Raw genomic sequence first — 141,499 nt, forward strand, 5'->3', positions numbered from 1 at the left:
GTGAATTCCAGTCACGTCCTCGAATGTTCTCCTCTTCTGGAAGGACCTCTACTTTACCCTAGATATTGAGCCCTTGGTTATGAGGAGACAGCCATCGAGTGCTTCCCCAAAGCCCAGCGCTCCCCTTAGCGTTAGAAAAACGGAGAGTTAGCACAGCAAGGGGTAGGGCGCTCAGACTGAGAGAAGGGCAACGGCGGGGCAGTTGCGGGCGCTCATGCCCGTAGGAAAAGGACAGAACTCAGAGTCAGGGCTGGAGACGGCAGGTCCTCCAAATGGCGGGCAAGTCATTCAGCAGCAGTTGTCTTGGTTCACCATTTGGCCTCAGGACAGCTTCAGGTCTGCTAGAAATTTGGACTAGCGAGCTTGACTGGAGTGGAGAGTGAAGCTTTATCCCATCCATTTGATTGACAGGGTCTCAGGGCAGGGCTGGCCCCGCCTTCTGTCCTCCCGTCCTGCAAAAGGGACTTCAGATCTCACTGGCCAGATAGAAGTCCAAGATAAAACCCTGAGAACAGAGCTCTGATCTGAATCCCATCAGCCTCGGGGACTCTTCACCCTGCTTCTCCTCGCCTACCCTGGCCCGGCATCGGTTGGGTCTCTCCCAAGTAAGGATCTTTACTTTCAGGGCGCGTTTCTAAAACATCAAATCTTAAAGAGAAATGCATTTTCTACTCCCTGCCCTTTGTTTTCCTCCAACTAGACAGGCCAGCGTGGCAGGGTCCGTGAGAACACCGTGGAGTGGAGCCCAGAGCAGGTGCTGCATGGGGGGAAGCAGCCCCACAGGAATCTGTGGAAGCAACCCTCCTGGGTGGACCTTGGGAGGAGCCTGAACCCAGATCGGACCCGGCTGTGGGAGGCTAGGTCCCCAGCCCTGAGCCTCCCCGGACCTGCCCTCGGTGTTTGGAATGTTCCAGGAAGACTCTTCCTGCCCAGCACCTTTGCAGGGAGAATGTAAAGTGACCCACAGTGGGGCGAGCGGTCCTCAATCAAGTTGGCTCTCAGCACCGAGGGGCAGTGGGGACACTCTTGGTGGGGTGGTGACCCGTGTAGACCCAGCACTGGGCAGTTTCCTTAACGGTAACAGATGGACCGTCTCCTGCTCTGACTCAGCACCAAATCGGCAACACAGACACTTTGCCCTCTAGATTCCTTACCTAGATTGTAATCATGTGATCTCTCTTGTCCAAACATCATGAAAAAATCCACCTGTGAGAAAGAGTATTTTTGGAGCATTGCCTTGGGACATGGAATCTGTCCATCACTCTGGATGTTCTAAATATCACCCTGGGTTCGGCCCTGCATTCTTGGCCAGCACTGTCTCCGCCCCTCATAAAACTGCAATTTCTAAATCACCCTTTGGAGATATTCATCAGCCAGCATTTAGAGGCTCTATAAGAAAAGAGACATAAAAGGATCAAAACTGTGTTCGTGTAGGAACTGGCCAGCACCCTTCCCGCCGTACCTCCAGAGTCTCCCGTTGGAGGTTCCTGCGTCAGGAATAGCTGAGTTTCTTCTGAGCAGCAGCCACTTTGTTTATGTCAATAGAACACAATAAAGAGTGTAATTGGGGGGTTTTCTGTCCCTGCTAGGAAGCCTGAAGACACATCTTTGATCTGTCTTTGCAAATGCCCCACATGGTTTAAAAGAAGAATGTTCGAAATTATGAATTTAGTCAAAGGTCAAATTTGGGCACATTAAACTTTTATTCATTGTCTTTTTTCTGCCAATGACTGTGGAGTTTGGCAAACAATGTTTTTCTACCTACAATTTCCTCGAGGAGACTGAAAAAATCAGTCACCTTCAAATGACAGAAACTTAAATATTGGGACTACCACAAGTAGCTAACCTAAATAGCGGTGACTCTGGACCCATGCAGAAGAGTTCTCTAACTTCTATGACAGCACCTACTAAATTATTTTATTAGAAGTACTTGTTTATGTGTCTGTTTTCCCCCAAACACTTAGCTCCTCAAGGCAGAGGTCATGCCTTTCTCATTTGGTACTTGCTGAGCAAAAGAGTTAGTTGAATAAATCAATTATGTGTAAAGCTGGGACCACAATTTTAAGTATTGGATGTTTATTGTTTCTTGAGTATTAGTCTAATTTCCCCAGCTGGACAGCACGTCATTTGGGGAAGGAACTACATGTACACTTCCTGAGAACACCAGGGGCTGAATACTGCTAGATGGTTTGACAAATATCCGGCTTCACGTAACTGAGAGTGAAACTCCTAAGCCCTCGGGTGAGAGTTTGCTGAACTAATCTGTCTCCGTTCATCACAACTAGCACCTAGCAAACCCTTCTGAATATATCACGATATCATGCTGTTGACTTCCGTTTGTTTAGGGTATGAGAGGGTCCTCAGTCATCACTCCTGACATGTTTTAGAGGGACTTGCTACTCTTTTTAAAACCAGAGTGCCCGGGCTTCCCTGGTGGCACAGTGGTTGAGAGTCTGCCTGCCAATGCAGGGGACACGGGTTCGTGCCCCGGTCCGGGAAGATCCCACATGCCGCGGAGCAGCTGGGCCCGTGAGCCATGGCTGCTGAGCCTGCACGTCCGGAGCCTGTGCTCCGCAACGGGAGAGGCCACAACAGTGAGAGGCCCGCGTACTGCAAAAACAAACAAACAAACAAACAAAAAACCAGAGTGCCCTATCGTGGCCTACTGTATACTTGCTAGGTGATTTAGGTGGCAAGTAACAAAGGTGAAAGTGCATCCAACTAGCTTTGCTCCAGTTGCCTGAAAATAACACGTACGACAGGCTCATTATTGGTAAATCAATCTCCATACATTGCCCTAATGAAGGACGCTCAGCGTCCACAGCCGAGAAAACAATAGTTAAATATTTCTGGCAACCGTGGCTCCTTTAGACCTACCCAGCGGCCCTATGCTGGTTATAAAAATTCTATCAGACAAAAACGAAAATGTCCAGCCTACAACAGTGTAAATTAGGCGAAATAACTAAAATCAACCTTAATTTGTCCCAACTTTAATCACTGTTCTGGGTAAAGAGGAAAGTACAGTCAACTCCCACTCCTTCCGACTTGACCGCTAGGTGTGTGGTTCTCCAAGACCTTGACCTTGTGCTTTCAGCGTTTGCTCCTTCCTCATTTCCGCAGACCGATCACCACGCAAGGGTGAGCCAGGGAAACAAGATGGGGGGGACGCTCTTAGCAGAATGTGCTGGAGGAGAAGGAGGTTGTGCTATTGGCCAAAATGAGATTAGGGATTTTCAACATTTTCCTTTGAAACTTCTTCCTGTGCTCTGCTGACAAGGATGTGTTAGGTCACCTCTCGTCACCATCCCTGAATCAGAGAGGTTGGCTTTTAGACGCCCCCCCGAGCCCTGAGGTGGGTGGCACAGAAGTGGTCCCTAAGAGATGAGAGGAAAGCAGTGGGTGATGGAGAAAGCAGAGGCCTCCGTGCACAAGGGAAAAATGAGTGACCCCTGGGACATGCACTTCCACCCCTCAGAGAATCCCTGGAACCCCCGGGGAGAGGTCGGGGTGGTGGGCAGAGACCTATCGATACAGGTCAAGCCAAGTGCAACCTAGGTTAATTTTATCATTAATCTGAGTTGCGTTCCAATCTCTGAAATTGTTCTGATAGCCTGGAATTGTAAAAGGAGTAACCTGAGGTGAAAGTTCTAGAAAGTTCTAGAACAGGAACATTCTAGGCTTAAGAGGCTTTCCTGAAAAGAGAAAGAGGGAGAGGGTAGGAAACTCAGGCATATTACCCACTGGACATTTTTGGTGGATGGCTTTGTAACAGCAAATATGTAGTCCGTGTATCACCTGACCAGCCACAGAGAGGCTCTATTTTGTGCCCCCCCAAGCTGGGATCAGGGTTTTCCCTGCGTGCTTTTATCAGTCCAAAGATGTCAAGTGTCCCCCTCTGCTCTGGAGGATTGCGGAGCCGAAGGCTGTCCACTCGGCAAGGGGCTGGCAGAGCAGGGCAGTGTCCCAGGCACAGATGGACGAGCACCTTGCTGTGCCATGGACGACAGCTGAGCTCGGGGACAGCAAGCCGAGAGGGACGGCTCGGGGCTGAGTCCTGCCCAGGTGGCTCTCCCCTCCCCCGCTGTAATCGGGCACCTGCCCCCACCTCTCTGGTCCACATGGTCCTTCTTCCTCCCAGCCTGTTACCACCTATCTAGTCACTGTCAGTGGAACAATGGCTCTGCAAATAGGCGCCTGATCTTTCTGTCCTGGGCAGACTGCAGTCTCTTTTCTCCCCCTGTAACTTCAGTCAATGATTGTACTGAGCAGTGTGGGCTGGGGGCTGGGGAGGAGCCTTCAGGGCACAATGGTGAGACGTTGGATTATCAGAAAACCTGGGGTCCCAGGGGTCCCCCAAGAGAGGAGCTGGGACTCTATCTCCAGCCTCTGCCTCCAGAAATGGACCAGCAAGGGGCTGCTTGTGGCCCTTCCACTTGACTCCCCAGTGGCAGCAGATAAGCCAAGGTGCACGATGGCTTATGGCATGGCACCCTGCCCCCCGAGGTGCTCTTAGCCCTACCTCCTGCCCGCAGGTGCTCTGACTCTACTTCCTGAAGCAAGGGTAGGACGCTCCCTAATGGGCAGCCGGTTTTCCTGTGGATTATGATGTCTTGCCCTCTTTCATCCTCCTCCCCTACTTACGGGTATATTCATTTGCTAGGGCAGCCATAACAAAATACTACAGACTGGGGGCTGGAACAACAGAAACTTATTTCTCACAGTCCTGGAGGCTGGAGGTCTGAGGCCAAGGTGCCGGCAGGTCGGTTCCTCCTGAGACCTCTCTCCTTGGCGTGTAGGCGACCGTCTTCTCTCTGTGTCCTCACGTCCCTCTGTGTGCGTCTGTGTCCTAATCTCCTCTTCTTAGAAGAACACCAGTCATCTTGGATTAGGGCCCCCCCCCAAGGACCTCATTCTAACTTATTCACCTCTTTAAAGACTTGTCTCCAAATACAGTCACATCCTGAAATGCTGGGGGCTAGGGCTTCGACACCTGAATTTGGGGCGACACAATGCAGCTCACAACAGTTACCAATTAGGATAAGGCCCTAAGCTGTCCCAGGACAGGACACAGAGGGGCTTCAGCAGTTAACCGTCCTGCTCCTATACTACAGCCCCTGGGTCCCCAGCAACACTCTGTCCCCCGACAGCCCCCAAGCCCTCCCTCCAGCCCCCAGCTATTGCCTATTCTCATCTGAGCAGCTCCAGGACGCGGCAGCAGCCACTCACGCGGTTCTTGTGCTTGTCCCTAAAATTAGCTGCCACTGGATGAGGTTTCCTGTGTCTTGACTCTTTCCAGGCAGAGACGGGAAGCCTATGTTTCCCCCACCCCCCAACCTGAGATGTCTGTGGCATCACTGCTACGGATGTTATGGACAAGCAATAGTCCAACATCTTTAGGAAGTTTACTTAAATCTCCCCAGTTGAGGGCCCCTTGGGAATGGTTGCTGGACAGTTCTGGATTTCTGCCCTTCCCCAGCTGAGGTCATGCCATGTGCATCACCCCCATGTGAGAGGATTCTAGCAGGAGGTCCTTACCCTGAAATGTTGGGATCCTGGCCCAGGGGGGATCCGACTCGTGCATGACGCGTGACCGGGGCAGACATACCAATGCATACCCAGGCTTGTGCTCTGAAGTTCCTAGGAGAAGAGGTTCAGACACATTAATACCTGTGACGTGCTGTCTTGAAGAGTCTACACCCAAATGTCCCTGGGGTCAATTGTCCCCCTCTGGATACAGCAAGCTCAAGGTGCTCAAATTCAATCACCACATCCTGCCATCTTGAACCAGGAACATGCCTTCCAGAAGTCCACGATCATTGTTTGGTGCCTCCAGAACCATGAACATTTATCAAGAGGAAAAACCACCCTGGAACACGGCTCTGAAGCTCTTCTATTCTACTCTAGTTCACAGTAAAATGTTGAGGTCCCTGGAGACAAAAGCTTTACTAACACCCTCAGCTCTGGACCATCCCCCCTGCATCCGCCTCCATCTCCTGCCCTGACTGAAGTGGGACAGCGCTGCCTAGTTCCACAGAGTTCTCAGCCTTGGGGATGGGGGCTCTCAGCCATGAACCCTTACCAGACTTCCGGCAGGAGTATCTGCTGACCTCTTTGAGTCCCAAATTTTCTCAAGCCTTTCCTGAGGAGGACTTTCAGTGATCTACATACGGGACGTGCAGGAATGGGCATCCATAGCTTCAGTGCTGCAGCTCAGTCCATACTGAATCCTGAAATAATAGTTAGCTAAGACCACCTCATCTCAGACCGTCTGCGTCTGTTTTGGTTCCAGTGAGCAGTTACGTGAGGGGACCATGGCCAGTCCTTACCACAAAGATGGCCCCATACACATCCTCCTGCAACCAGTTTCTAAGGGCCAACTTGACTTTAGAAATCTAATTTGATGTAGGGTTCAAGTCTCACTATCAGACAGACTCTGATACACAAAACCTTCCCTGTGGAGGACATCTTTTTTGGTAATTTTTGTGTTAAAATACAGATAACATGAAATTGACCATTTTAACCATCTTCAAGTGTACAGGTCACTGACATTAAGTACATTCATGTTGTTGTGCAACCATCACCACGATCCTTCTCCAGGACGTTTTTCATCTTCCCAAACTGAAACTCTGCCCATTACACAAAGACTCCCCATTTGCCCTTTTCCCCAGGCCCTGGCACCCACCCTTCTACTTTCTGTCTCTATGGGTTTAACTGCTCTAGGGGCCTCATAGAAGTGGAATCATAGAGTATTTGTCCTTCTGTGTCCACACAATGTCCACTTTAGCATGATGTCTTCAAGGGTCATCCAAGTTGTAGCATGTGTCAGTACTTCATTCCTTTTATTATTTTTTAAAATATTTATTTATCTATTTGGCTGCCCCAGGTCTTAGTTGCAGCATGTGGGATCTTTTAGTTGCATCGTGTGGGATCTAGCTCCCTGACCAGGGATCAAACCTGGGCCCCCTGCATTGGGAGCGCAGAGTCTTAGCCACTGGACCACCAGGGAAGTCCCAGAACTTCATTCCTTTTAAAGGCTGGATAATAGTCTATTGTATGGTATGGAAGGTGCATGTAGCACATTTTGTTTCTCCATTCATCCAACGGTGGACACTTGGGTTTTTTGGAGGACATCCTTTTTTAAGAGTGCTACATTATAGATCAATGCCCAGATACCCTTCTTTCTATCTAGTTTTCAGGAATGTTTCTGCAGTCAATAGCTTGGTATACTTCACTTAAAACTACACAGGAGGTACTTTGCATATACTTCCGGCCCTGGACACCACATGTGCTGAGGGACCTGTATCAGGGTTCTTAACTGCAAACCACAGAAATAGACTCCAGATAATTTGAGTAAAAAGGGGATTTACTAAAAGCACATTTGCTAGCTCACAGAATCTCCAGGAGGACAGAAAAATCCAGGCTAAGTAAGGACGCCCAAAACAACTGTGTGATGCTAAAATCGTGCAGCAGAATTAGCTCCATCAAGACACCGCTGCATCCTTCGTAAAGCCACAGGCGATCCAGTTGCTGCCTCACCCCTGCAGGCGCCCAGTCCCGCTGCCCTGGGGTCCCCTGAACACCACCCCCACCAGAGAGGATCCTCAGTGTCCCTCCTTCTTCTTGTCACCAGCAGCCAGGCAAAGCCAAGACCAGAAAAATCTGGTTGACTGTGCCAAGGTCAAATTCCTCGATTCATGGGCTTCCATGGTGGCGCAGTGGTTGAGAGTCCGCCTGCCGATGCAGGGGACGCGGGTTCGTGCCCCGTCCGGGAGGATCCCACATGCCGCGGAGCAGCTGGGCCCGTGAGCCATGGCTGCTGACCCTGCGCGTCTGGAGCCTGTGCTCCGCAGCGGGAGGGGCCACAACAGTGAGAGGCCCGCGTACCGCAAAAAAAAAAAAAAAAAAAAAAAGCCTCGATTCACAGGAAGGGAGCCTGGGAAAGTGAGACTCTCATGAGGTGGGGAACGCCCCCAGGGTGGGCAGGGGTCTGGATTTTGCGTGTCCAAACAGAGAAACAAAGATCCGGGTCAGGCTTAATGGCCTCTCCAGTCTGACCCGTATCCTCATCACAGGGAGCAGGTGTCCCAGACTGTGCTATACTGCCTTAGGCCTGATGAAGTGGAGCCCCTGCCCTGAGCCCCACACCTAAAGGCCCGCAGTGACCCTTCCCTATCCAGTCCCGCCCACCAAAGTTCACGGACCCAGTCCCTGGGTCCGCCTGAAGCCGGAGGTCATCCTCTGGGTACCCAGGACCCTGGAGCACCAGAGCACCAGCGGCATCAACTACAATCACCAAACTGTGCAACCATCACCACTATCTAGTTCCAGAAATTTTTCACCTTCCCAAACTGAAACTCTGTACCCATTAAACACTAACTCTCCATCCCTCCGTCCTCCGACCCCTGTGACCTCTAATCTGCTCTCTCTGAGTTTCACTGCTCTGGGTACCTTCTGTAAGTGGAGTCATACAGTATTTGTCCATGTCTGGCTTATTTCACTTACCATGATGTTTTCAAGGTCCATCCGGGTTGTACCACGCATCAGAATGTCCTTTTCAAGGCTGAATCATATTCACGTATGGACAGACCTCATGGTGTTTATCCACGTGGCAGTCGACGGACACTTGGTTGTTCCCACCTTTTGGCTACTGTGAATAATACTGCAAACATGGGTGCAGAGTCCCTGCTTTCAATTTGGGGGGTATATACCTAGGGGTGGGATTGCTGGGTCAAATGGGAATCCCATATTTAAGTATTTGGGGAACTGCCAATTTGTTCTCCACAGCAACTGCACCATTTTACATTTCTACCAGCAATGTACGAGACTTCCAGTTTCTCCACATCCTTACCAGCACTTGTTATTTTGTAGTTTTCTTTTTTTAATAATAGCTATCCTGGGGGCTTCCCTGGTGGCGCAGTGGTTGAGAATCCGCCTGCCAATGCAGGGGACGCGGGTTTGAGCCCTGGTCCGGGAAGATCCCATATGGCGCGGAGCAATAAATCCCGTGCGCCACAACTACTGAGCCTGCGCTCTAGAGCCTGCGATCCACACCTACTGAGCCCACGTGCCACAACTGCTGAAGCCCACACACCTAGAGCCCGTGCTCTGCAACAAGAGAAGCCACAGCAATGAGAAGCCTGCACACCGCAACGAAGAGTAGTCCCCACTCGCCGCAACTAGAGAAAACTCGCACGCAGCAACGGACTCAATGCAGCCAAAAATAAATAAATAAATAAATAAAAGCTATCCTAGTGGGTATGGAGGGTAGCTTGTTTTATAACATTTAGATATTTAGATGTAGAGGGTGTGGGCTTCCATTTGTACTTTTATCTGAGCCTCAAAATTGCTAGGGCTGGGCCTGTTCTTACCAGTATAAATTTATTAGAGAGGTGTACTAGTTTCCTGGGGCTGCCATAACAAATTACCACAATATGGGTGACTTAAACAACAGAAATGTATTTTCTCATCGTTCTGGAGGCCAGAAGTTTGAAATCAAGGTGTCGGTAGGGCCTGCTCCTTCCTGAGGCTCTAAGGGAGGAAGCTTCCTGGCCTCTTCCAGCTTCTGGTGGCTCCTAGCGCCCCTTGGCTTGTGGCAACATCACTCCACTCTCTGCCTCTGTCTTCACGGCCTCCTTCCCTGCGTCTGTGTGTCCTTTTCTGTCACTTACAAGGACACCCCCATGGATTTATTGTTATGCTTTAATCCAGTGTAACCTCAGCGCGACCCTCAGTTACATCTGCAAAGACCTTATTTCCAAAGAAGTTCTCATCCTGAGGTTCTGGGTGGTTGTGAATTTGGGAGGGCCACTGTTCAATCCACTCTAAGAGGTAATTCCCTTCCCAGTGCTCCATTCCACCAGCGACACGGAGCCAGCCCGTCATGATGGTGCCACAGAGGTGAGAGGTAGCTCAGGTGGCCCCAAATTCACAGTCAAGAGCAGCCCAGACGGGCTCCGTGTGCAGTGAATCAGGCAGAGGTAGAGTCACTCTGACTCAGGTACTGAGAAATACATCCGTCTTTAATTTTCTAGAACCAAGCTTAAACTCCCGTAACCACTTTGTTCTGGAAAAATCCTTAATCTTGGCACCCCAATGTTACTCATCTCTTCTGGCTTAAATTGTTTCTTTCAGGTAAGCAGGCAATTAAGATTTTCAGGGCTTCCCTGGTGGCGCAGTGGTTGAGAGTCCGCCTGCCGATGCAGGGAACGCGGGTTCATGCCCCGGTCCAGGAAGATCCCACATGCCGCGGAGCAGCTGGGCCCGTGAGCTGTGGCCGCTGAGCCTGCGCGTCCGGAGCCTGTGCTCCGCAACGGGAGCGGCCACAACAGTGAGAGGCCCGCGTATCGCAAAAAAAAAAAAAAAAAAAAGATGTTCAGTTCAGTCACTTCAAAGTCCCACCCAGCCTTTCTCTCCCTTCCCCTCTGCAGAGTAGACAGCGTTGCACGTAAGGGCAGCTTTGGGACCTCGTGGGGTCAGGGGGCTGTGTGAGCCCAGGGCCTCTGAGAGGCAAACAAGAAGGTAGGATTAACGTACAAGGACACTGTGGGGGGGACGCCTGTGTAGAGGAAACGGGAAGGGAGCAACGGCTGGGACAGTTGCCAGACCACAATGCAAGTCTGACCCTGAGTGCAGGGACGGGAAGGACAGTTGGTGGACGTGTCCTGACCTCCTGCAGAAGGCTCAGCGGGGCCAGTGGGGCATCCCTGAGCCCCACTTGGCTGTCAGGGGAGTCCCATTTGCCCCAGCATCCTGCAGCTCAGCCTTGGCTGGGAGTGACCCCAGGGAAGCGAGGCCTCGGGCGCACATGTAGGGGGAGTCCCTGCCCCGGACACAGCGCTCCCCACAGCTGTCACCTGAGCTGCTGGTCTGGGAGCCTCCGCAGCGTCCTCCTGGCCTGGCTCTGGAGTGTCTCCCGCTGCATCCCACCTCTAGCCGCAGCGGAAATGCAAGCGCTTGTTCTCACCCTGCGCAACGAAGCAGGGGCTCATCCAGGCTGCTACGGGACACCCGGCCCACCATGGTCACCCCCGGGTCTGTGCAGGACGCCCAAGGGCCCCTGCAGCCAGGAGGAAGCAGCAGCGTGGGACCACCTCTCCTGCAGGTCCCACACCCTCTGGGCTACCCTCCCCTTGGGGTCCGTGTCAAGCGTCCCCGTCTGGTGCCCCTCGCCTTCCCAGGCCCCGTGCCAGCTCTGCTAGGACTTCCTGACCAGCACTAGCCCCTGAGCGTCTGCAGTCTGTCTTCAAATCGACACTCCAGGCTGTAGTCCTCCAGACCAGACCTACTGACATTCACAGCCCCGCCTTCAAGTACCCAGGAAACCTCCTCCTCGCTGTCTGAGCCATCATTTTCTAAACTGTTTTAAACTCCAGCCTGGGCAGTGATGTCCGTCCCAGGCAGGGGAAGAGAGTCACAGGTGACAAGCTCTTCTGAGAACAAAAATACATCAAAACATATTTCAAAGAATAGCGTCCCTCCCTCACACTAGAGAAAAATGGAGTTTTAAATAGATATCCGCCCCAGGCAGGGGAAGAGAGTCACAGGTGACAAGCTCTTCCGAGAACAAAAATACATCAAAACATATTTCAAAGAATAGCATCCCTCCCTCACACTAGGGAAAAATGGAGTTTTAAATGTCTCTACGGGTAGGCAGTAAGGAGCCCTTTGGGGTTCCTTAGTTTTTGGTGCCATCAAGTGGTGATTTAGGTTTTTACAAAATGGAAGTCATCTAATGAATATTTTTATTCTTCTGTTTCCCTGCTTCTATAGGACATTGGATTTTTATCTCTTCAACGGTTACTTTAGGGAAATTTTTCCCAAAAGACAAGGGAAGGTCCCTTTACCTTGGCAAACCCCAAATTAGTTAAATAGGCTATTTTTTGGGGGGGGGGGTACACTGGCCTCTCACTGCTGTGGTCTCTCCCGTTGCAGAGCACAGGATCCGGACGCGCAGGCTCAGCGGCCATGGCTCACGGGCCCAGCCGCTCCGCGGCATGTGGGATCCTCCCGGACCGGGGCACGAACCCGTGTCCCCTCCATCGGCAGGCGGACTCTCAACCACTGAGCCACCAGGGGAGCCCTAAATAGGCTATTTTTAAAAGTCGGTGACTGAGATATTCTGAATTTCTAAGAGGCAGCACTCAAAAGGGATTTTTAATGAAGTTCCTTCGTTTTCTGCTCAGGATAACATCCCGATATTCAGCTATCGCCCACACTTCTCCTACACCCTAGTTGATGTTTGTCCTTGAACTGTTCCAAAGGTCAAGTAGAGATTGGAGTGCTGTCCCCCCTTGCAAGGGTGGGCGCTCAATAAATACTTGTTGAATGGAATAGATGGAGGGCTTCCCTGGTGGCGCAGTGGTTGAGAGTCCGCCTGCTGATGCAGGGGACACAGGTTCGTGCCCCGGTCCGGGAAGATCCCACATGCCGCGGAGCGGCTGGGCCCGTGAGCCATGGCTGCTGAGCCTGCGCGTCCGGAGCCTGTGCTCCGCAACGGGAGAGGCCAAGGCCCGCGTACTGCAAACAAACAAACAAACAAACAAACAAATCCTGAAATGACCTTATTCTTCTGAATCCCCTTATGTCGTCCTGGGTAGGGATAAATAGTAGGTCTTGTACGACAAGAGTTGGGATGAGAAAAAAATGTTCCCTTCCAGAAAGCCTAGAGTATCCGCCTGAATAAAGAGCGTAGAAAGGATATAAGCATATTATAATCTAAACAGGCCCCAAATTCAGAAATAAAAGTGGAATTTCACCCATATTTGTCCCACAGGCAACCCAGCTTCCTCCCATGAGTCACTGTGGTGAGAAGTTCTCGGTTTGGTGATGTCAGTCCAGCGCGATCTCCCCACCCATCCCCTGGGGTCCAGCGCTCCTGTCACTCAGACCTGCAGGGTGAATCTTCCTGACCAGGACGCATAGGTAAGTAAAAGCTAAAGGGATGCAGGAATGTGATCAAACCTCTCAACAAGTTGTGTGAACCTCAGCAGGAGGGATGGACCATTGGAGGCCACTACCTCTAGACTGTTCGAGAGGTAAACCAGGGCGGTGGGAATGGGTCCTTGTCCTAAGTGTCAGGAGACACAGTACTAGTTCTCCTGGAGTGACAAGGAGTGGCCTAGGGATCTGTGACAGAAGTGGCTGCAGGGGGCCCCCCAACAAAGTGAGGTGCAGTGGGGATGCAAGAGATCGGCCAGCGTTTCCATCTGCCCCCAAGAAGCAGGGTGGGGAAGAGAGAGAGAGAATGAGCAGGCCCCGGGGGCCCCGCTGGGGGTCTTTCTGAGCAGGGATGGGGTGGCCCATCCCGACAGAGACCAGATAGGGATGTGCCTGCTTCCCACCCCCTACACAGGAGGGAAGGTATGAGGACATCGAAATAATTTTCTAGGCCCAAGAGGGAGCCAATCCTGCCCCGGGTTCCAAGTCAGCAAACCAAAACTTAGATAACTTTCGTGTCCCTGTAAATGTCCTGCTTGACCAGAAACTCAGTAAATTCACCCAATTTGCCAATCCGCATATGCCAGCCCAGCTCTGGGCTCTCCACTTATGTCCTTGTTCCTTCTCATCCCAAACAAGTGGCCCCAGCCAATCAGTTATTTTCTCTCTCGCGCTTCCTTGTCCTTTATTCTCTATCCTGTTAAAGCTTGCTGCCTTCTGCTTCATTTCACAGTTCTCCAAGCAGAGACTGTCTGCTCCCTGAAGTGTTAAATAATGTTTGCATCACCGAAATCGTCTTCTCTCATGATTTTTTTTTAATAAATTTATTTATTTATTATTTAATTTTGGCTGTGTTGGGTCTTTGTTGCTGCACACGGGCTTTCTTTAGTTGTGGTGAGCGGGGGCTACTCTTCCTTGCAGTGCGCGGGCTTCTCACTGCAGTGGCTTCTCTTGCTGCGGAGCATGGGCTCTAGGCACGCGGGCCTCAGTAGTTCTGGCACACGGGCTTAGTTGCTTCACGGCATGTGGGAACAGCCAGAGGTAACTCTGGACCAGCGTCCCTCGGTCTTGCCGTCTGAGAGCACTCATTTTTGTACCTCCGCTCTCTCCGGCTGGAGCCAGGCTCTTGGTGGGGTCACAGCACATTCGGGGATGGAGGTGGGGTTCCCATGAGGTTTGGGGACTGAGTCTACACCAGAGGCTTGGGACACCCTCCTAGGGAGAGCAAGGACAGAGTGGGCTGGAGGGGCAGGGTGGTAGCAGTGTGGCAGTTACCACGCAGCCCTGTTCCGAGCAGGCTGGCCTGGGGTGGAAGAAGAACGACGCAGGCTGACCCCTGGGTCCCCCTCTGCAGTCTTTCCCTCCCAAATGTTAGGATCAGATGTTTCTCTTTAGGAAAAGGGGTCAGAGCGAGTGATAGCAGGAGTTCAGACAGTGATGGCGGAGGAGGAGGGACCAGTGTGCGTGGGAACTGTGTCACCACGTGGCTGAGGCTACTTAGGTACCGCGGTGGAGTGTTCCAGAGACCGCGGTGATGGGCAGGGCAGAGTCACCAGCAGTGGCTGCAGTGTCACTGTCGACAAGGTTTGTCCCCAGCAGAGTCTGCTTCGGCCTCTGCTTCCTCGTCATAAGGTGGGGACACTAGTACTTACCCAGTAGGAGGACTGCGATGAGGGTTAACTAAGCAGGTGCTCAAGAAACGCGTTACTGGAGTACATGGGAGCAGGATGACGGCCCCCGGAGATGCCCGTGTCCTAATCCCACAGCCCGTGAATATGGTACCTTATGTGGCCAAAGGGTGTTAGCAGATGCAATTACCTCAAGGGCCGTGTGATGGGAGATTATCTGACCTCTCCAGGTGGGAGAGGAAGGCTTTGCTGAATCCTTAAGTGAAGTTCAAGGCTGAGCACACAGCCTAGCCAAGTGCAACTCCTCACAGAGAAGAGCTCCTGATAAAGCCGAGGGAAGTGCTCAGCACCACCAAGGAAAGAAAATAATCCGATTCTACCTCGATCTCAGGGTACACACCTGTGGTACAAGTCACTTTGTTTCTAAAGTGAATTGCTTCATGGTTTATGATAGTTATCCAAAACATGGATCAACATCGGCACCCACGGACACCTGGTTTTATTTTTCCCTTTACTAAAGCTTTGGCCGTTTCTCAGGCCTAAACCCCTGCCAGCCTATCAGCTACTGCTTTCTCTCTCAGAAATAACAGAGTCTTTTGCCCACTTGGTGTCCAGCTCCTATTGTCCTAACTGTCCGTTCAGAAGACACTCTGGAACATTAGCTCAAATTCCCAGAGGTGTGGCTTCTCCCCCGTCATTTATAGAAAGAAAAGTTTTGGCCACATACAAAGGATTTATCATTGATAATATTTAGAGAATTTCACATTCAACACATAACAAAACTCCTCGTAAGGACCGCGCGCAGATCCATATGCAAGTAGGATGTCATTTGAACAAACAAGCCAGGACAGCAGCCCCGGGATCACGCGGAGACAGGACGGGACTGCAGGCGGCCTTGCTGCGCTCAGGGGCGAGCTCTTCCCAGGAGAAACGCGATAAAGGCCCAGGTGGTGACTACGCCACAGACCCTGCAAGACAGTGACACCGGTCAGCGGCCTGGATGGCGCGGGAGGCCCCGCGTGCGCCCAGCAGGTGTGAGAGCACCGGCGCAGGCTGGCCCCTCTCCCTTCCCGGCTACGTTCGCCCGGATGTTATTTTCTTTCCATCCCTCTCCCGGCGCCAACGTTCTCTCGAGGCTAGAATGGCTCTGGGACACAGAGGGCACCTTTCCTAGTGATTTACAGGGGAGGTTGAGGGGGAAGACGACTGCCTAGCAGCCAAGCTTTCTTCTTCAACGATGTGGTTTTCGACGGGTCTGGCTCCTAACAGGAAACCGAAATCCTTCAAGCTCATTTAGCAGCAGCTCTGTCTTCCCAGTTGCTCAGACCAAAAACCCTGGGTTTAAACTTGACCCTGCTCCCGTCTGTCTGATCCCACCTTCGGCACCCCCGACTCCCCCGCTCTGCCACCAAGCGGTCCAAGCCGCAGCCGAACAGTGTGACCAGGTGACCTGGCTTCCGGACGTCCCCCTGCCCTGTGCCCTCCAATGTCTCCACGCAGAGCCCCGCGCCACCGAACCTCCGGCGGCCGACCCAGCTTCTCCGCAGTCCTCAGCCGCGCCCTCTGCTGGCGGCAACCCGCCGGCTTCCGTAGCCTCGCCTGCTGCTCCTTGTTCCCTCTCGCAGCTTTCTCACTGCCCCTCCACACACCAGGAGCACCGCGCCCCCAAGAGGGCCCCTCCCCGCTGCCTCCTCTGCCTGGACACCGTCCCCCGCCCCGCGTTGCCGTGCCTGGCTCACTCCCCACCAGCGACACCACCCCCCACCCCTGCCTTCTATGAGGGCCCCGATCTTCTCCTTTAAAGAGCAACCTCCCCCAGGCCAGCCCCCCCCGACCCCCGACCCTGCTCGTTTCTAACACTTATCACCTAACAGACCATGCAGGTCACTCGTTTATCACCCCCACTCCAGTGCGAGCTCCACGAGAACGGGGTTTTGTTTCATCCACGGAGGAAGCCCTGGAACCCAGGACGGTGCCGAAGACAGCACGTGCTCGATCAACGTCTGCTGAGCGTCACTGAATGGCGTTCGGTCCAGCGTGCTGGTCAACGACCCCTTGCCCAGCACGCGCCGGCTAGCGAGCTGTGCTCGACTCACACCCAGCTGGGACCACAAGCAAGTCAGAAGCAGCCTGAGTCCTGGTCACTTACTGTAACAGGCAGCTGACGTTCGGGGAGTGTCTCCAGTAGCGGTACAGGGAGACCTGCAGGGTGGGGTGGCACCTGTACTCTTTCAGGACGCTCCGGGTGCTGCCGAAACAAGGGCTCGGTCAGGCGCGCAAGCACCACAGCGGCTCTGGGCGGCTGGAGTGGCCGCGGGTTTGAGGGTGGGGGCTGAGAGCGAGGCACCTACTCCTTAAACTTATTGGACAGAAGCAGGAAGCGGTTCCCCGCCAGCCTCCTGACGTCAAACTTGCAGAGGTTCTGAAACTCGCGGTAGACTTGCTGCTCGCTGACCCTGGGCCACCTCCTGATGGTGACGATGAGGATGGGAGGGCGGATACTGGGGTAATCTGGACCCGAAAAATTCTAGAAGACAGAGAGGAGAACAGGTTTTCCACAGTCCCTACTGACTGACTACCTACCCAGCTGGAAAATCCGGAGAAACTAGGACAGGCCCTGCGAGCAGTGGGGGAGGGAGAGGGGGAGGGGAGGAGAGGAGGAAGGAATGGGCGAGCTCACCTTGGCTCAGACGGGAAAACACGGGAGACAGTCCTCTCTGGCCGCGTTTGGTGGCCGCCAGAAGCCCCTGATAGCCCCCAGAGCCCCAAGCTGCCTCCAGCCTCCGAATGCGGGGGAGCAAAATGAAGTCTACTTACGATCTTGGGGACCCTGGCTCGGATGAGATTCACCTGGTTCACATAGGGAGCCAGCACGTCGAGGTACAGCGGGAAGGAGGGCTCGGGGATGGGAAGAACCCTACGAGGACAGAAAGCCCCAAAGCCTTCAGGCCCACGGGGGGCGTCCCACGGCCTCGGCCACAGCTAAGGCTCTGGTGACAACGGGCAAGGTGCTGCCCGAGACGCCCCTCCCTGCTCCCCTCACAGGTTCTGGGTCTTCTGTTGGTGGTCCTCCCCCAAACGACCAGCGAGCTCTCACCACGGCCTGAGCCAAGGGAGAACTTCCAGGGGTCACCACCTGTTGGTGGCCGTCTGGTAAAGACCCCGAGGCTCACCAACATCAGCCACAGGCTCAGAGCATGAGCGAGGCCCCTGTTCAGAGGAAGGTCCACTCCACTGCCCCTCGACGAGACTCCAAATGGCCGTCCCTCACCCCACAGCCTTGTCCTGCCTCAGCCTCGCCTCCTCCACCCAGACACCACCACGTACCTGAGCACAGGCCCGTGAGAAAGCACAGCCCTTGGCACCAGGCAGGCCTGGCTATGGAGCTTCTCTAAACCTAGGAGGGTTTCTAGGTTTTGAGGATTAAAATAAATTGGGGCTTCCCTGGTGGCGCAGTGGTTAAGAATCCGCCGGCCAATGCAGGGGACACGGGTTCGAGACCTGGTCCGAGAAGATCCCACATGCCACGGAGCAACTAAGCCCGTGCGCCACAACGACTGAGCCTGCGCTCTAGGGCCCACGAGCCACAACTACTGAAGCCTGAGAGCCACAACTACTAAAGCCCGCGTGCCTAGAGCCCGTGCTCCGCAACAAGAGAAGCCACCGCAATGAGCAGCCCGCGCACTGCAACAAAGAGTAGCCCCCGCTCGCCACAACTAGAGAAAGCGCATGCACAGCAACAAAAACCCAATGCAGCCAAAAATAAATTAATTAATTAATTTAAAAAATTTTTTTTAATTTAAAAAATTTTTTAAAAAAAGAAATTAAGGACACAAGGTCCACGTACCAAGGCACCAATAAGCTCCACTGCTCTTAGCTGCCCTCACATTCAGAGCACAGGGAAGAAGGAGACGGGGGCGGGGGTTTCTTACTGAAGCCAGAAGCCTCACATTAATGTGTCACAGGCTATTTCTATGTATAATACCCTTTACCAAAACAGACAAATTAGGCAGTACCCACATTAACAGGGTACAGGCTGAAAATGTTTAAGTCAGTCCCAGAAAACAGTTTTGATCAGCTCCTTCCCCTGGCCTGCTAAATCCTACTTAAAAAAAAAAAAAAAAGTACCCTCTTGAATTTATGGCACGAGGTGTCTCATGTTGGATTTTTTTGTTGGTTTCTGTTACTTTATTTTGGCCATGCTGTGCAGCATGTGGAATCTTAGTTCCCCAACCAGGGATCGAACCCGTGCCCGCTGCATTGGAAGCACAGAGTCTCAACCACTGGACCCCCAGGGAAGTCCCTAAATCCTACTTAACACATGTAGGTAGCAAAGATCGTGCCACAGAACGCACAGTTCACGTGTGGAGCTGGTGTCCACGAGCCCAGCGCTGCAGGCATCCAGGATGACGATGCCCTGAGGAAACGTGTTTCAGATTCCAGTCTGAGGTTTCCAGAACCTTCCCCCGTGTGCCTCATTCCAAGTCACTGCCCCTCTCCCCAGCCTGACCGTGTGAACCCCGAGCATGGATCATCTGTTGGCCTGTATGCTTTGCCCTCCTACCTCACTGCGGTTTACACGATAACGAGGAAACAGGAGGGTAACAGACGAAGCAAGCACACTGCCCCCGGAGCACTGCGGCGGGGGCGGAGCCCAAGCCTGACCCACTGCCTTGGCGTCCTGACAGTGACTCTTCCCAAGGCCGACACAGTCCCAGGACCAGCCCCAGGGTGGGGAGGAAGGCTGGGAAAGGCCACCTATGGAGGAGGGCTGCTTCCATAAATGTGTCATTTACACAGTGCCGCTTGCATCCTCCTTCTTTGGGAGAGTGTGGGAGCCCCTAGGTCTTGGTTTACAGTGAGGGCTCAACAAATCCTGACCGCCGATGAGATCACAGGACAAAGGGAACACTCACCCGTGCACTCTCCACAGGAGCAAGTGGGCCACTTTCAAAAGAACTGGAAAAAAAGAAGCTAGAAATGTGACAGACATCAAGGCGCAACCTGATCACCTTATCAAAATATGCAAACTCAGGCCTTATTTCCACATGTGCCACCCACCTGGAAGTAAACGGGGGGCCCAGGGATGGCGGAGGATGACTGAAAATAAGGCAGGGGTCTCCCTTTAAAAGGGCAGCAACTCTCACCTGCTCCGCACAGGAAGGCATCGTACGCTGCTTCATGGGGATACTTTGTCTCAGCTGAAGTGTTTTTACAGAAGCAGGAGAGACGGTCAAGCAGCGATTAGAACACAGCCCGGGAAGGGACTCTCCCCTAGCCCCGCCCCAGGTCCACACCCACGTCGGCTGTGCACACACAGCCAACTAACGGTTGTTCCCGCAGAGACCACGCACCCTTCTCTCAGCCATACCCCACTGTGACCTAGGACCTCCCCACGGCAGCAAGAGCGCCCACGGGAGGTGGAAGCACAGGGCTTCCGGACAGACGGACGCCCCCGGGACCTCCGACGCCTTCCGGGATGGCTCCTTTTGATCGGGCGGTTATAATATGGACACGGCACAGGAAAAGCCCCACCCACCCAGCCCTCCCACACCTGCCACGTGGAGACCCGGCTTGAGCTCCAGCACCTCAAAGCCGTGCCAACCTCGGAGAAGCACGGCTCAGGCGAACATACGTACCGTATTTTTCACATCTGCTTGCGTGAACAATCACTGGCCCAGAGTTCTTGGTGGGATTCAGGTCACTATTAGAGAAGAAAGATAGACAAATAAGGTTCGCTGACAACAACGCTTTCTTGTTCTCCCTGCATCCTCTTAACAAAAATAAATGTCCTCAGTACTGGGGCTCCTTGAAAATCACAACAAAACACAGCTCTAATATAGAATAAAACAAACCAACGAAACAAAACACGGATCCAGACATGGGCAGACAGGTCTTGGTAACCGGGCAGCGGGACAAACGGCTCCGACCGTGTCGTTCTGAGCATCTACCAGACGCGGGACCCCAGCCCGGGCATCAGGATAAACCCTGTGCTGGCTCTGCCCCCGGGAGCTCGCTGTTCAGCGCGTCCTAGAAACGCGACGCCCGAGGCGTGAGCAGTGCACGCCTGGCTATCGAGGGACAGGCCTTCGGGCGGGAAGGCTTCCTGAAGTCGGTGGTCCTACAGGAGAGTCCTGAACCCCACTGACTCACCTGGTTGAGGAAACGGAGCAGCGCCAGGCACTTCAAGCCAAGAGAAGAGCACGCAGAGACGGCGAGGGAAAAAGGGAGAAGCCCGCGGTGAAGGGCGGGGCCAGGAAAGAGCTCGAACGTTACTGGGGGTGGGGGGGGGCTTCAGACACCAGAGGAGGACTCTGACCAGAAAAATGGTCAAGTTCACACTTTAAAAGATCACTCAAGTGGCAGCCACCAAGCTAACCGGGGAGGAGCCACTACCACCACTGGAATAAAAAGTAAAGGCCTCAGGGAAGGCAATGATCCTGGGGGTGCAGAAAAAGGAACCGGTTTCCAGGACATTTAGGGAGTAAAACCAACAGGCCTGGACTAGAAGACACTGGTGGCCCAGCTCTGGGTCCCCTTCCAGCTCTGAGCTCTGGCGCGTGGGTGAACGCGGCTGGCAGGTGACAGGGAAACCTTCCCTTCATCTGGTTTCCGACAGAATCTATCGGTACCTCGCTATGCGCGTGACATCTCTGAACCCCGATGTCCTCATCTGCTCCTAAGCCACCAGGTGGCTGTCACCCTGGGGGCCCGCTCTCAAGGTGACTCACAAAGCTAGCGAGAGGCAAAGCTGGGATTTACACCCAGCAAGTCTCGACGCAGAGCCTGCGTACCGAACACAAGCTTCGCTCTCACACCGGCACACGAGCCATCGGCACAGCGCCTGGCGCCGTCAGGACGTGGCAGAAGTCGCTCCAGACGCGGGAGCGGGTTTGACGGACAGAGGAGTGCCGAGCAGAAGGTGCCTGCGGGCACGTGGTGCAGGAACAACCAGAAGATGGTCAGGACGCGAGGAGTCTGGAGCCGCGGCGGCACAGACGCGGTGGTCGCCGAGGCTGGGGGCGGGTGTTCGGTCACCCAGGGGCACGGTAGCGAGGAAGAAGAGGGCAGTGGGGACCCTGGAAAGATGTGAGGAATGAGTGGAAGAGCGAGAGCCCGCAAGGAAGAGATTAAAACACTCACCAGAAAACAAGAGAAAGCTGGGAGAGGGCGCAACAGCAGGGAAGGGGGGCGGGGGGCCCAGGGTGTCAGACGCCAGACAGAAGTTAACGCTGAGCACAGCCGCCCGCCACGCCCTGTTCCACAGGCCTGTGCGCATCCTCCCATCAGCTGGGCCCCGATACCCAGATCAAGTTCCGTGCAGGGGAGGCAACCTGACCTCAGTGGGCCCAGGAGAAGGCGCGGCCTCGGAAGAGGCTTGTTGTAAAGAGAGAACCAGGACAGTGGTGGCAAGAGGGGAGACCGAGGGGAGCTTCATGGTTTCTGAGTTAGAAGAAAAGTGCTGATGCCGAGGGAGAGGCCGAGGACACGGCGGGGGTCAGGGAGGCTGCTGAGCGGAGGGAAGGCACAGGGCCGGGAGGACGGACGGGCCACGGGAGGGCAGCCCTTCGAGCCTCGGCCGGCCCCGTACACGGTAGGCGTTCCTGCGTGCGGGCGGACGAGAGAGACAGTGGCGAAGAGGATAGCACCGCGCACGTGTCTGCAGGGGCTCGAGGCTCCCGCCTCTGGCCTCTTGTTTTCTTCTTAGAAAGGAGGACCAGGAGGGCCGTCTGAGAAAGGAAGAGATGAAGCCTAAGGGGCCAGAGGAGGCGATCACGTCGGAAGTAACTGACGCCATGAGCAGAAAAGAGCATCTGTTGGAGACTCAAGAGGCCAGTGAGGCTCTGGCCAGGCATCTTCAGGGCCCCCGTGCCGGTGGCTGTTTGACAGTGAGCCACAGAGACACAGCTTCTTTTCAGAAATGTCTCACGCGGGCTTCCCTGGTGGCGCAGTGGTTGAGAGTCCGCCTGCCGATGCGGGGGACACGGGTTCGTGCCCCGGTCCGGGAAGATCCCACGTGCCGCGGAGCGGCTGGGCCCGTGGGCCATGGCCGCTGAGCCTGCGCGTCTGGAGCCTGTGCTCCGCAACGGGAGAGGCCACAACAGTGAGAGGCCCGCGTACCGCAAAAAAAAAAAAAAAAAAAAAAAAGGTCTCACCTTCAACTGCCCCCGACGCCACCCTCTCCCAGCTCTGGTTTGCTGGTCCCCCCAGCTGGGGACAAAGGAGTGGGCCGAGCAGCCCCCATCCACTCCAGGCCTTCCAGGCAACACACTCCCGCCAGCACATGCCCGCAGCGTGGCTGGGACATGAGGGAAGACAGGGTCGCTGTTCCTGTAGGAAGGGCGGGAACTCACCCGGTACTAGGGCCGTTCACTCACTCCAGTGTTAAATGTGCACCTACTAAGTCTCACACCGCTGTAGGCCTGAGAGAAACATCAGGGTCCGGAAGAAGAACAAAATCTGTTCCCATGGAGCTAATCACTCCAATAATCAAACAGATCACAGGAAAAATAAAACCCTGGCCAACAGAAAACACCAGATAATTAAACAGCTGTAGGTATTTTACCAGGCCCCTTCCCCTCCGGAAGGGGGTTTCGCAACCTCAGCACCAGTAACATTTGGGGCTGGAGAATTCTTTGGGTTGGGGGCTGTCCTGTGCATCCTGGCCTCTACTCACTAGGTACCAGTAGCACCCCTGAACTGTGACGACCAAAAACATCTCACTGTTGCCAAATGTGCCCTGGGGAGCAAAATCGCCCCAAGTGAGAACCCCTGATCTATAAGCAGCTCCGAAAAACAGCTTCCTTACCTGTTTAGGACTTCATAAACTTCTGAAAGACTTGAAACCCTTGGGAAATTCAGTTCCTATAATATGGAAAACAAATTAGGGAGAATAAGACATTTATGGTTATGTTTATTATCTGCTTCAGGTATTACCAAATGGCCATTAAAAGGACCTGGAAAATGCAAACTCCTATAAACCCCTCTCTCTGCACACACACCTATTTTTATTCCTTAATTCGGATGTCAGGGTACCTAGTGTCCTTGGGTTTCCTATAAGGGACCCGGCAACCCAGCCTAAGAAAACTGCCACAAACACAGCACAGCAACTTCCTTCAAAGACAAGTGTTTTAGGGGTTTGAGAAACGCAGGACTCCAAGGCACAAGACCGTGGCCAAGGACACATTACGTGGGGCACTACGTGCTCTAAGGGACTGCCAGGTCACCAAGGCCTAGAGTTCACCTCATCTCGTGTGCAGTGGAGACTGGTCTGCACTAGTTGCCCCAGATCAGTCCCCGCGTCCTTCCCGCTTCGCCCTAGAACTCGGTTCCGTGGAGCTGGGCAGAGTCACAGAACACCGTCAGAGCTAGAAACACGTGAGGTACGAGTAACACGTGTGTCTCTGGGCAAAGATGTACCAAGTAACCCAGCGCCGTTCTTGTGGTTTCCTTACTGAACAGTTAATTCTGATCCGCTTAAAGCTTTATTTACAACACTGATCTGGTTCCCCTTTCTTGGTTCCTCAGTTTTAACTTCTAACCCAGCTGGGTGCTTCCGTTCTCCACACCACCTCAGCTGCAGAACAGAAGTCACCTGGCAGCTGTAGAAATGCCACTCCCGGCCCCTCTACACCAGAGAAGCTGAAGGTGGGGTCTGGGTGTCAGTATTTACCCTCCTAGGTGATTCTAATGTGTCTGCCCACGGCCCTAATGCTCAGTAAAGATGCAATTTTTCGGGCTTCCCTGGTGGCGCAGTGGTTGGGAGTCTGCCTGCCGATGCGGGGGACACAGGTTTGTGCCCCCGTCCGGGAGGATCCCACCTGCCGCAGAGTGGCTGGGCCCGTGAGCCATGGCCACTGAGCCTGTGCGTCTGGAGCCTGCGCATCCGGAACCTGCGCATCTGGAGCCTGTGCTCTGCAACCGGAGAGGCCACAACAGTGGGAGGCCCACATACCGCGGGGAAAAAAAAAAAAAAAAAAAAAAGATGCAATTTTTCAAGTGGGATCCCTGCCCCCGACCCTGACGTTCTTTAAGCACGTTGCAAACACTCACTGTGTATACACCAAGCTCTAGAACAAGTTGTTGTGCTGTGCCATCTAAATAAGCCCGTGAACTACACACCAGTAAGTCAAAACATGAGAACTTGAATGAAGGAAAGAAAAAAAAAATCACACATAAGCTACTGTATCACTCAGAGGTGGTAGAATAAAAAAAGAAAACCAATACTGGTTGTAAAGTACGAGAAAAGGGTTCAAGGAACAATTTTTGAAAAGAACGAGAAAGCTAAGTGTTAGTGGGACAAACGAAGCGTGCCTTTCCCCAGAGCAGTTTAACTTATTACCTTCCAGATGTCCTTTGTCACATTTTTGGTGTCAATGAGAACAGGAAATAGGTTGTGGATATTCAGCTTAAATTCATCATAGCTTTCTGAAGGGAAAGACCCAGAGAGTCAGAAGTGAGCTCCTTGGTAAAAATGGGAAGAAATTCTCCAATCTAGCTTGTCACCAACACTGGCTAATAAAGCAAATAAAACAAAATAGGAATTGAAAACATCCTTACTCCTAATCATCAAGGATTTCTGAATCTCAAACCAACCTGACATCACCATTTGTAACAGCAAAAGCTAAACGGTTTTCCTAAATTCAGGCCAACATTAGTTAATGCAACTTGCAAAGTTCTAGCCAATGGAAAAGGGAGAAAGAGGTATTACTGGAAAGACAGATATGAAGTCTGTAAATAACTGTCCAAAGAAAAATCCAGTAAGTTAGAAATTGTAAATGCCTTGATAAAAATTACCTATTAATTCACGTATTTATCAGAATTATACCTGCATACAGTTGTCTGCAAAACAAACCCAAACCCCTCTGCTAGCCCTCTTCTCACTACCCTCCCATTTCCTATTCCCCAAAGGCAACGACCTTCCATTTTTAATTTTGGTGTTTATTCCCACATCTCTAAATAACATGCTTATGCTGCTCGGTGATTCCCCGGTTTGGGACTCCCACGAGGTAAGAAAATAATCACCCCTTCTACCTCGTACCCCTCACCACTGCCAGCACCTGTGCATTACTCACCAAGGGGCCAGGTGGTCTCCTCCAATGACTTTCTTTCTGGTACAGCTTTTGTTCCAGCAATTTTTTTGTTTGGTTGTTTGCTTAGTTTTTTGGTGAGTGATTACTTTACCCTGAATTCTCCCCAAGTTCTCTCAAGATGCTCAAACTGAGGTGTTTTATTCATCAATTCATTTCCTAGCGAACTCTCTCCCAGAACCTTCTCACCCCTTTCAATCTACACTAGTGTTCTCTGTACATCGTTAGTTCATTTAATCCCCAAACAACTCTGATATCGATACTGTTGATATCATTTCCCCCGTTTTACAGACATGGAAACAGAACAGGCACATTTAAGTAACTTGCTTGAGATCGCACATAACAAGGGTGGGATGAGGACCCAACGTGACGTCTGAATGCATGCTTTTAACTGCTATGTCACACTTCTGTGTGTCCAATGGCATCAGTCATGGAAAAGACTGGGACAGGCATAAGACAGTACCACATGGCCGTGAAATGATTTTAGGTTAATGACATAAATAAATGCCTTGGGCAAGTGAAAAAAAGCCAAAATCAAAATCATATACGCAGTGTGGTCAAATATGTAAAAAGCCACAACAGAGGGAAAAGCAAAAAGTGTCAGGAGTATAGCTGTGATTACACGTCCCCTGCACGTCTCTGATTTTGCTAAGTCTTATGCAATGAGACTGAACAACTTCCGTAACAGGGGGGAACAGTATCAATTCAAATGTAAGTTTTTCTCCCGGAGAAAGTCCCCCAGCTCCAGGAAAATGGTAACGGGCACAGATGTACCCGACCTCTCCAGAAACCTGTGAGGCCCTGGGGATGGCTGTGTGTGTAGGGGCTCCCTCAGGGGCACGATTCTGGGCCAGTCCCCTTGCCAGATGGCAAGCTAAGCTCAGAGGAAGGAGGATGGTGTGCGCCTACCTGGGAGAGGTCTGAAGAGCTTCTCATGGAGATGCAGCAGATCCATCATCATATTATGTCCCACTAAGGGCTACTTGGAGGAAATCGACAGGTGAGAGAAATGAAATTTTAAAAATCAAACAGATGCCACAGACTCACTGCCGTCTCCGGCAAAGCGTGTAGCTTTAGAACCCACTGCATTCTGACAACATGGCAATCCCATCCCCACCTGCATTCCACTCCCATGAAAGGTAGCCTGACTGCTTAAAGGCCAGAAAAGCAAAGCAGTGAGTCGGAGGGACTCGAGGCCTGGGCCGCACTGGGAATCTAAGCTGTGAAGCAGACATGTGCAGTCCCCAAGTAGTTTTAGGTCAATTAGTACTGAAATGCCCATGTGTCTGAAAGGAGCAAAGAACTAGTAATATTTCATAGGGACAGTCTTTCCCCAAATTAATCTGTCATGATTTCATGAAAGCAGGGTTAGATCCATAAAGCCAGTTAACAAAAAGGAAGTCACTTATCTTAAGGAATCTTAGCGTACTGTTGAAGGACCCATTAGTACCTACAGCCCAAATTACAAGACTGCTAAAGACCGAGGAAAGAGATATTTTTTCCCTACCTTCTGGGCTTTCACCAGCATCTGGAAAAACAGAGAAAAACCCCTCGCAGAGAGAAGAATCTTCTCCTTCCAACAGCTCTCTCGATCGCAAGAGGTGTTCTCAAGATACCAGCGATGCTGTTTACTCACTTTCTTCACTGTCACCTGAAAGGAGAAGTAGAGACAAGGTCCCTGTATCCTGGGTTCCTGGGAATGGGGCCAAAAATGTGGTCCTTCATCTCAAAAGGGAGGAGAGGGAGTTGGGGAGAAGAAGCCTTTCACAGAGGCCAGATTTGGCCAAACGAGAGAGAAATGATAGAGCCACCGAGGCTGCCCCCCTGCAGGTGGGAACTCACCCCCTGGTCTCTCATCACCGTCCAGATGTCAGGGAGGGCCTTCGTCAGCACAAGCTGGACCTCGAAGGCCTGGAAGCCTGCAGCAAGGAAACAAGGCTTGCACAGAACCACTGCAGACCCTGGAACGGCAGTCCACCCTCCCCTCAAGAGAAGCCCGAGAGGAAAAGTGGCTGAGAGGTGGATGGATCAAGTGGAAAGACAGCTCTTAGGTATACCCCAGCACACAAGGCCAAGCGACAGGGACGGCACAGCATGGTCTAGGGCGGCTTTCTTGAAGTTTCTGATCTCGGGGCCACCCTTAACTTGAGGACCCCAAAGAGTCTTTGTGTGTGGGGGGGTACGGGTCTTGATAGTCATCATGTTAGAAATGAAAACTATACATGAAATTCAAAATCGCCAAGTTTTAAAAATAATAAACCCATTACACTTTTGCCCATGATTTTGTAACATCACGCGGTGGTTATTTGGAGAACACTGGTTTCCTGAGTTATACACATCGTCCAAATGTTCACATACCATACAATACCATCCAAAGACACTTGTACATATGGCCACTGATCTCATTAGAAAGGTCTCATAAAGTGGTCAAGCTTATGGTGACAGATGCAAGGTTTCCAAAATTCCAGTCTTTTATTGAAAGCTCAAATTTCATCTCTAGCAAATACTGTGAGTTAGTCTCCCTGAAGACAAGGCTTACTTTTTTCACTTGAGAAAGTGATTGAAAATACCCACATTGAAATAACCTCAGTTCCTTCAAGTAAAAATTATATTCCTTAGGGGAATTCCCTGGCAGTTCAGTGGTTAGGACTCGGCGTTTTCACTGCCGAGGGAGGGCCTGGGGTTCAATCCCTGGTCGGGGAACTAAGATCCCACAAGCCATGCGGCATGCTCCCCGCCCCCCCGCAAAAAAAAATATACACACACACACACACACACATATATGCCTTTAAATAAATAAGTAAATAAAAGGGAGCTAATTCAGCTCTCAACACAAAAACCTGCACAAGTGCTTTTGCTCAAGACGACCACTGTACTTTGGTAAGCAGCAGCAATGTTTCATGAACATTTATCTTTTCTGTACTTATTTAGATACACAGAATATTTTAAAAGATGAACAATCAAATGTTGAGATTTAACAAAATTAAGAATTACTATTTCACTAAATTCCAAGTAAAACTGGAATTTTTTAAAACTGGAAGCAGTAACAAGGAATACGACTACCAGCGTGGTTGGACGCGCCTCCCTCACCTGTGCTGAGGCGCCAGCCGCTCTCTCTACCCACCGCTGCTGCAGGACCATCAGTGCAATTGGCACAATGATAATGGCAAGTGATAGCCGAGTGATATTCTGACAAGAGTTTTGACCTTGCGAACCCCTTGGAAAGGGTCTCAGAGACCCCTGGGGTCCACCGACCAGAGCTGAGCACCGCCAATCTAGGGCAGGCTCATTGTGGCCCCACATTGTACCGTTGGGGGAAATTCAGAGAAATTCAGAGATTAACCACAGGAAAGCAAGAGTCCACAGGGCACCAAGGACTGGGGTAAGAAGGATGGCTCTGAACGGAACTTTACTCCCTCAACCTTAAAACTCAGAATCGGTTGAAAACCCTTCAACCTCCGAATTGAGGTCAGGGCTCTATCTAACCACAAGGACCACATGTCTGCTGAGCTGCCACCCAGGATCCACCAGGGGAGAAGGGATGCTCCCCCATCCTCCAGCACGTGACAGCGGCCGGTTCCACAGCTCCCAGGCCGGGGAGCCACCTCCTGCCTACCGGTGATACCAGGGAGGGTCATCCAGTCGCCTTCCTCTGCCAGGTCCAGCCAGCGCGTCACCTCGTCAATCACCACCTTGATTTGGTCTTTATCCAGAGAACTGAAAATGGGCACAGTGCAGTGGGAATGATGGGGGAGACCACAGAACCATGAGACAGGCTAACGCAGGAGAGGCTTCTGGAGGCTCCTGTTTTTAACACTGTGATCTCGGCAGGAAAATGGACCCCAAAAAGACCACTTCTTTTCTGAGTCTTGTTTTGCAACAGGAAGCCAATCGCTTGGCCTCTACCCTCTGGTCCGTCCTCAGGAGCCTTTCTGTCCCTCCCTCGGACGGGCCTACGGGCGGGAGGGCACTGGGACGCAGCCAACACTGAGCAACACTACCAGGCCTGTCTTCTCAATTCTCTCTCAGAGGTGAAAAAGCACCATCTGGTGAAGTATAGAAAAGACAGGAACTCTGGTAAGTACATCTTCTCCTGCGTTAGAAATGTAAGAACATGATGCTATGCTGAGAAAAGGAAAGACTCTTCTCCAACACTTGAAGATAACAGAAGATTAAAAATTCAAGTTGTTTTTCCCTTCCAAAAGGTATTTTTATATAAAACCACAAACAGACATTAAAAAAAAAATTCCCACATTACATAATTATCTGGACCAGATAATCATAACATTCCAGAACTAAAAGTTGTCTAATTTAACCCCTTCTTGATACAGGCAAAGAGTCTCAAGCTCAAAGAGCTTAGAGGACTGGTTCAAAACCAGAAAACTAGTGGACAGCAGGGCCTGTGTGGGCCCAGGCGGCCTGCTCTTTCTAGCACACAATGCGGCTGTGCAGGCCTGGCCCCAGCTCCACAGCCCAGCTGGGTTTCAAGTACAACAACAGGCACTGGAGGCCAAAGAAGAAAGGCAGAGATCCTGCCCTGGGGAACACAGCAGCATCAAGCACGTGGGGCAACGGGCCCAAGCCAAGGCGTGTGACTAGCTGGCCAAGGCTACCTGTGATGTACCTTGAAAAGTCCCTACGTGGGAGGCCAACATAACATCTCACAGGGAGGCCAACAGAGCCATTTTCCCCTCTAGCACTGGAATGGAGTTCCTGCCTCTTTGATACCAAATTAACAGTCAGTTCTCTCTCCCCTTCATTGTTAAACACTAAACTCACACGCTACACAGTAAGAGGTTTCTTATCTCAGGCCTAAGAACGGCATCACCAGCACTTCGGGCTGTTGCGTCTGACTGAGCGCAGGTCAAGGAAGCTACGCCAGCTAAAGGTGATGGCGTGAGGTCACCCTGTCCTGGAGACAGCACGTCTACACACAGGAAAGCCAGAAACACACCAGCAGCAAAGAAACCCACAAAGCACCCGGAGAAGCAGGCTTTACCTGCGAACACTCCAGTTCCCAGTCAGGATGCTATGTCTAATTTTCTTCTCTTGTTCTTCGTTCATATATGGGATTCCATTTTTGAGAAACTAAAGATGGGAACAGACAAGGAACCTAGTCAGAGGCATCCTCTGTGCTGGCAGCAGAGTGGAAAGAAACCTTCCTCGTCCGCTTTTTGAGGACAAGTCAGGAAGGGGACAGGAAATGGATTCAGACCAGGGGGGTTAGATAGCCTTTCAACCCTTCCCGGTCCCCTCCTCCGATGCTGTACCTTGTTAAAATCGAAGCCATACTGATTCAAAAACTGAACACTAGAAGCCTGGAAAGAGAACTCTGAATCCAAAGTCCCAAACGTTGTAGGGAAGAGAAAGAAGTTACACGAATGGGCTACATACCTAGAAAAAAAATACACATAAGGAGAAAAAGACGAAACCCAGGTTTAGAATTCTGGCTCACACCACAGGCTTCAGAGCGGGCTCTTCCCTCCACTTGAGAAGTACAGCTGACCCCTGAACAACACGGGGGTTAGGGGCGCCAACCGTTCATGCAGTCAAAATCCGCATATAATTTACACTCTGCCCTGTGTCTACACGTGGGTATCGTCATTTTAGAGAAAAAAGTCTGAGTATAAGTGGACCCATGAACCTCAGACCCTGTGTTGTTCAAGGGTCCACTGTATTTGAATGTCAGCTATATTTCAAGCACTATGACTGGCACAGGGTGGCCAATGAAAAAAGGCAGAGACCCTGCCCTTGGGGAACAAAGTCTGACGCCCTATTTGAGACAGTGGAGCTGCCATTCAGCCTCCTTTCCGACTGCTGCTGCCTGGGAGGTACATCACCTTCATTATAACACTGTTGACTGCAATCCTGAAGGCGCACACAGGAGACAAGGAAATGGGGAAAGGAACACCAAAGGTACAGGGGTGTTGGGAAAGGCCCCCAGAGATGGTGCTGCTTTGAGAGACTTGAAGGACCAGCCGGCATCGGCAGGGGAGGAGGGGTGGAGGGCACAGAAGCAGGAGAGTCTGCGGAGCACCCGGGGCCAAAGCGCTTCAGAGCCTGACGCAGAATTTGAAGGGGGAGCAGGTGGAGAAGGTAAGTGGGCAAGAGCCACGTGTTTTGCCAAAGGTCTTTATACATACTTGTTTGACTCGCCTTCAATACTGGAAAACATAGACAATCCTAGAAGAAGGATGGTAAAGAGAATGAATACCAAAAGAAAAGCTACCAGAAGTGAACGACAGAAAAACTTCTGGACAGTACTTTGCACCCAAAGTTATTGTACAGGCTTTAGGATAACTTCTAAAAAAGAAAGAAATGAAGAGTCAAAACATGAGAACTGTCAAACTGTAATTCACATGGAAATTACTGAAATATAATTGTGAATGGTTGTTCAAACACAGAAAGTTAAATTGACACTTTTATGGTTTTAAAACTAGTAAGAGGAAACACTAAGGAAAAAAAAGAGAAAAAAAGGATAATAAAAGAAAAAAAGAAAAAACACTAAAATCTATGAAGATGTATACATTTAATTGCTTTAGAATGTCTGTACCGCTAAAAAGACCACACACAAAGTGAAAAAGCCTTCGAAGTAGGGGGAAAACAATACAAACGCATCTAAGTGCTGTTTCCCATACTTTCAAAGAGGCGTCACAATTAAGAAAAACAATCACAATAGAATAATAGCAAAGGACAAGGACACAGAGCAAAACACACACACACACACACGGGTGTTCACCATCATTCACAGGAAAAGAATCAGTAAAATGTCTCATGACCTGTTTTTTAAATAAAGTTTTATTGAAATACAGCTATGCTCATTCATTTGTGTATTGACTACAGCTGATTTCTCATTAACAAGGGCAGCACTGAGTAGCTGTAACAGAGACAGTATTGCCTGCAAAACCTAAAATATTTAGTTTAGCCCTTTACAGAAAAAGTTTGTTCATCCTGTATTAAAACTGTAAATCAGGGCTTCCCTGGTGGCGCAGTGGTTGAGAGTCCGCCTGCCGATGCAGGGGACGCGGGTCCGTGCCCCGGTCTGGGAAGATCCCACATGCCACGGAGCGGCTGGGCCCGTGAGCCATGGCCGCTGAGCCTGCGCGTCCGGAGCCTGTGCTCCGCAACAGGAGAGGCCACAACAGTGAGAGGCCCGCGTACCTCAAAAAAAAAAAAAAAAAAAAAAACGAACAGGAAATCTGTATAAGCTGATATAGAAAGATCTCTAAACCCCAGTCATGGGGAAGAAAAAAAACGATGCAGAACAACATGTTTATAGTATGATCTTGTATATGATTTTTGCTTAAAGAAAACATACAAATTTTTCCCTGAAAGATGGTACAAGTTCTTTAATGTTGATTTAGGCATGGAAAATCATGTTTCTGCTTATTCTGAAGCATTAGGTCTCGCAGGCATGACATGGCCAAAAACCAAATGAGCACGCAAAACGATAGCCAGTATCTCACAAAGGCACCAAAGCTGTTTTACCAGTAGGAAACACAAAGACAATTTAAGAAAAGTAAGAGGGTTTCCCTGGTGGCGCAGTGGTTGAGAGTACGCCTGCCGATACAGGGGACATGGGTTCGTGCCCCGGTCCGGGAAGATCCCACGTACTGCGGAGCTGCTGGGCCCGTGAGCCATGGCCGCTGAGCCTGCGTGTCCAGAGCCTGCGCTCCGCAACGGGAGAGGCCACAACAGTGAGAGGCCCGCGTACCGCAAAAAAAAAAAAAAAAAAAAAAAAAAAAAAGGAAGAAAGTCTCTATTTCAGTAACTTATAAGAAACCGATGAAGATTAAACTCACCAATCTGACAGATGGTGAACTGCTGAACACTCTGACGGATCTTTAGATACCACTCTGATGGCAAGTCAAACAGACTGTGAAAAAACAGGCATCTCAGGGCAGAGGCAAGCAGATGGCATCAAGGAAGCACAGCCTCCACGCTGGATCAGCACCTCTCAACCAGGGGCAGCGCTTTCCTTGTCACAACTAGGGAACCAGCGTCTCGTAGACAAGGGCCAGGTCCCCAAGCCCCACACAAAATGTTGTCCTGCCCGCCCAATGCCAACAGGGTGTCTGTTGGGAAACAATGCTGGCCGGCCAGGGTGTCATCCAGAAGAGCGCGGCCGAGAACCTCTCCAGCTCAGTTCTAAGGCAGTTTTAGCTTTACCTGATCTGCTGGGCCCCGGACAGGTTAGAACGAAGGCCGGTGAACTCTATGTCTAGACCTGCAGGGGAGGCAAGAAAGACAAGGGTCCCCAGGCGCAGGCCATCGCTGTGCTGTAAACGCTGCTGGTGGTCAAAGTTCTGGCTCACCTTCTTGGCGCTCAAGAGGCCGGGTGAGGTCAAGAAGGGAGAACAGAGGGAGCCAGGCCACCCCGTTCCACCTGGGCCCCGCTGGGGCCAAGGCTGTAACTGCTGCCTAACCTCTCGCCCCCCAGGCCCGAGAAGGAACCCCCCACCCCGTCCTTCGGAGGGGCCCTGTTTGAGCCTCCTGCAGCCTGGCAACCACCCGGCCGGGCCTCACCTCTCCGCCCTGTCCCGCCCGAGCCTGTCACACCCTCCCGCCGGCCAGGGGGCTGCGGCGACGAAGCTCGGAATCCCGGCGCCTTACCCACGAAGTCCGCGCCGAGGACGAGCTCCTGCAACAGAGGGAGGCTCTGCTCGAACTCATCGGCGCCCACGTCCATGGCCACGCAGCTCGGCCGAGGGCGTCCAGTGTGGCCACGTGCTGCCACGCGCTTCCGCCGCGCCGCCGCCTTAAAGGGCTCGCGGCGGGGAAACCGGCTGCCCCGGCGCACCGCCACCAGCCCCGGGGGCCTCTGACCGGTGGAGGGCGGCGCCGGCCAGCTGCCCGCCCACGGGCGTTTGATCTTACACTTGGCCCCCTAGGGTGAAGGGACGCTTAGCTGGACTCCGCCCTGGCGCTCAAAGGCCATTTACCTTGCTCCGCAGCAAGTTCTTCGCAATCCCTACAAGGGGAGAATATCATTTTGATAGAATGTGAAGAGGAATGGTAGGAAAAAGAAGAGCCTGAAACAGTAGGAACGGACCAGTAAACAGCACCTGAAGGAATTGCAGTAGATCAGGTACTGCAGCTACGGTGCGGGGATAGAGGGACCGCATCTTGTCGGTTTTCCAAATCCGCACTTCTTCTCAACTTGGCCATCGCCGCCAACATGGGTCTGTCCCGTCTCCTCCCCAACACCCCGCCTTCTCCCTCTCTATTTTGCATCATTGCTGCCTTTGTAATACCTTGCATCAAACTTGCCACACAAAGCCTCAAAAATTGCCCATCAAACTGAAGTTCTTGGTACAGAGATGATCTACATCATACGCCTAGATAAAATCCCTACCTATGGTGTCCCTTACAGGTGAACCCTAGTTTTGTCACTGTCCGTTTCCAAAGCCACACTACTCTAGTCCATGGTCTTCCTTGCATCCTCCCCTGAATTCTAGACTTGTCTAAACAGCCTTCTAGGACTGTAGTCTTCAAAGTGAGATGCTCCAATCTTTAAGATGAGGGAAGAAAATATTAGAACTATACTATATACTTGTAGATGTGTCCACTGGGGTATCTGTTGATCAAAAGGGGACTACTAAGCCATTGCACTCTGAAGGCCTCTCAGAGTGAATCAAACTTTTTAAAAATGTTGGTGCATACATATTTCTTGTTAAAATAATACACTGAATACTCAGATTAACAGTAGCGATGTTATTTCACTTCTGTATAAATATACAATTGGGAGTACACATTTCAAATGTGGGAGGGAAATGCTCTAGAAGCCACTTTAACTGCTTACTGGTTCTTCCTCTTCGCATGTTTTAAATAGCCAAAATCAGTTAACACCTTACTTTGATTTAGCCACTCATTTAAGAGACCCGCCATGATTCCCATCTACCCCACTTCAATTTTAAATTAACCTGAATGCACTTCAAGCTTCATATCCTACCTAACCAATTTTCACTTGATGGCAAACTTAGCATGCACTAACCCTGTCCATTTCCTTTCCTCGCTGCATTCCTTTCTTCTTTCAAACCTGGTTCTGTTAGGATCCAGGAGCCCAACTGAGGTTAGGATTTGCCCCTTTTATCTTCACATGACTGTTTATAATAAATTGACTGGTATTGACATATCCTATTTAAAAAACACCTCCACACCCTGAGTGGCAACCCACTGTGTTCCAGCCAGGGTGACAAATGCACAAACCTATGTGTACCCATGCCACAGTGAGCTCAAAGGCAGAGAAAATGTCATATAACCAGAAAATAAGAGTTCACAATATACCTTTATTCTTTAACTTACAAACAACATTTAATTTGTTCCTCAAAAGTTAATTATAGGCTTCCCTGGTGGCGCAGTGGCTGAGAGTCCACCTGCCGACGCAGGGGACACAGGTTCAGGCCCCGGTCTGGGAAGATTCCACATGCCGCGGAGCGGCTGGGCCCGTGAGCCATGGCCGCTGAGCCTGCGCGTCCGGAACCTGTGCTCCGCAACGGTAGAGGCCACAACAGTGAGAGGCCCGCGTACCGCAAAAAAAAATAATAATAAAAAAAGTTAATTATAATTGGCAACAGCTCTTCTCAAACACTTCTCTCACGTTGGAGAGAGAAGAATTTAGCCCTGGATTTAAAACAAACACACACAAGGGGAGAAGATGACAACCTTAACTACTAATAACGTTTCGCTGTTAGGTTATTGTACAAGACGTCCAAGCTGGCGGTTCTTCTAGAGACTCTCTTCTGATGAATGAAGAGCTGACAGCTTGACATTTACAAGTATCACACAACGCTTCTGCTTCATTCATAGATTCTCCGGGGCTCCTGCAGCACCACGCCACCTTCTGTCATGGCGTTCTGCAGTCGTTTCATCTGGTTTTGAAGATCAGGAAAAAAGGAAAAGATTAGGTCAACACCACAAGCTGACAATAGTTCACTTCCCAAGAGAAAGAGAAATAAACAACGGATTTGATCCTTGCTAACTTCCCAGCCTACACTGGTTTTTCAGAAAGTGACCTTAATAATGACACGGATAAAAAAAAAGAGGATATAGAGATGTCACGGATTAGCAGCATTTTAAAATATTCTATAGACAGACGTTACTATATGAATAGGACAGCAGAGCGGTCAACATTATGGCTATGGAATCGGTCACGTGGGTTTGAACCCTGCCCCGTGCCACAAGGACTGGGCCAGCCAGCCTCAGCCGACCTACAGAACATGAGTCCTGACACGCTATAGGCTGCTGTTGAGGTAATGCACATCAGGATACTCACCTCAGGCTCTGACACTTGGAAAGAACTTAATAAATGGAACGATTATTATGTAAGTATCTAGTGTCAAGAATTCACACAATACCTTTTAACTAAGTACGTGAAAACAAAAATACCGAGTCTGAGGCCGCCTCCCACGGAGCTGGTTGGTAGACCATGAAGTTGATTCCTGCTTCCAAGCAGCGCTCTGCCAGCACTCGTCCTACACTCTCACAAGCCACCACGTTTCTGGTGCTATACAGGTGTTTTTTAATGGCCCATTCACGAGTGGATGCGGAAACCACAGCCTGGCCATTGCGATGCTCAACAAGCGCGTCTATGTGGTGCTGACTCCTTATAACTCGCAACCTAAACGAGGTGAGAGAATAAAATCATAACAGAATTCTAAAGATAAATGACTTCAGGTGAATAAATGCCGAACTATTTCTCAAGAATGTAATGTCTTGTTCATTTACTTCAGTATACTTAACCTGGCTTCTACTTGGGAAAGGTGTTTTTCCCTTGCTTTTAGGAGAATATCATCAGCAATAAACCAAACACTTCTACTTAGCCTCAAATATCCAGGAGAAATTTGGTATTTCTGACTGCTGAGATTTACACAGCATCTACTTCAAAAAAGGATTTGAAGAGGCAAAGCTAAGTTGCTGACCCTACACTGGATAAAAATATACTTACTACATACTATTTTTTTTTTTTTTAACGAAGGAAATATTTATTTTTTGGCCACGTCATGTGGCATGCAGGATCTTAGTTCCCTGACCAGGGATCGAACCGTGCCCCCTGCATTGGGAGTGCGGAGTCTTAACCACTGGACCCCCAGGGAAGTCCCCTTACTATATGCTTTTATTTTCTAGCTAATGATTTAAATATAAAAATAGAAATCATAAGTGTACTAGAAGACAACATGGGAGAAGTTTTAAGTAATGTCAAAGTAAGATAAACCTATTTAACTATATCAAGCTATTTAACATGACCTCAAACTACATCTTATGGCTTTTGTTTTAAAAAAAATTAACAAAGTTTTCTGCATGCTAAGAAAAACAAAAAAACAAAACAGTAAAGTGAAGTCAAAAGGCAAGCAATGAAACAAAAAATACTTTTAAATCATATATTGTGCTAATTTCCATAATATGTAAAAAGTCTCCTATAATCAATAAGGAAATGACCAGTAACTTAACAGGCAGAGGATGGACAGACTGTTCACAGAAAAGAAAAATATTAATGACTCTTAAACCCATGAAAATATGCCCAATCTCACTGCTAAATTACATGGACAAGACAATTCATTTCAACACTGTTTGAAATCATAAAAGATAATCATCAATAGGGAGTCAGTTAATTAAAACAGCCATGCAACGATATTTTATTTTTATTTTAAAATCTTTATTGGAGTATAATTGCTTTGTAATGTTGTGTTAGTTTCTGCTGTATAACAAAGTGAATCAGCTATATGTATACATATATCCCCATATCCTCTCCCTCTTGCATCTCCCTCCCACCCTCCCTATCCCACCCCTCTAGGTGGTCACAAAGCACTGAGCTGATCTCCCTGTGCTATGCAGGTGCTTCCCACTAGCTATCTATTTCACATTTGGCAGTGTATATATGTCCATGCCACTCTCTCATTTTGTCCCAGCTTACCCTTCCCCCTCTCCATATCCTCAAGTCCATTCTCTATGTCTGCATCTTTATGCCTGTCCTGCCCCTAGGTTCATCAGAACCTTCTTTTTTCTTAGATTCCACATATATATGTTAGCATACGATATTTGTTCTCTTTCTTACTTCACTCTGTATGACAGACTCTAGGTCCATCCACCTCACTACAAATAACTCAATTTCGTTTCTTTTTATGGCTGAGTAATATTCTATTGTCTATATGTGCCCCGTCTTCTTTATCCATTCATCTGTTGATGGACACTTAGGTTGCTTCCATGTCCTGGGTATTGTAAATAGTGCTGCAATGAACACTGTGGTACATGACTCTTTGAATTATGGTTTTCTCAGGTATATACCCAGTAGTGGGATTGCTGGGTCATATGGCAGTTCTATATTTAGTTTTTTTAAGGAACCTCCATACTGTTCTCCAGAGTGGCTGTGGATTTACATTCCCACCAACAGTGCAAGAGGGTTCCCTTTTCTCCACACCCTCTCCAGCATTTATTGTTTGTAGACTTTTTGATGATGGCCATTCTGACCAGTGTGAGGTGATACCTCACTGTAGTTTTGATTTGCATTTCTCTAATGATTAGTGATGTTGAGCATCCTTTCATGTGTTTGTTAGCAATCTGTATATCTTCTTTGGAGAAATGTCTATTTAGGTCTTCTGCCCATTTTTGGATTGGCTTGTTTTTTTTGATATTGAGCTGCATGAGCTGCTTGTATATTTTGGAGATTAATCCTTTGTCAGTTGCTTCGTTTGCAAGTATTTTCTCCCATTCTGAGAGCTGTGTCTTTTCTTCTTGTTTACAGTTTCCTTTGCTGTGCAAAAGCTTTTAAGTTTCATTAGGTCCCATTTTGTTTTTATTTCCATTTCCCTAGGAGATGGGTCAAAAAGGATCTTACTGTGATTTATGTCATAGAGTGTTCATGCACATACGGTCACCTTATCTTTGATAAAGGAGGCAAGAATATACAATGGAGAAAAGACAGCCTCTTCTTCAGTACATGGTGCTGGGAAAACTGGACAGCTACATGTAAAAGAATGAAATTAGAACACTTCCTAACACAGTACACAAAAATAAACTCTAAACGGATTAAAGACCTAAACGTAAGGCAACGGTATTTTACACAGTTACTTCAAACAGTTATTTTACACAATTAAGAACAAAGTAGCAATTTACGATGCTGCTGTTGCTAACATTTACTGAACACTTCCTGTGCCAGGAAGTCCTAATTGTTTACAGGTATAGCTCATGTCTCAAACTAATCCCATTATTCTTTCTTTCTTTCTTTCTTTCTTTTTCTTTTTTGGGCTGCAGAAACTGACACAGAAAGGTTAAGTAACTTAGCAAGGTTACAACTAATGAATGGTAAGTAATGAAGCTAGGTAGGATTTAAGTCCAGGGGTCTGGCTCCAGAGCCAATGTTCCCAACCAACACAAAATATTTCCAAGATGTATTTTTAAGTGTGTGTGTGTGTCTGTGTGTGTGTGTGTTGGGGGTGGGGGTGGTGAAGGAGCTGGGTGGGGGAATGCAGAACAATGTATATGATGTGGTAAGATTTATAATGAAAAAAGTACAAGTTCATACTCATCTGCATAGACTAGCTCTAGAAGGATACACAGAAACTATAGTCCCTTTTGGATTTTACAACATTTGTATACATTACACATTTAGAATTTAAGTTCATGATAAAGAAAACACTGAAATCAAACATTATACTAGGATTCTTAGTGTGAAATAGCATAAAAAGCACTAGATTTAGAAATGTGGGTTCTACTCCTAGTTTCGCTGGTAGCCCTAGTAAAAATCACAATCTCTTAATCCAGGGATCAACACACTCTTTCTGTAAGGGATCAGACAGTAAATGTTTTATGGTTTGTAGGCCATATTGTAAGCAGAGAGGGTAGTGGGTCCCTGGAAAAAGAGAACTAGGCATGGCTTTCTTCACATAAGAGAAGCCATTTTTGGCCTAAGCCATTTTGTGATCTAAGCTTAGCCACAATGCCTGCTCTTGAACAGGTCTCAGTAATTAATGATCTTAAGGGAAATAAGGGAATGCAGGAACAAAGGAAAAGCAGCCAAGAAACAATAGTCCAGTGGTAAAACAGAGTCCTAGGTCCTCCTCAAGGGAAATATATAACAATCTGATACCGTCTTTAAGTTTCTCCATCCTCTGGTGGAGGATGGAAATGAATGACTTCAATCAACTAACGCTAGGACTCTGTCGACCCTGGCCCCAATTCTATGCTGAATTCTCCTCTGCTCAAGCCCCTTCATGAATATGCTTGTACCCTTAGCTTAAAGCTCCCCCAGTTTTGCTGTTCCGGGTGACCCTGCTTTGGGTAAGATTCCCGGGGTTCTCCTTACTTGCTGCAAGTAATAAATCCTTCCTTCTCCTGATCTTTGGCTTGCCTGTGTCTTCTGGCTTGACATCAACCAAGAGGTGAACCTAGTTTTCAGGTAACAACATGGATCAACTGCTCAACTCAGCCACAGTAATACCAGAACAGCCAGGTAAGAATGAGTGGTGGCTGGGTGCCCATAAAACTTTCTTTGTGAATAATGAACTTTGAATTTTACACAATTTTCACATTACAAAATATTCTTTGCATTTTTAAAAATCTTTAAAAAAAATGTAACAATATTTAGCCTGCAAGCCAGCTTTGGTCCAGGAGCCATAGTTTGCTGATCCTTGTCTTAAACCATTAGTGCAACAAAGGGGTAGGACTCATTATCTCCAAGGTCACTTCCAATTTTATACTGATAATACTGTGAATGGAGAGATAGGGAAAAAAGGGGGGGAAACAGATCTCCAATTATTTAAATAATCCAAATATTAAGTAAAAGTGATAGTTTGGGTATTTCAAAAAAAATTCAGGATTCAAGATTCAGATTATTTCGACGATGAACTGCCTGCCCCCTTTCTTTGACCCCCTCCTGTCTCCCTAAGCCTCAATTCCCCTGCTCCTGTAAAACGGGGGAAATTACTGCACCTGCTTCAAAAAGTACTTTTAAGGATTAAATGAGAAAATGCATACAAAACACCTAGCAGAGTTCCTGGCAAAGAGAAAGCATTCAGTAACTAGCCATCTTTATAACAAAGAATAGACTCCTAATGTTCTTCCTGTCTCTACCACCGCCCCCTTAAAAATTTGTTCTCCTCAAAGGAACCAGAATGATCTTCCATTCGGGCTCAAATTTTAAATCCCCTCATAGTTTCCCACTGTAGTGAGAATAACGTCTAAAGTGCTTACTTGATTTACAAAGCTAATGATGTGTCTCCTACCTACCTCTCGGCCCTCTGAGCTCCAGGTACACAGACCTTTCAGTGCCCCAAACGAGCCAAGCTCATTCCCACCCTAGCTGTTTCCTTTGCTGGGAACGCTCTTCTTGGCAGATAGTTTGGCTTCTTCCTATTTTCTGAGGGGTCTTAGTCAACCATTTCCCCATTCTAACTTTATCCTCTTTCAGTTTCCTCCATGACACCTACGTATTTATTGTTTGCCGCCCCCCTCCACTAACCCCTCCTAGACCCAGCGCAAGTCAGCTTCGGGAGAGGAGAGTCGCCAGCAGTTACCTGGCACGTTCCTTAAATGAACTGATGAAAACAATTTGCAGAGCACCAGAGTTAATTACCTGTGCCAGAACTCCCGGGAGGGCCACACTGTGCCCCAGCCCCGCTCTTTTCTGGCCACAGCTAAGAGCTCCAGATTCCGGGGGTTCCGGTTGGTGAACTCCGGGGCAACAGCTTCATTTCCTTTGGGGTCCGCTTCAGGCTTCACCGCAGGCTTGGAACTGGTCGATAGCACTGCCACCCGACACCCTAAGAACGTAAACAACCAGACGGATCTTTAAAAAATGACGAAACGGACAAAACAAACATATGATCTAATTTGTCTCCATCCTCTCCCCCTCAGTCTTCGCGCCATGGAAGGGGGACAAAAGGTATGTTCGGTCACGGGGTGTACTCATCACAGACCCTGGTCCTTAATTTTCTACTAGTGTCATCACGATGCTCGTTATGATGTTAGCTCGTTTACTTTTCGATAGTATATGTTGAATGCAAAAGACGACCTCCATGTGCACATTGTGCTGACCCTGGGGAGTAATCTGAGAGACGAGGGAAGATGAATTACCGGGGTTCCTGCAAACCGACAACAGCTCCCAGAACCCCGACCGAAGCGCCATTGCTGAGGGGAATCGTAGCCAAAACCTCGGAAAGATCTCGCCTCCTCTCCTTACCGCCATCCCAGCGGCTCGCCGGCCGCAGCCATATTAACTTAGGGAAAGGCCTTAGGAGAACGTAAGGTCATCGACGCCTCGAACCCGAACAAGCCCCCTGCCGCTGAGTGGCGGACAGGGCAATCCGTCATCTCCGCTCTTCCAATCAGCGCTTACGCTGGGGCGCACGCAAGCGCCGGATTCAACCAACCACCTCGCAGCAACGCGCTTGGTGGTTGGCTCACGGTCCGTTAAGTCGGGCTGAGCTCATCGGGGGCGTTTCGCGTCCAACGTGCATTTCGTTACCTCATTTGGGCCCTCGGGTCGCAAAGCATACACCGATCACTGTCGGACACACACGCACACAGACACACAGGCACACGCCATTTGGGCTCTGGGAGGACGGGGCAGCGCGAGATGCAGTTTTCAGAAAGGGTGGTTGTCGTTTTCCCACGTGACCCATGGAGCTTATACCCGTGAGCCTGGGAACAAAGCCTGCTACTTGTCGCGTGCTCTCCTAGCTAGCTCATACATTTAAGTAAAACAAGAACGCCGGTTTATACATCACCAATTAAGACGCGCTCGCTCAGAACCCCGGCTCTACCTTACACAGCCCCACCCCCCGTTCCGTCACAGAACTCCGCCCTACCGACCACCTTTTCTAGAAGGCACTAGAATCTGCAAACGCGCACGCGCAACTTGTGCGTAGTAGGGAAAACTTCGGCCCAGCGCCCCCTTCCTCCAGCGGTCCGAGATACTGACTTCCGCCCTCCTACCTTCACGCCCTTCTCATTCGCTCTCTAATTGAGCGGAAGTGCTGGATCCGCCCCCTTCAGGCTCCTCACTTCCTGCGCGTTCACGATTCTCCAACCTCCTCACCATTTTTCTTTCCCGCCCTGCCCCGCGGCCCGGCCAGGGAGCGGGGAGGAGTGGGGTTCCCAGCAGCTCTCGCGGCATCGCTCGGGCCCGTTCCACGCTGTCGCCGCTCCCGTGGCCGCCGCCCGGCCCAGGGACAAGACGCTTGTTGCCCGCGGTGTGAGTGAAACTCGACGTTTGCCCTGCCGCGAAGATGGAGGGGCCCTTGTCCGTGTTCGGGGACCGCAGCACTGGGGAGGCGATCCGCTCCCAGAACGGTAAGGGCGGGCGAGGCCTGCGGCGGGCCCGCGGCGGTGCGCCACCCTCCCCTGCCTCGCTGGAGCCGTGGCTGCCGTGCTCACGCCTTCCCTTCTCTCCCCAGGAAGGGCCCCCCGGGTGGCACGGGCGGCGTCTCCGACCCGCGGCGGGTCTCGGCGCTTATGGGCGGCAGCGCTCTCTTCCCGGAGCGCGGCATTCCCGAGGGCGCAGCGCGGTTTTAACGAGAACTGCCCGGATGCTGCGGTCGTGAGGCTGGCGAGGCGCGCCCGGGCCTGGAGGGCGGGCTCCGCGCACCGACACGTGCCGCCGCGCCTCGAGTCCCAGAGGGCTGGGTGCCCTGCGCCCTTTTGTCCCATCAGGAAGGGTGTCCACCGCAATCTCTGGGTCTCCTTTTAGGGCCATTCACCAGGAGGAACTGGCTTTAATGGCTCGTTTTACTGAGGGGCGAATGGCCATCGGCCACTCTTCAGACGACTTGCCCGTGGTCCCCCTGCAGATTCAGCCCGTACCCGACCTGTCGCTGACCACTTCTTGTAACAAAGCTAGCTGACGAAGTTTTTGTTGAAGGTTAAATGATAAACTCATTTTATCTAGTAAATTTTCACCGTTTAAAGCATTGTTGAGATGGTTTACACTTCAGAAGTCATGAATGCCAGTCCATCGTACCGTCATTTGATAGATTCCTATTTTTGTCATGAACAAATTTAAAGTATAGTCAGAACCTTTGGATTACCGCTTTTTTGATTCACAAAGTCTTGTTAATTTTAATAGAACTTTTTTTTTCTTAAACCTGCCAAAGTCTGAAGGAAAAAGCTGATACGTATCTTTTTCTGTTCTGTGTGGGGTGGCAGAATCTGAAATGACGACGGGTAGATTATGTTTTAATTCTATGAGACAATAAAGTGCGTACTCTCTGCAGCACTTGGCGTTCCCTTGGCGGTTGAATTCAGACTGTATGTTACTAGCCACTCCCCTCCCCATATTAGACTTTTAATAGCTAATTTTCAAATTGGGACGGATTTTTAGATTTGAAAAATTCAGAGGCTGTTGCATGTCACTTACTTTTTTTAGGCTGAAATGATTGTCTCTTGGAATCAAGGATTTTTCTAATTTCATTTCTTTCATTTCTACAGTCATGGCTGCAGCTTCGATTGCCAATATTGTGAAAAGTTCTCTTGGTCCAGTTGGCTTGGATAAAATGTTAGTGGATGATATTGGTGTAAGTATATCTAAATATTGTGTTAGTCACTTTAAGGGAAAAAAACGGTTCATAAACACCTCGCTTTGTAAATTCTTTGTTTTTATCAGGATGCTAGTGTTGAAAGGTATACCGAAGGTGAATGTATCATAATGGGGTTGTTCTAACGGGATATTCTGCTTCTGTGGGTGATTATGTCAGTTTTTCCTCCCCGGGAAATTTCTTAGGATGTAACCATTACTAATGATGGTGCGACCATCCTGAAGTTACTGGAGGTGGAACACCCTGCAGCCAGAGTTCTTTGCGAGCTCGCTGACCTGCAAGACAAAGAAGTGGGAGACGGAACTACCTCTGTGGTAGGTAAAGACTAATGGCTAAATACTAGTATTCCTTTTAAAATGAAACTTTAAGAAAGTGAAGCCAGAGAAGTCATTTGTTTTGGGGGTAGAGGTTCAGAAACAAACTTTGAAGATTTGTGGTTATAGCTAGTTTGTACAATTCAAGTAGGAAAGAAACTTAAGAGATAATTTAATATAATCCTCACTTTAAATGTTTTCGCGAGTTTTAGGAATTTTTTCTCAGCTATTATTCATGCATCACGCAGAATTTTTTTTAATGGTTTCTTTTTAAAGGAAAAAAAGTGTCGTTTTTTTTCCTCCTCCCCTCACAGCCTGAGGCCCAGGATTTCCTAAAACCTTACCAGTTTTTTAAAAACAACATGTTTTTATATTTTAAAGGCTGACAAGTGATCTCATGAGTTCAAATGGGAGTTTGAGAAAGTTTGTAAACGCGATCAGTAACATGATTTAAACTCCTCGAAGATCAGCCAGCACCCTGATGTAGTAGAAACACTATTATTTGGGGAGGAGCAAATAATAATTTGCTGTAGAGAAACAAGCAATGGTTTGTGGTAGAAAATGGTTGTTTCTAGATTAAACTTTAAGCCATGGAAGAATGGAATCTACTACTTCTAAAATAATAATGGTCTTTGTTAAGTAACTTGTTTATGATAACATAGTTTTTTAAATATAACTATAATTTCCCCCAAAAGATGCAGGCAAAATTTTTTCAAAGTTTTTTTTTATTATTAAAAAATAATTTTTGGTGTCCTTAGAAGGATGATTTTTAAAATAATAACGTGAAATAGCACAGATCAAGAATTCCCTGACGGTTCAGTGGTTAGGACTCCGCACTTTCACTGCCGAGGGCCTGGGTTCAATCCCTGGTTGGGGAACTAATATCGTGCAAGCCGTGCACAGCCAAATAAATAAATAAATAGTACAGATAATCTGAGTGGTCGGGCTCTTCATTTAGCTTATGTTGAGCACTTCATCTTGAAGAGTAATGGATGTGTCTCCTGTTGTTGTACTGTAGAACTAATTTATTGGCCAGAACACTTTTCTAGCTTTAGCCATTTGCGTATAAAATACCGTGTAGGGGTGTCTTTTTTTCTGGTTTCTAATAAGCAGTTATGCATTTCTCCACCGTTACCATTCTGGTTCTTAATATCTGATGCGTGTTAGTGTTGTTTTTACGTATGTGTTGCACATAATGAATGTCAGGCTGTTATGAGAGTAATGGATGTTTTCTCTGCAGGTTATTATTGCAGCAGAACTTCTAAAAAATGCAGATGAACTAGTCAAACAGAAAATTCATCCCACATCAGTTATTAGTGGCTATCGACTTGCTTGCAAGTAAGATTGTTTACATTCAGAGAAAATTTTATATATTATTTGATGTAATAGTTGTCAACAGTCTGTTCTTTAAATGTTTCAATTAATGACTAAATTTTACTTTGAAAAAATTGTATTTTAGCATTTAAGTAGTCAACATTTGAAGTAAGAAGTTGGGCCAGTATCCTTTTCTTCCCATTTGACTACCACATTATCTCCTAATAATAGATTTAGTGGCTATGCTTATGGGATAGATTAAAATTGCCGTGATCTGAAGAGGGAGGATTATTTGTGTCCTCCTCCTATATGAAATGGCTGAACAGAAAATTGATGCCTCTGACATCCTGACACAATGATAAAGCAAACATTTTGAGTAGTGAATTTATGTTTTCTTCCCTACTCTTCAAACAGGGAAGCAGTGCGTTATATCAGTGAGAATCTAATTATTAACACTGATGAACTTGGAAAGGATTGCCTGATCAATGCTGCTAAGACATCGATGTCTTCCAAAATCATTGGAATGTATCCTTGTGGTGGTCCAGTAAAGTTTAGGCTTTTTTAAAAGTAAGACGCTGTGTTAGTTTTTGTGCCAGATGATGCTGTATTGAAATTGTCTGTTCCCTAGGGGGGAAAGACGATACAAAGTATGTGTAAAAGTAGTATGCAGATAGTGATACATAGTACTCTTAACATTTTGGTGGCATATATAATGGTTGTTTCTTTGATGAGATTGCTAAAAGGAAGTGCCTTTGAATTACCCTGATTTTCATGTGCACCCACTGTCCATCCCGAGTCTCTTGTTCTCCTTAACTGTTGGCTTAGAAGCGGTGATTTCTTTGCTAGTTTGGTGGTAGATGCTGTACTTGCTGTTAAATACACGGATGTCAGAGGCCAGCCTCGCTATCCAGTCAATTCCATTAATATCCTGAAAGCCCATGGGAGAAGTCAGATGGAGAGTATGCTCATCAATGGCTATGCGCTCAACTGTGTGGTGGGGTCCCAGGGTAAGGCTTATGGTCTGTTTGGTCGTGTAACGAGAGTACTGAAGGATAAAGGTAGCTGTCTGTGGGCTGTGTAACTACATTTTCAGGTGAACTATCCAGGATGTGCATTTACTGTTCTTTAGTGAAGCCCAGAGAAAAAGGAAATGGTACATAATGTTGCCAATTCCTCTTTTGTAATTTAATTACATATAACTTAAGAAAAATGCAAATTAAAAGAAAATACGTGTGTTTAATGCCATTTAAGTGTTTGTTTCTAAGGTTAAAAGTAATAAAATTCGTGTGTTTACATATAGCAATTTAAAATCTCTGCAGATCTCTAAGGATAGGTGTGTTTTATAAAAGGTAACAATATTATAGTTACTGTAAAGGTACTTAATGTTTTGTTCAATTTTAGGCATGCCCAAGAGAATAGTTAATGCAAAAATTGCTTGCCTTGACTTCAGCCTGCAGAAAACAAAAATGAAACTTGGTGTACAAGTGGTTATTACAGACCCTGAAAAACTGGACCAGATTAGACAGAGGTATGTTGAGAGATTCATTTTGACCTTGGACAGGGGGTGTTTGTAAAGTACCCTTTTTTAGAGCAGGTGACAGTAAACTAAAAAGAATGACAGTAAACTAAAAAGAATGAGTGGTAGGTCTAATAGGTAGCAGGGTATGATGATTAGGCAAGTAGGTTTTTTTTTTCCAAGTGTGAGTGTCTTGGAGGACTTTAAAAATTAACATTTTTAACCAAAGTTTTAACTGAAGTCAAACTATATTTTACCCAAACTGCCTGGAAAATTAGAAAGCATGGTGATGATTTAAGAGAGATTTGGGTGATACATGAAAATCAACATTCTATGGAATTTTGGTTTTATGAGTATATTGATATTAAGGCTTGAAGATACATCCAGGAATGTATTTCCTCAAGTGGTACAGGAACCAAACAGTATAGTGTTGACTCTGCCAGATACCAGGTAGTTCATACGGCCATATCTATCGACTGGCATGCTAGAGAGCTAGTCGGGAAGATGTACTTCCTTTTCTTTTTCTTCGTTTTTTGGCCGAACCATGCGGCACACGGGATCTTAGTTCCCCAACCAGGGATCGCGTCCCCTGCTATGGAAGCACGAGGTCTTAACTGCTGGACCACCGGGGAAGTCCCAGGATGGACTCTTAAGTCTATCTGCATGTGTCCTCTTTCCATCAGAGGTCAGCCCCTCTAGAATAAGTATTCAGATCCTGTTGCCTTCTGCGTTTAGGGTCTTGCTTCCTCTATTATTCTTTCTCAACTGCATCTTCAACTGCTAATTCTACTCTTCGTTCCTTTCTGGATTCCACTTGTACCTCTCTCATCCCTAAATAAAAGCCTCTTGTGCCCCCACCTGTTCCGGTTACTCTCTATCCATCCTCAGTTCTTTATAGCCAGATGTCACAAGAGTGATTTACACAAAAACCTCCCTGGTGTTTTCTGTCTCGTACCCTTTTCAACTGTGTGCTCCACTGGAGGACCGCTTGCTCAGGTCACTAGTGATCATGGCTGTGAGACTCGTTAGACATGTTCAATTTCCACTTGCCCTTTGTCAAGCCTTTGACTGCTTGGAAGACTGCCGGAGGACAGAGCAGCTTTGTGATACCACCTCGTCTGTATTCCTGTGCCTGGGTGGCCAACGTCTCTGGGCTGGAGACTCCCAAATCTATTTCTCTGAGCTTTAATTGATTGAATGCTTCTTAAGCATCTAAGTTATTATATCTAAAATGGAACTTGTGATGATACCCCCAGATCTGCTCTTTGCCATTTTAGTTAGGGACTCCTCTGTTCAGGCAGAAGACTGGGAAGTGTCTGTAACTCCTTTTTACTTACTACTCTTTCCCTTTCTAACCTGTCATCAAGACCACTTGATTTCTGTCTGTAAATTAAATCTCTAATTCACCTACTTTCCATTTCCGTTTTCTTGCCCAGACTATTGCAGAGGCACCCAAGCTGGTCGTCTTGGTTTCAGTCTTGTTCCCGCCCAGGCAATTCTCCTCACAGCAGCCAAGTGGATCTCATTGCTTGCAAGGCCAGAACCTTTTGGAGGCTTCCCATCACTCTAGGATAGGGTTTTTGGGGTTTTTTTTTTTGCGGTACGCGGGCCTCTCACTGTTGTGGCCTCTCCCATTGCGGAGCACAGGCTCCGGACGCGCAGGCTCAGCGGCCATGGCTCACGGGCCCAGCCGCTCCACGGCATGCGGGATCTTCCCGGACCGGGGCACGAACCCGTGTCCCCTGCATCGGCAGGCGGACTCTCAAACCACTGCGCCACCAGGGAAGCCCTAGGATAGGTTTTATGTAACTCTTTCCTGTGCCCTAGCACGGCTGAAACTAGAATCCACCAAAGCTCTACTTCCACAGGCCCCTAAGAGTGTTCCTTCGTCTGCCCAAAATATATTCTGTGCCTACTTGTTTTGACTGGTTAATTTTTTAGTTTATTTTTTAGTTGATAAATCTCTCAAAGAAGCTTTTCTTTCCCCCTCAATCTGAATTATTCTCTGCTGTGAGCTTCTATACTTTGTCTTCCTGGGGCTTAACTACAGTTTCTAACTATGTATTTCTGTGTCTTAAATTGTAAGCTCTGTGAAGGTAGAGGCTGAATGATTTCCTTTGCTTTATAGCCCCCATCCTTAGTATCATGTTTGACATACAGTATTTGTTTAGTGTATATACAGAGTTGTATTTTGAGGTTCACCTTTAACTCATTTCACTTTAAAGATCCTTTGATCTCATCTACTATTCTTTGAATAAGTAAAATGGCTTCAACTGTCTATATATTGGCTATTTTTCACATCTGTTTATGTTTCCCATGGTTGGTGATTTCCATTTCCTTCTGTCAGTCTCATCTGAGTATCCCAGGGGCTTCAGACTCATCTTGTTGAAACAGGAACTCTTTTGTCATCTTGCACCCCTACCTTTTAGTATTTATTTCACTCCAGGAGTCAGTGGCTGAACCTCCCAGTTACCCAAGCCATAAACTTTGACTTATCTGCTCAGGCCATCTATTCTCAGATAGATTCACCTCCAGTTATCGCCTTGTTGTGTTCATTCCTTCATCTTTTGAAAACGCAGATTGAGGGGCTTCCCTGGTGGCCCAGTGGTTGAGAGTCCGCCTGCCGATGCAGGGGATGCGGGTTCGTGCCCCGGTCCGGGAAGATCCCACGTGCCGCGGAGCGGCTGGGCCCGTGAGCCATGGCCGCTGAGCCTGCGCGTCCGGAGCCTGTGCTCCGCAGCGGGAGAGGCCACAGCAGTGAGAGGCCTGCGTACCGCAAAAAAAAAAAAACAAAAAAAAAACCAAAAACCCACAGATTGATGATGTTACTTTCACTTAAAAATATTAAACAACTTCTCAGGTCAGACTAACATCCCTACAAGCTTCTTTTTTTTTTTTTTTTTGCGGTACACGGGCCTCTCACTGCTGTGGCCTCTCCCGTTGCGGAGCACAGGCTCCGGACGCACAGGCTCCGCGGCCACGGCTCACGGGCCCAGCCGCTCTGCGGCATGTGGGATCTTCCCGGACCGGGGCACGAACCCGTGTCCCCTGCATCGGCAGGTGAACTCTCAACCACTGCGCCACCGGGGAAGCCCAAGGTTCTTCATTTTTTGATCCCACGTGCAGTTTCAACTCTGGACCCCTCTATTAACTCCAGACCTTCAGCTTTCCTTGTCCCACCTGCCAGGCTGGATACATGGATCTCATGCACTTGTCATCTCTGTACTGCACTGAGTAACATCAGCCCTGGAGTTTGATTGTCCCAGATCCTTGAAGGCAGTGACACTGCTTCCTTTCTAACCACAGTTCTTGGTTAAGAGCTCAAATTGGGGTGGGGGAGAGCTAACTGGTAGTTTTTAATCCCTTTTCTGTAAATTGGACCGATTTAAATTCTGGTCATAGAAGGGAGAGAATAGTTAATTTTTTTTCCTTTTTTTTTTTTTTTTTTTTGGCTTCATTGGGTCTTTGTTGCTGTGCACAGGCTTTCTCTAGTTGCGGCGAGCGGGGGCTACTCTTTGTTGCGGTGCGCGGGCTTCTTATCGCGGTGGCTTCTCGTTGCAGAGCGCAGGCTCTAGGTGCACAGACTTCAGTGGTTGTGGCTCGCAGGCTCTATTAGAGCACAGCCTCAGTAGTTGTGGCGCATGGGCTTAGTTGTTCCGTGGCATATGGGATCTTCGCAGACCAGGGCTCGAACCCGCATCCCCTGCATTGGCAGGCGGATTCTTAACCACTGTGCCACTAGGGAGGTCCCTAGTTAATATAATTTAATCTGCAATTATTTTGTGAAAAATACTTAATGGAAGTTCGAGCTATATTTAACATAAAAAACACAGCAGATAACTTTGGGTTACTACTCAAATACTTGTCTTTGTAGAGAATCAGATATCGCCAAGGAGCGAATCCAGAAGATCCTGGCAACCGGTGCCAATGTTATTCTAACCACTGGTGGAATTGACGACATGTGTCTGAAGTATTTTGTGGAGACTGGTGCTATGGCAGTTCGAAGAGTTTTAAAAAAGGACCTTAAACGCATTGCTAAAGCTTCCGGAGGTGAGTCTCCTGCCGGTTCTCGGATACTGTTACTACCCGGGACCATGTCCCTTTACGTTGGATGGTAACAGTAAGCAGCTCCAGAAACACAACAGTTCTTACTTTTTACTCCCTTAATGCTTTGTGCTACAAATATATGTATAGAGGCGAGTTCTTACGTAACTGGGCGAGTTCTTCTACTTGCTCCACCTCAAAGTGACGCAGTTCCATCTTAGGATAAAAGGACAGTTGCTTGCCTGATGCTTAACTGTAAACCTTAACCTTACCTTTATATGTCACCTCTATCATAAATACATGTGTCTGAATCTAAGGCAGGATTTGAAAATATTCACGAAAGAACAGTGTTTACAGATCTTTGTAATTACTTTCATAGCAACTATTCTGTCGACCCTGGCCAATTTGGAAGGTGAAGAAACTTTTGAAGCTTCAATGTTGGGACAAGCAGAAGAGGTGGTACAGGAGAGAATTTGCGATGATGAACTGATCTTGATTAAAAAGTAAGAGCTGCTTTCTAAATTATAAAGCTCCACAGATTTTATTTATTAAATGAGTGAAAATAGGTCACCTTCCCATTTATTTGCTGCTATATAGTCTTTCAGTGATATAAGCAGTTATACGCATGGGATAAAATAATGTTGGGCCATTGTAAATTGAGGTGAAGTAACCATTTCATCTCTTCTCCATGGTCTAGACACTGCTTCCATGTCTAAATGTCCTGTGTAAGCAGGATTTAATCAAGGCACTTAGATTGAATTTCTGCACTGATTTATTAAAGCATTGATTTGAGAATTTCACTGTTTTTTAAATAGCACTAAGGCTCGTACTTCTGCGTCGGTCATCTTACGCGGGGCAAATGATTTCATGTGTGACGAGATGGAGCGCTCTTTACATGATGCGCTTTGTGTGGTGAAGAGAGTTTTGGAGTCGAAATCTGTGGTTCCTGGTGGTGGCGCCGTAGAAGCGGCCCTGTCCATATACCTCGAGAACTACGCAACCAGCATGGTAAGAACGTCTGGAAGCCCGTTTTCATTTCTAGAAGGGCACGGCACTTTGTTCATATGAATACGTCTCTTCTGCGACCTTAGCTGCCGCTGTGGGTTTTAATTTTCTTCCTTTTGTGAAGATACCTCATTGTCTGTCTTCTTAGGGCTCCCGGGAACAGCTTGCTATTGCCGAGTTTGCAAGATCTCTTCTTGTTATTCCCAATACTCTGGCAGTTAATGCTGCCCAAGACTCCACAGATCTGGTTGCAAAATTAAGAGCTTTTCATAATGAGGCTCAAGTTAACCCAGAACGCAAAAATCTAAAATGGTAAGCATGCTTAACATTTTTCATTGTCATCTGTATATCATATATGGTAGTTTGGTTTTTGTTTTAAACTCATGAAGGATGATGACTAGTGATTATTAACATTGGTGTGTCTTAGTTATCAAATCGGATTCCTCACCTTTTCCCTGCTGCTCTGGGTAGAGTCATTTACCTACAGTAGGAAGGTTCCAGAGAGGAAATTATTTTTGGGTGGTCCACACCTGTTTTTAAGCAAGCTCCTTTTAAGATATTAAATGATGTTTAGAAACAATTTCTTTACTACCATCTAGGCTTTCTACTCCTCTTTCAGTGCTGAATTTGTTTATCCATAATCAATTAGACTTAAAGGGATCTACTGTAAGGTCCCAGCCTTTCCCACGGTTAACATTTGAATGGAATAGCTAGCACTAATGAGATTACCACCTAGTCAACTTTTTAAATATTTATTTGGCTGCACCGGGCCTTAGTTGCGACGTATGGGATCTTCAGTTGCAGCATGCAGGCTCTTGGTTGTGGCGTGTGGGATCTAGTTCCCTGGCCAGGGATTGAACCCAGGCCCCCTGCATTGGGAATGTGGAGCCTTAACCACTGGACCACCAGGGAAGTCCCCCTAGTCAACTTTTAAAGGGGTGGAATAGGATGGGTGTGAACTATGAAAGAGGCTATTTACTAGGTTTTTTTCTAAATTGCAGGATTGGTCTTGATTTGGTCAATGGTAAACCCCGAGACAACAAACAAGCAGGGGTGTTTGAACCAACCATAGTTAAAGTTAAGAGTTTGAAATTTGCAACTGAAGCTGCAATTACCATTCTTCGAATTGATGATCTTATTAAATTACACCCAGAAAGCAAAGATGATAAGCATGGAGGTTACGAAGATGCTGTTCACTCTGGAGCCCTTGATGACTGATGTCTTTTATTTATGACAATGTTAGATGCACTTGTTGTACCTCGAGTATTACACATTAAAGTGCAAAAAGCTGTCAAGTCTTGGATTCTTACGAAGTGGGAGATAGTTTCCATCCTCACTTTGGTCCTCTGATTTCACTAACTTGGTGTTTTATTAGTTTAAAAAGAAACGAGGTTCGAGCTTAGTTTAAGCACAATTAATTGTTAAGCGGTTTCATCCTCTCAGAACACACATGGCTATTCCCATCCCACCCCCGATGCACAGGGCAGCAACCCCACGATGTCCACCCTTGCGCTCCATCGTGTGTAACAGGGTAACAAGAATCCGGCAGCCAGATGCTCCAAGAGGATGGCCCAGGGCTATAGCTCCTCCTTCGGTGTTGACCTAAGGGGTAGATAAGATTTGTATCATTTTTCTCTGGACATAAAGTTAGAATCCCAAACTTGTCTTTTTCCTCTTAATGTCATACCGGTTAACTACCCTTTCAAATTCAGTTTTTAGTTCAAGTTGCTTAGGAAGTGATTTGTATCCTTGTGACATCCATTCTGACTACCTTAGTTTAAGACTTAAAATACCCTCTTCTTGTGGGAAGTGAACTCAGGCACACAAGTTTTTTTTGCCTTAGGAAGCAAGAAAATAAGTGAACTCCCGAGTCCCAACAGGAACTTAGCTAGTATCCACCCATTACTGTATGGCCAGTACCTGGGACACAGCCTGTGTTTTGCCGTTTACAATATTAAGGTTGCCTTGTGAATGTTCATTTGCAAGCTCTCTTCAGGACTACTTGCTCATGTTTACCTTCTCTGGGTTTAATCCAAGTTCTTTAGCTATTGCAACAGAGACGGCTGCAAAAGCTTCATTGATTTCGAATACGTCAACATCCTCCAGCGACCAACCTGCTTTTGCAACCTAAAGGAAAGGTTAATGGAAGAGAGGTCTAAAAACTCAAGTGGAACCATTCTTCGTTGTAGGTGTAGAAGCAGAATATACTGTATGATATTGAAGGATCTCTTGAAAATGCCACTTTGAGTTCCAAGTGGTAACACATTTTGCCTTGGTGACACCAATTCTAAAAGGTTTAAGGATAAAACACCCTCTGGAAATTCTGTGCTATCTTCAGATTTGAACCACTTAACACCTGTTACGTGTACGTGAGGTTATAGAGCAGAACTAGTTGCCCTATAAAGCAGATGATCCAAATGCTGGCTGCTCTCTGTGGAAGGGAAGAACACTATAGATACAATTAAATGTATAAGTTCATTTAAGGCACATGGGAGGATGTCTCCTTTTGAGACAATGCAGAGGAAGCCTGATAGGAATAAATAGGAAAATAAAATCAAGCTCAGTCTCGGCATTTTGGAGTGGGAAGGATCTGAGCGAAGGTTGGAAGGAGATAGAAGTTAATAAGCATTTACAAGTTGTTGGTCTGGTCCCAAAGGGGCTTTAGCAACAAAAGGACAGGTGCTAACATGGGAAATTAAACTCACAGCTTGCTTTATTGCTGGAATTGGTCCTATTCCCATAATGGAAGGCTCCACACCCGCTTGTGACCAGGAAACTATCTGTGCTAGGGGTGTAAGCCCGCGGTTATCAGCTTCTGACTTCTTCATAAGAACCACAGCTGCAGCACCATCATTTATTCCTGTAAAATATGAATGTCTTGATTTCCAAAACAGTGCTCAGTAAGTTACATACCTGTGTCTACTTTCTCCAACACCTGAAGACATGGGTTAAGTTAATACCTCTTGACAAGATGATGTAACAGACCACAGAACATTCCAATGGGATAAAGAGCGGAAAGATTAAAGCAGTGGGGGAGGGGAGATAAATGAAAAGAAATGGAAGAAATAGCCCAGACCTCCTAGGAGGTAATGGAAGTTCCTGGTTTTGGAAACGGACAGAGGTAGTAGATAAAGTCTGGAGTTGCCTAATTTGCTTTTTCACTTGTGTGTCTCTTTAGGTTACTGCAAGGAAACCAAATCCATTTTTCAGTATATTGTACAGGTTAAGTCATAAATCTAAATATGAAGAAACAAGTCAAAACTACATTTTTCCTAAAGCAACTGAAACAAGGTTTTAGAATAATTTATATATAAATAACTGATGAAATTAAAAAGGTGTTAACTTAGTAGACCTAGCAGAAGATAATACTCCCACACCTGCCCTTCAGAAAATCTAACCTGAAGCATTAGCTGGGGTGACTGTTCCTGTTCCATCCGTAAGGAAGCAAGGCTTTAGCTTAGACATGGCTTCCATGTTGCTCCCATGGCGAGGAAACTCATCTGTTTTAACTTCAGTAAGACCTGAGAAAAGGGAAAGTCATTACCCAAGATTAGTACAGTTCCTCAGACATATAGAAGGATTCACATGTGGAAGAAAAGGTTTTTATAATAATACTTTTATTCCAATAGGAAAGTACACCCTAGTACAAATCACTGTAAAGACATTTTATTAGCATTGTCTTCATGAGTGTTTTCCATATCCAGACAGCCCTTTCTGAGGAAGGCAGTTACAGGGACTTATTTGTATAAAAGGTTGCTAAGATTTGGGGTATATAGGTCTTGGCTGGTTACGACTGACTGGATCTAGGGTGTCAAAGCCAATCTCATAAAGGCTGGGCATAATCGATGTCAGTTATCAGTTAACAGAACTTGACTAGAGCGTCCCCTATTAGAGAATAGCTAAGTGACCCCAAAAGATCCACCCTCAGATATGAAACGCACACAGAAGCAACAGGAAGTAATGGACATTTGCTTCGGAGGAGATTGAGCCTGTAGGCGTAGGAAGGTCGGCTGCTTTCTCCAATTTCTCCTAAAACGCTCCATCTACACAGCCATGTGGAGACCCTGGGGGAAAAGTGTCTGGATGCTGACACAGCCTCCCATGTCTCCTTCCCCACCTCACGTTCAGATCTATCCTGAATATGTCTTTTCTTTGCAACCTGAAAGACATAACTGAGACACGATGTATAAACATTCCTATGTGTTATTCTTTTGAATATTAATAGTTTACTTATAAATAGCCCCGTTGATGTTTAAACCATTATGACTGGGCTTCCCTGGTGGCGCAGTGGTTAAGAATCCCCCTGCCAATGCAGGAGACGGGTTTGAGCCCTGGTCCGGGAAGATCCCACATGACACGGAGCAACTAAACCCATGCGCCACAACTACTGAGCCTGTGCTCTAGAGCCTGTGAGCGACAACTACTGAGCTCACGTGCCCCAACTACTGAAGCCTGCCTGCTGCAACTACTGAGCCTGTGGTCTAGAGCCTGCGAGCCACAACTACTGAAGCCCGCATGCCTAGAGCCCGTGCTCCGCAAAGAGAGAAGCCACCACAATGAGAAGCCCGCGCACCGCAACAAAGAGTAGCCCCCGATCGCCGCAACTAGAGAAAGCCCATGCGCAGCAACGAAGACCCAACGTAGCCAAAAATATAAGTAAATAAATTTATATATATAAAAACACCTTTATGACTTATATACCCACCTTTTTTAGAAGATACAAAAACTGGTACAATCTCTTTGTCAAAATGGCCAGCTTTCTGTGCACTCTCTGTCCTGTTCTGGGACACAACTGCAACCTTGTCCTGATCTTCTCTACTCACTTGCCATTTGTTGGCTACATTTTCAGCTGTGAAAGAAAAAAAGTAAAGCAAACCCCGAACATTTTCAGGAACTGGCTTTTGGTAGCTCCAGTTTTTCACCTTCAAACAAGCCCTGAGGCCCAACGACAGCAGGCTCGCTGGTGGACTGAGGCGGTACTCTGCAGCCATCTTGCCTCCCACTGAATGTGGAAGGGCTGCAGTGATTCTTAGGAAGCCATTTCCTTTCTTTGCTTCCTTCTCTTTTCCTTTCTATAAAATAACTTCTGGAAATTTCGTTTATGTGGCTTCACCAATTGTTCATATTTTTTGCCCCATTTGCTTTATCATTCTCTCTCAACCATCTGAGGGAAAGTTGTAGACACCATGCCCCTATATCTCTCAATTTTAATTTCAGTGTATATTTTCCCCCCACAAAGGCCATTTTCTTACACAACCACAGCTACCAAAATCAGGAAATTTAACATTGATAAAATACTACTATCTAGTTCTTGGTCCATATTCAAGTTTCACCTATTGACCCAATGATGCCCTTTAGAGCTAATTTATTCAGTCCAGTAACATCCAATCCAGGATCACGCACTGCATTTCGCTGTCAATCTCTTTAGTTTCTTTTTATTTGGGACACCTCCGTAGACTATCTTTGTGTTTCTTTCCTTTTTTTTTTTTTAAAGTTTACGATGTGCTATGTGAGGCTCAATAGTTCTAGGAAGCCATGTTTTTATTTTTATTTTATTTTTTATTATTATTTTTTTGGCCGCGCAGCATGTGGGAATCTTAGTTCCCCCACCAGGGATGGAACCCGCACCCCGCACTGGAAGCGAGGAGTCCCAACCACCGGACTGCCAGGGAAGTCCCTGTCTGTTTCTTAACCTTGATATTTCTGAAGGGCAGGGGCCAGTTCCTTTGTCAGATGTCACCAATTTGGGTTTGTTTGACTCATGTTTCCTCAAGATTAGATCATGTGTGAAAGCACTGAATGATGATTATATACTGTCTTCTCACTGAATCATTTATTTATTTATGGCTGTGTTGGGTCCTCGTTGCTATGCACTGGCTTTCTCTAGTTGCGGCGAGCGGGGGCTTCTCACTCTGGTGGCCTCTCTTTGTTGCAGAGCACAGGCTCTAGGCACACGGGCTTCAGTAGTTGTGGCACGAGGGCTCAGTAGTTGTGGCTCACGGGCTCTAGAGTGCAAGCTCAGTAGTTGTGGCACATGGGCTTAGTTGCTCCACGGCATGTGGGATCTTCCCGGACCAGGGCTCAAACCCGTGTCCCCTACATTGGCAGGGGGATTCTTAACCACTGCGCCACTAGGGAAGTCCCTCACTTAATCTTATCAGGATACAGGTGGGAGTTTATCTCAGGTGATGTTAGCTTTGCTCACTTGATTAAAGTAGTATCCACCATATTTCTACACTGTAAAGTTAGTGTAGTGTATTATGTGTGCAATAGCACTATATCTAAGAAAACAATGTACATACCTTAATTAAAAAATACCTCATTGCTAAAAAATGCTAACCATCATCTGAGCCTTCAGCAAGTTCTAGTAGTAACATCAAAGATCAAGGATCTTTCTGTTTCCTGCTTTGTCAAAATTGTTTTGGCTATTCTAGGTCCAGGCTTTTCATATCACCATAACAAATATAAAAATGAAAAAGTTGAAATATTGCAAAAATTACCAAAATGTGACCCAGAGACCTGAGGTGAGCAAATCCTGTTGGAAAAACGGCACTGACAGACTTGCTTGACACAGGGTGGCCACAAACGTTCAATTTTTAAAAAACACAGTATCTGTGAAGCGCAACAGAAACTTGTTTGAAATTTGTTTCTAAGATAATTAGTTTGGGTCTAGAGTAGCCCTTACCCTGGGCCCACCCTGGGCCCTGCCCTAAACTGTGGCCTTTCTTAGATGTCAATGGAGTGTCCAGTGGCTTCAGTAAAGTCTCTACTGTTGTTGGTCAAAACTTCTATGTCCCCCAGCAATCTAAAATCTCCATTCAGGGACTTCCCTGGTGGTCCAGTGGTTAAGACACCAGGCTTCCACTGCAGGGGGCATGGGTTCAATCCCTGGTCGGGGAACTAAGATCTTGCATGCCACATGGAGCAGCCAAAAAAAAAAAAATCTCCATTCAATTTCCTAGAAGCTGTTTCTACTAGGCCTTGTAGAGTGTTGCCCTGAACATACATAGCTAAACATTTGGCCAGAGCCTTAAAGGGACCCTTACGCAGATTTCTGGAGCTCCTTTTCTTCTCTCCAGTGCCCTGCCCCACAAACTTAGCCATCTGAGCCCCAAACTCTGATCTCTACCTCTCCAGTTCTTTGAAGCCACTTTTCCCCAGATAAAAAGTTTGGAAAGCACCCCCAGGTAGAAATCTAGTTATAGTGGGTCTTTCTCTTCTTTCAAGAAGCTCAGTTTTGGGCTTCCCTGGTGGCGCAGTGTTTGAGGGTCCGCCTGCCGATGCAGGGGACGCGGGTTCGTTCCCCGGTCTGGGAGGATCCCACATGCCGCGGAGCGGCTGGGCCCGTGAGCCATGGCCGCTGGGCCTGCGCGTCCGGAGCCTGTGCTTCGCAACGGGAGAGGCCACGGCAGTGAGAGACCCGCGTACAGCACAAAAAAAAAAAAAAAAAAAAAGAAGCTCAGTTTTACATGATTGTTGGCCAACGTTTGAAAACGGTTGATATATTCTGACCAGTCTTATACTTGTTTATAGTAGGAGGTCTAGTCTTTACTAATTACTACATCATGGCCTGAGCCATTATCTTTTTTTTTAAGCAACAGAAATTTATTTTCCCACAATTCAAGAGGATAGGCGTCCAAGATCAAGGCACTGGCAGCCTTGTTTTCTCCTGAGGGCCCTCTCCTTGGAAACCTTCTCACTATATCCTCTCATGGTCTTCCTTCTGTGCCCACATCTCTGGTATTTATTCCTCTTTTGATAAGGATACAAGTCAGATTGAATTAGGGCCCAGGCTAAAAGCCTCATTTCAACTTAGTTACCCCTTAAAAGGCCCCACCTCCAAGTACAGGTCACATTCTGAGGTCCCAGGTGTTAGGGTTTCAACATAGGAATTTTGGAAGAACACAATTCAGTCCATGACACCTCGAAAAGGGCTGGGGAGCTAAATTTCTAATGACCGTCTCCGGTGATGTTGAGGCAGTTAGCTGGACTATGGCACTTTGAGAAACTCTGACACGTTAGGCCCTAGTACAGCACACATCGCCCGCAATGCCCAGCCGTCTCTGCTGCGGCTCTCAGTCCCACAGCGACAGAGACGCCCTGAACTTCTCACTGTCCCCGCATCTCCAAGCCCTCCCTCCCTTCCAGGCACTCGCAGGCACTGTTCCCTCTGCCTGGAACCTCGCCCTTTCCCTCATCTTTTTCACAAGAATTCTTCTCACAGAACCAGAGCTGCTGCCAGGCATCTGATCAAGATGCTTAACCTCTCAGGGTTGGTTTCTTTAACTCAAAACTTAAAATGTTCTTAAGTTTTATATTTATATGCAGTAAAGACAGGAGTTCTTTTGATCTTCCAGTTGCTTTGCCAGTACACCTACACCACAGGAGCCTTCTAGACGGATGAAGACCTGACTGCGTAGTGCAACAAAGACAGAGGTAGGTACCAGAAGTACTAGTTTATCTCTGATACTGCCTTTGCCACAAAGCCACTATTTGTGAGCTCTGTTCTGTCATATGGTAAAGTGAGAGTTTGATCCAGAAGAACTCTGACACTAACATTCCCTGACAATCAAGGAGTCACAAAGGACAAAGGGAATACGTCCCCACTTCGGTTCATCAAATGGGAACTACCCCTGTCATCAGGGATACAAAATGATTAGGACACAGTCCCTGCCCTGAAAGAGGAAAGCACCTGCAAAGCCGATTATTATAGGATCTTTTTTAACCTTTTTACAGTTAGTATGTTTTCAGCCATGTTTGCCTTACCTGTAATGCCCATATGATAGCTGTGAAATGCATCTATAAGCCCATCACAGAGCATACTGTCAGTTAGTGGTGTGTCCCCCATCCGGACTCCTGTCCTCAAGTGAACCAAGTGAGGAGCCTGGAAACAATAAATACAAATAGATTAGGCTTGGTTGTAACTAGTCCTCTCCGTAGGATCCCACTCAAAACTATCCAGTGGGGCTTCCCTGGTGGCACACTGGTTGAGAATCCACCTGCCAATTCAGGGGACACAGGTTCGAGCCCTGGTCCAGGAAGATCCCACATGCCATGGAGCAACTAAGCCCGTGCGCCACAACTACTGAGCCTGCGTGCCACAACTACTGAAGCCTGCACGCCTAGAGCCTGTGCTCTACAACAAAAGAAGCCACCGCAATGAGAAGCCCACGCACTGCAACGAAGAGTAGCCCCCGCTCGCCGCAACTAGAGAAAGCCCATGCACAGCAACGAAGACCCAACGCAGCCATAAATAAATAAATAAATAGTTATTTTTAAAAACCCAGAAAAGCCATCCAGTGATTCCTCAGCCTTCACCTAGTCCCCCTTGTGATGCTTCTCCTCCATTCCAGTCCATGTTCCTCCCCACCCAGGGCCCAGGGCCTGAAGACCCCTGGAATCCACAGGCTACTCCACCCTTCCTACTCATAGAGACCCACTGCTCTCCTCCCCACCCATTTCCAGTCTTCCGTCAAACAAACCTATGCATTCTGTGTCCTATTTCCTTAAAAAGCTCATTTATTCTTTCCAAAAAAGCAACTAGTTACCTATTAAATGAAGAGCTCATCAAAGGGCTTAAGTGGTGGGAACAATGTGTTACTTATTTTGATGGGACACATAATGCCTACGCTGAGAATAATCAGGTTGCTTAATTAACTGATAGGGGGAGATTTCTCAGTAGGGGATCCTCCTAACTCCTACCAACTCAATAGCAGCTATCATAGAATGGAAAGACTTAAGAGTCAGACTTAAGACTCTATTGGAGTCCAGGCTCTGGGCCCCAGTTTCCTTACCTGTAAATTGGGAATAATACCAAGACTAAGGGCTGTTATGTCTGCATGTTTAAAAGCACAGCTATTAGTATGGTCCCATCAGAATCCCTCTGATTATGTTTGCTACTTTCACCCTGCCTCCTCCAGAGCCTCAGCAAATGTGGGGCTGAATCGACCTCTGCCTGTGGGATCCCCAGGTGAGACCCTGAACTCCTGCAGGAAGCAGGGGATATATTTTTTCCTTTCCACCACTGTGCCGGTTTGAGGGATGGAACTTGGTGAAACTAATCCCACGTGGCAAGCCTATTGGAGAAAGGCACTACTCAGTGGTCCTCTTTTCCATGTTCTATACTTACCAAAGGTCAACAAAATGTGGTCCCTGGAATACTCCTTGTCCTGTGCAGGAAGGTAAGTGGCATCATTTGTTTTCAACTTTTACTCACAATGAGAAAGAAATTTAAAGCGAAGGATATCAACTGACTAATGTTACAGGTTTAATTCAGAAAATATTCTACGCTTCAGTAACATTTAATTTTATTTATTTATTTTATTTATTTATTTTTGGCCGCATTAGGTCTTCATTGCTGTGTGTGGGCTTTCTCTAGTTGCAGCGAGCGGGGGCTACTCTTCATTGTAGTGCGTGGGCTTCACTAGTTGTGGTGCACGGGCTCTGTAGTTGTGGCTCACGGGCTCTAGAGCGCAGGCTCAGTAGTTGTGGTGCACGGGCTTAGCTGCTCCGTGGCATGTGGGATCTTCCTGGACCAGGGCTGGAACCCCTGTCCCCTGCACTGGCAGGCGGATTCTCAACCACTGCACCACCAGGGAAGCCCCAGTAACATTTTAGAAAAAAATATATTCTGTTCCAGTCACACTGGTTGATAGGCTTTTTCTTCAACCTGGATTTCCCATCTAATTTGAAGAATAATTAATAATCAGGCAGGGATCAAGGTTTAATGCGTTTTTCACTTGTTCCCTGTTTGGTTCCAGCTCTGATACCATCGGTCTACCCTGCTATGGCAGTGGACGAGAGTTTATCAGTGAGAGGTCGGCGAGAGCCATCTCTTCAGAGGCCTTACCTTGCTCATGTTTTCCATGCCTCCTGCGACCACAATGCTGGAGTCTCCTACCACTATGGACTGGGCTGCAAGGCACACGGCTTTTAGGCCTGACCCACAGATCATTTGGCAGCTCCATGCTGGAACAGAGTAGGGGATTCCGGCACCCACACTGGCTTTTCGAACAGGATTCTGCCCACAACCTGGAGGAAGGAACACAGAGGCCTCTCAGCAATCAAAGAGAAAGATAAAATGTTGGGATGAAGGTGAATGCAAAATCAGGAGATTGTCAACTGGGTCTCCTGCCACTTCCCAGCCAAGCCAAGTCAAGTTCCCGGCAGAGGCAAAGACCTGTGTGGACCTCACACCCGTCCCAGTCTGAGCCTTCAGTACATATTATCTTGTGCTGTTCTACAGGTATTTTATTAATATAAGCTTTCGGGGCTTCCCTGGCGGTCCAGTGGTTAAGACTCCACGCTTCCAATGCAGGGGGCGCAGGTTCGATCCCTGGTCGGGGAACTAAGATCCCACATGCCATGTACCAAAAAATAAAGTGCAACAAAAAATTAAAAAATTTATGAACATAGGCTTTCTTCTCCACAAAGAAGCTATTAATACTGTAAGAAGGAACTGTCTTCCTGATCTTTCTCTAGGGCTTGAATAAGCACACACTCCCTTATAGACAGAGGGCAGAGCCTGGCCATTACTCCTGTTTCTAACTACGGTTATTTGCCTCCTTGATCACGGCGTAAGACACCTGGGCGGATACGAGGGTCACTTAAAGGAGGAAACCTCTGCTAAGAAGCACTTCCTTCCTTGCTTAATATCCATCACACCATGATTAACTGGTTACGTAACGAGATATGTACAAAATCAGAACTGACAATCCCTTTCTATAATTCAGCTGTGGGCACTTCCTTCAGGGAACGGGAAGAAATACATCACATACGTAAGTTAACCAAAGTGGCAGAGAAGGGGGTGGAGTGGGAAGTTTCAGATATCTTCAGTCGCCATTATCTGTTACCAACAGGTCAGTGTTTATACAGTGGCCGCTCTATTGCAAATTTCAGGTACACCCATACCGAACACCTCTCCTCAGTGAGTTTGTTGGAAAAGAACTAGCAGATGGGTCACTGAGAAAAATTTAGAGATTATATTCATCATGGTGTTATTAATCTGGGATTAGGCTGGAAGCCTAAAATTTGAGATTGAAAATAGACGCAGGAAAAATTATTATTTTTTAAAAATATTTATTTATTTATTTATTTGGCTTAGTTGCAGCACGGGTCTTAGTTGCAGCACGCGGGATCTTCGTTATGGCATGCGGACTCTTTAGTTGCAGCATGTGGGATCTAGTTCTCTGACCAGGGATCAAACCCAGGCCCCCTGCATTGGGAGTCCCAGGAAAAATTATTTAAAAAACAGTATCAAAATGTTCTCGGGGACTTCCCTGGTTGTGCAGTGGTTAAGAATCTGCCTGCCAGTACAGGGGACACAGGTTTGAGCCCTGGTCCGGGAAGATGCCACATGCCGCGGAGCAACTAAGCCCGTGCGCCACAACAAGAGAAACCACCGCAATGAGAAGCCCGCGCACCGCAACGAAGAGTAGCCCCCGCTCGCCGCGACTAGAGATAGCCCGTGCGCAGCAACGAAGACCCAACGCAGCCGAAAATAAATAAATGAATAAATAAATGTTCTCTGAATTAAATTCATCGGATACTAGTTAATAAAGAAGACATTAATATTATTTAAGGTTCCTGCTTTTTAAGCTACAATGAATTACATCTGTATTTAAGTAAACAAGTCCTTTATACACATTTTATGCATTTATTCATAATCCCCGTCTTCAGGTACTTACCGTAGTGCTGAACATAATAAACTAACGGTCTAGCATTGAGCAGAAAGGGAGGTCCACGAGGCTGGGGATTCCTATCTGGTATGAACACTGTTTCTCCGCAGCTCACAGAACAGTGCCTGGAGCGCAGCAGGTGCTCAATAAGCATGAGTTATGTGACCCTGGAGGGCACCTGCGCAGGAGGCAGGACAGATGTGGGTTGAAGGCTGTGATCCTGGATAAGTTACTCAGTCTCTCAAACTTTCATTTACTCGTTCGTAAAATGGAGAGAACATGATCCAACAGACTTCCTCAGAGGATTAATGAAAGCACTAAACACAGGGCTTTTAAAGGCCCAGCACTTAGCAGGCCCTCAATAAACACAGCTATTATTTTTATTATAATTGTGTGGAGATACGACACAGGTGAGAGGTGAGGTGAGGTGAGATATGGAAGAGAAAACAGAAACCAGGAGTGGAGGATCCTATGGCAACAGAGTAAGTCTAAGTCGTGGGTCTGGGAAAAAGAAAGGAGGGAGTGGCCCAAAGGCAGCCACCTTTGGGCCACCAGTAAAGTTACTCATATGCTTTAAAGCCCTGGAGAGTCAGGACGAAGTGGCGTGTTTCAACTTTAAGGCCGCCCAAAAGGACAAGGTGAGAAAGGAGAATTAGGAAGAGGAACTACAAAACTACAAAGTAAATGCACAGAAAAACGGGCCGGGTCTCAGATAAGGTAAGGACAAAAGTTGGCCGTAAGTGAGCGTAACCAATTATCACTAGGAGTAATTAGAATTTATGCTACTGAGTGAGCGTGATACTAGTTAAGAAGAACTAATTAGGAACTGTCAGTGGTCGTGGGTCTGTGAACCTAGAGGGAATCAGAAGTGAGCTGGAACACTGGTGATTCACCTACGCCAGCCCTCCAGGGGTGATGCGCCCCTGTCTGGCAGCAACCCACCTTGCCGGCTCAGAAGTGAGCCCTATGCGGGCAAGGACTAACCTGTGTTGGAGCTCCATCCCCAGCACCTAGCACAGTGCAGGGCACAGAGGAACTCAATACATTTTTATTGAATGTGTGACACTTTAGGGAAATACGGAAGGCCCTGCATACTCTCCCATGTGTCAGGCTGACCCTGCTTCTAAAGAAAGAAAAGGCAGTGGAGGACGGTGATCTAGGATCATGTAGGAAAAGTATATTAAAGACGCTTAGTGTTAAGCTGGAGAGAAGCTACTGTTGGGGCTTGACAGAGGGGCGACAGGAGGTATTCTAACAGAGGGAACTCCGTAAGCAGATGTACGGAGGCAAGAACACAAGCTTCTGAGTGTTGGTGGGGGGCCGGGGGAGGGGAGGGTTAATGGGCTGCTTCCAACAACCTGACCTCTCTGCTGGGGTCACTGTGGAGTTACCTGCTGCCAAAACGTGTCCAAATATGACCTCTGATACATCTTCGGGAGCCACAGCGGCCCTTTTCAGGACCTCTCTGATGACAGTTGAGCCCAGGTCATAGACAGGAACGGTGGATAAGGCACCATTGAAGGAGCCTGGAACAGAGGGAAGGCGAGGGCGATGGAGAGCGCGCCCAGGGCGGCGGGGGACCGGCGGCCCGGTGCTTTCCCCCTGCGCAGGCGCCCACCGCATCTCGTCTGGGCACAGAGAGGAGCGTGGGTGCCTCTCAGCAGCCGAACCCCGGGGAGGCGGCCCCCAGGCCGTGCGGGGAAGCCAAGGACCCGCGAGAAACCTACACATCCACTCCCCAAATCCCAGCGGATGGGCACGGCCCACGCTTTCCTAACAAGAGGGGTCCACACTCCCGCGAGTCCAGGGCCTTTGAAATCTATACAACACTAAGGACATTTGGGCAATTCTCTGTAACCCGTCCTCCTTTGACTAACGGAACCTCTGCCCAGCGCCCCGGCGCCCACCACCCAGCGGCCCCGCCCCTGAGGCCACAGGGCTGAGGTGGCGTCTCCTGAGGCTGGCCAATCAGGGGCCTCCCCAGCCAATGGGAGAGCCGGGAGGCGCAGTGGCCCTACCCAAGAATCCAATCAGAACACTCGGAGTGGAGTGGACCTCACCGCGCGAGGAGGGGGCGGGGAAGGCAGGCGGGCCAAGGAAGGCGCGAGGCGCCGGGTGCCGAGGGTCCCGGAGGTCCCGGGGGTCCCCGCGACCGGGCCGGGCCGCGCCGAGCTCGCGGCTCAAACCCCACGCCGGGTCCGCCGACCACTCACCTATGATGGTCCGCGCCGCCGAGACGATAACCACGGGGTCTGAGTCGGCACTCATCCTGCCGCACTGCTGCCTCTCGAGCTACGGTTGGCCCAGTGCAACCGGCTGGTGAGCAAGATCCAGCCCCGCCTCCGACATGCCGCTCTGGGGGCGGAGCCTCAGGCCGCCCCGCCCACCGCCTCCGCGGGCGCCTGTGCGCAGGCGCGAGGGCGGAGCTGGGCCGGGCCGGGGGCGGGACTGTGGAGTCCGGACTCACAGGCGCGCATCCCAGCAGCAGTGCAGACGTTTATCTGAACACCCCGGTGTTGTCGTTTCTGTCTTGACGTTTTTGTTTTGGGGGGATAAGGTTGTCTTTTTTGAACTTAATGTTTCTGGAGTCAGTGAAAAGTGGGGTGACCAGAGTATCCCGCGTTCAGCCAGGGCTCTCGATCTCGGCAGCGAGAATTAGGTGCGAATCCTCCCAACTGCGGGCCATTCTCTTTGTGTGCTTTTGCTCTCGTGGCTTTTAAAGTTCCCCTTTGTTTTGCCTGGGCGCCAATAATCAGTCATTCGTTTACTTGGGGGTTAACTTGGTTCTCTGTGCAAACAGTGGGAGGAGTCCGTACCCTTCCGGGGGGCTGGCCACACTTGCCAAGTTCTTGTACTGGAAGATCAGCTGTAGCGACGAGTGTGTGAGAGCCAGAGAGCCTCAGTGTCTCACAGATAAAAGGATTTCCTCCGGTTGACTGCGGACAATCTGGAAGGCGAGGAGCATGTAATCACAGGTTGGAGGACTCTTCTGCTTAAAACCTTTTCCAACTTCATATCCCCTACTGGGCAAAGTTCAAAATCTTTCAGAGTTCTCTATAGGAAGCTCAATCCCTGGCCCACTTTGCAGCCTCAGCTCTGGCTGTTTCCCCCTGGACACACCCCACGATCTAGTCTTCCAGAGAGAGGTTTGCTTTGTCTGATTCTCTCTAGCCCCTGGGACAGAGTTGGACACACAGTAGGGACTTAATACTTATCAAATAGACGTTAATGCATTTTCATATTATCCAAGAACTTTAACCATCCCCAAGGGCTGCATATAGAGAGGTTGGAGTTTGCCATAGATACGGAGTTTTACAAATATTTGAGTAATAATTAAGATTGGACAATCATTAATTGTCAATATTGACAAGATGTATTTGAGTAAAGGGTAAGTACTTGGGTGGGGTAATCAGTGATGGCTGGAATTTCAAAGCTGAATAGACTTATTCTGTTTAAACCATTAAAAAAATAGACTTGATATTTTTCACCGCTTTCCATAAACCCAGTTATAGTGATTGATTCCTAACATTCATTTTACTCCAAAGAATTAGTCTTAGCCCTGGCCAGTGGTTTCAGAATGTCCACATGACCTAATCTTGGCCACAAACATGTGAAGGGAAACTTGCTGGGTGGCTCTAGGAAAGGTATTCTTACTTCTAAGAGATACAAAGATGGATCCTTTTTCCCTCTGGACATTGTGGTGTCTGGGTGTGATACCTGGAACTGCTGCACCCACCTTTTGAGCCAGCATGATTGCAAGGCCAACACACTGAGGACAGCAGAACAGAGCTGGAAAGAACTCTGGCCTTTTGAGGACATCTTCGAGACCAATCTAGAATCCACTCAACCTCTGATCTTCCAACTATGTGAGACAAATTTTCCTTCTTGCTTAAGCCAGCCTGCGTTAGGTATTGTTCTGTTAAATGTAACTGAAAGCATCCTCATTCATCCATTTCCTGGTAGAAAGCTGAGATTTTCAGATGTTTGGTGAATCAAAGAGAATAGGCTAACATGCTAGGAAGGAAGGAGTTTCTCCGCGGGCAGTGCAGCGTGTTGAGAACACTGGAGCAAGAGAACTTACTTACAGGGATGTGGAGGGAAGACTGTCGACAAGACTGGGGAATCCTTCTGAAGAGCTTTCAAGTAGACTGAAAACTCATTAGGGCCGGGGAACACCATGAAGACTTTGCAGAGATACGCAGATGGGCCAGACAAACCAGAGAAGATAACTAGAGCATAGCCCCTGTGGTGAAGGAAATGCTTGGATAATGGTGGTCAGGAGAAATCCTTAGGGTCTGGAGTAGTGATAAATCAGCAGTCTTCTGTCTGGAATGTGTTCCCTGTTCCGGAACATGAGTCTCCAAGGAACTTAAGGAACTTGTCACTCGACTTCATGCTGTATCTCAGTGTCCCCTTACATCTCTGGCCACTCTTCAGTCTCCTTTGTGGGCTTACTTTGCCCCTGAATATATTCCCCATGGTTCTTCCTCTGCACAGGCATCCTGGGTAACACCAGTCTCTCCCATGGCTTCAGTGATCACCTCTATGCTGACAGCTCCAAAGTCTCTCTCTCTCCTGATTGTCTCCCGAGGAAACAGACCCTCTCTAGTAAAATTTTCACATCGAAGCCAAACCCATCGTATCCATCTCTTCAAGCCTTTGTTTTTTCTGTTCAAATCTCAGTTTGTTCTGTTAACCAGCCTACCATGTGGCACTCTTCTTGGAACTCTCTTCCTCCAGGAAGCCTTCCTGTCTCCTGCATTTGATGCCTCTTAGCATGTTCTACATATCCTTCTACTTACCACGTTAAAATTCCTAGTTTCATGTGTCTCATCTACTAGACTCTATAAGCTTTGCAAAGTGATCTTGTTCTACTGCCCTATGCAGAGCTCCTATAGCACATTATAATTAGAGGAATGGATGCTAATATATTCTTTATGCCCAACGCCTTACACACGTGAATGACTATGACTGTATTCTTCTGGATGCAAGGAATGTATTCACTTGTTTCTTACCTGGAGGCTCCATTCAGAACCAACCTAACGGCAAAAGCTGAAAAGACAATTGCTTGCTTTTGGTGAGTGGCTGCTCAGCACCTGGCCTCGAGGGAGTCCTCGTACCTATTCCAAGCTACATATGGGCCAGATAGGGACTCAGAATAAAGAAGAGGTGAAAGAGGGGGACAGTCCTTTTAAAAATTACATCTCCCTCATGATCCAGCTTCAAAGGGAATGAAATGACATTGCCCAGCGTTGTAAGAAGTGTTCACTATAATCAAGGAATAGACGAGCTCCCAAGGAAGTGTCATCAGAGAAGAGCAGCAGGCAATGATAGGGGGACAAGCCACTATTAGTGAGAAATAAGGAGCATCTGAGAGAAAATGGTCAGAAAGAATGGCTTTGCACTATGTTGGCATAAGTGTCCCAGAAACTAGAGTGCTCAGTTGCATCAAATACAGCTGAGAGGCCAGGAGAACTCAAGTCCAGTGAGCCCTGTGTAACAAGCACTTGTACGTATCTTTCTCATTAAAATGGCCCCGGCAGTCAGTATCCACTGAATCTTATGTGAAAAGACGGGAACTGGTACCTCGTCTAACAGTGCCAGACATTATTAGAACTAGTCCCAATCCTTTTGTCCGCAAACTGGTATAGTTTCCTTCAAGGGCTAAATTGACCACTTCTGAGAGATTATGCTTACCTAAACCCTCTTACCTTAGCGAGTTAGCATCCTGAGCTATGTACTTGGAATCTTTGTAATCTGCATTTTTTCCATCACTGCATTGCCATTTCGTGATTTTCTTATCGTTTAACTTAGCACAGCAACCGTCCAGACGGCTTGTGAGATGTCATCCTTAGAAGCTCACGTGCATTTTTCCCTCCTGCTCAAGATGAAGGGAGGCAGAATGGCGCAGTGTCCAGAGTCAGCTCTTGGCACCTGGCCTGGTTCAGCTGCCAGCTTTGAGGTTGGTATTGTCCAGGGAGCTTTAATGACAGCACCCTGGAGGGCAGCTCCAACGTTTACCAACCGTTTGCTTTTTATGTAACCCTTTTAAGTGCATTTCCTATTCTGTATGTGGGGATAACAAGTGCCTGTTTCATGGGGTGATGATAAAAATGATTATGCATATAAAATACCTGTCAGTTTCCAGCATGTAGGTACTCAATAGACGTCAAAAAAACGTTAAGGCATTTTTTTGCTACCTTCACAGTAAACTGAAATAATGCTCAAGTAGAGACATTGGAACTTTCTTATAATCTTGGGCTTTATCCAAGTTGACTGCCCATAAAATTACCCCTTTGGCAGTACTCAGCAAGCGTTCTGCCAAAAGCTGCATTTCTCCATTTCCAGGATTCATCAAAAGAATGCTTAGGCACTTGCACTTGTCCAGCGTAAGGAGTAACAGACACACTTGTAACTCAGGAATGCAAGTAAATACAGGCAGCTTTTCACTCTTCCATCAAAGATATTACAATCCATTCAATTAAAGCTACTGTCTTTTATCCTTCGGTGGGAACCACCCAAACAATAAAAATGTATATTTGGAGTAGTGTGACCTAGGCAGTTTGTGATCAGGACTGGAACTTCACTTCAAGACAACAGTACTGGCGAACGTCTACTAGCAGTCACTACGTGCTTGGCACTGTTGTGAGGCTTCACACGTATTAACTTATTGCTCTTTACACGGCAAAACTTGAGCCACAGAGAGAGAAAGTAGTTTGCCCAAGCCATGAGGTAGACACACGGTAAAGCCAGGATCCAAACCCATTCAAATCTAGGTCACTCTCTCAACCTAGATTAGGATTTACCACCTCTTTTATTATAGTCATACCAGCAAATAAAGCATCCAATTCCAGAAATGAAGAATCCTGACTCTGCACAGCCTTAAGTCCTCTCTGCCCAGGTCATTCATCCATTAATGCAGATTCAACAGAAATCTGAAAATTGGTAATGACACATAACAGGCCTATTAGTCATAAAATTTTATCACCAGTTGAATAATTTTTTTGCACACACCAATGATTACATAACACCAAAAGGAAGAGAAATTCCATCTTGGTTTAAATTGAGCAAGTTAAAAGGTATATACATACCAAAAACTAAAGCTAAAGCCCACGGTACTTAATAAAACCAAGGGAGTATTTAGTATTTTAGTACACACCAAAATGTTTATAAGCAAATTTAGTTAAAATTGTGTAGCATCTTTTTATTTGAAGACTGCACAAAAGGTTAATCAAAAGGTAAGAAGTGCAGTATTTTACATACACCATGAAGACCAAATACACTTGTATGCCAGTTAAACAAGCAGAAACATAGGAGTTATTTTCAAGTAAGTTGTACCTCAGTTTCAAATGTCATTATCTCCACTTTTGAGGTTCCCTGGTTATATTACAAGTAATATCTAAAATGAGAAAATATTTTGCTTTCAGCAAAAATCATATTTCATCTCCACCATATATGTGAAAAGTTATTCTAAAGCCATTCAATTCCATAGACCTTGATACTTAATGTTTAACATGACAAGAAAAGCAGCAAACTTTGTCTTATCTCTTTAAAACATTTCACCTTCATTCTAACACCCTACACCCTTACTATGTAACATTAGCAGATATTATTAGTACAGATCAGTAGAAGTGGCCAATATTTTAACACAAACATCACTGACTACAGAGATACCTAATTACCTGAAATCATTTCACAAAAACAAAGTCTACTTTTTCAATTAAAACCTAACAAATACTTAGGTGACTATTTTTTTCTTTATATTTTTTGTATTTTCAAGTATTTTAACAATTATTTTTACAAGTCAGGAAAAAACATTGAAGTGTAGTCCTAAACTCCAAGTTCATTTTCCAAAACAAGGGATAAATTTAAAAAAAATTAAGTTCACAATTAAATTTAAATTTATGCATGGACTTAAGTTTCACCTTTGTGGTATGTTGAAGAATAATGAGTAGACATTCAGCAAGCCAATGAAAAGAAATGACAAATGCTAAACACACATAAAGAAACAAAAAACAACTAATGTACGGAGTTACAATAAAAATCTTTATTTAAGTTTGGTCAGTACAGGTAAGATATACTGGAGTCACAGAGCAATATGCATTAACAGGATACAACAGTTCATAAAAACTGAGTAACTATGCACACAAAATTCTTAAACATTCAGTCACCTAAAGAGAAAATGCACAGATGTATGGTGGAAAAAACTGTATCTAACACTGAAACTACTATAGGACTCCTTCAACAAGTCCAACTTTCAGTGATAAAACTACTGTACTGGGCAGACCTGGCAGTCATAAACCCACATCTACGCTAACAAGTCTGAATGGTGCGTAAGTACAATAACAGCATGAATAAGAATGCCCTTACACAGCACAGGTTCTAGGATAGACACAGATTTAAACAGACACCATTGTGTTACACTTTAAGGAAAGATTTCCATTTACAACTTCACATTAACTCATATAAAAATAACCTGACCCTACACAAAATGTCCTTTTAGCAACATTCAAAGTAATTAATTAACTGTTACAATTTCCAAAGTGGCAGAGGTATTGAAGCAAAAAGAAAAAAGAAAAAAAAAAGGAAATAAAGAAAAAGGGAAAGGAAAAAAGAAAAAAAAACACCCACAAAAAAGGCAAATTGTGACAAAAGTATGCGTTCATTTTCCGGACAGTATCCTCTCCCAAATTAAATGACACTGTATAAAAGTTTGCTGGAAAAAATTTTACAAAACTGAACCCTGTACATTTACACTTGAGTCCAAGCCATTCTGAACGTGGCGGGAACCCGCAGTTCGGTTACCTTTCCCACTCACTGTTTTCTCCTCTTGAGGGTCATGATTGGAGTCTGTGTCATTTGAGTGGTGTGTGACCGAGTTCTCACTGCCCGTGGGAGAGTCTACACTTTCATACCCCGCACTGAGCTGGTTTACGTAACTACCACCTCCTCTGCCAGTTCTCTCCTCCGAGCTGTTGGAGGCCTTATTACCGTTCCCTGGTGAAGAAGGGAAGTCATCTTCGGCCGTGTCCCCCTCCCTATGAAATCCAGACCCAGACGTCCTCTGCCGGGAGGAACTGCCATTACTTGGTCCGTTGGCCAGACGACTGCAGTCTTTACCTGTGGCCTCTGCCTGTCCTACAGGCTCAGAAGATGTAGTCCTGCTGGTACTCGGGCCAGGGGCTTGAGACTGCTGCTGCTGGTACTGAGCCAGCTGCTGGCGCGTCTCCTTCAGTTGCTGCTGAAGGACTAGGATGGTACTCTGCATGCCCTCCACTTCTTCGTCAAGTTGAATGATGAAGTCATTCAGTTCTGTGCAAAGGAGAGTCAAACCTACTTTAATATCTCTGTTAACATCTTTAAAAATATTTCTTAGTGCCTGCACAAAGCCAGGCAACCAGTCAATGTTTAAGTAAACAAATACAATTGTAAAATCACAAAAGAGTACTTTAAAATTTTGCTTGGAATTTTAAAATAGCCATTCAACCATGAGTTTGTTTTGGGGAGGAAGGCAAAAACTTAAATATATTAAAGCAACCAAATTTAAATGTATTCAAACTACCCAGCCACATAAAATGGGTCACAACCCACAAAAGCTGCTCCACGTTTGCTGACCTAGGGGCCCCCACGTCCAGCCCCTTACCCCTCACTCTCCTAGCCAATGTCTCAGCTCCACAGCAGGTTAGCCCCTGGGGAAGTGCGGTCCCCTACTCTAATACTCCAAAGAAGCCTATGCAGTCACCAAGGATTATCCCCCATCCAAGAACAAAATTCAGAGAAAATAACTCTTGAAAACTGATAAAACTACAGATGTCTATTAAGTTCTAAAAAGGCCTGGGGGGTGGGGGGGGAGTTCATTTACTACTATACAAAACCTCCTATTTACTGTATTTACAAATAGTGAGAGCTAAGAAGGCAGTTTTAAAGATATTGCTTGACTAGCGACCTTCTTTGCAATTAACTACAAATTTGCAATTAATTTAATCTCCAGAGTTGGGTATTTTTCTTACCACTAATCTTTCTCACAAAGGAGAAACAGCATGGATGAAACTATACTTGCCCAACAAAAAAAGAGAGGGCGGCTGACAATTAAGTTCCATTTGTCTTAGCAAAGAACTATTACATCTTATTCACTAAATAGGATCTTAAAAGGTAGAATCAACTATATGCTTTTACTTATTATTTTCTATTTTTGGCCATGCCGTGCGGCTTGCAGGGACTTAAGTTACCTGACCAGGGATCGAACCCAGCCCCAGCAGTGAAAGCGCCGAGTCCTAACCACTGGACCGCCAGGGAATTTCCACAATCAATTATATATATTTTCAGATCCCTGGAAATAGCCAAATACTTCCAAGATTTACACTTACAGAAATTGGTTAAATGAAGATACTCCCTCTTTTAAGCACTGAATATAAATTTATATAGCTACATAATGCCTTAGTAATACAACAGCCTTTCTATCTTTTGCCAAATCCCACTCCTAAAAAACAAAAACTTCTTATGAAATTTGCACCATAAACAATTCAGGGGCTGGGGCGGGTGAGGGGACCGCTAAGATTAAATGGCTTTGTTTGCTGACTCAACTGGAAATATTTCACTTATAATTTTATAGAACCACTGGCAGAGATGAGCATATACAGACTCTAATCTATAATACTCATGCCTGGCAGTATTTTAAAGCCAGTGCAAAGTTAACCAAACTTTTCAAAAAACCCCTTACCATCCTGACTGCTTTTAAGCTCCTCACTATATTTCTTCTGTAAAGCCAATTCTGCTTCAAGTTGTGCAATACGTCCCTGGGACAGCTGCCTTCCAAGCTCTTGATTCTCCTGGATAAGCATTCGACACTTCGCCATTAACTTTTTGCCTGTTTGGCTGTAAAGGAAAGAGCCATTCATCACAAAATGAAGACAAAACTCTCTACAACCTTCTTTGCTTGCAGTTATTACAACGATAGATGTAACACGTACAGAACATAACACTATGTCACAGCAGATGCCTCCCTACAATTACCATCTTCTTTCTGGAACACATCCATCTTGTACATTTCAGTATTTTGCCAATACAGCAGCAAAAATTTAAAAAACCTAAAGAAAAAGTACCTAAATGGCCACTTTTTGTTTCTATTAATAACTGATTCTGAAATCTATTTTTATCCCAAATTATAATTTGAAATAGAAACAGGCCAGTTAATTAACACACATTTTAGATATACCAGTATTAGTAAAACACTAAGGTACTTAGCTTTATGGAACAGAAAAATTCTTGAAAGGGTAAATGCAACATTAACCACAAATGTAGACTTCTTTAAAATACCTAATATATAAAAATCAGCACCTATAAATATATAAATGAATGAGAGTATATTTATTCCTGCTAGATCAGCATTTTTAAGGATGCCTCTTAATAGGCAGTTCTCACAAGAATGTTTATTTACTGCATTCAGTGAGGCCTGTTCAGTAACTTTTTAAAAAGCCTTAAGACTATTCCTATTCACCAATCCCTCATTTAATTTCATATGAGCTGTCTTAAACTGGGATGGAAGTTTTTGAAATTTTAATATTGGTATGTGGTGAAGATTTTATCCATGTTGAAAAGATTACCCTTAGGACACAAAAATAAGGTTGGAGTTACTTATCATAAATAATGCAAATATGTAAGTGTCTGCCAAATTAGGAGTGCCATACTTTCAACAGATTAGTTACCAAGTGCTAGTGCAATGTACTATAGACCTACGTGCATATACACAGTAATTGCAAAAATGCAATCAATGTTCATCCCCTATATTACTATTAAGGATGAGATGAACTTGAAGTAGTATATCAGGCAAATGAAAGCCCTATTAAAGGAGTTAAAAGAAGAAAACAATAGAAAGTGTCAGCAAAATTTTTTTTTAACCAGTAAGGTCATTCTGAACTTTACTCCATCACAAGAATATCAAACTGTCCCTATCCAAGTTTCAAAGGTAACATCACAGTTATATACTTAAATTAGAACTCTTTAAAAGTGATTACTTCTATTCTTATTAATGAGGCTAAAGAAAAGCAAAGCAGTGAAGTTTTATTGAGACACTGTTACTGGGGCTTTTGATTGCATTTTTGCAATTGCTGTACACACACTTTTTAAATGTTTTAAGATGGGAGCACTTTGTAAATGTTTCTCATTCTTTGGCTCAGTGTTGCAAGGTTCTTTTATCAATAGCACATGTTCTAACCCAATATGATTCAAGCAAAAGTTTTTAATACATTTTCCTTACACAAATCTCTGGTAAAACCTGGGGTACCACTGCGCAAAGGAGCCTCAGATGAAAACCATGAGTTAGCATGTGGTAAGGGTTTTTTCTCTACATGGTAACTTTATTAGCTGATACTTCTGTTCATTGTTATTATAGCTTCAGATATCCCCCATTTCCCATAAGCACCCTCAGACTTTAGCCTCTAGGGAACAAGAGTTTACAAATCAAATGAGGAATAAGAAACACGCACCATCATCTAAGACAGGGGCATTCCTTCCACTTTACTGCCTATGCTCCCACAACACTGCTTTCTTGCAAAGTATACAGCATCAGTGTTTACCAACCTGAGAAATCTTTTGTATGAATTTTTTAAAACATAGACAATTGTAAAATCAATACATTAATTTGTGACCTGACTTAACCTCATATAAAGTATCACAAATTCTAATGCAAAAAATATTTCATTTATGAAGTCATGCCTTTTTACAAATGCCTGTTCTAAAATAATCCTACTTCTAAAATTAGTGATCACTTTAAAACAAATCTTCAAAAAACTGCTGTTCTTTAAACATTCTGTAATTTTACTGTCATGTAAAATTTGTGTTGTGTTCATCATATCACAAAAGATGGTAAGAATCCAATTACAAGTAACTTGTCTTTGGAATCATTTTACAAAAAAAAAAAAAATCTAATCCATTCCTAAAAATCAAATAACCCACAAAGAAAATACAATAGGAAATAATTTAAGAGAATGATTTATAAAAAAGAACGGACACTGTACACTGCTTTGTTATCAAGGGGAAGGGAGACAGGGTATTCTGAAGAGGTGTACACACAAGTACCTAAATGTTTAAATTTAAATGCAAACTGAAAACTGTCAAAACACTGCAATATATCCCTCTACTCTGAAACATATGCACTATCACATGTATGAAATATTTTAACTAAAGTGGACAACATAATTCATGAGATCTTTCTTAAAATTAAAACAGAATAAAAAAGTGGAAAACAAAACAAAACCCACATAACCCATTCTATATGAATTATTCCAGACAGAGTATTGATTGAGGACTATTTGTTTCAAATTAATGATGTATTTATACCACCCGATAAACTCTGGCTTATAGCCTACTTTTTACAAAATAAAAACCCATTTATAGGTAATTAAAATAAATTATGATTTACTAATACAATGAAAATATTATATAACCATTAAAAATGGTAAGTAATTTAAATATAGTAAAAAATGGGAAAATGCCCAAGGATAAAGTGGGGTGGGGAAAGCCCTGGTACAAATATGTATGTATACATGTATGTCACATTTGTTTAAAATATATATATATATATAATTACTGTATATGCATACAAATTATCTTGATGATACCCAAGAAATTTAAAAGTGGTTACTACTCCTGGGGAATAGAACAGGGAAGGGCAAGGTCACACCCAGGAGTAAAACTCACTTTTCACCTCCACTTTTCTTTACACTGTTTCATTTTATACATTATCATGTGCTACCTTATTAATTAAAAAAAAATTTTCAACAGTAAGAAGAAAAAACCCACTTCAAGGTGACTGTTACCTAAGTGGCAAAGAAAGATGCTTGGCTAAATTTGAGTACGTGTTAATGATACCTTTTATGAATTATTTCCTGACCTACTGAGAATACATAGGCCATCTCTACTGTGATCTTTAATGGCATAACATATACACAAAAGCCTTAATTCGGGCACAAGAAGCCAATTTCAAACAGATTTGGTTACTTACCCTCCAACCCCACAAGCAGTGAGAATTTTAGAAGCGATTTCTTGCCGTGAAGTCACACAAACCACTTCTCCAGCCCACCCTCTGCCCCACAACCAGTTCCCTAAAGCACACACATACAAGATACTTACAATTGATTTGAATGATTAAGAGAGAACTTAAGTCACCCTTGTTAAAACTGCACTTAAACGTTGGGGCAATCTGGAACATTTATCTTCCACTCATCTTAGACTCCATTGTCACCAAGTGAAAATTCGTATTGGTGACTTATAGAATGATCTGACGAAAAAATTCACCTCCAGGATTGGATGGAAGCATGAAGAAAATAATGCCTCATTTATCTAAATGATCAAATGAATTTGCTAGAAATGATCACTATACCTTTTTTTTTTTTTTCCAATTCACAAAATGTCTCACTTAGGCCAGCCCACAGTTCCAATACATTCTGTCCCCAATCTTCTGGCAGGCACCCTGTGAAGCTGTCCCACATTAATGTCTACTGCAATATCCTGGGACAAGGTGTCAAAAAGCAACAAGTGTCGTGTCTCCTTGTCTTTTATGATACCAGCTGGAAAAAAGTAGGTCTTTAAAAAATGAGACACAGAGCCTTTTCCTTCACTTTGAAGAGCACAGCAACAATTTTTTCGAAATCAATCTGCTCTCACAGCCCCCCCAAAACCAAAATGTTAAAAGTACAACAAAATCATCATAGTAATCCTTGAACTTAAAAAACAAAACCAAAAACAAAACAAAAAAAAAAACCAACTATTTCAAGGCACATTTAATTTAATATCAAGAGTGCAATACAAAAGGCCCAAATACAATGAAGGAACACATTCCCCCATTAACACCAACGACAATGCTCTTTCAACATGTGCCTGTTGAATGGAATGGGGATTTAATAAATTTCACTACTGAAAAAAATAACGCAGTGAGTCTCATCACAGCTAATATCCTTATACAATCTAGTTGTGAAATGAATGTTTATAATGCTTCAAACAGTTTAGACCTGAAGTTTGATACCACACCTTCATTATTTGTACAGTCCTCAATAAGATTATCTACAGTATTAGCAACCATTCAAAGAACAAACCATTGAGTAAAACCACATTGATTTAAGGCTCAATCAAGTAATATGGAGCCCCAAACTAAATGGTTAAATATATGAACTACTTGTACTGACATCTATTATTTGATTCTCTCATGACTATTAAGTTGGTTCTTAGCAAATAAACCCTTTAAAGGCAAAATTCACCTCATTTGAGTTTGACCCAGAAGTTCAACAACAATCACGAAGTCCACAGTCTTATTGGCAAAACTGATATACAGTGTCTCTAAGTCACTATGCTCAAGGTTAAGAGCGATGCATATTCCATCTTTACATTTACTGGAATTTTACATGTTCAATTCATGATTTTAAATCTCTAGGTTTTCATTCCTCCAAACTGTCTGAAGACACAAGTGTGCCACAGACTTAAGACTTCTGTTTCTCCCTCTATTTTCTTCAAACAGAAACATTTCTCAAGTGTCTACACGTTCTAGAAGGGGAATTTTTCGGAGGTGGCCACTTCTTCGGAATAGTCCGACGCCATCAGGCCTCTGAAGCAAGGGGAGGGGGAAGAGAAAAAAGCTGAAACACAAGGTTCATCTGGTAAGTTTTACATTAACCATTACAAGCTGGATAGTATAAGAATGTGGCTTTTTTGGCTCAAAAAGTCTGAGTCTTGGTGTGGAAACGAGTACTTGGCTGTCCCACCACAGCTTTCTCGTAGTGGGACTGTCAGGGAAGTCTTGACTGGGGAGTATGATTTGTTTACCTATCAGGCGTAAACTTCCAGGCACTCAGTTCATTTTGGGCTTGTTCCAGTTTGTCTTTAGTCTGTTCCAGTTCACCTTTCATTTTTAGGAAAAACAAGTTGATCGCTGGGTCTACCATTGTTGATCTCAGTTGGGCAACGCTAGGCTGCTGGACTTGCTTGAGGTACTGGATTTGAGTCTGTGCAAAGCAAAGAAACCCCAATTACTACCAAATCCAAGGAAACATACCTAAGAAGATGAGATAAAATCCCTTTCATTCACTGGATTTACCAACTTGTTTGTTAAGTCCTTTCCCCCCTTGATCATAAAGTCCTCTAAAAAAAGTACAAATTAAAAACAACTATTTGGGAATTCCCTGGTTAGGAGGGTCTAGTGGTTAAGAGTCAGTGCTCTCACTGCCGGGGCCTGGCTTCGATCCCTGGTCAGGGAACTAAGATCCTGCAAGCTGCGCAGCCAAAAAAGAAGAAAAAAAACCCCCACGAAACTATTTAAGGTTATCCATGTAGGAATAAAGGCCATTTGATTGCACTCCATATTTGGAAACTTCAAATGTAAGGAGACTAACACGTTGGCAACCAAAACAGTACAAAATCAATCAATCAATCACTGTTATATTTACTAAAAATGCTGATGCCCACTGGGAAAAAAAAGCAAAGTTTAAAATATTACTTATGTAAGTAAATCTGTGCTTATGGGAAATTAGTCTATATACAAGTTCCCTAAAAATACATCAGGTACAAGGTTATAATTTAAAACATATTTGCATTTCTAAATTTAAAAATGTATAGTACTTACATATTTACATGAGTTGGCATTACAGCTTTATAAACAGCACCTTAACCCAAAATTAAGCATTTTTTTTCCCTCCAAGGAGATTTGAATCACAGCATTGTAAGGCTGGAAGGTGACTGACCTGGTCCAAACTGCTTTTTTTTGAGAGATTAAATAAGCCAACTGTCCAAGGATAGTTAGTTCAGTGCCAGTACTAAAACTAGAATTTTTGTTCTCAAGCCTCCTGACTCCCATATCTGGGGCTTCTTCCACCATACCAAATCCCTCTGCTTACATATGAAACCTTCAACTTCAACTTTGGTTGTACTATTTACTAGCACACTAAAAATACATTTCTAAAATATGAGATACGGTGTTCATCATTAAATGCATCACTTTCTTCACACCCAAAGTAGATCTGGTTCAAGATCCTGCTCCACACTAAACCTTAAATAGGATTGAAACTAACATTTCCTAAGCAGCTAATTTCTACCATAAAAGATACAAATATACTAGGATATATTTAGTTAGTATTTCACTGAGCAAACAGAACTATTTTTTCCTCTTTTAGCTTGAGGAATTTTAAAAGTAACTCATTTTAAACCAAAAAGTACACCTATTTATTCAATATAATCCAGCTGCTGAGGTAATCTAACAGGAATAAAGCATGCCAAGTAACATATACCATGTACCGCTATCACTGAAGAAAACACTGCGTCTCTTACACTAACATAGTTACTAGTATTTAGATTACACAGTGGACGGCCCTCATCTGCTACACATAAGCTTGCCATTTCCTTGTGTTTGCTCCTGCTGCCCTCTCTGAAAAACTTTACTGTGTTCTAACTGAAAGAGCAGTGAGTTCTTCGGCTGGCCTGTGCAGAGAAGAGCTGTAAAAAAATGTGGCTGGAAGAAGTTAGGGTCTACTTGAAAAGAATCTTAAATATAGGTTGAGATGACAAAAGGTGAGGAGGCATCACCAAAGGCCCCGATTAGGCATAATATGATCAACACTGCCAGTGTATACGGGATGGCTGTAGAATCAGAGGTGAGTCAACAGCGCATACTATCTAGGCAAGTGTTAAGAAGTATCTGGACTAGAAGGTCAAGAATAGGATTCAAGAGACAGAAAGAAACCAAGATGTACTGGTTTTATGAGACATTAACATCAGCACCATCTATTCACACTCTATCGACCAGGTGCTAGCACTCTGAAGGTAAGATTCATCCTTTGCATGTGTAAGCATCTGGCACAGTGCCCTGTTAACAGGGACACCTAAAACTATTAATGAGTAAATGGCAGAACCTAGAGTCCTAAATATCACAAAAAGAAAGAATTAAATGGTTTTGAGACTAGGCACCTGAGAGAAGTAGTACTCATGCCATTAGACGTGAAAATCCTAAGAGAAAAAAAAAAATTGAATGGGATGGGTGGGTGTTACAGAAAGGAAACAAAAACAAAAACCTTATATTCAAAATGTTGGTAAGACTTCTTGGAACCAAGTATCTAGGTTAAAAAAAAAAAAAAAAAAGCCAAAGGTGGGAATGGTCAATAGTTGAAGTTAGGGAGAGTAAAGGCATATGAGTGCTGAGAAAGAAAAATTTCTTAATACGTTCATTAGTGACTTTACAGAAAAAATATCAGTGGCAGTGCAGATGGAAACTAAACTGGTAGAAACAAAAGGAGTGGTGAGAAGATAGAGAAAATAACAGAGGCTACTCTTTAACAGGTAAAGAAGTCAATTTGAAGAAGTGAAGGGGACTTCCCTGGAAGTCCAGTGGTTAAGAGTCCACACTCCCAACGCAGGGCACAGCGGGCGTGGGATCAATCCCTGGTCGGGGAACTAAGATCCCACATGCCGCACAGCGCGGCAAGAAAAAAAAAAAGAAGGAAAAGGGACTAAAGACTTTTGTGGAAATGTGGACAAAAGACAGCATCTGCACAAGAAGAATAAGGATTGTGATTAAGCCCTAAAGAACATCTTATTGGTGAGAGAAGAAACAGAACTGTGCCCCACAGATTATTAGTCTCCAGTGACCCTTATGCATTAGATTTTAATAACTATCAAATGGAGATTACACAAAAAAATTCAGGAAAATGAGAAACAACAGGGAATTCCCTGGTGGTCCAGAGGTTAGGACTCAGCACTTTCACGGCAGGGACCTGGGTTTGATCCCTGGTCAGGGAACTAAGATCTCGCAAGCCGCGCAGTGCAGCCCAAAAACAAAAAAAAAAAAACAAAGAAAGAAAGAAAAAAAAACGATTAGGAACAACAGGAATAGAGCTGCCCCTATTTTATATAACTGACATATACAAACACTAGAAGAAAGTGCTAAGACTGTCAAAGACAGCATAAAACTGACTCTAAATTCAACCCCAGAGCTAAAGGATCCAATATATCATTAGATTTCAGATCTATGTAGACATGGCAAATAGTACAAATGAAAGATTAACAATTAAAAGACATGGCAGAAGTGGATGATACTAAGAAAAATAACTTTATGCAGAAAGGGGTAAAGACAGAAGAGGAGAAACTAATCAGACGGCTTGCTTATTAGTAAAGAGTAAATGCTGCTTATACCCTCAGATATCAGTTACTTAAAGATATGTGAACCAATATACTAATTCTTATAAATCATGGAGATTTCAGAGAATAATTTAAGATTTTTGACTTCTTGGCCACAGAAAAATTACTTTAAATCCAATGATGAAAGGTTATCAAAATTTTACATTTAGCACATTTAAGCTCAAAGCATTTCTACCTTAACAAAATATGCATCTATAATTCATATTAAGTATACAAAATTAGCTTAATGTGAATTAATACATGTCATCATGTGATCCAAAACCCAATTCCTCAGAAAGACTTTAAAACATTTGAAAGACTTACAGTACACTCTTGCATCTCTTGCTCCTTGGTTGCTAGTCGCATTACAAGAATGTTTTCCCTGCGTGCAGACTCTTGCTGTTGTTGCTTTAGTTTTTCTTCAGATTCCCTTAAGCCAGTTACATCATTAGCTGATGATTAAAAGGAAAAAAACCCCCAACATCATGAAATATAATTTCAAGATCAAACTGAACTAACTAAAAGAAAGTTCTGATTGCCTTTGAAGAGATGATAAAAACCATGGTAAAAAGTTTAAATCTTTACTTTCCATTCTATCAATGCTTTTGTGACAATGAAGTTTGTTCCTGATCATGAGTGCTCTTTTAGGAGTTAGTGCTGTTACACGGGTCCACAGCCACTTAATGCTAGACGGGATTACGTTGTTATAGTCTAATCTGTTGCCAACAAACACCAGGAAACTTCGTTATTTGCATTTGTTTATACTATGAAGTATTCACAAAGTCCTGATTAGTACTGTTTTTAACCTATTCAATATAAACATGCCCATAACTGCAGAGACAATTATTACTTTAAGCTTTCATAATGTTCACAACTTCTATGGATTATACTATAATCATACAATGATTGAGATTTCATGATATTAAGCTTTCTGAACTTGGAAAAGTGTACTGGTTTTTATACTCACAAATAGTATATTACCCTAACTCAGTGAAAAGTGACAAAGACTAAATTGGTCTGAAATGATAAACTTTGTTGTATTATTTTTAGCAGATGTTGAAAAATCCATAAATACATAGCTATATCCTATTGTTACAATTTAAGCTATCATAAATTTAACACTGGTTGCTTCTCTCTTCTAGAGTAATAACTCATGCTTCACTTGAAATTTCTCTGTGGAAGGGACATATCAAGGAAAGTTTCAAGTAGTTGTGAATTTCCCTATCTGTGCCCTCTCAGAACCGTGTAGTTCAGTTAAAAGAGAAGTGCTATTATAAGATCATTGCATGCTGGTCTTCTCCAATGACTGCGAACTCTTCAAGAAGAGAGGGCATGTCTCATTCACCTATTTCTTAGCACCCAACACAGTGCCTGGACAGAGTTTCTCAATAAAATGCTTGAATAAAAATTACTTAGTAAAACCAGTTATCCTGTGCTTATAACAACCATCTAAAAGGCAATAGTCACATAGTCTTTAGGAAGCTAAAACTCAAACTTACAGTTAAGATCTGTGTACTTGCCCTCCAACGCTTGCACATATGCTTCATATTGTTTCCACCTAGTACAAAAATAAATCCATATTAGTTATGTTTAAATTGCTTTTGTTAAATATACCAGAAAACCACATCCATAAGCTTTAAGTAATACTGAGAATTCCACTGCATGAATTTTAATGTCTCTTCCATTTTGAGATAACTATAAATCTAGTTTAACCCATAATAAATGACTCACTTCAAAATTATTCCTTCTCAACTTACAGGAGTTAGGTAAATGGAAATACAGAGAAAAGTGTTCCCTGCTGAGAATACACCAAGCAGCGTTCCCGTGGGTCAGATCACACACCTTACAGGACCTTGTATCACTGATGTTCAGCATGTTGCCCGGATATGGAAGCTGACTGAATAACTTAACACTACTTTTCAGATATGCTCTCTACCTCAAACAAAAGGCATTTTAAAAACATGCCTAGGGACTTCCCTGGTGGTACAGTGGTTAAGAATCCGAATGCAGGGGACATGGGTTTGAGCCCTGCTCTGGGAAGATCCCACATGCTGCGGAGCTACTAAGCCCGTGTGCCACAACTACTGAGCCTGCCCTCTAGAGCCTGCGAGCCACAACTACTGAGCCCGCGTGCCACAACTACTGAAGCCTGCATGCCTAGAGACCTTGCTCTGCAACAAGAGAAGCCACCGCAATGAGAGGCCTGCACACCGCAACAAAGAGCAACCACTGCTCGCCGCAACTAGAAAAAAGCCCACGCGCAGCAACGAAGACCCAACGCAGCCAAAAATCAATAAAATTAAATAAAACTAAAAAAAACATTAAAAAAAAATTTTTAAGTGCCTGATTATAAGGGACTGAAGGTTATCTCGGCTCTTATGTGAAAATACCACGTGATTCTCTCAAAGTAAAAAATAAATAAATAAACGGGGGGGGGGGGAGAACATACTATTTTTCCAAAGCATATCTAATTAGCAGAAACAACTTTCATACATGCCATATGCCATCAGGACCTTTCTTCATTATATTCCTCTACCCTCGAAATATAGGCCATATTAGCTGCTCTTGGCAATTACTGCAGATAACAAACTTTCCCCAGTCTTACGTTTAAGCAACTGCTCCTGGAAAGTAAGCTGTCTGCCACCTTGCTTACTGAAGAGCTGTTTTCACGGTGCTCTTCAGTTACAGCTAATTAAAATTTACTTTGATTTTACAAAATATTTGTATAATCTTAAAACCTTTGACAAGTTTGCTGTGAGATTTATTAACATTACAACACAATGAACAAAAATATCCCATAATATCAAGCTAATCCATTCTACATAAAGACTAGGCCAAGGGCATGCTCATTTTTACGGCCTCTACAACCTAGGACACAAAGAGGAGTTCACTGAACGTTTTGGGATGAATAAAGATGTTTTGTGGAGGTTATATAAGAACTATTTATTTTAGAGGAAATGAGAAATATAAAAGCTCAGGGACTTCCCTGGTGGTGCAGTGGTTAAGAATCCGCCTGGCAATGCAGGGGACACAGGTTCGAGCCCTGGTCCAGGAAGATCCCACAGGCAGCAGAGCAACTAAGCCTGTGTGCCACAACTACTGAGCCTGCGCTCTAGAGCTTGTGAGCCACAACTACTGAGCCTGTGCTCTAGAGCTCGGGAGCCACAACTACTGAAGCCCAAGTGCCTAAAGCCCGTGCTCCACAACAAGAGAAGCCATTGAAATGAGAAGCCCGCGCACTGCAATGAAGAGTAGCCCCTGCTCGCCGCAACTAGAGAAAGCCCATGTGCAGCAACGAAGACCCAACGCAGCCTTAAATTAAAAAAAAAAAAATATATATATATATATATATATATACACATATATAAAAGCTCAAACCACAAACATCCTCATCAAGTAGAAAAAAAAAGAGACTAAGTAGCAGTTAATTTAAAATCACAAGAATTAATGAGGAAAAAACCTACTTAAAAGTCATAAATGAGAAGTCCCTAAATAAAGAAATTAAACTGACCTCAAAAATATAAACTGCACATGATTTTAAAAACCTTAAAGATAACTTAACATAAAAAATTGTTCCTCGTTTTTAAATTAAGATTATAGCACCGATTTCTCACCCAACAGTTAAATCAAGAGACGGCACATACTAACCAGAGGAATTATCTAAGAAAGGATACAAGGCAAGGAGTGTACCATATCAGAGGTACAAAGAGAACATCAACACGAGCAGTAGTATATCACAAGTGTTTACATCAGCAGGAAAGGGCAAGAGTATTTTAAAATACTAAGTATTTAAATTTTATGCGCAGGAAAATGAAGGTATGCAATAGAAAAACTGTTCTATGCATGAGATTACAGTAAAGGGAAATAAAGAGCATGTCTGCAATAGAGTAGCTAGTTAAGTAAACAAGGGTGGGAAATTATTGGGCTCTACGAAACAATGGAGCATGTCATCTGTGTTTCCCTATCTTATAAAACCACCTTTTCTCTCCCCACTGTTAAATTTACTCAGTTCCTCAAGTAAAAATTCCTTGCAATTTCTAGAAGAAAAAGTTCAATGAACTTGCAGGTTGCCCTGAAAAACATTCATTTCATTTTTATCTAAAAGTTACCTCGTAAAAAACTTACCATAGTGATAAAATGCAAAAAGAATATATTTAAGTTATAAAATACAAAACACACGTGATCCCATTTTCTGATTTCTTACATTTGAAAAACGAATAATATAATGCTGTACTTGACAATCTGCTTTAGTAAGACATTTTAAGATAACCACAGAAATTCAGAGCTGGAAGTCATCTTTAAAAGTAATTTAATCCAACTGCTTTAACTTGCAGATAATAAAATGAAAGATATATAAAGTTAAATGAGTTGATCAAGGTCACAGTTATGAGAAAGAGTAACTTTGCTCCACCAGTAAATATTTCTTCCAAAACGAGAAGAATATCCTTAAGGAGTACAAATTTTCCATATGTTACACAGAAAAGTAAAAAAATTAACTACATCAAAACAAGTTTATTCATTTGGTAAACTGAAAGCTTCTGAGAGCAGGGTCTTTCCCCATAGCAAGTTATACACATGAAGTACAAAGGCTTTCCAAGTTAAAGTTCTGAATATTTGCCCTCTACAAGAAAAAAATTCAAGTTACCTATCAGTCTAGAAGTTACCCAAGCTAGTGCTTTAGTTCTTTAAAGTGTTATGCTTTCCCCAATGTTTATATAATGCAGAAATAGGCCATACGAAAGAGATTCAAAAAATGTATTAAATGATTTGAGGATGTATTAACATTAAAAACAAAACAATACCTCACATAAACACTATAGGACAGAATCACAACATCATGTTCTATAGAAAGATTTGTATTTGGTAAAGAACATTTTACCTGAGAATTAATTCATCTCGTGCCATAACTTTGAAGTCTGTTTCACTCAGTCGAACCTAAAAAGAGAATTATGATACAAACTAAGTGCTCTTTCTAAAAGTTTTAAATATTAAATACCACCAGCATTTATATTCTTATTTTTATGAAGATAGGATCATAACTTTTAATCCAACTGCTGGTTTCTGTTATTAGGAATCCCCTTTTTCCAAAGACACACAAAGCTCCTCCCAAAAGGAAGCCTGTACTGAAATGTCTGAAACTTAAATGGCTCAGTACACACTACGACGTTTTTAAAAAAAAAAGTCTTAATTTTTAGAACAAAGTTTTTAAAAGGTGGACTATTTGTTATCTTTAAAACAGGTATCATTATTAGGAAAATGCAAATTAAAACCCAATGAGCTATCATTACACCCTATTCGAATGGCTAAATAAAAAAATAGTGGTAACACCAAATACTGAGTGAAGATGCAGAGAAACTGAGCCTTCATACATTGCTACTGAGAAAGTAAAATGGTACAGCTGCTCTGGAAAATAGTGTGGCGAATCCTTTTAAAACTAAAAATGGATGTTCCATGCAACTCAACAGATGCACTCTTAAGCACATATTCCAAAGAAATGAAAATTTATTTTCACACAGAAACTTGTACACAAATGCTCACAGCAACTTTATTTTTAATAACCAAAAATTGGAAACTACCCAGATGTCTTTCAACAGGTGGATAGGAAACTATGATACCATGAAATACAGCAATACAAGAAACAGACAACTGACATATGCAACAACTTGGATAAAGCTGAAGGAAATTATGCTGTGTGAAAAAAACTCAAAGGATACGTAATACAGCATAATTTCACATACACGACATTTGTGAAATAGCATAATTTTAGAAATGAAGAACTGATTAGTGGTTGCCAGGGGTTAAGAATGGAGTGGGAGGGCCTCCCTGGTGGCGCAGTGGTTGAGAGTCCGCCTGCCGATGCAGGGGACACGGGTTCGTGCCCCGATCCCGGAGGATCCCACATGCCGCGGAGCGGCTGGGCCCGCGAGCCATGGCCGCGGAGCCTGTGTGTCCGGAGCCTGTGCTCCGCAACGGGAGAGGCCACAGCAGTGAGAGGCCCGCGTACAGCAAAAAAAAAAAAAAAAAAAAAAAAGAATGGAGTGGGAGAGGATGGATGTGGCTATAAAAAATGGCTTAAGAGAGACTTGTGGTAATGGTTCAGGTAACTATTTTGGTTGTGGTGCTGTTTACATTAAGTTACAAGTGATAACACTGCATACAGCCACACACAGAATGCACGCATAACCAGGGAAGTCTGAATATGCTCTGTGGATTGTACCAATGTCAAGTTCCTGGTTTTGATATTCTTATGCAAGATGCCTGACAGTTATGCAAGATGTTAATGCTGAAGGAGGCTGGGTGAAGAGTGCACAGAACCTCCCTGTACATTTCTTTTTTTATAGAGTTTTTTTTTAAATTTATTTATTTTTGGCCGCGTTGGGTCTTCGTTGCTGCACGTGGGCTTTCTCTAGTTGCAGCGAGCGGGGGCTACTCTGTTTCTGTGCACTGGCTTCTCATTGCGGTGGCTTCTCTTGTTGCAGAGCACAGGCTCTAGGCGTGCAGGCTTCAGTAGTGGCACGAGGGCTTAGTAGTTGTGGCTCGTGGGCCCTAGAGCGCAGGCAGGCTCAGTAGTTGTGGCGCACAGGCTTAGTTGCTCTGCAGCACGTGGGATCTTCCTGGACCAGGGCTTGAACCCATGTCCTCTGCATTGAGACGGATTCTTAACCACTGCACCACCAGGGAAGCCCCCCCCCCCTTTTTTTTTTGCTGCACTGGCTGTTCGTTGCAGCTCGCACGCTTTCTCTAGTTACGGTGAGTGGGGGCTACTCTTCCTTGTGGTGCACGGGCTCCTCATTGCGGGGGCTTCTCTTGTTGCAGAGCATGGGCTCTAGGTGCACAGGCTTCAGTAGTTGTGGCACACGGGCTCAGCAGTTGTGGCTCGCGAGCTCTAGAGCGCAGGCTCAGTAGTTGTGGTGCACAGGCTTAGTTGCTCTGCGGCATGTGGGATCTTCCTGGACCAGGGCTCGAACCTGTGTCCCCTGCATTGGCAGGCGGATTCTTAACCACTGCGCCACCAGGGAAGCCCCCCTCCCTGTACATTTCTTTACAACTTCCTATGAATCAGTAATTATTTCAAAATAAAAAGTTCTTTAAAGTGGGCATAATATTCTAATGAGACGAAATTGCTTTGCAAATTGAGAAATATGAAATGTTTTCTCTATACCAAAAGAAGATTGTAAAGCTGAGGCACCTCTCCTACTTTAATATAAAATTAAGTCTTATTAATTTCCCTTATAAGATATTAAAACATTTTTCTTTATAAAAATGTTTCAAATTGTAGCATTTACCAGTAACACGTTACTATCAGAAAACAGAAAAGGGAAAATCATTATACCAGAATATATTAAAAGCCTTCCCTGGTGGCGCAGAGGTTGAGAGTCCGCCTGCCGATGCAGGGGACACGGGTTCGTGCCCCGGTCCGGGAAGATCCCACATGCTGCAGAGCGGCTGGGTCCGTGAGCCATGGCCGCTGAGCCTGCACGTCTGGAGCCTGTGCTCCGCAATGGGAGAGGCCACAACAGTGAGAGGCCCACGTACCGCAAAAAAAAAAAAAAAAGCCTAACAGAAAGCACCCAGTAATTCTCAAGATTGTTAAAGCACTTGATCCCAAAACTTAGGACAGAAATTTCCGTAACATTTACTATTTAAATTGTCCACTTAAATATTCACTTGTTAATAAGCACATACTCCTACTTTCCCAACTGAATTATAAATACCTCTTAGAAAGTGTTATTCTTTTGTAACCTCTTTTGTGTGTGTGTCATAGTGACTAAACTGAAGATAAAATGGGGAAAATGAGACTAGAAAATAAAACTTCAGAGGAAATGGTAGAATCTAAGAACCAACTAGCTGTAACCTTTTTTGAAAAATATGGAACTGGTTCTGCATTACAACCAAAGAGATTTAAGTTAGGGAAAAAAAAGAAAATAAGTAACTTATAGGATCTTGTAAAATAATCTCTTATTTTGACATTATTTGTAGTTATATAGCTGGGAATAGTCATATGATAAAGGCTACAAGTTGACCACGGGGATGTCATTATTACAAAAGTTTTCCAAAGGCTGAAAATATTCTAAAAATATATTATGTATTAGATACAATGTCTCACACATTATACACCCATGATGCTATTATTAATATAAGGCAAGGGAGTAAACAACAAGCAAACAATATGGATAGTCCCTCAACTCTATTAGTCAAAAAAAGTGCTTAGAAACTGCTGAAAAAACAAACCTTTTTAGGAAGAGGTTCCTCGTTGGTCATCTTGAATCCTAGAAAAAGGAATAAAGAGAGGAAAGTCAACTGATTTTCTTCCAGTTAAGGTAGGAAGAAAAAAATACTGGCTTTTTCAAATGAATTTATTACTAAACTCGGTTATGACCAAATCATTCGGTTATTTTTTTAAATTAAAATAAACCTTTTAGGAACGAAATTGAGTTATTTGCAGTGAAGTGGATGGACCTAGAATCTGTCATACAGAGTGAAGTAAGTCAGAAAGAAAAACAAATACCGTATGCTAACGCATATATATGGAATTTTAAAAAGCGGTACTGATGAGCCTAGTGGCAGGGTAGGAATAAAGACGAAAACGTAGAGAACAGACCTGAGGGCATGGGGTGGGGTGGGGTGGAGCTCGGATGAAGTAAGAAAGTAGCACTGATTATATATACACCACCAAATGTAAAATGGATGGCTAGTGGGAAGCTGCTGCATAGCACAGGGAGATCAGCTCAGTGCTTTGTGACCACCTAGAAGGATGCTCAAGAGGGAGGGTGGGAGGGATGCTCAAAAGGGAGGGGATAAAATGTATACATATAGCTGATTCACTCTGCTGTACAGCAGAAACAAACAACATTGTAAAGCATTTATACTCCGATAAAGGTGTGAAAAAATATATATACCTTAGACTAGTTTTAAATTTACAGAAAGGCTGCAAAGATATTACAGGGTTCCCATATACTCTGCACCCAGTTTCTCCTTTGTTAACATCTTACATTACTATTGTTATTAGGTTTTTTTTTAAAACTCTCTTATAAAAAAGTTGATCATTCTTTGTAATGTTGCCACAAAGGATTGAAAGAAATATAATTAACCACTGGACCACCAGGGAAGTCCCGAAGAAATACAATTTTTCAATGCATTCTTACAACTGCCCTGTGAAAGACAAATCTGGCAGCAGAAGTAATAGGTTTGTGCTGAAGTCCGATACTGGCGTCAGGCAGTATCCAAGGCATCTTGTTGAAAGGACAGAGGAAGGGTAATACCTGTTGCTAAGCCTTTCCTTTTACAGAATTAACATTGTTATAGTAAGGTCAAATCTATCATCCTCATGATAATTCATCACTACACAATGCAGGTATGAAGGTATTTACACTTTAATAAAAATATCCCTACATTATTTAACTTCACGTCACAGAATAATTTGTATCTCAAAATTAGCTTCTTTTATAAACTTACATAAAATTCACTTAATCCTGTTGAAAAAGATTAATGACAGAAATACTCTCATTAACTTTATTATGCTTACTGAAAAGACTTGTGCTATTTCCTAATGTTCAAATTTAACAAAGAGAAGCTAATTTAAAGTTATTCCTAGGTATCCTTTCTAGCAGCAAAGTCATAAATGTTCCCTTACATCTTAAACTTTCTTTTTAGTTTATTTTACCTACCCATACATACTACAAACTTCAAACAATTAAATAAGTAGCCAGTAAATAAGTCACGGAGATATCATGTACAGCACAGTGACTATAATTAATAATACTGTATTATGTAGATTTGAAAGCTGCTGAAAGAGTCAAAATCTCCATCACAAGAAAAAAGTTTTGTAACTACGTATGGTGACAGATGGTAACTAGATTTATGTGGTGATCCTCTTGCAATGTATACAAACATCAAATCACTATGTTGTACACCTGAAAATAACATGTCAAATTATACGCAATAAAAATAACTTAATCAAAGAATTTACAGTGTAAAACTGAGTTTTAAAAGCTACTTGACTTCTTAATGAATATCTGAGATTCCTCAAAAGGAGATGATTTTCAATACCATTTTTTGTATTACATACAATCCCAATTCAAATATTCTAATCATACTATCATTAAACCCTGATTTTCAGATTAGGTATACTGAGTTGAAGAAATCAGTACATTTTAAGGAAAAAAATTATATATTGATCATGTCATAAATTAACTGCCTTAATTCTTCCCTCTTTGATAATCTTATCATTGGATGTAAAACAAAAACCTGAGCATATATCATTAGTTTCTGAGCTGATGGAGTTGACCAAGTCTCTATGACCAACCAATACCTATGAAGACATGACCATATTTCTACGATTTAAAAATCGGTATTCTTTTTCTCTGAATTGGCCCCTGCCTACTTTAGGCCCCTTATCACTCAGTTTATAATCTCTGTTGCAAGTTACAGACAGCTGCTTAGTGACTGACTCTCGTAACGTGACTCTAGAGTGAATCCAAGCATTTGGAAACAAACCCTCACCATGTTCACCTTCAGAGACCTGACTACTTCTATTTTAAAATGGTTTTAATGGGCATTCACTCCACTAGACTGCAACCTCTTGGAATCCACAACTCAAGTTTAACATTTCCTTTGAACTTCCCATTTGTCCAGTGCTAAATAGTAGGTAAATATCAATAATGTACTAATAATGTATTAAAAAGGTACAAGAAAATTTGAGCCATTTGAACTTTTAACATACTTAAATAGTATATAAATGTGTACCTATATGTCAGTCTTCTGGTTAAATCCTTCTAAAGGCTTCCCATCTCAAAACTGTGCATGTGGTACATATACACAATGGAATATTACTCAGCCATAAAAAAGAATGAAATAATGCCACATGCAGCATGCAGGCTTCTTAGTTGTGGCATGTGGGATCTAGTTCCCCCAACCAGAGATCGAACCCTGGCCCCCTGCATAGGGAGCCCAGAGTCCTATCCACTGGACCATCAGGGGAGTCTCCTGTTTTTGTCTTTAAGCCCCACTGCAGAATTCTTGGTGACCTCCAGTTTTCAGAATTCTAAACAGCAAGTTATTTACATTTTTAACACTGACTTATGTTCTCTTTCCTTTTCAAAAGCTTGATGCTGGGTAGATTCTAATTACACATTGCTTAAAGAATACCTACATTTTCTTTATAAAAACATGTTTAAATTTTAACGTAAGTCGGGATAAATACAGGTTTTGTATATATGTTTGCGTTTCACATGTTGACTCTCAATCACAAGTCACTCCACATGATATGGAATGTGACTTGGGAAATCAAAGCATAAGCATTTAGTAAGAAATTCCTCCCTTCTCTTTAGCCGATGAAAAGTCCATCTTTGCTTGAGATTCCGTGATATGCCACAACAGTTAAATGGACAGTGTGGCAAAAGGCAAATTAGAAACAGGCTTAAAATTTGAAAGCATCAACATTCAACTGTTTAATCAAAATAGAACCTGGTTCTCAATTCTGACTCTCCCACTGCACATGTGCTGTGAAATTTATTACTCCCCAAGGCAACTTTTTTTTTTAGCACAACTGACAAGCACAATACCATCTAAAGTTAATTCTACCTTCATAAAGACAATGGATATTCCAGGTTCTTAGAACAAGCTATTCTCCTATCAGAAAAAGAGAATGACTGAAGTATCATTTGGAGTTGAACCCTGAGTCTTGAAGAGAAAAAATGAATATATACCCAGTGCTATGAATCACTTATTTAATAACCACAACTTTTAAAATCGAAGTTAGTTTCCATTTTCCAGATGATGAAAAGGGTTATGAATCATTAGGTGATCAGCTCAGATTAAAACAGCTACTTATTAAAAAATGGGGGGGGACAAAAGTTGGTAACTGACGAAGATAGATAATTCTCCCATTCCTCCATCCTCAATAACGATCAAGCTTAGCTAGAGAATGCAGAAAAGCAAAATAGAAAAAAAGCAAAAATTGACCAATTTGGCTACCTTTTAGCAAGTTTAAGAGGACTGGCTAAAACACGGTGTTATGGTTTATGTCAAGTTTTGTTATCCACGCGGATAATTCAGGGGTAATACAGCTCTTAAGTGTAGACTGTCAGAACCACCATCTACTCTTGATGCCTTTACACTGAGAAACAGCTTATGATGGAGTTCGGTTTTGGTTGGCTAGGTGCCTAGCATCCCAGATCCCAGTACTTCCCTGGCTCTTAGCATTATGATCCCAAGTTATGCAACTCAGTTCTCCCTTAATAGAGAAGCAAGTACCAGCCAACACAACTTCAGTAAGAAATCATGTACCTTGCTGAAACTAATCTCAACTAAACGTAAGAAACCAATAATCTGACACTGTATTAGCCTAGGCACTGTAGTAGAAGTGTACTTGTTAGCAATTGGAAGCCCAACTTTTCTTGACTATGTATCAGTCATGTGATCTTGAGCAAGTCACTTTCTCTAGATTGCAGTCTCCAAATCAGCAAAAAGAGGATACCAATTTTGTCTGCCCCACAAAGTGCTACAAATGTCAATGTTTTAAGTGCCATAAAGATACTATACAAACAAAAGATATTTCAAATAAAATACTAACATTAACATAAAAGAGAATTTTAATGTGTATTTAGGAAAATTAAAGTAAATACCACCAACTACATTTTCAAGAGTTGAGAATGTCTGATAGCACTTCGTCTAGCCTGATGCACCGCCTTAATATCTAATGGGATATACTGTTATAGGAATATTGAAAAGTTTTGCTCTAGTAAGCTTAGTAATAGAAAATACTTAGATGCAGAAAAATGGGAGATAATAAAAACAAGAATAAAACCAAATACGACCTACGTCTTGCTTTGCAAAAGGATCCAACAGAAAATTTTTAAGAGCAAGAAAAAAAAATTTTTTTCAAGAGCAAGATAATGTACAATTGAATGAAAATGATCAAGACCTCTAAACAAAGCATATTTTCAAGGGAATTCTATATTACACCTATACATACATACAAGAGTGTAACGGACTCTGAAAGCTGTAACATACTGTACAAATACAATTATTACAACTCTCATCTCCATGCCACAAGGCTGCTATGGATTTTCTGTATTATACCAACCCATTTCTGACAAATACTCAAAATTCAATCAGGAAAGCTATATATTATGAAGTTCTATAAATTAGATGAGCTAAGTAAAAAATAGCAGTGTCTGGGATACACTTTTATCAGTACTTTTGTCCTTTGGGAGTTAGAAATTTAGGTAGTTTGCCTAAGTTCCGCCACAGAGAAGTGAAAATACTGATCTCTTAGCTATAGCTATCTGCTTAAGATAACGTAAAATCTGAACGCACTCTAGGAATACAGCCACCCAAACCCTTGAAATTTAACCTCCTCTTTATCACAAGCCCCAATTTCTTTCCCAATTTCTAATGGACCGCAATTTCTTTCCCCAACTTGCCTAATCAGATGCTACTAAATGGCATGTAGTACATACGTAACATTTAGGCATCCTGAAAAGATTTTCACGGTAGCTTTATACGGGGTTTTAAATGTCTACAACATGTTTATCTGTCACAGAAAATCTTAATGGTCAAAGTTTTTAAATAAAAAAACCGGTAGATAATCACTTTGTTGTACACCTGAAACTAACAACATTGTAAATCGACTATACTTAAACAAAACAAAACAAAAACCCGGTAGGACTTGTGGTGACAGACGCGTGACTTTCACTTAAATTCCTCAGCAATGGAATTAACTAAATTCTGAGAAGGAAAACTACATGGACGACTCAGGACTGTAACATGATCATGAAAGTATTTCTTTATCTTTTTTAATCTCAGGCAAAAGAATCGTTTCTTGCTTTATAAACACGGTTATTAAGGATTTTAACACAGTCCTCTAGGATCAAATATCCAACTGACTTCATCAAAACAAACTTGGACTTTTCCACTATGTGCTCCCTACTGACTAGTGAAATATGGTTTAAAAAATTAATAACAGCCTTACAGGGATCCGAGGTGAGACTGTAAAATTTCACGAAAACCTCTAATTCAATAAATAATTTTTCTCTTTTCTTTTAATTCAGAACGCATGCCATCATTTAAAAATGGAAGTCTACAAGACAACGCAGCTGCAATATTAAGCTACTGCGCGACGTGAGAATTGGTCAACGAACGCTGCTTTCCCTCCCCTGCTGAACTCGTTCATGCCGCCAGTCCTCGCGCTCCGGCCGAGGTGGGAGCCGGCGACACCGGGGCGGAGACTGGACGCGCACCGAGGGGGCGGCCTCCGGGTGTCGCCCGCCCCGCGGGAGCGCCCACCTCGCCCCCGGGACCCTGAGGACGGAGGTAAAATGGCCTCGGGGTGGCGGAAGTGTCCCCGCAGGCGGAAAAGCGGCGCGGCTAACGGGAGGCCGGCCGGCCCGGGAACCCCGAGTCGCCTTCTGTGCTCCGTCCGCCCCTTCCCGGGCCGGGCGGCCGCGCCTCAGCCCTGGGGACCCCGAGGTCCTCACCGCCGCTCCGGCGGGCGGCCCGCACCTACCTCTCCTGACGGAGGCCGCGCCGGCGCCGCCCAGTCACATAGGCTGATCCCGCGCTACCCGCTCGCTGCCCAGGCCGCCCGACCCCGCTGCCGCCGGCCCCTGCGCTCCTCCTCCCGCCACTGCCCCGGCTCTCCCCTTTATTTGCAGGTCTCGCTGCCACAAAATGGCGCTGAGGGAGGAAGCGAGGTCCCGTCGCCCCACCCCCTTCCCGCTCCTCCCGCCGCCCCGCCCCGCGCCGCCGCCGGCGCCCGCCCGCTTCTCCGCCCCGCCATGTTAGCGCCCGGCCCACTCACCGATCAGTTGTCTCACGGACGCGGCCACAGCTTCCCGCCCGTCGGGCCCAGCCGCGGGGAGGAAAGGCGAAAGGAGGGCGCCCGCTGAGGGCCTCGAGTCGCTACAGGAGGAGCTGCGCCTGGTGGCACGCCCCGCGGCCGCTGAAGCGCTGCGAGCTCGGCGGGGGCGGGGAGGGAAGCGGGCCGCAGGGAGTGGTGAGCCGCGAGGTCACAGGTCAGCCGCGGGGCATCACGGGAAAGGCGGCGGGGGTCGCGATTGGCGGCGCCGGGTGGACAAGCTCCCCGGGCGGACACGCTCGCCGAGCCACCTGCGGCTGCGGCGCTGCCTCTGGCGGAGGAATCTGGGCGAAGGCGGCGTGTGATTGGCCGTACTTTGGTACAGCACCCATCTGTGATGCTTCCGCGCGCTGTCGGCAAGGTGCAACCTAAGGAGCGCCACCGTGGGCGGGGAGTCCGGGCAATTGAGGCTTCGTGAGCCCTTGCTGTTTGAAGTTTTGAGAATTTGGAAACTGATGCTCTTTCTTCCGTCAGGAAGTGCTGCCTCCTGGACACTTGGTTCGTCCCCGCCTTGAAATCTCGAGGCGAAACCCGGGAGCTATTGTCTAGTACGTGGAGGTTTTACCTATGTCAGCAGCTGTAGGGGTACCTTGCTGACGCAGAAGCGAGGGGAAGGCGAACCTTGTGAGGTTTTAATGGACCCGATAATATAAGTTTTTTAATTCGAATGTACGCCCTTACGCAAGGCTGTGTGTCATCCGGACCGTCGCATAAGACCGATGGTGTTTACCTGGTAGACGTGAAACAAGTCTCATACTTCCTACAGGGGTCAGGTAATCTTTTGATTGCGCTGCCCTTATCCAATTTTACCAAAACCGTTTATCCCCAAAGGAGGTGTTCTGGAATGAGGTGATTTATAGGGATGAGATTAAACTCTACTCCAGATGGTCAAAGACCAAAATCCGAAGAGAAAAATGGGCAAGGACATGAACAGACATTTCACACAAAAGACCAGCAATGGTCCGAAACGTAAAAGTCTGTTCGTCCTCACTTATAATGGAAATGCACATTGAAATTACACGGCTGTGGAGAAACAGTGCTCGTAAATTTTCTGGTGGGAATGGGAAAATGATTCAAGCCCTATGGAGTACCAGAATTATATATGCACTTATTCTTACGTCTTGCAATTCCACTAATAACCCGAACCTTATTCTGAAAATACACCTTCACTTATAGAAGCAACATGTAGGCAGGGTTACTTGTTGTAGTGTCATAGCAAAAGTTACGAAATAACTCAAATGTCCATTAATAGGGAACTGGTTAGACACCGTACATCCATAACATGGAATACAATGCAACCCCCCCCCAAAAAAGAATGAGGATGCTATTTATGTGTTGCTTTGAAATGCGTCTCAGGCTATGTGGAAAATTGGAAGCATATCCTAGAAACAATAAAAATGGTTACCTATAAAGAGTGGTGGGGAAAGATGCAGGCGAAAGAAATAAAAGCAAGACTTCTCTGACTTTGAACTTTTGAAGTTTTATATAGCCGAAAAGTACATTGAAAAGGAAACAAACGCAAAGTTGATAGCAAATTAAAATAAACTTAACTGTAACTCACATTGGTAATGCAACTATCTTGTTACACAGAGAAAGGAATTAATTCCCCAGGGCTTTTGGACATAGTACTCTTAAGAGAATTATCTGTGGTGAGATATAGTCTGAGGTTGAGAAAGAACTGCAAAGGAATCTTCAGCTTCGCTCAGTGGTTTATAATTAATGGTAATTTTGTTGCTGTGGTTTGAAAGTATGTATATTGTAGGATAATACAAATATTTTCATTTTTAATGTACAAGACTTTCAGTGTAAGAGAAAATGAGGTACAAATATAAGATCAAGGAAGTTCAGAAAAAACCTGTAATACATTTAAATTGGATATATCAATTTGAGCATATTTAAAAAATAAATTTACTAGTTCTGTGCACTGAAAGGGCCTAGAAGCACTAGGGTGATGACCAATTGTCCCAGTTTCCCAGGGACTGAGGGGATTTCCCCAGATGCTGCACTTTGTGTTAAAACTGAAAGTGTCCCAGGCAAACAGTATGGATGGTCGCCTTACAGTAACAATAAGCACATTTGCCATGCCATGGTTTCTAAATTCCATTTCCACTAAATAGAACCAGAGCTCCTTGGAGAATTGACTGATTCCTGTTCTTGAGCAGGGAACATGCTGGATGAATCAGACATTTTGTTGTGCCTGAATGTAAAGGTAGTGCTTAGGTTAATAAAGATAGGTCAACAGGACTTAGGAGAATAGGCAAAACTAATCTATAGGGGTAGAAGTCAAATCTGGGCTTGGCTAGGAGTGGAAACAGCAGGAATCGGTTGGAAAGGAACATGGGGGAACTTTTTGGGGTGACGAAAATATTGTAAATCATGATTAGAATGGTGGTTACCCAGTATATACATTCGTCAGTATTCATCAAACCGTACCAGTAAAATGAGTGCTTTTAATGTAAATTATACCTCAGATTTGTTATACCTCATAAAACTTTTACCCTCATGTGTATGTAAATGATCCTCAGTAACGCGTGAAGACCAACCCAATGAGAAAAGCAAAGGCTATTTCTTCAGAGCTTGCTATAGGAAGAGAGTCAACCATGATCACTTGCATTTTGGCAGAGACTCAAAGGCAAGCACAGGAGTGGGAAGGCTTCACAGTGGAAAAAAGAAGGGCTTCGGCTGTGCCCTGTTGGAGGCTGTTGGCACAGAGGAGCTGGAGGTGGCTAACAAGAAGCAAGGCGTTCTATGCGGTTGGATAGGGCTGCATATTTGGCTTTCCCCCGTTGGTTCTAAGTTGGAAGTGGGGACAAAAATTAGAGAAGCAGTCAGATTTTAATCAAGTCCTGGCCGTTTTGAGCTGATTGTTATACATCATTGTTTATCTTCCTGGATTGTTACTTGTGATAGCAATCTGACTTCCTCCAAGTGTGACTTACAGCAGGCTGGCTTCCGGGGCTGGTTATCGCAGCTGAGGGGATTGGTTTTCTGGGCATGCTGCTGCAGGTTGTGGGCCAGAATTCTTGTTCCATTTGTGGTCTGGCCATGTCCTTTTGTATATTCAGTCTTCAGAAGTAAATTTTTATTTATTTATTTAGCCCATGCCCCATGGCATGTGGGATCTTAGCTCCCCAACCAGGGATCAAACCCTCGCCCCCTGCAGTGGAAGCGTGGAGCCTTCACCACTGGACCCCCAGGGACGTCCCCAAAAGTAAATTTTTAAAAGACACAGGAACCAGCTTGAAGGGTCTCCCACAGGCCAAATTTAAGGCAAATTTTAGCATCAAGAGGAAAGTGACTACAATTGACTATAAATATTGAATAGATAAAAATCTGTGACTCTACAGTTACACTTGATGACAGACAAAGGGGGACTGTTTTTCCATCACTGGAAATGGCTATCACACCAGCTTCTTACTCTGAAAATTAGTTATTAAAAGGAAAAATATCGTTTGCTCTGCCTTTCTTAAAAAAGGAAAATTGTGGTTCACTCTGGGTGGTTGAGGAAAAACTCTTCTTTACAATAGGGTGCTAGCAAATAAATATAGAATAAATAATGTAATTAGAAGGCAATTATTATGCAAGTCCTAAAGAAAGGGTTGATTCAGGCAAGGATTATTAATGGACTTTAAAACCTTTATGTGGGACTTCCCTGGGGGCACAGTGGTTAAGAATCCGCCTGCCAGTGCAGGGGACACGGGTTCCAGCCCTGGTCCAGGAAGATCCCACATGCTGCGGGGCAGCTAAGCCCATGCGCCACAACTACTGAGCCTGCACTCTAGAGCCCGTGAGCCACAACTACTGAGCCTGCGTGCCACAGCTACTGAGCCCGCGTTCTAGAGCCCGTGCTCCACAACAAGAGAAGCCACCGCAATGGGAAGCCTGCGCACCGCAACGAAGAGTAGCCCCTGCTCACCGCAACTAGAGAAAGCCTGTGTGCAGCAACAAAGACCCAACACAGCCAAAAATAAAAATAAATAAGATAAATAAATGTACTAAAAAAGAAAAAGCTAATGGTGTTTAGTCTTCTTTGTCTTTGCAGACCACAAAGAACTCCACAGGTACTCTAAAAAATTATATATGATTAGATTTCTATCATAATTTTTACTAGTACTATTTTTTATATATTTAAAAAATTTTTAATGTATTTATTTTTTATTTATTATTTAATCAATTTATTTATTTTTGGCTGCGTTGGGTCTTTTTTGCTGTGGGCGGGCTTTCTCTAGTTGCAGCGAGCGGGGACTACTCTTCGATACAGTGCGCAGGCTTCTCATTGCGGTGGCTTTTGCTGCGGAGCACGGGCTCTAGGTGTGCGGGCATTAGTAGTTGCAGCACGTGGGCTCAGTAGTTGTGGTGCATGGGCTTAGTTGTACCGTGGCACGTGGGACCAGGGATTGAACCCTTGTCCCCTGCATTGTTAGGTGGATTCTTAACCACTGTGCCACCAGGGAAGTCCCACTAGTACTATTTTTTTTTTTTTTTTTTTTTTTGCATTACGCGGGCCTCTCACTGTTGTGGCCTCTCCCATTGCGGAGCACAGGCTGCGGACTTGTAGGCTCAGCGGCCACGGCTCACGGGCCCAGCCGCTCCGCGGCATGTGGGATCTTCCCGGACCGGGGCACGAACCCGTGTTCCCTGCATCGGCAGGCGTACTCTCAACCACTGCGCCACCAGAGAAGTCCCCACTAGTACTATTTTTAAAATGCTGTTTCATTGTACCCATCTCTTTGAATATAAGGCTGAACACTTTTCCAGGCTTTGCTTCCTTGTATTGTTTTTGTTTGTTTGTTTGTTTGTTTGTTTTGCGGTATGCGGGCCTCTCACTGCTGTGGCCTCTCCCGTTGTGGAGCACAGGCTCCGGACGCGCAGGCTCCGCGGCCATGGCTCACGGGCCCAGCCGCTCCGCGGCATATGGGATCCTCCCGGACCGGGGCACGAACCCGTATCTCCTGCATCGGCAGGCGGACTCTCAACCACTGCGCCACCAGGGAAGCCCCCTTGTATTGTTTTGAATCAATATATTTGTCATATACCCAAGAGATATTCACTAGATACCTACCATTATTGTATTAAGTACAGTCTTCAAAGAGATTTTATCTCCCAATAGTAGCTATACATTTGGATTTCAATCATTCTGAATCCTTGGTGGGAGCAGGGAGCAGAGATACTAGAGGTGTGGGGAATCCAGACTCACCTGTTCTTGGAAACAGGCTTGTTCAATTACTAGGAAGTCCTCTCACTAGGAAAAATAAAGGTGACCCTTGGAGATAATTTCCCTGTCTTGATCTCCGTTCATTGTAAATAACAGCGCTTTCTGTAAAGGAATCAGTGTGCCAGCACGACTAAGCAACACCATCCTCCTTCCAACTTCCACCAGGGTACCATGGCACCACTGCTGGGAGCCACGTTCTTCTTGCTCTTGGTCCCCTCACGGTGTTTGAGTCATCAGCCCGTGAGATGAATTATGGATGCTATGAGCCAGTGTTTCTTAGTAGGAATGCTATTGGTACTTTGAGTAAGACAGATCTTTTTTTGTGTTTAAAAGTGTACTGTGCATCTTAGGACATTTAACGTCCCTAGACTAACTCACTAAATGCCAGTAGCACCTTTCTTTTTGTGTGACAACCAAAAGTGCCCCCTCTATACTTCCAGTACCTCTGGAGGAGCAGGATGCCCGTGCTGAGAACCCTAGTCAATTGTGGGCATTGTGGTCTTTACCAAATCGTGGCGCCCAGTCTTCTTGCAGGCAGAATTGGCCAGTGGACCAGTTCTGGCCAGGACCAGCGGGTATCTCCTGGGGCTTCTGAGAAAGAGTTTCCTCCATGACAAGAGACATGTGCATGAGGAGAAAGTGCTTTTTCCCCCTCCCTTCTTGTCTCTTAACTTGGCTGGGAGGGGCTGTGATCCTTGCATCTATAGAAACCATCTTATGACCATGACGTACCAGGTGGGAAAACAGAAGCCAGCCTGCTAAGAATGCAGAGTAGAGGGTGGAAAGTCCCTGGGTCCTGGATGACATTGGCAAGCTTCCAAACTAACCCAGGGACTGCCCGCTGTTGGGCTTTTTATGAAGTAAAATAGAAATGTCCTTATATTTGAAACCACTGTCCATCAGGATTCCTGTTACCCATTACCAAACACATCCTGACTTACACAGAGAAAAAGCATATTTACATGATAAACAAGTTAAAGAAAATGGAAAGTTACCAACAAAGCTAGGTTTTTCTAAGGAATATATATATGTGTATAAAATAAAGGAATTTACCTGCAGAGAGTTGACTGTTCAAAGTCTTAAGATATGAACTGCGTTTCCTTTACTGAACCCCCGCATCAAAATAATTGTCCTTCCTGCAGCATTTTGCTTTATTGTTGCTTTGACATCACTTTGTGACTACAGCCCTCATTGTTCAGCAGTGCGATACAGCAGACATTTCAATTCCATCATTCACGTCCAGAAAATCAGACTGTACCAGACACAGACCTAGGTACATTAAAAATATAAGGAGCTTGGAGCACCTTACATTCAGAACTTTTCAAAATACTATTCTGTTTGCTCTGATGCTCACAAACTGTGTTTAACCTATGGGAGCAACAGGTAAATTCTGTTGGGTCGAACGCTCAGTGAAACCTCTTCTAATTTTTGAAAAGGAAAGCTCTCTATTCCCCACAAATTAAAGACCTACTGGCTCAGGAGACAGTCCATCTGGAAACCATATGCCCGATTCCCCAAGACAAACTGCAGATCTGTGCTTCTGCCAGAGAAGTGCGCCGGACTCTGGGCAGTTGTTCTAATACTGACCGTGCTGACCACCTGCTACAGATGTCCGTTAGCAACAACTGCAGACTTATTTTCATTGCTCTTTCCTGCCTTTATTAACCTCCTAACTATTTTCCTGTATCCCACTCATCTGTGTCTTGTGCTGCCAGCCAAGTCCAGGCCTTCATCTTTTCTCCTAGTTGGTTCCCCGCCGCCCATCAAAACCATCTTGCAAGGGCTTCCCTGGTGGCGCAGTGGTTGAGAGTCCGCCTGCCGATGCAGGGGACATGGGTTCGTGCCCCGGTCCGGGAAGATCCCACATGCCGCGGAACGGCTGGGCCCGTGAGCTATGGCCGCTGAGCCTGCGCGTCCGGAGCCTGTGCTCCACAACGGGAGAGGCCACAACAGTGAGAGGCCCGCGTACCGCAAAAAAACAAAACACAAAACAACCATCTTGCACACAGGAAGCAAGCCCTTTTCTAATGTAACTGAGCAAGGGCTTGTGTGGCCGCAGTGCAGAAAGCCCAACTCTGATAGTGGGTGTTTGCAGCAAAGTAAGGGCTTATTTGCAGGGTATCAGGCAAGAGAGTGGGAGACAAGCCTCAGGTCCACTCTGTCTTGGACTTTGAGTTAGGGATGTTTTAAAGGGGAAGAACAAAGAAACGGGGATGAATCATCGTTTTGTAACATTTCTGACGAGACGTGATGGGGCGCATTCAGGGTGGTATGGCCGTGGACTTGTGACATTTCCTAATCGTGGTTCTAGGAACCAGGATGTCTGCGGTTTACCATTCCCTGGCCAGGTGGTCCGTGGCTCCGGGGTCTGTGAGCTCATCTTGCCCCAGAGAAACAACCCGAGTTTGTACGTTCATGATAAGATCTACTACAACTTTAGTACATTAACGGCGTTATCGATACAGCAGTCTCAGGCATCTGACTCTGGTTGGTTAGTGTTCAGTTAGCACAGGATGGAGATTGGAGGAGACAAGAAAGGAATTGAGGTCAGAGGAGACAAGCGCCTTGCCTTAATGGAGTTTGGAATAGAGAGATTAATCCTGAACTCAGCAGGGGAACTCGGTGTTAGGGAGACTCGGTTTCACTAATACAATTCCGGGAGAGTTCCACCTCTGGAGAAATGGAGTAGACAGACTGTTCCATGTTACTCTGTCAAAGCACAACTTAAGATCCCAGACATTACATGTGAAACAACCACAAGCAAGCACATTGGCTGGGGACCTCAGGACCCTGGGCTTTGTTTTTGCTTCATAAACCCCAGAAGCAGGCAATCTGGAAAAACCAACAGGTACAGACAAAACATGCTGCCCCAACAAAAGCCTGCTCCCTGTAACCAAAGGACCAGGGAGGGGCAGCCCAGCAAGACAGCCTTTAGACAGCAACCACCATCTCCACCGTTTGCTTCTGCAAAGGCTGCTGATCTAAACCCCCGTGGGCCTGGATGTGATGAATCGGAGAAGACACCAGGGCTGGATTGCCCCACAACCTTGGCACCGGAATCAGAGTCATTTGGTACAACTTTTCAACAAATGGCAAAAGAGGAAGTGCTTTTTAGTACTCTGGGAAAGAGCACCACCTAGTGATGAACCAAAAGCAAAAAATGTAAACGTAAATACTGTGCTTCCAAGCCCTCGGTCAAAGCCAAGTCAATGTGGGTTGTTAACTCACGACCCAAGCCCAACCTGGGGAGGCAGGCGGGGGTGTGCAGTCAGGAGAAGGGACTGATGAAGCCCAGATGGAATGTGCTAGAATGTTCCAGTTCAAAGCTGGGCTCCTCCCTCTTGGGATGGGAAAATTCTGTGTGAGATGTGTCACCCAGTGGGGGGCTCAGGGAAATCCAAGGTGTGGATGGGTTTCTGGAGAGGAAAAAAAATACGGGGGAAGGTATAGGCAGAAAGAGAGGTGGGAAACTATGGCCAACATTTTGCTGGATGTTTCCATACATTGTTTCATTAGTCCTCACAACCAGACATCTAGAGGAGTAAGGGCTTGTATTTGTCCCGTTTGACAGATGGGACAGCTGAGCACAGAGATTCAATAACAGCACAGATAAGAAGGGGTAATCAACTCGGATGAAGTTAAGCTGGTTTCAGAGTCCACTCAAATGTACACAACAGGCTTCTCTTAGGGACATATACAAAAATAGAAACCTTTAACAAAATAATGGTCCCACTACGGCGAAGCGTGTGACCTAGAGTATGTTTAATTTCATCAGACTGATATTTAGATAAAATGTCCTCTATTGGGGACATCCTTATTTTCTGCCCACAGACCCTTGAACTGAATAATAAGTCTCCTTCTCAGCAGAAGAAACCTTAGATACAGAGGAAGGGGATTTTGTTTTTGTTCCTGGGAAATAAATGCTGAATATAGCCGAACAATCCAATACGTTTGAGTAGTGCTTCTGCCCCAGACAGAGGAATAGCCAAACGGTAATGAGGGCAGGTTTGGGTAGGAGGCAAGGTAAGAGGGGCTGCAGTGTCCCCAGAGTCTTTCCTAATAAGGAAAACCAGGCTGTCCAAGGCCATGTCCAGAAGGCGTGGAAAAGTTAGATGTGTCTAGGCAAACACGTGTTTACAGAGGCCCATTCTGGGAGCAGGGCTCAGCAGTGATGTAGGACTGACGGGGAGCCATGTGGTGGTACCTGCCAGTTACCTTCCCAGTAAGACCCCAGGCAGAATCCCCGATGCAGAGAAGGGGACCAGGCTGCTAGGAGAAGGGACGGGTGAGGGCCAGGAAGTGTTTGCAGGCCTCAGACATTGGAAAAATGAGTAATACATAGAGGATCAACGCCAGCAGACACTTGCTTGTTCTGGATAGGAATCTTACTAGAAGGCGTTAAAACGAGGTAAGGATTTAATAAGCTTTTAAAGGCTAAACCACAGTATGGCGTTGACCAAGGTATTTTTCTAAGCTCCACTACGTACTTGACTTCAGCCTTGGCCTTTGAAAAACTGGAGTCAAGTGCTATCTTCACTGTCATTTGGGCCATCCCTGACCTCGTGCTGGAGAAGTGATTGTGTAACAGCTTAGGTCACCACCATATTCAACTGGGGTAATGACGTCAGCCATATAATCAAGGCGTGTTGTCCAGATGAATTTGAAACTCTAGAGAGTTCCTAGATGTAGCATGGGGTGACAATCTTCCTATGTTCTGTGTTCACTGAAATTCTATCCGTTAGTTGTATAAATGCATATTCATTATACAAGAACTTTAAGGGAGCTAAATACATCTCCCGTATTAAATATCATTATTTAAATTCTTATAAACATTTATTGACTCAAAAGAATACAACAGTCTTCCTAAAGTTACCTACTTAATATTTAATATTCTTATAACTTTCAACCTTTCTTCAAATGTATTTAACCTTTTAAAATTCTTAATAATTATCTTTGTACATAAGATGCATGATTAAAATTGACTTTCACAATCTCCATTAAATATTATGGTATTTAACCCTTGCAATAATAAGTACACACTTATACTTCAGTTGACAATGACAGTTGTCATGAGGTATAGCAATGACCTCATCAGTAATCTAGCAGCTGACATGCTGAGAAATTATTATAATATGAAGTATTTAAATTACTTTAAATTTAAATTTGAACAACTACTGAATGTTTTAATAAGAGAATAGTTTTATTTATTTTGAATAAAACTTCAGATTTACTCTTGAATTTCAAAGGTTCCTTCTGTGATGGTGCTATTTGATGTTGACCAAGCATTGATCATAACAATTGGCTGTTAGGCATTTAACTAAAGTGCACATTGATTGCATTTCTAAAGTCTCTAGAAAGTGACTAATAGAATTATCATCATACTTCTTGGTATCCTGTGAATATTAATTGACATCTTAACACTTATTACAATTACCAGTTATAGAATCCTTAATATATGTATTTGTGTGTGTGACAGACACCCGTTAAATACCCACCAAGCCCATTTCCTCCTCTTCCTTGTCACGGAGGTCAGCTACACGGTCCTGCTTCTCTTACAGTCATGCGGTGCGTGGCTGAGCAGAGAATGGTGTGTGGGCAGAGGGGATGTATGGCACTTCCAGGCTGGGCCCATTACAACCTTCCTCATTCTCTTTCCCGTCTGCCCGCTGATGGAGAGGAAGGCAGGAACATGCACACTGGACTGTGTAATGTAAACCCTGGAGAAGTGGGAGTTTGTCTGTCAGGACAGCTAGTGCTACTCTTACTAATAGTCTTCTAAAGGAATTTCAAGAAATGTTTGAAAACAACTCAGGAAGCCATTAAATGTCTAGAAGAATCTAAGTTATAACTTTGCATACTCCTTTATAAAATGTTTCTTTTTCGGTATGCGGGCTTCTCACTGTTGTGGCCTCTCCCGTTGCGGAGCACAGGCTCCGGACGCGCAGGCTCAGCGGCCATGGCTCACGGGTCCAGCCGCTCCGCGGCATGTGGGATCTTCCCGGACCAGGGCACGGACCCGTGCCCCCTGCATCGGCAGGCGGACTCTCAACCACTGCGCCACCAAGGAAGCCCTCCTTTATAAATTTAAAGGTCACGTTTGGACTGGTTGGGGATGGGTATTCTTAGGCAAGATGCTGGCATGAGCAAAGTTTCTCCTCTAAAATTGCACCAAAATGACTCATGGGACAGACTCATGGGGAAAAAAATCCAGATTAGTGCTGGAAATCTGGAGGTCACTCAAAGGCCAGAAATATGGGAGGATTTCTGGTAGATGTAGCATTGATGTGCTACCATCACATTGAGTAACAATGACTCATAGTATGTGGTCATAAAGTAACTTTCTTTTTGTCCCCAACTGTGTCATTATATTGGCCTGGTGGACTTGTGTTTTTCCTTGCCCCTGGACCAAAATGCTGGCCCCATGACCATTAAAAAAAAAAATTCTTAGGTAATAAAAAGTCATAAAATCACTTAAAGTCAGAACATAAGCACTATTGTAAATGTCCAGTCCTGTGTCATAAAACTCTGATTTAAAGTTGGGACTTTGCCTCCTTTAGCACAATCCTGTAGGAAGCCAGCAGCCCACAGTGAAAGAAAGGTGGGAAGCTGGTGGGTGTAAGGTTTCCCTCCTTGTTCTCGAGCTTCTCCTCTTCTAGCAAGCGCATTGTGGCTTCAGACTTCTCCAGGGATCGAGCTGTGGGAATGTGGAGGTTCTGATACTGTTCGTGGTGGTGGAGTGTGTGTGTGGGGGGTCTTACCTGAATACCGCTGGCTTGCCTGGTCGTTGTTTAAAGTGGACTCTTTACCTCCTGGTTTTGGAGACCATCCTGAGGCTGAGGAGTTCTCACTTGGAGTTCAGTCTGAAAACTGAGGGACTGCATCGTGTTCCAGGAACACAAGAAAAGAAACCCAAATCTCTGCCTTGGACTTGAAAAGTTTAGACTGAATCTAAAAGAAAACCAGGCCAATGGAAACTCAAATTTTAACAAAATGGACATTATGTCCCAAAGACCCAAAGACCAGACCTTTAAACACAACTTCCAAAGTGCGATCACAGAGATATTTGTTCTTCATTTAGCACTAATAGATGAAAGTCTTCTTCCATGTGATCAAAAAAGTTGGAGTAACACAGACAGAAAAAAACTTATGGCTACTAAAGGGAAAGGGTGGGGAGGATAAATTAGGAGTTTGGGATTAACAGATACACACTACTATACATAAAATAGATAAACAACAAGGACCTATTGTATAGCATAGGAAACTATACTCAATATCTTGTAATAACCTATAATGGAAAAGAATCTGAAAAAGTTATATATTTGTGTATGTATATATATATATATATTTACATATGTAACTATCACTTTGCTGTATACCTGAAACAAACACAATATTGTACATCAGTTATATTTCTGGGGACTTCCCTGGTGGTCCAGTGGTTAAGAATCTGCCTTCCAGTGCAGGGGATGCATGTTCGATCCCTGTTTGAGGAACTAAGATCCCACATGCCGCGGGGCAACTAAGCCCGTGTGCCGCAACTACCGAGCCCATGCGCTCTGGAGCCCACGCACCACGACTAGAGAGAAGCCTGCATGCTGCAATGAATATCCCGTGTCCCGCAACTAAGACCCGACGCAGCCGAATAAATTAATTAAATAAAAAAGTTGGAGTCAGAATAAAATGTCACACAGTTACCTTAAACAATGCATTTTATTTATTAATTTATTTATTTTTTGCTGCGTTGGGTCTTTGTTGCTGCACGCAGGCTTTCTCTAGTTGCGGCAAGCGGGGGCTACTCTTCGTTGTGGTGCACGGGCTTCTCATTGCGGTGGCTTCTCATTGCGGAGCATGAGCTCTAGGCACGCGGGCTTCAGTAGTTGTGGCACACGGGCTCAGTAGTTGTGGCTCGCGGGCTCAGTAGTTGTGGCTCACGGGCTCTAGAGCACAGGCTCAGTAGCTGTGGCGCACGGGCTTAGTTGCTCTGCGGCATGTGGGATCTTCCTGGACCAGGGCTCGAACCCGTGTCCCCTGCATTGGCAGGCAGATTCTTAACCACTGCACCACCAGGGAAGTCCCAACAATGTATTTTAATTTAAAAAAGCAAATGCATATTCATTCAATACTTTTCAAATGAAGAGACAGAATTGATGCATGGCCTGTGATTTCCATTTTCACTTCTCTGAAGTGAAGCGGGAACTTAGACACCTAAACAGCAATCTGATCCTTTAACTGTTTCATGATTTTCCCAATGTTGTGTACTTGTTTTGCCCACATCTAATTGAACAGCGGTTATTTTGAGTGGCTCACCTTTATTGTCTTCACAAAGCATTCAATTTAGTTTTCATTAAAATAACTTCCTTTCTTTTCACACTCATTTTATCCGTTTACAGAGTACTTAATTAAATTACATAATTTCAATAACTAGTAAATAAGTAAGACCAGAAGTGAATCTGTTTTGGGAGCAAATACACCTGGCTCCTGGTAAGGTGACTCAAACTGTTGGGGACAGTGGCGAGTGCTCAGGCCCTGATCATTCGTGGGCCATGGGCATCTGTCCAGATGCTCTACAGAGGAACAGGAGAATGTCTGTTAATCTGGAAAGTTGTTGAAATAGACTGTCTATTAAAAAGCTTCTACTGTATTTCCTCTGCCTGAACCAGCATGGCATAGTGGGAAAAGCATGGATCTTGCGGTCAAACAGACCTAGGTTTAAATCTTGTATTGTTTCTAGTTCAGTGACTGGGAAAATTACTTAATGTCTCTGAATCTCAATTTCTTTATTTGTAACAATTGGTAAACTATTCATGAGAGTTAAACAAAATCAATTAAGGGAATTGCCTAGTGGCGCAGTGGTTAAGAATCCGCCTACTAATGCAGGGGGCACGGGTTCGATCCCTGGTCAGGGAAGTAAGATCCCACGTGCCACATGGTGTGGCAAAAAAAAAAAAAAACATAAACAAAAACAACTAGTAAAGATTCTGGTATGTAGGTGCTCAGTAAACAATAGCTGTTGTTGTTATTGTTATTTTATTATCATTATGTGCGGTTGTTTTCCTGTTGGTCTTCACCTAACCGAAAATCTGGTTTTGTTGTGCCGGTTAGATGTCTTACAGTTCATCCCTAGCTGGACTGGCAGCACTGAGAAATGAGTCTAATTCCTGGGTCTGCAGCCAGCTGGCATTGTCATCCTCCTCTGGACTTCCATGACTCAGCTACTGTGACTGACTATGTGGTGACTACAGACAGTGGGGGAGAAAGACTCTCACCATCTTCCTGTCCCGCGTGCCAGTACATCAGAAGGACCCCCACTGGTAAATGTTGCTGTACCGCTGGCTGCCCATGAGCCCCCCAAGGATATGCTATGTGGAGTGGAATAGGCTGGCTTCTGGACACACAAGTCCAACTAGTGGGATTAACTGTTTTTTTGTCTGGAAAGACCTAATGCGTCCACCCCTAATGGCACTCAACATAGCATGGGGTGACAGATGTGTACTGTGACTGCTGACACCTGGCTAGGGCACCAGAATGTTTGATTGATTGATTGATTGATTGATTGATTGGCTGTGCCATGCAGCAGAATGTTTCTTTTTTTTTTCTATTTTTTTTTATTAGTTTCTGCTTTATAACAAAGTGAATCAGTTATACATATACATCTGTTCCCATATCCCTTCCCTCTTGCGTCTCCCTCCCTCCCACCCTCCCTATCCCACCCCTCCAGGCGGTCACAAAGCACCGAGCTGATCTCCCTGTGCTCTGCGGCTGCTTCCCACTATCTATCTACCTTACGTTTGGTAGTGTATATATGTCCATGCCTCTCTTTCGCTTTGTCACAGCTTACCCTTCCCCCTCCCCATATCCTCAAGTCCATTCTCAAGTAGGTCTGTGTCTTTATTCCCGTTTTACCCCTAGGTTCTTCATGACATTTTTTTTCTTATATTCCATATTTATTTATTTATCTTGACAAGTGCGGCCAAGAGAGACCGCACTTCTCCCTCAGCCCCTTGTGGCTGGAGCTGGCGTCGCTAGGACCTGGGGCCAGATGACACCCAGGTGGGAGCCCGCTGAGAAGGGCCATCGCTCCGGAGTGCAGACTCCCCTTTCTCTCCCTGCAGGTGGGTGCAGCCAGCCTCTGAAGGAGAGGGGAGGGCCAGCGAGAGTCCCAGGTGGGAAGGAGACCCTGTGATTGCGATGATAAACTCCACAGTGGCTGACATTTTGATAACCAGATTGGCTTACAGAAACTACTGACCTGCTGTATTAGCTTGCTTGGGTTGCCATAGCAAAATACCACAGACCAGGTGGCTTAAACAACAGAGATTTATTTATTTCCTCACAATTCTGGAGGCTGGGAGTCTGAGATCAAGGTGTTGGCAGAGTTGGTTTCTTCTTAGGTCTCTCGCCTTGGCTTGTAGACGGCCTCCTGCTTGCTGTGTCTTCACGTGGCCTGTGTGTGTCTGTGTCCTTACCCCTTTGTATAAGGACACCAGTCACACTAGTTTAGGGCCCTCATTTTACCTGAACTACCTTTTCAAAGGCTCTGTCTCCATAAGTTTGTTTTCTAAGCCTGTTTCTGTTTTGTAAGTTTATTTGTATCATTTTTTTTAGATTCCACATATAAGTGATAACATATGATATTTGTCTTTCTCTGTCTGACTTACTTAGTATGGTGGGGCGGGGAGGGATAGACTGGGAGTTTGGGGTTAACATAAACCCACTACTATATATAAAATAGATAACCGACAAGGACCTACTGTGTAGCACAGGGAACTCTACTCAATATTCTGTAATAACCTATATGGGAAAAGAATCTGAAAAAGAATGGATAAATGTATATGTATAACTGAGTCACTTTGCTGTACACCTGAAAGTAACACAACATTGTACATCAACTATACTCCAATATAAAATAAAAATTAAATGAAAAATAAATTTAAAAGAATAAAAAAGTGCCTGATACCAAAAAAAAAAAAAAAGGCTCTGGCTCCAATATGGCCACATTCTAAGGTACTGGAGGTTAGGACTTCAACACATGAATCTGGGTGGGGACACGACACAGCCCATGATAGCTGAATTAAGTCCTAAACTGGTCTGGGATAAAACTAAGATATCTGCTCAGGGGGGACCGGAGTGTTTGGGGCGAATGTGGGGAGCAGGAGATCTGCTGGTTTGTGCATCACTGAGAGGCTACTCTTCAAATGCAATAAAAGAGTAACTGATCAGCCTTCTTTCATCATCAGCCAAAGCACCTTATACCAGCGAAAAGCTGACTAGTTCCTTAAACTAAATTAATACTCTTAAGCTTAAAAATACCTGTAGGCTTATTGTACATGATTTTATCCAATTGCCCACCAAAGGGCCAGTGCAGATGTAAGCCAGCACCAGAGTAAGGTGGTGCAGGCCAGGATGGGGAGTGTGCTGGGACACGCCTGAGATGGGACCCAGTGTCCATGCTGTTCTCCGTGGACCAAGTTCTGGCATGAACCTCCGTGGTGTGTGAGGCCGTGCATCCTGCGTACCTCCTCTGGCCCCTCAGAGTGGACCTCGGGGTGGGGAGACAGCCCCTGGCATGTGCTGGCCAGAAGACGTAGCTGGCCTGAGCTTGTGCTTGGTCATCGCCCTCAGTGGTCAGTACCAGTTCATCCTGGGTAGCTCTTGAGAGTTATTCTTAGAACTGTGCCCATGAATTCAACCTCACTCCATGATAAATCCTGGGCTATTAATTGGAATTCTGTGGTATAAGGACTAACGAATCTCCCCACCCCTTACACAGAATGCATTGCCCATGTTGTGTTTTAGCTGGTGTGATGGTTAATTTAAGGTGACAACTTGGAGGATGTTTTGGATGAGATTAACATTTAAGTCAGTGAATTTCGGGGTAAACTAGATTGTCCTCTCAAATGTGGGTGGGCCTCATCCCATCAGTTGAAGCCTAAATAGAACAAAAACTGGCCTCCCTCAAGCGAGAGGGGATTCTCCATCAGATTGCCTTCACACTGGCTGCACCACTGGCTCTCGTGAGTCTCCAGCCTGTTGGGCCTCGCTACAGATTTTGGTTGTGCCAGCCTCCATAATTGCATGAGCCAATTCCTTATGATACATCTTTCTCTTGATATATACACCCAATCAGGCCGTTCTGTTTCTCTGGAGAACCCTGACTGACACGCCTGGAGTGGTGATGATGGTGGGTTGTTCATTCCCCTAAAGGGGCGGACATTGCCTCGTTTTTATGGAGGGATCTTACGGAGGCATTTCCTGGACTCTAAATATGAGACCACCTTTCTTTTCACCCTTCCTCCATTCTGTTCTGGTTGCTCAGGTTCATGGCCAGCCAGTCTAATTCTCTCCATAGACAAGGGTGGGAAAGTCAGTCAGGTGGGATGGTGCCAAGGGAAGCTCCAGGAAGCAGGGTCTTCCCTGAGGCTAAGAAGCAAATGTGATTGAAGGGGCAAATGACCCAAGGGAGAACAGAGGACCAGTTCAAGCCTCAGGGCCAAGAGCTAGGACCTGAATCATTTGCAAGAGATGAGGCGGGAGATGAATCAGGAGTTGAGAAGACAGGAATAAGCTGGGAAACAGCATAGAAGCGGGAAGTTTCAAACACTGAGCTGCAAACAAGACAGGGTTGCGTTCAACTTTATTGGGTGCAAGGGATGTGGCAGAGGGAGTGGCAGCTGGTTAAAGGCACAGTGATGTCATTGTTATTTAATAGAGCAGTCCATTCGAAGCCCAGCTCTACTACCTGCTGGCTCTGTGTGTGACCTTGGTCAAGTCACTGTCTTTGTGCAAAAGAGGAATAATAAGCCACTCTACAGAGATGCTGTGTGAATTAAGAGATGATGTGGAGCATTAGAACCGGTACCCAGCACACACTGAGGATCTACTCAATTACGTCAGTTCCCTTCACCCTTTGTGGATACGATCAACTGACCACCCATCTTGTTCAATAAAACACTTCTATTCTGAGCCAAGCTTCCCCTTTCCGTTCTAGTAGTTAATGTGTTCTTTGAGGATGCAATCTAATTATAATTAGCCCGATGATGTGGGGGAAAAGCTCACTTTGAAACCTTTGTTAACGATATTATATCTCTACCATCATTTTCTCTTTTACCCTAGATCACTGAGTTCATTTTAGCAATTTAAGTACTACTCTTGGTCCTATTAGCAATCCCAGTTATGCAAAGGGAAAGTTGGTACAGCAGTTCTCACTTAGATTCCTGCCTGGATAAGATTTGTGATACAAGGGGTGAAAAGGAAAAGAGAGAGAGAAAAAGGAGAGAATGTAGCTAAAGTCATTCCATAAATGGTCAGAGTTCATAACCAAGCATGTGAAAATATGTCTTGTAGAAGGATATGTGGCAGAGTCTATTTTCCAATCCACTATTCATTTTCCCTTTAGTTAAGGAATTCCACAATTTTTTTTCTTTTTTAAAAAAATTAATTATTTTTTGGCTTCTTTGGGCCTTTGTTGCTGCACGCGGGCTTTCTCTAGTTGCGGCAAGCAGGGGCTACTCTTCGTTGCAGTGCGCGGGCTTCTCATTGCGGTGGCTTCTCTTTGTGGCGGAGCACGGGCTCTAGGCTCGTGGTCTTCAGTAGTTGTGGCTCGCGGGCTCTAGAGCGCAGGCTCAGTAGTTGTGGTGCACGGGCTTAGTTGCTCCACAGCATGTGGGATCTTCCCAGACCAGGGCTTGAACCCGTGTCCCCTGCACTGGCAGGCGGATTCTTAACCACTGTGCCACCAGGGAAGTCCTCCACATTTTTTCAGACTGGAAATGTCCACAGCTAAATGACTATGTTTTCCAGCCTCCTCTGTAGTTAGGTGCAGCCTTCTACCTAAATTCTGATTGGAATTTGTTGGGTGAATCTACTACAAAGGATCCTTAAAAGGGGGACAGCTGAGGCCCACCTTTTGTCCTTCCCTCTTCATGGAAAGAAGGTGAGATGGCTGGTGCTCTAGAAGCTTTAATGGATCATGAGGCAACTCTGAGGACAGAGGAAACTGGTTCCTTGATGACTTCATGGCACTTTCATCCCAGCCATGGACTACCTACTCCAGATCTCTTTTACGAGGGAATACACTCTTCTGTGTTTGAGACATTGCAGCTGGATCTGTTATTAGAATACGAATGCAATTAATAACCGGCTCAGAATGAATTCCTCTCAACCCACATTTTTCCTCCTCCAGCCAATGTGTTGATCCAGACTGTGGTGGGTCTGAAGGTGGCTGTGAAGTAGTCTTGGGAAGTTTATTGAAGGGAAATCCATAATTATGGTGCCCTGATGTGGCAGATGACATCCTGAGCTGGCCAGAGGAATTTGGAACAGACTCCAGTCCACAGTAATTTAACACCTTGGGCTAACCGAATGAGTACTTCTTATAGGGGTCAACTATAAAAGAAAAAGGGCCTGTTTACTGAGTGTAAGAAATTTCTCAATACCTCCTGTAACCCCCAAACCCTTGGTCTCAATCCTGGTTACTCTTGCAATTGGGGTTGTCTTCTGGAAGGATGTAGCTGATGAGAGATATGATGTTAGAGACACTTTCTTGACTGCTAATGTCACTTCCCCACACCCCGATCTTTGTTGCTTGCTCAGAAGGGCATGGCAGGGGGAGGGAGCGTGGTCAATTTAAATCTCAAAGTGTCATCATTAGTACAAACAAGAAGTACGTCCATGCGGCCTGACTGGGCTCCGTCTCCTAATAGTGATATATTGTTCTCACTGGAACAAGCCTGACCTGTCACTGAATTCTGTTGTTCCATCCTTCAAAATGCTTTCCTTCCAGTTCCCACAGCTATTACCCTAAAACCGGCTCTTAGAACCTCATGCTAGGATTCATGCAACAGTTTTCTAACTAGCCTGCCCCTCAAATCAATGCCAGACTTGCTCGCCTGAAAAACTGCTTTCAATGTGCTTCACTTCAGCTAAAGTGCTTTTCAGTTTCCTGTTACCAGTCACACGTTTGAGTTTTAAGGAAATCCATCAGCTGGTCCCAACTTGGATTTCCTCCATCTTGTGACATGCTCTTACATTCACCTGACTGTCAGCAAGCCCCGCCCTTTCTGTGAAGCCCTGCTCCGTGGTTCCCCTTTCTGTCCCCCTAGTCCTCCCAAAGCCTAGTCATCTTTGGGGCAGGGGTGGGGTGAGGGTTGTGAAGGGGGTGGAGGAAAGTAACTGAAACTCTATTCGGCACCTATTATCTGCTTCCTTTCATTTTATTCTATTCAGTAAAGGCCCAACTCAGGCCAGTCACAGTGTAAAGCTTTCCTAACTTCTTTACAGGGAGGATTTACACAATGCAGGATTGTTTTGTTAATTGTTGAGAAAGCATTTGATACTTACAGCTCATTAGATATAGGACACTGCAGGAAAGAAGCCTCTGTTGCACTTCTTTTATATTCTCCCAACAAGCACTCGAGACTTGACTGCTAAGGCCTGGTGATCAAGAAAGTATGAACTTTGGGTCCTAATCCTGACTCTTTCACTTATTAACGGTGTGACCAGGGCAACGTGCTCATCAAGCTCCTTGAGCTCATTAACCGTCACCTGGAATCAACGATACCTCTCCTGGGGTGAAATAAAGATAAATGTTTGTAAACCCTGCAGCGCAGTCCCTGACACGTCGTGAGTGCACGGTAACACTATTATCAGGCCTGGCGGAGGTCCCAAGGTCAGTTCACTGGGAAAGAAAGGTCACTGCGGGCAGTGGTTGGAGGGACACTGGCCCTACACCATACCAGCGCCAGGGCCCGCCTTCCTGGGGGGCCTCACAGGCCCGCTGGGGCGCTCCGAGGCCGCTCAGGGAAACACGAGTCTTTCCTCCGCGGCGTGTGGGGGGGGGGGTGTCGCCGGACCCCGAGGCTGCGCCCCCACGACCACAGGCAAGCTGCGGGGACTCTGCTCCCGACAATTCCCTCGCACGCATGCGCAAGCTGAATCTCCACCTGCGGGCAGCGCTGGGCGGTGCCTTCGCGGGGCGGAGCCTGGGGCCGGACCATCTCACACGGCGTGGGGACGGCGGCCTTTCCTTTGGCGATACGCCCAGAAACGCGCAGAGGGGCACCGCGGTTCGTCTGGCCGCTGGGGAAAGTTCCGGGTCTCCCTTCCTCGCGTTCCCTGGGCCCAGAGCGCGGGCGCGGGGCCCTTCTCCCCCTGTGCCCCCGAGTTGGAAGCGGCGAGCGCAGGGGGCGGGGTCGAGGCGGGCGCAGGGGGCGGGGCCGCGGGGGCGGCGGTGTACTTGCTGCGCAGCCCGCAACTTAAGCCCGTCCTCGGCTGTCAGCGCGGTGGTGCGGTTCGAGCTCCAAGAGGCCTGCGGGCGGCGTCCACCATGTTGTGCCGGGCGGCGTGCAGGTGAGGCGCCGGGCGGCGTGCGCAGCGGGGACGCGGCCCTGGTCCCACGGGCGAAGAGGCGCGGGCGGTGGCCTCGGCGGGTCGGCGCGGTGGCCGCCGCTGCCCCCTACCGCCTCTCGCTCTGCCTCCCCTCTCGCGCCGGCCCCGCGGGGTCCAGGGCACCTTCGGGGACCCGGCGTCGCAGGGCGTGGCGAGAGGCCGGGCCTGAGGGCAGGTGTCCGCCGAGCGCGTCCAGGTGCCGCCGAGGCGCTGGACCGCAGCGTTAGTTTAATGGCAGAGACTGGACGGCGAGGGGGCCAACGACTGGAAGGCCCCCCAGGGGCGCGGGTCCTTCTAGCCGGGTCTGCGGAGCCGGGCACGCGGCTTAACGGTTGCTGTCCGCGTCAGCTGATCGGGCTGTGTTTGCTTTCTTTCCAGCACGAGCAGGAAGCTGGTGCCGGGCCTGGGGGCTCTGGGCTCCCGGTGGAAGCATAGCCTCCCCGACCTGCCGTACGACTATGGCGCCCTGGAGCCCCACATCAACGCGCAGATCATGCAGCTGCATCACAGCAAGCACCACGCGGCCTACGTGAACAACCTGAACATCGCCGAGGAGAAATATCGGGATGCGCTGGAGAAAGGTGGGTGCCGGGCGGCCGGACTTCGAGAAACCGGTTACAGGGAACCGTGGCGGCGAGGCGGGTCTGCGTAAAGCCCCACCCCTGCTTTCAGTAGGACCGCTGCACGTGTTCGCGCGTTGACTTAGGGAGCAGAATTCACAAGGAGAAGAGCCGTTTCGTGGGGGGACTGAGACAGGCTTGTATTTATTTGCTAATCTTTGGAATTCAGTGAAAGTATAATACGGAGTTGGTATTTGTTTTTTAAAGGAGCTCAGGTGACAAAACCAGTCGTGCGTGGACTTTTTTTGTGTTTTGCATCTGAGGGCGTGTATGGGAGTGCGAAGTCTTAACTTTTCTATACAAAATAGCATTACACTTTGAATCTGTCAATGTTAGTAATGTTAGTGGTTTGCACGAGGGAAATAATTGACAGGCGTGTTTCTAGGCTATATGTATGGCTGAAACTGCTCAGTTAAGGGTGTATTTTTTTTCTTAAATATGTTTTTATCGAATTTCAGTCCTGTGAAATTTGTTGAGTGAATTTTTAGACTGTGACATCTTGTTGAGTGGGGACATCTAGTGGAAAAATGTAGTATTTCAGTCTGGTTGTGTGTGAGGTAATAGGTAAACAAAAAGAAGAGGAAGTTACCACATTCTGAAAGATTTACTTGTGATCATCAGAGGGACCACAAATACGGTAAAGGAAAAGGTTCTGAGTACGGGAAGAGGTTCTGTGATTTAGGAAAAAACAAATGCGGGAAGAATGTGGTAATGGGGAGAGGCTGGGATAAATCCCAATTGTGAAACTGTTTCCTGCATGACAACATCTGACATCCGTGAACCCTTCTCTTCAATATTTTAAAAACAGCTTAATTTCAGTCCTTTTCTTGTGCAATCAAAGCTTTGCTTTAATGAAAGCCAATGGAAAAAAAGCTTTACTATATTATATTGTACTGTATTGCCTATAAGTTAATGAGTGTCTGTGGAGCTTTCTTTTATTTAAAACATTATTTTAAAAATCATTAAGGAGTTAAATTTTCATGTTTGAAAATTTTGGAAAAAAGAGTGTAAGGAAAATAACATCATCAATCTTACCGCATTTAAGTACGTAAATACTTTTCAAACAAAAGTACTTAACTTTTATTGTATTCAACAGAGAAAATTGGCTATGAAGCCAGTGAAAATGTTGAGCTTCAGAAAAGTGTTCTTAAAAGCAGATATTAACCCCCCCAAAATTTCTATTAAAATTTTAAAAATGATTAAGTAAACTTTAAGAGATTGTGATTAAACTAGTTCTCAAGAAACATGTTTCTTTCCCATTAGAAATATTTAGTTATTGTTGACTTGTTAAAAAACAATATAAAGCCTACCTTTATTTTTAGGGTGATTCTCCAAGAAAAATCAGTAAGGGAAACACTGATCTGTCAGAAAGTTATTTTATAAACATAACAACGACAACAAAAGTTGACATCTTAAACAGAACTCTCAAAGATTATCTGTGTATTCAGATATCATTGGTCCTCTCCGCCTTTCTGAATTGCTAAAAACTGGAGGTTTTATTGTTTCAGAAGGCGACTTTTCTTACGTGTGTTCTTGGCGTGTGTCCCAACAACAGAAATAGGGAACGTGTATTGCTATTACACAAGCTCCCCAAGGGCAGAGATCTCAGTGGTTCTCTGTGCCCTTCACTTTGCCTCTTGGCATCTTGTGAGTCATAAGAACTTAATACTTACTGAATAAGGGAATTCCCATTTTTCCTAATAGTTCCGTTAGTCTGTAGCTTCTTGAAGGCATCAAGAAAAATATTTTGTTTTGCCTCCATGTTTAGCAAGGTAGAAAAAACAGCTTCAAATATGACATTCTTTTTAAGTATAGAGGTCAGAATTTTCTTTCCGTGGAACTCCATTCAGCATTCACGAGTGCCTGCTACACGTGAGGCAGTCTGTTGGGCCTCGGGGACAAAGGCAGTGCACAAAAGTCCTTGTCCTCGCTGGAGCTTTCCTCCTAGCGGAGACCCATGAACAAGTCAATATGGAGTGTGCCGGGGCTGAAGTCCTATCGAGAAAAACAAAGTAGGGGAAGTGGTCTGGAAGCGGGGCGGGGATTGCCCATCTTACATTGTGGTTAGAGAAGCCTTCTGATAAGGTTGACGTTTCAGTGGAGACTTGAAGGAGAAATGGGGGAGTGAACCATGAGACTGTCTCCGGGAAGTGTTCCAGCAAAGGCCTCAGTGGTCAGTGGAAGCCCTAAGCCGGGAGCACGCCAGGCCTGTCGCCTAAGTGCCAGGAGGCCGTGGTGGCCGGAGCTGGGCCAGCGAGGAGGGGCAGAGGGTCGGATGATGTGCACCTCTGTACGGATCGTAAGGACTTGGGGTTCGCTCTGAGAAGAGGAGCCTGCAGAGGGGTTTGACCGGCCGTGTGCCATGGGGGTCTAGAGGAGCCCTCTGGCCGCTGTGTTGAGAATAGACTGTAGGGGCAGGAGTGGAAGCAGGGGACCAGTGAGAGGGGCACGAGTGCAAGGGGGGGGGCGCTGCTGGTGGCACCACGGGCAGGAAGAAGGGGTGAGGTTCTGGATGTTTTCCGGAGCTGGCTGTGCTGGTGGGTGCGCTGGTGGGCTGATGTGGGGTGCGAGAGGACTAGCGTGAAGAATAACCGCGTCATCAAAGATGTCCTGAGAAAACAGCTGGCACTCACTGAGGTGGGGAAGGCCTCTGGATGAGTAACTTTGGGGTTGAAGATCAGGGGCTCAGTTTTGAACAAGTTGAGTTTTTTGTTAATGTAACGTTGAAGTATTTCCCAGTGGATGGTTGTCTATCTAGAAAATGGGAGTTGAACATTTTCCATGTAGTCTATATACGGAACCATCTATTTTATAGCATTCCACTATTTTCTGTCTTTGTTCTCTTTCTTATTTCATTTACTGAAATCTTTTCTACCCAAGAAAACCGAGTTCTTTGAAGCCCAGGAGTGAATTTTCTACTAGCTTTGCCACCTCTGCTGGCTTCTCACTAGTTGTTTGGTACATTATTATTATTATTATTTTTTTTTTAAATTTTATTTATTTATTTATGGCTGTGTTGGGTCTTCGTTTCTGTGCGAGGGCTTTCTCTAGTTGTGGCAAGTGGGGTCCACTCCTCATCGCGGTGCGCGGGCCTCTCACTATCGCGGCCTCTCCCGTTGCGGAGCACAGGCTCCAGACGTGCAGGCTCAGTAATTGTGGCTCACGGGGCCAGTCGCTCCGCGGCATGTGGGATCTTCCCAGACCAGGGCTCGAACCCGTGTCCCCTGCATCGGCAGGCAGATTCCCAACCACTGCACCACCAGGGAAGCCCATGGTACATTATTAATTGAACTGAAAATCCACTGGGACAAATATTTTGGGGAAGGTTTTTTTTTTGGGTAGAGTCTTGAAATTGTGAAATTTGGGGACCAATAGGGATGTTACAATGGTCCAATTATCTGATTTTTTTTTTTTTTTTTTTTTTTTGTGGTACGCGGGCCTCTCACTGTTGTGGCCTCTCCCGTTGCGGAGCACAGGCTCCGGACGCGCAGGCTCAGCGGCCATGGCTCACGGGCCCAGCCGCTCTGTGGCATGTGGGATCTTCCCGGACTGGGGCACGAACCCGCGTCCCCTGCATCGGCAGGCGGACTCTAAACCACTGCGCCACCAAGGAAGCCCTATCTGATGTTTTACAAAGAAAAATAATAGTGTATATAGAATGGTCAAAAAAATAAGAATTTAAAAAAATGTGTTTTTATTTTAACTTTTCAGGTGATATTACAGCTCAGGTAGCTCTACAGTCTGCAATAAAGTTCAACGGTGGAGGCCATATCAATCATAGCATTTTCTGGACAAATCTGAGCCCTAACGGTGGTGGAGAACCCAAAGGTTGGTTTAGATTGGTACAACCTTAGCTACGTTTTGTGCACGATAGGAATGACTTGATTTTCTTAAGTTACCTTAATTCTCCCTGAGGTATCGTAATGGCATGTCTTTCACAGCAAGCAGTACAACAAAGTTGTAACTTTCAAAGGGACACATGCAAGAGTGGAGAATACATTCAGGGAATTATATCGTCAGATTTTATACACACGCACAATATCACATACAGTGTCATCTTTCAGTTGAAATGTACTGTACATTAGGGAAAGACTGAGACACTTCGTTTTTAGAAAAGATGAGCTTTCACTTACTAGCTCTAGGCCCTGGGACAAGATGTTAGCCATTCTGTACCTTACTTTCTTCGTCTATATGCTATGGGGATAATAATACGGTTGTTTTAAAAATTAAATGTTATTATAGAATAGTGCCTTTTGCTATTGTTTTACTACTCTTCCTAACTGATAAAAAGTCAGTTGTCCCAGAAAATTAGCTTTTCCGGGACAACTGCAGGTAGCAAGGGAGTACAGAGCTGATGATCTTGTTCACTGCTTGTTTACTTGACCTCCTATGTAGCACGCAGAGACCCAGAACTTTAATTATCCTCCCCACCCCAGGGAAGGTATGGGGTGTAAATATAGCTCTCCTCCTTTGTTTCTGCTCTTCTGGCAAGTACCTTAAGCTTCTGTGGCATTTTTTTGTTTTTAATCATGTTCTAGAAGGCATCTTGTGCACTTGAAATAAGCAATTTCATTTGGAAGTAAAGATGAATGGGGGAATAAGTATGGGAAGCTGGACAATTTATTTTTTCTGAGTTAGGTCTTCAGACCGTGACTTAATACTTTTGAGGTGTTGTGAGTTACCAGAATACCTGAATACACGTGTATTCTGCCAGCAGGTTTTGGTACTCTGCCATGCTGTGTTATCTGGTACCCCTTTATTCCGTCATTCGTGCTTATAACAGATGATTACTTTTAAGCCAATAAAGTAAGAGAAGTGATATTTTGGGCCTAGTTGATATAGTTGATGTGCTCAGTCTCGAATTGTATTCTGTATTGCTACAGAATAAAAAGGGTGATAACTCTTAAAGTGTACCCTTAGTTCATTAATAGGCAACATCACTCTTTTTTTTTTTTTTTTTTAAAGATGTTGAGGGTAGGAGTTTATTAATTTATTTATTTTTGCTGTGTTGGGTCTTTGTTTCTGTGCGAGGGCTTTCTCTGGTTGTGGCAAGCAGGGGCCACTCTTAATCGCGGTGCACGGGCCTCTCACCATCGTGGCCTCTCTTGTTGCGGAGCACAGGCTCCAGACGTGCAGGCTCAGTAGTTGTGGCTCACGGGCCCAGTTGCTCCGCGGCATCTGGGATCCTCCCAGACCAGGGCTCGAACCCATGTGCCCTGCATTAGCAGGCAGACTCTCAACCACTGCGCCACCAGGGAAGCCCCAACATCAGTCTTTTTAAAATGATATAATTGAGATAGGAAAGATCTAGGCTGCCTTGGAGAAGAAGCAAATCTCACCCATAACATTTTATTCCCAAATTGAAACATAGAGTAGGTAGGGTAGAAGTCAAAGTAAAATCTTCTTTTGAGGGGAAAAAAGAAAGCTAATGAAAAATATTATTTCTTTCCTTATGGAAACAGCACTGTGAGTGAAGAAATCCCTCTAACATGTTTCAGCAACAAACATAAATTAAAATTGTGAGATGTTATGACCCTGGTGTCAGGACAGGAATAACCCTGTTTTGTAGGCTCACTGGGTCATGTAGTGTTTTCCATGTGTTTCTAGTTGTGTCTGGGGCCATGTGACAAGAATATTGGGATATATATTATATAATAAAATATTTTATTGTAATTGTTGCCGTCTGTTCATTTGTGAGTGGTTTTTGGGTTTTTTTTTAATAGGGGAGTTGCTGGAAGCCATCAAACGTGACTTTGGTTCCTTCAAGAACTTTAAGGAGAAGTTGACCGCCGTATCCGTTGGTGTCCAAGGCTCAGGCTGGGGTTGGCTCGGTTTCAGTAAGGAACAGGGACGCTTACAGATTGCTGCTTGTTCTAATCAGGATCCCCTGCAAGGAACAACAGGTTAGGCTTAAGAATTATTACACGTTTATTCGGGGGAGATGGTTCACTATAAAGCATTTACTGTGAAATACGGAAGACTAGCAGTGTTTAAACCTACGCTGAGCACGTACTAAATTGAACAGATCTTAGTAGATGATACCCAGAGTCTTGTGGGAGCAAAAATCTTTCCAAGTCCTTGATATTTTATAAAATGAGCACATGTAGTTTTACAGATATGTTAAAACACGTTTTAAACATAAACTCTGCTTAATTTGACAGAGAATCCGTATCAGCCTACATAATAATTATATGCACTAGAATATAAAACTAAAATTAGATAAACAACATGAAGGAGGAAAAGACACATAGGCTGAGTCTGACTTCAGAGCTTGGACTCTCAACCCCTCTGCTGAGCACCTGTGGTCAAACTGGGACCAGAGCTCAGGTTTCCAGACATCTACCTTCCTGAGGATTTTTTGGCGTAGGAAAAGATTGGGCTTAGAAGCTGCAGGCTGGGTTCACCAAATCCTTTTTTATGTTGAGCCATATGGAAGTAGAAGCTCTTTAGGAAATAGTCATAAGGATCCAGCAGTTTGCTGGAACTTTGATGTGAGGTGATACCTTAGCATCAATCAGCAGTAGGTCTCAGCCATATTTTCTACCTCTACACACGTCAGGAGACTTGCTTACGTGACTCACTAACCTGGATATGTTCAGATTAGCCAGAATCTAAACAGCTCTTTAGGGAAAGTGAGATGCCACAGAATTTGGAAAAGCAACCAAAGATGTGTGAGCCCTGAGTGCTCTGAGAGTCAGGTACCTGACCGAGGAGGCTGTGATTGGCAGGTCAGTCCTAGCAACACCTTCTTCTCTCCTGCTTGAAGAAAGCCCTTTGGAATAAAGATAAATGAAAGTTATGGTGATTTATTTAGGGGGAATATCATGTATAAATTTTGTTCCCTTAATTATAAGTTATTAGTGGCGCACCTCACAATTGATTTAGACATGCTTGTTGATGCTTGTTTTCCTAGAGGAGCGCTTTCAGTTGGAGAGGTTTCTTAAATGAATGTTTTATAGATTTAACTACTTCTTCACACACTTTTCAGAAACTAAATAATGTATCTTTTTCTTAAGCCTTACTCAGTTTTCCTTGTTAACTTAATTTTTATATTGTCTCATAAACGCTTTTATTTATTTATTTGAAGTAGAGTTGATTTACAGTGTTGTGTTAATTTCTGCTCTACAGCAAAGTGACTCAGCTATACATATGTGTAATCGTAAAGGCTTTGTATTCTCTGTGACTGACATCAGCCCAGGGGAGTTTTCCATAGACTCCCCCAAATGCTCAACACCTTTGGAAGGTCCTCAGCCACACCCACAAAGAGAACACACCCTTCCTGAGACCCCTAGTGAGGACCACTGAGAATTGGCTCTTGGGTAAATCTGTTGATATTTTAAGAATAGCTGTTAAAATACTGTGGTTAGTTGATTTTCCCAAGTCTGTTTTAATTATTTTTACCATTTATCACATTTTCTTCCAAAGAGTGAAGTTTAAAATCTTTTTCTAGGATATGTATTCTTATGCAAATTTCCTAGTTACATAAGAAACTGAAAAATGGATGAGAATGTTGTAAAGGGTAGTTTTGTGTGCATAGAATAATTATAGTTTAAAGCGAGAAGGTGCAGTGTTTTGGAGTGAAATTCAGTGTTTCTGTTTCTTTCCCCTTCTTTCCAACAGGTCTTATTCCACTGCTGGGAATTGATGTGTGGGAGCATGCTTACTACCTTCAGTATAAAAATGTCAGGCCTGATTACCTGAAAGCCATTTGGAATGTAATCAGCTGGGAGAATGTAACTGCGAGATACGTGGCTTGCAAAAAGTAAAACACCAGCCTTACACTGAGTACATCAAGCTCTTTATGACTATTTTTGTAGTAGTGCAGAGAACCACATAGACCAGTAAGCTGCTCCATTGTAGTGTTTCTGAGTGTGGCTTATTCAAATATTTGATAAACATAATTTAGTGCTGTGAATAATCTCTCTTAAAAGCTTGTTATTAGGCAACTGTTTGAAAATGTTAAATGCTTTGTATAATTTAATCTTGTGATTGAACATTTTCTTCAGAGAGCTACAATAGTTAGGAGATTATAATTTTCATCATAAAACCATGAAGAATGTTTCATTCCTATACGGTTGGGATGTCTAAGGAAGCCTTTCTAATCCTGTTCTATTGCAGTTACAGAAAATCTCTTCTTTTGCCCCATTTGTTTAATAATAAAATATTAAATTTATTTCCCAAGGGAAATATTCAGTTTTCTATTGAGAATTGCTCTTTTTGTAAGTAATCCTCTGCCCAGTATTACTTCTGGTGGTTATCACCCAGGGGTCTTTAGTTACTTATGATCACAGGTTATACAGGGTTAACACTAACCATTTTGTCATTAAAAAATATATATATATAATTGATTGCTGGTTGAGAATTGCTTTATTATGAGAAGGAAATAGTAGTGCCTCTGAATTTTTCTGTAGACAGAAAAAGACTTTTGTGAAATTTTGTCCTCAAACATAGAAATGTGTGTTGTCTAAGTGCTCAGAGTGGACAAATGAGGGCCTAGTTAATAAAGTCAGTGATAGGGATGGGCCACAGATCTTCTGGCCAGACACTTGCCCCTCTTCTTTTGGGCCTGCTCATGGAGCATCCCTCTCAAGAGAACCAGGCTTGGGTCAGGGCCTGCATTCCCAAGTAACGAAAGACAAATTGGTTTCAGGACGCAGTCAGGAGCATGCCTCTCTGAGGAACATTTATTTTCAAAGATTTGTTTTTGAGTTATTTCATCCATTTTGATGTTTTTTGTTTCTTCTGGAAAATGTACAAGCGCTATAGAAGCTTTATATTGTTTTATTGGTTTTTCCAATAAAGGGAAAACCGTATCCCTAATATAGTGACAGGGCAGTCAAATTACATTCCTGTTGAGTTTTTGCGAATGGAGCTGTTCAGTGCAGCAGGGTCCTTTCTGTGTTTGGCTTCACAGTGTAGGTGTTCCATGTGCTTCATCATCTTCTCTCCTTATCGTTAATAGCTGTATAGTATTTTATCAGCTGGACATTTCCTAATGTATTTTACAGTTCTGTCACTGAAGATTTCATTTCTTTCTAATCTGATGATTACAGGTAATGCCATTCTGATACCCCACAGAGGTTTTACCTTCTATTGGAATATTTTCTCTATGTAGGTTTTTTCTTAAACCTATTTTAGTAACAGGGTGTTTTCTCAAGTTTATTTTTTCATTTAAAAAATTTTCCCCCTAACTTTATTATCCTATTTTTTTTTTCATGGAAAAATGGAGTGACTTAGCAGTTTCAATATTGAAGACTGAAGTTTTTAAAAAAATTTAAATTCAAGGCACTTTTCTTTTAGAATTCACTTAGAAAAGTATTTAGGCTTTCTGAATTGTCGACAGCATTGATGAGACTAGTGTTGACTGTGTATGTGTGTGTGCTTGTGGATTGAAAACACTTCAGAGACTATGATTGCTCTCCTTTCTATACCACAGTAAAATAGCTTTAATGGGGCACAACTGAGAGCCGTGTGACTGCTGCTTACATATATCCTATACACACATATATATGCTTGTGTATATAAACAAGGCAGCTGTGTGACTGCTGCTTACATATATGCTATACACACATATATATGCCTATATATTATAAACAAGGCAGTGAACTCTGTAAACAGACCATTGAGAAAATAGGACCTTTTTGAAAGATGGGCTTTTGAATACAAGTAGTCTTCTAGATCATGAACTAACAAAGATATACAGAGACTACTGACTTATATAAAGCTTTTGGACTCTCATTAAGCTTTAAGATTAAAAAAAAATTCAATGTTGAAATTTCTATGGGGCTCTATTTTTGCTTTGATTGTATCATGTGAGAACAAGGGAAAGCATACTGTCCTCCACTGCACTTTTGGATTTTAAGACACTAAGATTACATACAGAGTAGAGATTTTAATCATCCAGCAGAAAATGAGACTCTATAAGATTCTGTTTAGCCCTGTTTTTCATAATAGAAAAGAAACAGAAAAGGTAAAACAACCGTTTCTTCTGGAAAGAGCAAGTACTGTTCACCCAGGAAGGATTTTTGTGACTGAATCAGCAGTGCCTGCTGTAGTCATAGACGTGCTTCAAAAATCTTAGCATGATTGGTGCTGCAGGGGAACAGGATGCAGAACAAATACTGTCTGTGAAATAGTATTTGTTGTGTAATAATTAAACTTTGATATTGAGAAGTTACAACTTTATTACACATCTCAGATTCATGATTCTAAAATGAGATTTGAATTTCTGTGGAGTGCCTTTAAAAAGTAACCTCAAAATCATAAAATTAAGATTGATGTATGTTGTCAGTCATATCTAAAACTAGGTATAAATACAAATTTTGTTTCCTGTTTTAATTTCAGGGGAACTACTGTTTGGGAAAGCTGTTCGGTAACTGTTTTATAAATTACTGTCCCTCTTTTTCAGTCATACCCTAATGATCCCAGCAAGCTAATACCCTGTGTTCTAAGGTACTCATGGTACATACTAAAAATCCTGTAAGGTCCTGGAGAGTTTGCATTTAATTATTCATTAAAGAAGCATTTATTTTCATATTGTAAGTGTGAAGCTTTTTGATTATTAATAAAAGAATCTGTTAACCATCAAAGGAGGTCTGTATTAAGTATGTGTGTCAAAACATTTATAATCTTGCAGTGCTTTATCATTTTTACTGTAGGAAAGGAATAATAAATGATAAGTAGTTGAAATTTAAAAACCCAGAAGGCATATGAATTTTATCTCTGGGAGGAATTCTTTTGTGCATGGTTCTCATGACTGTGGCTCCACCTTCTGGAGACTCTAGTTTGGAGGGTCTCCATGGTTCATCTAGGGGAGGTGATGGGCAGTTTCCTCTGCTTGGAGAATGCATAGCTTTCAAGACCTGTTTTCTACCAGTACAAGTTTGAGAGGTCTGAAGGTTATTTAAAAACTCAAACAGCGAACAACATTTTTAGTCTGATTCCATCGTTTCTTTGGCAATACATTGGCCTTAAAAACTTTGTGGGTTTCTAACCCATTTGCAGCCAGTTTTATGTGCCAGTATCCACAATAAACATCCACAATGAAAATTTTTTACTAGATGTGAGTAATTTTTTTTCTAACATCTTTATTGGAGTATAATTGCTTTACAATGGTGTGTTAGTTTCTGCTTTATAACAAAGTGAATCAGCTATACGTATACTTATATCCCCATATCTCCTCCCTCTTGCATCTCCCTCCCACCCTCCCTATCCCACCCCTCTAGGTGGTTACAAAGCACCGAGCTGATCTCCCTGTGCTATGAGGCTGCTTCCCACTAGCTATCTGTTTTACATTTGGTAGTGTATATATGTCTATGCCTCTCTCTCACTTCATCCCAGCTTACCCTTCCCCCTCCCCATGTCCTCAAGTCCATGCTCTACATCTGCGTCTTTATTCCTGTCCTCCTGCCCCTAGGTTCTTCAGAGCCTTTTTTTTTTTTTTTTTTTTTAGATTCCATATATATGTGCTAGCATACGGTATTTGTTTTTCTCTTTCTGACTTTCTTCACTCTGTGACAGACTCTGAGTCCATCCACGTAGATGTGAGTAATTTTTATCCTTGCTTCCTTACCCCGTCAACATAAGAGCAGCTACCTTGAGCTAAAGGTAGTTAAAACAATAAGCTCGTGGGGGAAGCCCACATCCTTCATCTTTGCTTTGGGGCTGAGACTTGAGCATTTGCTCAAAGCCTTTTTCAGTCTTAACATCTTTTACTGTTTGGGATTTAGAAGTAGTCAGCTTTCCCAGGCTTTGAGGACCCACATTTCTGAACTATACTTCCTTTCCTTTCTGCTTGCAGACCGGCCAGTTCTTTCCTGAAGGCACCAATGACATCTTGCTAAAGGGGGAGATAAAAGCCAACACACAGGGTCAGTCTGGTTCTTCTCGAACATTCTAGAGCTGCAGTGGCTGTGCCTTTCACATTACTGCAGGAAGCAGATTTACCGCATGATCTGCCACTGGGAAACACGGTTTTCCAACTTTTCAGCTCCCGATACCAATTTTCTCACTGGCCACTAAGCCAATGCCACATAGTTTGAATTTTTTTTTTTTTTTTTTGGCTGGGACAGTACCCACTTCAAGGTCCTAGTATTTGAATTAATTTGGGTAACAAACAAACTGCTGCTTTGACAACAAACTCCAAATAGATAATGGCTCAAATACAATAGATTTTTTTTCACTCAGGTAAAGTGTGTGTTTCTGGTTAGCATCGGAGCTTTCTTCCTCGCAGTGATTCTGGGATCCAGGCTCTTTAGCTTTTACTGCTTTGCCGCCCCAGTAAGTGCCATGTGAGGAGCTCTTGTCACCGTCATTGAGCCTATGGAGTGCAAACCAGCATGCAGATCACGTGTATGAAGTTTTATGGGCCAGGCCTAGAGGTGGTGCCTATGTGTCTGCTCATATTTTACTGGTGACCGCAGTGCACCTAAACACAAGGAAGGCTGGGAAGAGAGTTTAGCTCTACTGTGCCCAGAAAGGACAGGAAACAGCCAATCTCTCTACTGCTTTGGGATTCTGAGCAATCTGTTTGACCTCTCTGTGTTACAGGGTCTGGCATGAAATGAGCACTGTTAAGTATAGCTATCATAGAAGTTGTTTTACATGGCTTCTCAGTTTTTATCTTGTCTGATTCAGCCACCCTGCAGGGAAGGCAGAGAGGATACAGACTCAGGGACAGATTCGTAGCTGGGACTCTAGTGGCCTGTTCTGGGGTCCTCTGCCTGCTTTGGTGTGCTTTCCACAACAGTGCGTTATATTCTGAAAGAATACCTTAATGTGTACATTCTAAGTCGGGGCCGGGGGAAGTGTCTTCATTTAGGAAAAAGCTGAAATACCCAGATCTGTTAAAGCAATTCCACCAATGTTTTGATTTACTTCTCCATCTACATGTTTTAATAACACCTTTCATTTCCTCCCCAGTACCAAAACATAAAACTGCTTACAAAGCAATTTTTTCCTAAAAAGCCTATTTTTATTTGGTTAAGCCTTTCTGGGAGAATGCCTGGGAGAAGCCAAAACTGAGATTCCCCCCATCCCCTACCCCCCCCCTCAAAAAAAAGAATCAGATGGGAAAGGTTGTGTGACTTTAATTTCTAATTTTATTTTATTTTATTTATTTTTTTACTGTACGCGGGGCTCTCACTGTTGTGGCCTCTCCCGTTGCGGAGCACAGGCTCCGGACGCGCAGGCTCAGCGGCCATGGCTCACGGGCCCAGCCGCTCCGCGGCATGTGGGATCTTCCTGGACGGGCACGAACCCATGTCCCCTGCATCAGCAGGCGGACTCTCAACCACTGCACCACCAGGGAAGCCCTTAATTTCTAATTTTTTAGACTTACCCACCAAATACTTAAAGAGTAAGATTCTTGGGACTTCCCTGATGGCACAGTGGTTAAGAGTATGTCTGCCAATGCAGGGGACACAGGTTCGATCCCTGGTCCGGGAAGATCCCACATGCCACGGAGCAACTAAGCCCACACGCCACGACTACTGAGCCTGTGCTCTAGAGCCCGTGAGCCACAACTACCGAGCCTGCACGCCTAGAGCCCGTGCTCTGCAGCAAGAGAAGCCACCGCAGTGAGAAGCCTGCGCACCGCAACGAACAGTAGCCCCCGCTCACCACAACTAGAGAAAGCCTGCGCGCAGCAACGAAGACCCAACGCAGCCAAAAATAATAAATAAATAAATTAATTAAAAAACCAAAAATCATTCTTTACGTGAGTCCTGTAAGCAAATGAGTATTTCCTTGGGGTTGAAAGTGAGATATTTCAGAAAAAATGGGATATTTGGGGGCAAGTTCTGGCGTTTGCGTGGGGTATGCTCGGGCCCATTTTCTCATGCTGTGCATCCCAACCTCCTCTCCCAGAGCGGTGCCCCTCCTTCAGGGCTTTCTCCGTCAGCTGTACCTCCTGTTCCTTTACGTATCAACCCAGACCTTCGGGGAATGGGCTTGTGTCATTATTTCTTCCGAGACAAACTCCCAAAGGTGTTGTAGTCACAGTACTTTCTCACTGCTCATCCTCAGATCACACTGCCGCATTCAGGGTTCTGCCCCACACCCCTGATGACCCAACGCCACGTCCAGTGTGTACTGGACACTGGTGAACATTTGTCATCTTGCCGGCGATGTTCATCACAAACTCATGCCTCCAGTGAAGGTCCACCTTCTAGTGATGGTCACCTGTCCCAAATGGGATCATCAGAATTCTTCTCCAATTTTTGAAGACTAGAATCTTAAAAGACAGTTGGTTCCTCTCCTTATTACTTAAAACTATTAAATGTCTTTCCTTTATTTAAACCAAATGGTCCTCAATCCTGCCTGCTCATTCGAGTCACCTTAGAGGAGCTCAAGTTACTCTTGAGTCTTCTCCTTCCTCACTCTTGTATCCAATTTAGCAGCAACTCTTGACATTTCTGCTTTCAAAATATAACTTCCTCATATCTGTATTCTCTTAGTGCATTTCCTCCAAAATGGTTTCTCCAAAAAGCCCCCTAAATGGGTTTTCAGCTTCCATCTTACCTCCCTAGAACTTCATTCTTTGTAGACACCAGAATAATCTGAGAAGTGTCCACTCTTTCTGCTGACAACTTGCCAGTGACATTCCTTTGCTCTTAGAATAAAGTCTAGAATTCTTTACCAAGACCTTCAAGGCCTTGCACGGTCTGGCTCTTCCCTGCATTTCAATCTCATCTCACATCACCACCCCTCACTTCTCACACTCCAGAGACCTGGACTCTGCATTTCCAAGTCCCGTCCCAGTTCCTTTGTACCTTTCGGACTTTACCCCTGCTGTTCCCACCCCCTGGGAAGTCATTCTTTTCTTCTTCCCACGGCCATCCTTCCACACAGAGGCTTCCTGGACCCATGTAATCCTATGTATTTCCTTCCTAGGACGGTCTGTAATTCTCTTGGCTACTTATTCCTTTGCTTGTTTATTACTTGCATCTCCCCATTAGCATGTAAGCATCGTCAAGGCCATTCATAGCTGAATCTCCGGGCCTGTGTCTAGGGTATAGGTGATGCTCAATGCACAGCTCTCCTCTTCCTGTGGCAGGCCCTAAGGGGGTCTTCACAATGCAGCTTGAAACCCCGCAGACTAGAAATTCTCTATGCTTCCTATTGGTTCCAGAGTTTGTGATCCTTCTGAACTAAATGTAAATCAAATATAATATCTTGATTAATATTCATTAGGTTGGAGTGATACAGGGACATAGAGCCTGGTAATTTAAGAGTTGTAGCTGTCTTCATGGAATAAGTTTTCCACTAGGAAGTTAACACTGTCAGTCTTAGTCTGCTTGGGCTGACATAACAAAATACCATAGACCTGGGGCTTCCCCGGTGGCGCAGTGGTTGAGGGTCCGCCTGCCGATGCAGGGGATGCAGGTTTGTGCCCCGGTCCTGGAGGATCCCACATGCCGCGGAGCGGCTGGGCCCGTGAGCCATGGCCACTGAGCCTGCGCGTCTGGAGCCTGTGCTCCGCAAAGGGAGAGCCCACAACAGTGAGAGGCCTGCGTACCGCAAAAAAAAAAAAAAAATACCATAGACCTGACTCAAAGAACAGAAATTTATTTCTCACAGTTCTGGAGGCTGGGAAGTCCAAGATCAAAATGCTAGCTGATTCGGTTCCTTGAGAGCCCTCTTCCTAGCTTGCCACTTTCTCCCTGTGTCCTCATAGGGCAGAGACACATCTTTTTCTCTCCCTCTTCTTATAAGGCTAGAGTTTTATCTAATTAGGACCCCACTCTTAGGGTTTAACTTAACCTTAGTTACCTCCTAAAAACCCCGCCTATAGATATTGTCACATTGTGAGTTAGGGCTTCAACCTGTGAATTCTGAAGGAACACAGTTCAGTTCACAGCAGTCTCTAACCTCTTTAAGCGCTTTCTCTCTTTTTTTTTTCAGTACCTCAGCATTCCACGTGAGTAGTGGATCTTTGTCTGAATCATAATATTACTGTAAACAGGTCAAGTCCTAATGATTCAAGAAATCTGATAGAGGAAATAAGTTTACATCTTTAAGACAACTGTATAAAATATATACTCAAACACCTCGTCTCAGTTTAAGGGACATTTGTACTTAAAGAATTTTAAGGAGAATTTCCAGCCTTTTGAGGTTTTAAACTAAGCACAAACTTTGTTTTTCTAGTTTTTCTTTCTTTCTTCTTCTTCTTTTTTTTTTTTACTGAGTATAAGATCTGCATATTTCCTCATTATAGAAGTAGGAAATAGAAGAAATTAATACTTCAATTCTGTTTTAATTGAATACTTGTAAGGAGCTCCCTTTTCCCACTCATGTTAAAATCTAACTCAAAACACATGAATTGTAACACCTCAAATGCTGAAAAGATGTGGGCAACTATACACACGATTGTCTATTATTCTTTCTAGTTTGGTTATATTCAGTTGTCATTATGGTTATTGGTGAAAGAGAGATGGAGTGTTTAAAAATAGATTTTATTTTTGAGAGTTGTTTTAAATTAACAGCAAAACTGAGCAGAAAGTACAGAAATTTCCTATATACTCCCTGCCTTTCCACCACTGACACATCATCATCACCTGAAGTCCATAGTTTACATTAGAGTTCACTCTTGGTTTATATGATTTCTGAGTTTGGACAAACGTACAATGACATGAACCCACGATTAGAGATTAGAGTATCATACAAAATAGAGTCATTGCCCTAAACATCCTCTGTGTTCCACCTATTCATCCTCTTCCTCCAAAGCCCTGGCAGCCACTGATTCTTTTTACTCTCTCCATGGTTTTGCCTTTTTCAGATGTCATAGAGCTGGAATCATGACTATGTAACCTTTTCAGATCAGCTTCTTTCACTTAGTAAAATGCATTTAAGGTTCCTCCAGGTCTTTTCATGGCTTCAGAGCTCATTTCTTTCTAGTGCTGAGTAACATTCCATTGTCTGGATGGACCACAGTTTATTTATCTCTTCACCTACTGAATGCTTCTGAGTTTTGGCGATTGCGAATAGAGCTGCTATAAACATCTTCGTGCAGGTTTCAGATTTTCAACTCATTTGGGAGAATACCAAGCGGAGTGCTTGCTGGATCATACAGTCAGAGTATGTTTAGTTTTGTAGAAATGCAATTAAAAAATTAACAAAATAACTTGTAGATGGTTAAATGTTCACCCCACCATAAGGGTGTCCTACGAGGGTGTCAGGCCAGGAGGGTGCCTACTGGGCTGAAATCCAGGGGGGGAGCTGCATCTGTTCAGTTCCCACAAAGCTTCCCCGTGAGCTGCCTTAGATATTGTTAGCAGTCTTTTTCTCCTTGGGGCCTGGCCTGGTATCTATTCTTAGAGCTAGTTTGCCCATTTTTTCTTTTTACTAGAGAATTCATCTTCTCCAGGTTTGCTGGGATGGGGAGTGAAAAATTTTGTGTCTCTATTGTACCCCTTGAATGTATCCCTTCCTCTTAAACTCCCCATTCGCCCAGGACACATCTGAAACCCAGAGAGCCGTCTGTCATCTGCTCTGAGTCTCAGATTTCATTCTAATGCAGGCCTCAAGGTTAAAGGGCCTGTTTGCCTCAGTCTCCAACAGCCTTTAAAAGTCAATCCCCATAAAAAGCTTTCTTTTTCTCCTGTCCAGAGGAAACCTCAGGATTTTTTTTCTTTACCCTAAATATATTTGCTCTACACCAGTAGGTGGCAGTATTTCTATGCTTTTCTCCCCTCCGTGCTCTGCTAAAAACAGGACTTACGGGAAAGCAGAGTGGGTTGGAACAGTATTAAGGGTTCCCTCCCCACCCCAAAGGAGCACATTACCTTGTTAGTCTTGTTCATTTGAGAATAGATAATCTTTTACTTTTTAAAGTTTTAAACTTTAAAATTCTTTTTTATTTTGGAACCATCTCAAATTTACCTAAAAGTTGCAATTATAGTACAAGACCCTTAGCTTTTTCAGAATATTTTGAGAGTTAGTTGCTGTTGTGAGGTGCCATCACCACCGAGTCCTTTGTATTTCCTGCAGACAAGGGCATTCTCCTACACAGACTCTAGCCGGCCTTCAGAGTCAGAACAGTGGCAATTGTGTGTCACTATCCCGTAACCCTCAGATACCGTTCAAGTTTCACTTCTTGTTCCAGTGATGCCCTCTACAGCAGACGGTCCCAGTCCAGAGTGACCACTGCATTGAGTAATCACGTTCCCTCCCTTAGCAGCTGCCATGGTGTAGTTAGAAGTTCCCTGCATCACAGAGCCTGTGGAAATGGTGATGCAGGGAAGAACACTCCTTTCTTTGTTTGCGAATCTGATCCATATGGATAGAGTATTTAGCCTACATGCAGAGTCTTGTAAAGGCTCCAAACAGGAAGCCTCTAAATTAGCCAGCAGCCAGTTTCTAAGGTATGCGGATTTCAATCACTGTTAGCAGTTCTCTTTCTTACTCACAACAAAATAATTCCCTTTAGGCAAGAGGTCAGGCTTCATGCTCCTTTTTTTTTTTTTTTTTTTCCCCAAATCCTTTGTTCTGATTTATTTAGGTTACTGGGATGCCATATTCAGTTTTCAGACATTTTCACCAACCGCAGTTGAGGACAACTGTGTGTGGGTGTCAACCATGATGTTGCTTTTTGATTTGACTCTCTCCACTTCCTGCCAAGGAGTTTCTTTCCACGAGAAGGTAATCAGATTTGTGTAGGTTCTATGTCTCAGTTCTTACTTCTTTAAATATTTCACTTGTTCCCTCCATCTATTTCTCTTCTTGGGAAAATCCACTATTCTATAAGATTTAGTGTAATGGTGCCTTTTTTTGACACCTTAGGCCAAACTGGTCATTCTCCTGCCCTCTATCTGACCCTCTCTCTGTCCTGCTACTCGCTGGTCTATATGGTAACTATTTGCTTCTAGATCTCTTCTCTCCACAAGGCTTGGGGTTTATCCAGGGTGGCAATTGGTCTCTATTCATTTTGTATCACTAATGCTTACAACAGGGCTTGACATCTAGCGATGGTCAACTTCAACCGCTCTTTCCTTTAGATATTTCTTCTCATATTTTAGTCTAACATTTTTCTCAACTTAGATGGCACATGTTTTTAGTTGTGGAAAGTGGAATAGAAAGCATTATCCCATAGGATAATGCTTTTTTTTTTTTTTTTTTGCGGTACGCGGGCCTCTCACTGTTGTGGCCTCTCCCATTGCGGAGCACAGGCTCCGGACGTGCAGGCTCAGCGGCCATGGCTCACGGGCCCAGC

At 45.0% G+C, this 141,499-nt stretch overlaps 7 protein-coding genes and 2 non-coding genes across 13 annotated transcripts; 5 read left to right on the top strand and 4 right to left on the bottom strand.

The window, feature by feature from the left end:
• Positions 1-15,442: 15,442 nt before the first annotated feature.
• PNLDC1 (PARN like ribonuclease domain containing exonuclease 1) lies at positions 15,443-34,343 on the bottom strand. Its single transcript, XM_060115202.1, has 19 exons — positions 34,268-34,343; positions 33,824-33,881; positions 33,457-33,530; positions 31,798-31,837; positions 30,925-31,048; positions 30,654-30,742; positions 29,271-29,371; positions 27,497-27,573; positions 27,162-27,305; positions 26,564-26,633; positions 24,907-24,992; positions 23,374-23,429; positions 20,204-20,268; positions 19,712-19,765; positions 19,481-19,523; positions 17,382-17,481; positions 16,916-17,091; positions 16,714-16,812; positions 15,443-15,532 (listed from the first exon to the last, which is right to left on the bottom strand). Exons 1-19 carry the CDS (start codon positions 34,341-34,343, stop codon positions 15,469-15,471), a joined length of 1,596 nt encoding a protein of 531 aa, XP_059971185.1. The 3' UTR covers positions 15,443-15,468.
• Positions 34,344-35,923: 1,580 nt separating this feature from the next.
• On the bottom strand, positions 35,924-42,895 carry MRPL18 (mitochondrial ribosomal protein L18). Of its 2 annotated transcripts, none has more exons than XM_060114894.1 (4): positions 42,725-42,895; positions 42,225-42,411; positions 37,192-37,274; positions 35,924-36,525 (listed from the first exon to the last, which is right to left on the bottom strand). In XM_060114894.1, the coding sequence occupies exons 1-4, from the start codon at positions 42,834-42,836 to the stop codon at positions 36,458-36,460; spliced, it is 450 nt and encodes a 149-aa protein (XP_059970877.1). In that variant the 5' UTR covers positions 42,837-42,895; the 3' UTR covers positions 35,924-36,457. The 2 variants fall into 2 exon arrangements, with proteins under 2 accessions (XP_059970877.1, XP_059970875.1); XM_060114892.1 differs by having other exon boundaries at positions 37,043-37,274; positions 42,725-42,892.
• A 796-nt stretch (positions 42,896-43,691) lies between these two features.
• On the top strand, positions 43,692-54,667 carry TCP1 (t-complex 1). Its single transcript, XM_060114345.1, has 12 exons — positions 43,692-43,942; positions 45,077-45,162; positions 45,369-45,497; positions 46,738-46,835; positions 47,226-47,336; positions 47,637-47,818; positions 48,213-48,339; positions 52,202-52,377; positions 52,751-52,874; positions 53,187-53,379; positions 53,525-53,688; positions 54,378-54,667. The coding sequence occupies exons 1-12, from the start codon at positions 43,879-43,881 to the stop codon at positions 54,592-54,594; spliced, it is 1,671 nt and encodes a 556-aa protein (XP_059970328.1). The 5' UTR covers positions 43,692-43,878; the 3' UTR covers positions 54,595-54,667.
• LOC132500473 (small nucleolar RNA SNORA29) lies at positions 47,006-47,143 on the top strand. Its single transcript, XR_009534061.1, has one exon. It is a non-coding gene; the product is annotated as a small nucleolar RNA SNORA29 (small nucleolar RNA).
• Positions 52,943-53,074, top strand: LOC132500472 (small nucleolar RNA SNORA20). Its single transcript, XR_009534060.1, has one exon. It is a non-coding gene; the product is annotated as a small nucleolar RNA SNORA20 (small nucleolar RNA).
• ACAT2 (acetyl-CoA acetyltransferase 2) lies at positions 54,576-68,383 on the bottom strand. Of its 2 annotated transcripts, XM_060114346.1 has the most exons (9): positions 68,267-68,383; positions 67,445-67,579; positions 64,226-64,407; positions 62,143-62,260; positions 58,082-58,225; positions 56,775-56,897; positions 56,082-56,236; positions 55,393-55,503; positions 54,576-54,978 (listed from the first exon to the last, which is right to left on the bottom strand). In XM_060114346.1, exons 1-9 carry the CDS (start codon positions 68,319-68,321, stop codon positions 54,808-54,810), a joined length of 1,194 nt encoding a protein of 397 aa, XP_059970329.1. In that variant the 5' UTR covers positions 68,322-68,383; the 3' UTR covers positions 54,576-54,807. The 2 variants fall into 2 exon arrangements, with proteins under 2 accessions (XP_059970329.1, XP_059970330.1); XM_060114347.1 differs by lacking the exon at positions 58,082-58,225.
• Positions 68,384-74,078: 5,695 nt separating this feature from the next.
• On the bottom strand, positions 74,079-100,327 carry WTAP (WT1 associated protein). Of its 3 annotated transcripts, none has more exons than XM_060114885.1 (8): positions 100,012-100,327; positions 93,441-93,478; positions 90,088-90,143; positions 86,708-86,766; positions 85,533-85,660; positions 81,870-82,048; positions 76,774-76,928; positions 74,079-75,365 (listed from the first exon to the last, which is right to left on the bottom strand). In XM_060114885.1, exons 2-8 carry the CDS (start codon positions 93,468-93,470, stop codon positions 74,782-74,784), a joined length of 1,191 nt encoding a protein of 396 aa, XP_059970868.1. In that variant the 5' UTR covers positions 93,471-93,478; positions 100,012-100,327; the 3' UTR covers positions 74,079-74,781. The 3 variants fall into 3 exon arrangements, with proteins under 3 accessions (XP_059970868.1, XP_059970867.1, XP_059970869.1); XM_060114884.1 differs by lacking the exon at positions 100,012-100,327 and adding an exon at positions 99,718-99,905; XM_060114886.1 differs by lacking the exons at positions 74,079-75,365; positions 76,774-76,928; positions 100,012-100,327 and adding exons at positions 80,819-81,651; positions 99,718-99,908.
• Positions 94,558-100,740, top strand: LOC132499803 (zinc finger protein 385A-like). The gene is made up of 3 exons (XM_060114517.1): positions 94,558-94,563; positions 99,393-99,524; positions 99,866-100,740. Exons 1-3 carry the CDS (start codon positions 94,558-94,560, stop codon positions 100,097-100,099), a joined length of 372 nt encoding a protein of 123 aa, XP_059970500.1. The 3' UTR covers positions 100,100-100,740.
• Positions 100,741-121,323: 20,583 nt separating this feature from the next.
• On the top strand, positions 121,324-132,867 carry SOD2 (superoxide dismutase 2). The gene is made up of 5 exons (XM_060115158.1): positions 121,324-121,630; positions 122,048-122,250; positions 126,001-126,117; positions 128,013-128,192; positions 129,910-132,867. Exons 1-5 carry the CDS (start codon positions 121,608-121,610, stop codon positions 130,053-130,055), a joined length of 669 nt encoding a protein of 222 aa, XP_059971141.1. The 5' UTR covers positions 121,324-121,607; the 3' UTR covers positions 130,056-132,867.
• The last annotated feature ends 8,632 nt before the right edge of the window (positions 132,868-141,499 follow it).

Source organism: Mesoplodon densirostris, chromosome 12 (assembly GCF_025265405.1).
Source record: "Mesoplodon densirostris isolate mMesDen1 chromosome 12, mMesDen1 primary haplotype, whole genome shotgun sequence".
Taxonomy (NCBI): domain Eukaryota; kingdom Metazoa; phylum Chordata; class Mammalia; order Artiodactyla; family Ziphiidae; genus Mesoplodon; species Mesoplodon densirostris.

Coding starts and splice junctions, on each gene's coding strand:
- SOD2 (XM_060115158.1), top strand. CDS start 121,608: ATGTTGTGCCGGGCGGCGTGCAG. Junction 121,631..122,047: donor TTGTGCCGGGCGGCGTGCAG/GTGAGGCGCCGG, acceptor CTTTCTTTCCAG/CACGAGCAGGAAGCTGGTGC. Junction 128,193..129,909: donor TCCCCTGCAAGGAACAACAG/GTTAGGCTTAAG, acceptor TCTTTCCAACAG/GTCTTATTCCACTGCTGGGA.
- WTAP (XM_060114885.1), bottom strand. CDS start 93,470: ATGACCAACGAGGAACCTCTTCCTAAAAAG. Junction 76,929..81,869: donor TGGAAGTTTACGCCTGATAG/GTAAACAAATCA, acceptor TTTCCTTTACAG/CCAAACAGGCAAAAAGTTAA. Junction 75,366..76,773: donor GCTTAAAAGCAGTCAGGATG/GTAAGGGGTTTT, acceptor TCCTTTGCACAG/AACTGAATGACTTCATCATT.
- TCP1 (XM_060114345.1), top strand. CDS start 43,879: ATGGAGGGGCCCTTGTCCGTGTTCGGGGACCGCAGCACTGGGGAGGCG. Junction 43,943..45,076: donor GGCGATCCGCTCCCAGAACG/GTAAGGGCGGGC, acceptor TCATTTCTACAG/TCATGGCTGCAGCTTCGATT. Junction 53,380..53,524: donor AGAACTACGCAACCAGCATG/GTAAGAACGTCT, acceptor CTGTCTTCTTAG/GGCTCCCGGGAACAGCTTGC.
- PNLDC1 (XM_060115202.1), bottom strand. CDS start 34,343: ATGGACGTGGGCGCCGATGAGTTCGAGCAGAGCCTCCCTCTGTTGCAG. Junction 31,049..31,797: donor ATTGAAGGCGAGTCAAACAA/GTATGTATAAAG, acceptor TTTTTTTTCTAG/GTATGTAGCCCATTCGTGTA. Junction 26,634..27,161: donor TGCTGGTGAAAGCCCAGAAG/GTAGGGAAAAAA, acceptor TCCTCCAAGTAG/CCCTTAGTGGGACATAATAT.
- ACAT2 (XM_060114346.1), bottom strand. CDS start 68,321: ATGAGTGCCGACTCAGACCCCGTGGTTATCGTCTCGGCGGCGCGGACC. Junction 64,408..67,444: donor TGGACACGTTTTGGCAGCAG/GTAACTCCACAG, acceptor TCCTTCCTCCAG/GTTGTGGGCAGAATCCTGTT. Junction 55,504..56,081: donor TTCCAGCAATAAAGCAAGCT/GTGAGTTTAATT, acceptor CCTTTCCTTTAG/GTTGCAAAAGCAGGTTGGTC.
- MRPL18 (XM_060114892.1), bottom strand. CDS start 42,836: ATGGCGGTAAGGAGAGGAGGCGAGATCTTTCCGAGGTTTTGGCTACGA. Junction 42,412..42,724: donor GTCGGTTTGCAGGAACCCCG/GTAATTCATCTT, acceptor TTACGTTCTTAG/GGTGTCGGGTGGCAGTGCTA. Junction 37,275..42,224: donor TCCCGGGAGTTCTGGCACAG/GTAATTAACTCT, acceptor CACCTCGTTTAG/GTTGCGAGTTATAAGGAGTC.
- LOC132499803 (XM_060114517.1), top strand. Junction 99,525..99,865: donor CCGGGACCCTGAGGACGGAG/GTAAAATGGCCT, acceptor CTTTATTTGCAG/GTCTCGCTGCCACAAAATGG.